At 51.3% G+C, this 128,975-nt stretch overlaps 1 protein-coding gene and 5 long non-coding RNA genes across 14 annotated transcripts; 5 read left to right on the forward strand and 1 right to left on the reverse strand.

Moving 5' to 3' along the window:
* Window positions 1–17,786: 17,786 nt before the first annotated feature.
* LOC144369069 (uncharacterized) lies at window positions 17,787–43,100 on the forward strand. 4 transcript variants are annotated; one of them, XR_013428521.1, is made up of 6 exons: window positions 17,787–18,417; window positions 37,985–38,150; window positions 38,744–38,895; window positions 38,975–39,058; window positions 39,397–39,647; window positions 41,783–43,100. It is a non-coding gene; the product is annotated as an uncharacterized LOC144369069 (long non-coding RNA). The 4 variants fall into 4 exon arrangements; XR_013428520.1 differs by lacking the exon at window positions 17,787–18,417 and adding an exon at window positions 36,261–37,110; XR_013428518.1 differs by lacking the exon at window positions 17,787–18,417 and having other exon boundaries at window positions 37,776–38,150.
* On the reverse strand, window positions 28,188–34,883 carry LOC144369068 (uncharacterized). 6 transcript variants are annotated; one of them, XR_013428514.1, is made up of 3 exons: window positions 34,681–34,883; window positions 33,525–33,652; window positions 28,188–30,819 (listed from the first exon to the last, which is right to left on the reverse strand). It is a non-coding gene; the product is annotated as an uncharacterized LOC144369068 (long non-coding RNA). The 6 variants fall into 6 exon arrangements; XR_013428517.1 differs by lacking the exon at window positions 34,681–34,883 and adding an exon at window positions 34,338–34,477; XR_013428512.1 differs by lacking the exon at window positions 34,681–34,883 and adding an exon at window positions 34,159–34,477.
* A 24,903-nt stretch (window positions 43,101–68,003) lies between the features above and the next one.
* LOC144369070 (uncharacterized) lies at window positions 68,004–70,218 on the forward strand. Its single transcript, XR_013428522.1, has 2 exons — window positions 68,004–68,416; window positions 68,751–70,218. It is a non-coding gene; the product is annotated as an uncharacterized LOC144369070 (long non-coding RNA).
* Window positions 70,219–80,199: 9,981 nt separating this feature from the next.
* LOC144369071 (uncharacterized) lies at window positions 80,200–91,336 on the forward strand. The gene is made up of 3 exons (XR_013428523.1): window positions 80,200–80,525; window positions 84,588–84,732; window positions 89,694–91,336. It is a non-coding gene; the product is annotated as an uncharacterized LOC144369071 (long non-coding RNA).
* A 3,803-nt stretch (window positions 91,337–95,139) lies between these two features.
* Window positions 95,140–97,433, forward strand: LOC144369543 (uncharacterized). Its single transcript, XR_013429337.1, has 3 exons — window positions 95,140–95,529; window positions 96,808–96,923; window positions 97,090–97,433. It is a non-coding gene; the product is annotated as an uncharacterized LOC144369543 (long non-coding RNA).
* Window positions 97,434–98,134: 701 nt separating this feature from the next.
* On the forward strand, window positions 98,135–102,126 carry LOC144369544 (ral guanine nucleotide dissociation stimulator-like). The gene is made up of 5 exons (XM_078029793.1): window positions 98,135–98,243; window positions 98,438–98,535; window positions 98,702–98,818; window positions 99,793–99,907; window positions 101,829–102,126. Exons 1-5 carry the CDS (start codon window positions 98,225–98,227, stop codon window positions 102,029–102,031), a joined length of 552 nt encoding a protein of 183 aa, XP_077885919.1. The 5' UTR covers window positions 98,135–98,224; the 3' UTR covers window positions 102,032–102,126.
* Window positions 102,127–128,975: the final 26,849 nt, after the last annotated feature.

The following is a 128,975-nucleotide window of genomic DNA, read 5'->3' on the forward strand; positions in this document are numbered from 1 at the left end:
GTTTGAGCTTAGAGCTTAGAGGTCTGGCCTGAATTGAGGGTTGAACAACCCAACTGGGGAGGTCAGAAGCTGGAGAAAATTTTCCTAGAAGTTAATAGATGTGGAAAGAATTTTCCAAGAACTTTTTTTTTTTTTCAGAATGCAGACCTCTCCTAGCTTGTCATTGTACCTTCCTGAGAGGAATGAAGGAAAAGAAAGAAGTCACGTGGATAAGGTCTGACCTCAGTCTTGGAAACCAGCTTAGTTTCTGTTTTCTCACTTTAGCTTTATATCCATGATTTGGAGGTTTCTTTATTTCTTTTTTCTTTTCTTTTTTAATTTTCTTTTGAGAACTCATCTGGACTCTCCCTCAACACTCCCTATGCCATGTTATGCAGGGCTGAGCAAGGGTAGGTCCTTATTGACTGACCAAGAGGTAAGGCCTGACCTTTGACTGGCCTTCGATTAGCACCCTGCAGGGAAAGTTCTACTTGCAAGGAAAGTGATAAATACCCTGAAAAAGGGAAAGGACAAAGACCCTAAAGGGTCTAGATCAGAAGAAATTCAAGTGACTGAGAAAAGGCTGTGAAGACAGTAATCATCAAGTTTTAATAGTAACCAGAAAGCACTATTAAATTCTGCAAGGTTTACCAAGTATTTCTGTAAATCAGCTCAGTGGAGGTAGAATGGAGTAGTATTTAAGAATTAGGACCCTGAAATCACACAGATAGTATCCTGCTCTGGCCCTGAGAAGTCCTAGTCTTATAACCTTGGGCAAGTAAATTCTAAATCATAGTTCCTCTGTTTGTAAGTGGGTTAGAATAGTGTCTGCCTCACAGTATTGTTCCAAGGACAGAGTGCTCAGTAGAGTCTCCAGAACACAGTGATATCTTTATAACCACCCCCTCCACACACACCCGCATCCCATATGACAAGATGTGCTTTATCAAATACACACGACCTGGGCCGTCTCTAAGAAATTGCCAACAAGATTCCAAAGGAAGACAGGTAGACCTGAACAAATCTAGGGTTTAATTTTAAAATAATTTCTTACTCCAGAGATAACTCATTGAAAAACTCTCTTCACTGGCATTTTTCACATTCTCTGAGTAATGCTTGAACTTCACAGTGACCTGTTCCTGAGCCATCAGTGATATAATCCTGTCCATTTAGCTTTGGTGTTCAGTGAATTATAGTCTCAGATTTTTCTTCTAAATTGAGAACCCAAATAAGGTATTTTGGGTAATCTTCTAGTAAAATAGAGTACATGATTAAATAGAAAAACCCGGCCTACCAGTAAGTCACCAATTGTATATAGAGACCAGTTGTCTGGGGTTTCTTGCTATGACAACTGTGGGAGAAAAGTAACTGTGATAGACAAACTGAACCATTCTCAACATGGATGACTCATAATTTTCCATTTACTGGAAGTCAGTTCCCTTTGATTGAATTTGATAGATGTTTATAGATCACCCACCAGGACCCATCCCAGTTCTCCAAGATCTCGCTATCAGGGGGGAGAGAGGCAAGGGCAGTGAAATTTTCAAAATCGTAAAATGTGTAATCAGAGCAGTGATGAGACAGCATGGGTATTAGCAATGGCTTGCATTTTGTAATTTTTTGGTGATCAAAATAATCTGTCAGGCCTTCAATTTTAAAAGTGATTTTAGAAACACTATCCATATTTAAGTTTTAACCTGTCCTGTTTTGCAATTTGTTTGGGATTATTTCAGGGCCACTAGATGAGATAAGTGTTGGTAAACCACAATGGGGGGGGTGGGAGGTATGTGTTCATCAGAATGACTCCTGCAAAATCCTTTGCAGAAAAGTCCTGAAAGGGCTCTGAGACAAGACATTGGCATCTATCTTCCATAATCAGGGTGGTGGTGGGCATCTGATAAGGCCAGAGGCATGTGGAGAAGGGCATTCATGACACTCTCCCCAGCTGTGGGATAATCACTGCCTCCTCACCTCTGTGGGATGATGATCCCTGTGCCCCCAGGGCTCCACTCCCTCTTTCAGTGAACCCACTGCATGGAGGTGTCTTTGCCTGTCTCTGGTCCCTCTCCCCTGCCAGTTGGTGCTATTCCAGAGAACAATGACCTCCTTCTGTGTATCTGCAGATTTCCAGTTCCTGGCATAGCACCTGGAGCATGGTGAGCCCTCAGAAGACTGAATAAGGCAAAATGCATTATCTAGGAATTATAATCAACTCCAAGCTAATTCCTCATCAATTCTTAGCAATGGCATAAGGCCATATTAAACCTTGCATTAGAATGACCTATGATGCCCAGTTGAACACAATGACAATAACATACTCAATACAGTAACAAATGAATGGTATTTTAGGCATGGTCAATTGTCAAATGAGGAATTTAATGTAGAGTTTCTTTTTATATCATTAATAGGACCAATGGAAATATTTGAGGAGCCCAGCTTCATGTTATAGAATTCAAACACACTTAAAATTCAAGCAGCTTTTATTTACTAAAGGCCCATAATTGAGAAACAATCTCTCCTTCAATTAAACATTTAGCTTCAGTAAATGTGGCTCATGAATTCTCTCCCTGTTTTTAATTGCTGTAGACATTTGCTCAACATCTGGTTTTATAGCCATTAAAATAAAGAGGCTTTGCTGTAATGAAATGTGTATATTCGTCTTGAGTGGGTATCATCATTTTTTATGAGAGTGTGTCTTGTACCATGCAATTAAAGTCTTCTATCACAACTGGCTTTCAGAATGTATAGAAAGTTATGGTCCCAAAAGACATTTGCTGTAGAAAGATATGAATAGGTAGGAGGAAATGAATTAAAAGAAATAAAAATTATTTTCTAGAAATCTGATGGCATTTGTATTATGTCATTGCAAATTGTCAAATGCTTTAGCCAAGAAAATGAATAAAGAAATTTAATAAAAAGTAATTTATAAAGTGGGATCCCAAACTGCATCCTCCTTGTCCCTCACTCAACTCCTCTCTCACCCTTAACCTTGTTCATTCCCATCCCGGCACCCATACGAAGTCACTGTAGTCACACACATACTTGAGGATTAGCTATTAAAAAAAAAACGGTAAATTTGATTATTTTCCACTTCCTGCAACTTAGGGAAAAGATGTACAGTAAGCCTTAAGAATAATTGTGAATGATATATTTTCTTAGATCATAGTTAAATATTGAAACCTCTGTGGATGTGCACATGTGCATACATTATTGCTCATTTTCATGGGCACAGTGAGAGTCATTTCCAGAAATCCTCCCTTCCACACCTGTTTATCAGTCTCACTGTCTTTTCCTGGCATTTATTATTCTTTGTACAACTTCTTGTCATTTTTCCTAAAAAAGCACATATATCAGCCAGCAATAAACTCATTTTAGTCAAATTCCCATAAAATGCAACTGAAGCTTGACTCTAAAAAAAAAAAAAAAATCTGTCCAAGGGACTGAAAGACTTATTATTATTATTATGATTATTATTATTATAGATTAGTGGTAAGTTAAGAAAGAGAGTGACATGACTCAGGTGGGAAAGAGTAATATGCTAAAAGAAGGTGATGTGTGGTTGGAGTTGATTGTGGTGACCATTCCCAACAAGCACACGTGTCAAGCCAACACACTGTGCACCTCCAATGTGTACCACTGCTATGTGTCAATCACACTTCAATACAACCAGGAGGGGAGGAAAGGACACCTCTCAGAGACATCGCCCCAGGTCTGTTTGCATGGCCATTATCCCTCCTTTGAATCCCAGACAGTGGACTGGGGATGTTTTGTAAGGCTGTTTAAAAAGTCTCCTGAGGGTTTTCATAGGCCATCTCAAGAATCTTTCCTCTGGAACCACAGAAGGAGTTTTGTGCAGGACCACCTGTTTGTGTGTGTGTAAGGAAAGATGGTGTCAGCACCATTCATGGAGAAAAGAGCAAAAGGAGTTTGACTGCATTGTGCTTTTTTTTTTCTTTATTGTTCATGATTGTGTCAACCCTAAACCCCAAATGCTATTTTAATGACAGTCTTTCCAAGGCTCCGGTTCTTGTTTCCTTTAGCTTGTGCCACTTTCATCCTTGTTCCTAAAATTTATGCTATTGTCAGAAATCCTAGATTAAAAATCTAGCAGTGTGGCTCGATACACTTAACTCTATTTTTTCCCAGGTGTTCAACCCTCTTATCTGGGGTTCATCTTTTCATTTGGTGATCTGTGTCCATGTAGATGTGCCAGTCTTTCTCTCTCTCTCTCTCTCTCTCTCTCTCTCTCTCTCTCTCTCTCTCTCTCTTTCTCACACACACACACACACACACACACACACAGGGCAGGAAGAGACTTGGGTGCTACTTTGCATCATCACCCCTATTAGGATTATCAGAGCATTGGAATTGTGGGTAGAAGAAGATCTATTTCTTTTGCAAAGGGTGAGAAAAATGGGAGGGTGTCAGGGAGAGGGAAAAGAGAGGAAAATAAAGTGTGTGTGTGTATGTTTTGGATGGGGGAGGGAGGAGGCGAGAGAGGGGATATGAGTGAGTGTGGAGGGAGGAGGGGAAATGAAAGGATATTATATATTTTTTTGTATCTGTCATTTCCCTGCTATCTCCCATATGACTTCTTAATCCATCAGAATGCTGGGAAGATAATGTTTTGGGCGAAATAACATGAGAGAGAGGATAGACTCCCAAGGACCAATATCTTTATTGCTGGGAGGATAAATGGATTATGTCAGCCATTTTCTGTTGCTGACAGCTTTTCTTATTAACTGATTTTATTTTTTAATCTTCCAGGGAAGAAATATGGTTTTATGTCACAATAAAATGACAGTCACATCTAATTCTGCCCTCAAACAAACAGATTTCTGAAAGCCTTGCAGAGAAATTTGAAATAACTTTAAAGAGGGGGTTTTTGGATAAAGTCTTTATCCAGGGGCTTGTTCAACTGCAGTGTAAAAGGTTTAGAGAGAGAGGAGAGAGAGAGAGAGAGAGAGAGAGAGAGAGAGAGAGAGAGAGAGAGAGAGAGAAAGAGAGAAGAATAGAGGGAGGGAGGGAGAAGGAAGAGGGAGAGAAGAAAAAGAGAAAAGAAGACACACACACACAGCTGTTTTTCTTGGTGATCTCTCTTCAAACACACTCAGGCGTAGTCAGGAAAATGCAGTTTGGAAGAAAGGGGCCCAGGAAGGAGAGCAGAGAGGTGGGGGCCCTCTCTGGGGCTTTTGGTATGAGGAGCTGCTTACCCACACCTCTTTCTCAGGTTTTCTGGAACCATTAGGAGTCAATGGCATGTCTTTCAAGAATCAGAAACAAATCTGAGAGGCATGTGGTGCTCAGGGGGCAGTTCTAGTCTATTTTCCAGGAAATTTCCACTAGCTTGAGGATTGAGGTCTTCAGAAACCCCCAAGAAAATCTCCTATCAAACACCCCACAGGGCTCTGGCCTCTGCTCACCTCTGTAGGCCTGCAGCAAGCACATAGACATCACCAACATAAAAAAATCACTCGCTTCTCCTCTTCTGTGTGGCACAAAGCAATTTAGCCAGACAGGGCCCCTGCCCACTAGGGGCTTAGCCCAGAAAACATCCTTAATTTGTGACTCTCGCTTTGTGTGGTGGCCTGCTTGCTGAAGATCCGGTGCCTTGATTGATAATGATGGCCGAGTCTTACATCGTGCCTTGCTGGGAAGTATTGGTGATTTAAAGCACTTTAAAAATCTGTTAAAAATAAATTGCTTGGATTTTCCAAGGTGTTGTTCTTTTATAAGAGAAATGGGCTTTTCAAAAAAGCATTCTGAAACCTAGGACAGTTTGAGAACTTAAAGCTTGTCCTACAAGTTAGACCAGCAAATGGTGAGGATTGGGGAAACTGCAAGGAATAGATGGGACCAAACCTTCTTACCTGGAAGCCAGGAAGTGGGAATGTCTTGCCTCATTTCTATACTTGGGGAGGCAGACTACTGGTGGAAATGGAGAGAGAATGGTTATTGGACACCTTTTTTCTCTGACTTGAAATGGCTCCATATCGGGCTGAGTCAGAGGGCCATAAGGACCAGAAGATCCAAGGCAGCAGCCCCAAGCGGCTTTGATCTGAAACAACTCAGGACTTCTCAGAGGGACTTTGACTCTAGGCTATGCTGTTAAAATAAAATAAAAACACACAGGGCTTAAGTGAACCATTTTATTAGTTTTGTCATATGGTCATATACAGGACTAATTCTCCAATCAGCCCGAAACACATCTCCATTACCTGTGAGCTAGATGAACATGCTGAACCAGCTGTATGGACATGTGGAGTCCTAGAAAAGATCCACTGAGCTGCAAGATAATAAGCAGATTATTAGGCATAACGATCATAGCTATCAACAATAATCAAAACTGTATATGTTTATTTTGCATTAAGCACAAATATATATTATTAAATTATTACATTTATTACATTTAATCCTTTCAACAAACTCATTTATTTTACAGATGAAGGAACAGAGGCCAGGGAAAATTAAATAACTTGTCCAAGGTCACACAACAAAGAAATAAGTTTAAAAGGCTGAGAATTTGCTTCTTAGAACTATACTTTTATCTAAGCATACGAGGTCCAAAAGGTTAAATGACAAAGTAACAAAGGTCACACAGCCAGTTCAAGGGTGCATCTGGATGCTATACAAGGTTTTTAAAGTGTGCCTCCACTTCTCCCACCCCTTATTCCCATGGTCCACTTCCATCTCATACACCTGCACCTCCAATCCAGTCCTGCAGAGCTCATTGTTGGTCTTTGGACTGGCTTCACATTTTAGGCCTCTGTGCTTTTACCCATCTTCTAATGGGAAAATCTCACTCACTTCTCAAGACTGAGCTCCACTGCCTCTTCAGTGAGCCTCCTTGAGCCTGCAGCATGAGGTCTGTTCCGACATCCGTGTCTCTCTACTGCCCCATTCTTGCCCCTGGTAATGTCTGTGTCTTTTTTCCCAGTGGACTAGGAGCCCTCAAGGATAGGGGTTGTATTTTTGTCTCCCTCTATTTCTGGTGCCTAATCTTGTGCTTGACAAAGTTGAACAGTTTCTGGTAACTTATATCTTTAATATTAAAGGGGAAGAAGGGCTTGGGTCTATGACAAACATGCCTTACCAGGTGGAAGCCGTGCCTGGGAGATATCTGCACCAGGTGGTGGCAAGGTCCCTAGTTAAGGAATTCCTTTCCTCACAACCTCCTTTCTGGAATGTTTGCAGTCCCTAAATTTCAAGACCAGACATTACAAACAAAACAAAACAAACAAAAGCTGTCACAATTGTTATTTACAATTCTGCAACAAAAGCGTATGGTCATACCTGTCTGCCATCATTAAGGACTCATCCTTCCGCCAAGGAGTCTTACTCAGTCTTTGCAATGAATGATCAGAACCTTCTTCCAGCAGAGCTCCAACCCATTATCTGGCTCTGTATTTTCATGTGAGCATCTCTGGGACACTTTCATAATGTACTTTTAACTCAGAAATTCATAACCAATGTCTTACAAACACTGTCCTTAAGGATGTTAACAAAGAGAGAGAGAAAGAGAGAGAGAGAGGTATGTCTCCAAGGGCAACGAAGCATAGAAAATGCTGAGTTAAGCTACATTAAACATGTTTCTTGAGAGCAATACCTTAAAGAGCCTGTATTAGGCAGTGTTTCTCCAATTTCTTTAAACAGGGGGGACTCTAATTAACATCTCTTATAATATTGTGGCTGAAATATAATTTGGTGAGTATTCTTCCACTCTCAAGCATAAACATCCTTGACTCATCTTCCACCGCATATATTTTGAAAATGTTCTTGTCATATGTGTGAAAATGAGGACCGCAATCTGCATCAGGTAATGTGGTCTCTGAGGACCGGAAAGGTCTCAGACTCTATTATTAATGCAAATATAAATTTGGGATCCTCATAAACATTAATTGAGCAGCAAATGGTGGAGCCTTGATCCTCATGCTGACCTGCAGAGAGAATTTCCAGTGGATTCTGCCATCAGAATGTCCGACTGTCATTACAGACTGTGATCTCATGCTGTGGGTCATAAGGAAATCAAAATTCCTCATGCCCACTTTTATCCCGGGAAGTTTAGTGTGAGTCTTTGATGCATTTACATGGATCAAATGGATCAATTTTATGAATCAGGAGGCATGGAGACCTATTTGGGCTTTTTCCCAAAACTGAGGTTCAAAGGGATGTCACTGCATTCTCTTGCATGTGTGGCTCTAATTCAATAATACATAAAATGAATCACTGGCGAGCGTTTCAGCTTTCTCTGTTAAATGTGGAATATCAGGAGAATGGTACTGTTTCACAGAGTTGTCAAGATAACTGAATGAGCTAATGTCTTGAAAGCACCAAGTTCAGGGCTGGGCATGTGATAAGTATTTAATAAATAGTTGGACTTTGTTAAATAATATCAGTAATGGTGATAACAAAGTTTGTATACATCATTATTTGGAACATAATAATAAGCACTTCATAATATTTTTAAAAATTGAATGAATACTAGTGTTATGCCTTTTGTCTCCGGTGACCAGTTTGTCTCCATATACTTGTGGAAACAGTTCTTTTCTGATTCTTGAGGATTCCCAGGATTTTAATGCGTTTATCTTTGTTTTTATTTAATGAGGCACTACAATCATGTAGCTCACAGCAGCAGACATTTATCCTCTCACAGTTCTGGAAGCTGTAAGTCCAAAATGAAGGTGTCAGCAGGGCAGGCTCCCTCTGGAAGGCAGACTCCATAGGGAAAGGTACTTTCTTGCTGTTTCTTATTTTGGGGTTGTGGCTTGATGTTCTAGGTCCTTGATGTTCCTTGGCTTACAGCTGCATCACTCCAAACTCTATCTCTGTAGTCAGGTTCTTCCTGTGTGTCTCTGTCTTCACATGACAGTTCTTCTTATGAGGAGGCCAGTTAGATCAGGACCTACTCTAGTGACCTCATCTTAATTAAGTCTGCACACACACCATTTCCTTACACAGGTGATAGGGGTTAAGACTTACACATACTTTTTTGGATTATGCAATTGAACCCATGATGATTGCTACCTCTAGACATCTTATTAAGTAAATGATAAATGCATCTAAAGTTAAGTCTTTGTTCTACTTTCCATGATGAGCAGGAAATGCATTCTAAGTGACGTACTCTGGGAAGAATTGGAGTCATAAGATAGAGTACTGTTGGCACTAGAACCATGTTTCTATAGGAGTCATGGTTACCAGGCCTGAGACATAGGCCCCATATACTTGTCCATCACTGGAGCTGGCACTAAAGTGTTATAATTGGTTCCATAAAAACCGTGTCAGGGAAGGGGAGGACACTTTTCCAAAGAGAAGGATGTCAAAGACTAAAACAATATATACCAATTCTACAAAGGAAATGTCCGAATCTAGGGGAATGGTGCCTCCTCCTGATGGAATACTACCGAGCCAAGAAGGTATGTTTGTGCACATCTTTGTAAAAACATGTAGAAAAGTTTATGGCAATGCCCAAAGAAAAGTGTTTTCAAAATTGCCTTCCAAATTTTTTGTAACAAAGGTGATACTTAGAAAAATTTAAGACATTCAATTTATGTAGACATTCAATTGGGCTAGCTATTGTAAGAAATAAGTATGGTATTTATGTTGGCATAACACTGAAAGATTTATTTGGAACAAAGAATTGATATCAGAATTTGTACAAAGCTAAACTTGCAAGCGAGACATTTGGCAGGTGAAAAGGAACCTAAGGAGATGAAGAGATGTCAAAAGCAATAGTTTTGACTGGCACAAAATGAGTAAAGACAATAAGAGACGTCTTGGAAGATGGTGGATTAAAACCAAGCCCACATTCTTCTGTCTAGCTATTGTAACTGAAAAACAATAGTGTCATCTGATAAAAACAATCAATAACCCTCAGTGTAGGCTTAGGAAACAATGAATAGTTCTAAGAAAATGCAGTGACCCTGATTCTGCAATACCTGCTGAAGAAGCTAACCAAGAGGCAGGAGCAACACCTGAAGGAGGTTTGAATGAGTTGCAGGTTTCAAAGAAATAAACAATGACTGTAAAAAACAAAACAAGTTACAAAACCGAAGGACCGAAAAAAAAAATGGAAATAATACAAGGCATGAAAGAGGGTCCCCAGGAGGTTGTTAAGAACAAAATCAAGTGCAGAAGCTCAGAATCTCAAGGATGTCTGAGTATCCAATGAAGAGAAGTGGAAAATCATGTAAATAGACAACATGTTTAAATCAAAGTAGCACTAGAGGAAATGAGAAAGACCAGAATCAGGGATGCAAAGGTAACAAATAACAAAAAAGTATTACTTGAAAGAAACTTCATCCTGTAAATTGTAAAGACCTGGAGAGTTCCACTGAAGAATGGTCCTCAAAGAAAGATCCCTCTTTCTCCATTTTTATTTTGAGAAGTTAGAGCCAAAGACAGGTTACAGAGAGGGGAAAACAATGAAAAAATAAAATCAAAAAAGGCAAGGGTAACTGGTCTGCTTATTCTGAGAACTATCATTTAAATAAAAATAAACATGACTTTATTGCTTCAATTTTCAAGTTTTTGAAGAACAGACTTCGAAATGGTGTATGCTTATGTGGGCTCATGTATGGGCATGTACCTGGCTTCAAAAATCTACACAAAGCTAAATGCAGAATTATTAAACGTAGTTATTGTTCTCGCTCTCTACCCACTTAGTATCTATTTTTAAGGACTAAAGAGAAACACTTCACACATAAGACCCAAATAAAACTAGAGACTGATAATTTTTTTCTGCATTTAGAAAGAAAAGTCTCCTAAAAAACATTTCCATAATCTAAGTGGCTTCATAAAGCAGCAATTCATCCTGTCACAGTTCTGGAGACCAGAAGTCGGAAATCAAGGTGTTAATCAATGGTCTATCCTAAGGCTCTGTAAAGTATCCTGCCTTCCTTCTTCCAGCTTCTGTTGGTGGCCAGCAGTCCTTGGTGTCGCCTGGTTTATGACAGAATGACTCCATCTCCACCTCTGTCTTTATATCTGTCATCTGCCTTTTGTGTGTGTTTGTGTCCAAATTCCCCTCTTCTCAGGACACCAAGCCCTGGGTTAGGAGCCACCTAACTCAGCATGGTCTCACCTCCATGACATTTGCAAAGACTTATTTACAAAGAATGTCACATTTACAGGTCCTGGGTGGGAATTTATTTTGTGGGGACATTATTCAGCCCAGAACTCTGCTGTTGAGCCATTTTGGTAGGATCTAAATGTATTCTACTAATGTGCGAGCAGTACTGGGTGTTCTCCATGCTCCGGCTTCAAGGAGCCATGAGCAAACAGCAAGTGAGTGATGAGGAGGCTCCAAGGAGAAATCAGGATGGCCAGATACATCTCAGGCCTCACCTTGTGCATCCCAGGAGGAACAGTTATGGGGGAAAATCAGGGACTTACAGGTACTTTTTTTTCCATTTTTCTCTGTTCACTCAAGAGCCTAATTATGGACACTGTCCTCTCAGTCCCCTGAAAAGTCAACTACTTCCACCCTCCAGGGTCCTTTGCACTGAGATGAAGATGGAAGCAAAGATGAATATCTGCTGTGGACTCGAAAAGGCCCTGAAATGTTGTGACATAGAGGGCAAGGTCTCACTCAGAGCCAGATTGGAATCACGGCTTTCACATTTGCTTACTGCATGACCTTGGGAAATTACTTAACGTCTGTGGGCCTCAGTGTCCCCACTTTAAAAGGGGATGTCATGATGGCCACTCCCTCAAACATTTTCTTAATATTTAAAAAAAATTATACTCATCTTAAAAGCTATCCCACTCCTTGGTTTACACCCAAAGGAGTTAAAGCTATATAATAATAAGGGGTAATTAGATAATTAAAAAAAGGGGGGGCAGTTCAGGAAGTTTATTTTTTAAATACAGTAAAGAGCACATATTTAAAGTAAGATATTGAAGTCAAATAATTTCTCAATCTTGAAAATCATATTCCCTAATAAATTAAGGAAATAGAGAAACATGTACATCATCATCATTTTATGGGGCTGGGGAATTGAACCCAGGGGAACTCTACCACTAAGTTACACCCCCATCCCTTTTTAATTTTTTATTTTAGGGCAGGATCTCACTAAGTGGTTAAGGCTGGCCTTGAACTCACAATCCTGCCTCAGCGTCTGGTGTCACTGGGGTTACAAGTGTGTACCACTGTGCCCAGCAATGTGAATATTATTAATGAGGAATAAAAATAATAAATACAAAAGGTAAAACACTCAATTAATTGGACACTTTTCTAGTATAAGACTGAATGATTATTATTTTTCTGACTAGAGGTACAGAACCTTAATAGATCCAGGGGTGGCGGCACACACCTGTAATCCCAGTGGCTTGGGAGGCTGAGACAGGAAGATTGCAAGTTCAAGTTCAGCCTCAGCAAAAGTAAGGTTCTAAGCAATTCAGTAAGATCCTGTCTCTAAATAAAATATAAAATATGACTGCAAATGTGACTCGGTGCTCAAATGCCCCTGAGTTCAATCCCTGCTACACAAACAAAACAACCTAAATAGATAATTACCATGTAAGAAGATACTAAATTTTATTGTTTGCAGATGGTAATATTATCTTTTTGAAAAATCTAAAAGAATAAAATAACTGTTAGAATTACTAAGAATTTTAAAAAGTGTTTCTTTGAACTTGAATTCTCTATATAATTCATTATTAAAATGTCAATGAATACCATCAAAAGCCTACCAATCAAGAAAAGTCCAGGACCAGACAAATTCTCAGCCAAGTTCTACAAGAGCTTCAAGTAAAAATTAATACCATACTCCTCAAATTATTTCATGAATTAAAAAGGAAGGAAACCTTTATAACTTATTCTATGAGGCTAGTATCATCACCATGATACCAAAACTAGACAAAGACACATAAAGAAAAAAAAACTTCAGACAGTTGAACATAGAGGCAAAAATTCTCAATAAAGTTCTGGGTAAATTGCATACAAAAGCATATTAGAAAATAGTGCACCATGATCAATAAACCAAAATCAATAAATATAATACTTCACATCAATAGACTTAAAGACAAGAATCATATGATTATCTCAATTGATGGAGAAAAAGCATTTGACAAAATACAGCACCTCTTCATGTTCAAAACACCAGAAAAACCAGGCATAGTAGGAACATATCTTAACATTGTAAAAGCTATATATGCTAAGCTCAAGGCCGACATTATTCTAAACAGAGAAAAATAGAAATCATTCCCTCTAAAAACTGGAACACATGGGAATGTCCTCTTTTACCACTTCTATTCAATATAGTCCTTGAAACTCTAGCCAGAACAATTAGATGAAAGAAATTAAAGAATACGAATTGGAAAAGAAGAACTCAAATTATCACTATCTGCTGATGACATGAGTCTATGTTTAGAAGATCCAAAAAATTTCACCAGAAAAGTTCAAATTCAGCAAAGTAGCAAATATGTGAAAGAAAAATTCAACATCTCTAGCAATTAGAGAAATGCAAACCAAAACTAAGATTTCATCTCACTCTAGTTAGAATGGCAATTTTCAAGAATACATGCAACAATAAGTGTTAGCAAGGATGTGGGGGTGGGGGAGGCACACTCATACATTGCTGATGGGACTGCAAATTGGTGCAACCACTCTGGAAAGCAGTATGGAGATTCCTCAGAAAACTTGAAATGAACCACCATTTGACCCAGTTATCTCACTCCTCAGTTTATACCCAAAGGACTTAAAATCAGCATTCCACAGAGACGCAGCCACATCAATGTTTGCAGTAACTCAATTCACAATAGCTAAATTATGGAACCAACATAGATGCCTTTTAACAGATGAATGGATAAAGAAAATGTGGTACATATACACAATGGAACATTACTCAGCCTTAAAGAAGAATGAAATTATAGCATTTGCAGGTAAATGGATGGAGCTAGAGAATATCATACTAAGCGAAATAAGCCAATCCCCCCCAAAAGTATTTGAATGTTTTCTCTGATAAGTGAATGCTGATCCATGATGTGTGTGTGAGGGTGGCTAGGGAAGAATGGAGGAACTTTGGATTGGGCAGAGAGGAGTGAGGGGAGGGGAGAGAGTGTGGAGTGGGAAGGATGATGGAATGAAACAGACATTATTACCCTATATCCATGCATGATTGCATTATCGGTGTGACTCTGCATCATGTACCGCCAAAGGAATAAGAGGTTGTGCTCCATTTGTGTACAATGTGTCAAAATGCATTCTACTGTCATGTATAACTAATTAGAGAAAGTTAAAAAAACAAAGTCAATAACTGTCCCATAATTCAACAATGATCATTTTGAAGGTGGAATTTTAAAAACCCCTAAGATTCTGCATAGCAAAGGAAACAAGAGCAGAAGAGAGAGAGAACATATAGAATGGGAGAAGATTTTTGCTACCTGCTTCTCAGATAGGGCATTCATATCCAGAACACACAAAGCTTAATATAAAAAAAAACAAATAAACCAAATCAATAAATGGGTAAAAGAATGAAACATATACTTCTTAAAAGAAGAAATAGAAGAATGTTCATCACATCTAGCAATTAAAGAAATGCAAATTAAAACTACAATGAGATTCCATCTCACTGTGTCATAATGACAATTTTCAAGAATACAAACAGTAAATGCTGGTGAGGATGTGGATAAAAGGTACATTTATGCATTGTTGGTGGGATTGCAAATTAGTGCAACTACTCTGGAAAGCAATATGGAGATTCCTCAAAGAGCTAGAGATGGAACCACCATATGACACACCTAGCCCACTCTTTGGTGTACATCCAAAAGATCTAAAATCAGTAATACTATAAGAATGTGGCCACATCAATATTTACAGCAGCACAATTCATAATCGCCAAGCTATGGAACCAATCTAGGTGCCATGTAACAGATTAATGTATAAATAAAATGTGGTACATATACACAATGGAGTATTACTCAGCCATAAGGAAGAATGAAATTTTGGCATTTGCCAGTATATGGATGAACTGGAGACTCTCAAAATAAATGAAATAGTTCAGACCCCCAAAATTCAAAGATGGAATATTTTGCCTGATATGTAGAAGCAAGTCCAAAATAAGGGGAAGAGAGAAAGAGAGGGAGAGTGGGTAGAGACAGAGAGAGAAAGAGAGAGAGAGAGAGAGAGAGAGAGAGAGAGAGAGAGAGAGAGAGAGAATGGGGAGGGGGATTCTATCAAAATAGAAGAAAAATCAGTGGAATAGATGAAGGGAATTGAGTGGGAGGGAGGAGGGATGGAATAGGGAAAGACAGTGGAATGAATATGACTTAACTTTCCTGTGTACATATATGAATATACCACAGTGAATCTTGCCATCATGTGTACACACAAGACACTAATTTAAAAAATTATAAGTAAATCAGTAGAGTAGGGAAAAAGAATGGGGGGAGGGAGGAGGGAAGGGAGAGGGGAAATACTGGAGACTGAATTAGAGCAAATTATATTCTATGCTTTTATAGTTATGTCAAAATGAATCCTAATGTTATGTATAACTAAAAGAGTCATTAAAAATAAATTTAAAAAGTGCTTGGGTAGGACAGTAGCCATGAAAGGTATTGATAAGTAATTAGATCCAAAATGTATTTTCATAGAAATGTAATATAACTCATTATTAACTTAAGGTAATGAGGAAAAATATAATTTTGCTTTTGAACGTTTTATTTTTATCATGTATTAATTATACCTGTTAATGGGATTCAATGTGGCATTTTAATACATGCACTGATCGAATTGATCCTCCCTTTGCTAACCTTCCCCCACACTTCCTAACCTCTAATAACTACTCTTCTACATTCAGGTCATCGTCTGTTTAACGTCCACCTATGAAAGAGAACATGTGGCACTTGTATCTCTGTGTCTGGTTTATTTTACTAAAAATCATGTCTTCCAATTTCATCCATTTTTGCTGTAAATGACAGAATTTCATTCTTCTTTATGGATGAAAATTATTGTGTCTGTATACCACATTTTCTTGATCCATCCACCCATTGACAGGTTGGTTCCATATCTTAGCTATTGTATGGATAGTGCTATGATAAACATAGGCGCAGGTATCTGCTTGGTATGCTGATGTCATTTCTTTTGGATATATATCCAGAAACAACATCACAAATGTATATGGTAGATCTATTTCTAGTTTTATTATGAACTCCACTCTATTCTCCAGAATGGTTCGGCTAACTTACATTCCCTGGTGTATGAGAGGGTTTTTTTTTCTTCTCCGCATCCTTACCAGCATTTGTTATTTTTTGTTTATTCCATAATAGCCCCTCTAACGTGGGTGTGATGAAATCTCTCTGTGATTTTTATTTTTATTTCCCCAATGGCTGATAATGATAATGAATGATATTAAGTATTTTTTTTCATATATTTGTTGACCATTTGTATTTCTTTCTTTCTTTCTTTTTCTTTCTTTCTTTCTTTCTTTCAGAGGCGTTCATTTTAATTGCTTACTTTTTTGTTAAGTTCTTTGAGGACTTTATACATTCTGGATATTAATCTTTTGCCAGATGAACAGTTGGCAGATATTTTTTCCATTCTGTAGGTTTTCTCTTTGCTTTATTGATTGTTTCTTTTGCTGTGCAGAAGCATTCTAGTTTGAGATGATACTATCTATCTTTTCTATTGTTGCCTAGGTTTTGGGGGTCATATCTAAGAAATTATGGACCATTCCAAGGTCTTGAGGCATTTCTCCTATGTTTTCTTTTAGTCAGTTGAAAGTTTCAAGTCTTACATTTATATCATTGTCCATTTGAGTTGAGTTTTGTACACGGTAGGAGAGGAAAAATATCATTTTAATAATGAAAAAAAGTATCATATGGAACCAGATGATGCCCAAGACTCCTTTTTGAAAATTACTCCCAAATTAACCTATAACTTTAATTTTGAGATGAATTTCATATTCACATACAAACCTTAATTCAGCATCTCTCTCTCCTTCTTCCCAATGTTTCAGTGAACGAATGGAAAAAAAAAAAACATGTCTTAGTATTTCTGATATCCTACACGGCTGTTAAGAGATTAGTCTAAAAAATTAATATATCAGAAAATTAAGAAATTACAGTAAAATGTAAAATGAAAAACCTCACCTTGATGTCATCACTCAATAAAGTTGAGGAATCCACAGTTAAATGTAAGAGAAAATGATTTCCAAAATCGTGATTCCCCCCTCCACACCTGATCGTGGGACTGATAGCAGAAAGTAGGATACTTAATTGGAGGGTCATGAATGGCAGCTGCTTGGTGCCAGAGTGCCTAGTTGCAGCATTTGTTGCTTGGTTAAATTCATGAGTGGGATTCTTTTTTTTTTCCTGGTTATTATTTTATTTGTTCTTTTTTTTTATTTGTGTGTGAGAGTAAAGTCGATCTTAACATATTTGTACAAACATGGAGTATTTGTATTGGAATTATAAAATAAATAAAATAATAAAATAAATAAAAGTTTTCCAATTAGGAGACCACTCTTGAAGATGTACATGATGTGGAGATTCACTGTGGTGTGTTCATATATGTACAGAGGAAGTTTATGCCAGATTCTTGCCACTGTCTTTCCTATTCCCATCTCCCCCACCCTTCCCTCCATTGCCCTTCGTCTAATCCACTGAACATCTTTCCTTCCCCCTTGTTATGTGTTAGCATCTGCATATTGGAGAGAACATTTGGCCTTTGGTTTTGGGGGACTGGCTTCTTTCACTGCAGGCTCCCAGGCCTGCCCTGTCCAAGCCCTGGGTCAGAGCCCTCCTGCAGGGATCGAGTGGCGGGACTCTCCTCACCTGTTCTAGACACACCTGGACCAGGTGTGCGGGCTCTTCCTGCCAACGCCACAAGGTCGTGGGGACACATCAGAGTCAGGGCCCTGGACATGACCTGGGCTGGTAGCCACGGCTGAGAAGGGCTCTGGGCAGTGCCTGGATGGGCTGTGGCTCCTCCCGGGGCCCCTTAGAGACAAGCTGACCCCTCCTGCTTAATCCCAGTTTGGGCTCATCTAGAACTTTCTCGTAACTGTGTTCGTCAGGGCCTTAGCCGGCCCCCGGCTGGCCTCGTCAGAGCTGTGTCCCAGCTCCTGCGAGCTCTCCATTGCTCTCGGCTCAGACCACCATGTGCCCTGCTGTGGGGGGTCCCTCTGGCTCCCCCGAGTCTCCACCCCTGCTTCCCCTGCAGAACCGAGTCTGGGTGGAAGTGAGCAGAGGGCACAGTGGATGGCGGGTGTCCTTAAAGAGACAGAAGGGACACAGACACAGAGGAGAGGCCAAGAAGATGGAGGCGGAGACAGAGTGAGGTGGCCACAGGCTACGCCAGGCCTGGACCCCCAGGAGCTGGAAGAGGCAGGGGACGCGTCCCTGGAGTGTCTGGAGGGAGCATGGCCCTGTGACACCTTGATTTCAGACTTCCGGCCTCCAGGCACCAGAGGAGGGCTCTGTGCCGTCCAAAGGCGACAGGTTGGTGTGATGTGGTACAGCAGCCCCAGGACGCTGACGGGGCTCTGTGCTGCTTTGGCCAGGACAAGCCCTGAGTGACGCTGGGAGGGGCAGGTTTCAGAGGAGGCTCTGGAGAGGGCCTGGAGAGGCATTTCTGCCCCTAACATCACAGGACGGGACAGGAGAGAGGTCTGAACGGAGGTGACCACCTGTCCCGCCTTTCTCGTCATGGGGCGGTGACACTGTGAGCTCTGGACTTGGACCCTGCCATGCTTCGGAACAAGCATGGGTGGGGGCTTGTGAGCCTGGGTGTCTCTCAGGCTGTGGAGAGCTGCCCTCTGGCCATGTGAGCTGGCCCTGCTCCCGTGGGGTTTTGCTTAGTTAGGGGGTGACTTGGGTGCCAGGTCCCCTTGCAGCTGATGTGGCCCCAGGGCTGTGTTAGAGCCTGTGGAACATTAGTGCATGTGGGTGGAACCTCCCGGGAAGTGACTCTAAGGGAGAGGCACACATTCTTCCTTTGTGCCTTCTTCATGCTGGCTTAGATGCAGCTGAAATGGCTCGAGCTAGAGCAGCCATCTTGAACCACAGGGCTCTCTTGGGAGACAAGACTGTGGTGAGCAGAGCAGCAGCAGGCAAGGAGGGTCACCCCTGGGACTTCATGCAGCAAGGCTGCCAAACAACCTGGGCAGCAGAAGTAAAGCTGTCCCTGTGCAGCCTCTGCTGTTTGTGCTGGACATCGGGGGCTCCCAGGACCTAAAATCATGAGCGTCCTCAGCCCTCAGAGCTAGGCTGCACGCAGTAGGGTCTCAGAATACTTCTTGGATCAGTGAAGGAGTGCACAGCGTCAGGTGCTGCCGTCTAACCACCGGGGATCTTTCCGCTGGGCTCATTTTGCATCTGTGTGTGACAGACAAACACCGGGTCATGGAAGCTGGATCCCCGTGAGCATCGTGAGGGTGGCTTGTGGCCCTGAGAGGGGAACTGACCTCACAGGTCCGTCCAGGGCGGCTCTGGTCAGGACGCATTCTGGACTCTGGGATGCAGCTCCCTGGCCACTGGGGAATGGGGGTATCTCCTGGCCCCTCCTGCCAGCCCATCAGCTGGCCTGTCCAGATCTCCAGGTCCTGGGATAGCTCCCTCCTCTGAGCTGCTCTGGGGGCATCCGCTGGGCGTCCCACGGGCTGTGCTGTGGCTGGACGGTGTTAGCCAAGGCTGGGGCCCCATGACCCCTGTGACCTTCTTCCTCCCACCAGGTCACCCCTGAAGGTTCTGGCCTCCAGCAGCACCACACTGGGGACCAAGCGGTTCCAGATCAGACCCTAAGAGACAGTGTCCCCCGGGGATTCCGCATCTGGAAGTCCCTGTGACTCTGACCTACTGGGGACACCATACAGAGGTCAGCCAGTCCCCTCTGTGGGAAACTCATCAGGCCCTTGAGGGTGGCCCTCCTCCCACATGAACAAGTGCCAATACAAAGGGACATTTGGACACAGACGACTGGGGAAGAAGGACTTCAGCCATGGCCACTGTCAGGGCCCAGGCCACTACGGCCCCAGATGGACCTCCCCCTGCATCTTGGCCTTGGACCTCTGCCCTCCAGGCTAGGACAGGAGAAGTTCCTGAGGTCAAGTCCCTGGTCTGTGGCACTGGTTTCTGTGGCCCTGGAAACTCACAGGGACACCTGGGAGGGTTCCATCCTCAGCCAGCCGGGAGCCCGCAGGACGTCAGGAAATGCAGGTCGGGCTGCTCTGGGCTTCCGCCGTCACGGCCTTTAGTTCAAGGTGAATGACAGGACACAGCCGAAGCTGCCCTTGGTGAGGGAGAGGGGCTCCATGGCCCACGTGTCCCTGTCCCCACCTCCAGTGGCTGCTGAGGCCATCTACGGTCTCTGGGCTACTGGCCAGCGTGGGCAGCTGTGTCTGGGACACTCTGGGAGCCCTGCTCATCTTTTCCAAGCACAGGAGTCACCTGGAGCACCACTGGCAGAAGGAGCGTCCCCTCCCCCCGCCATATGGCACCGTCAGGTGACAGGTCTGGAAGATGACGCCAGTTCTCCACGGGACATGGCTTCCCCTCAGCTAGGGACGCCTCTTGCCACACGCCCTGTTGACAGAGGCCCTGGGCAGGGCAGGCGTTGCTGTCCAGCTCTGGGTTCCGCTCCACGCTGATGCTGCGCTGGACGTAGCTGGGGTCTTCAGGGTCTGGTTTCTGCAAATTGAGTTCTGGAACCATCTGCGCCTGCCCAGGCCAGGAGGGCCGCTTGGCCAGTGCGGCTCAGGCTGAGGACTTTGTAAAGTGAGGTTCTAGCAGCTTTCTCCTTGGGACGTGTGGCCAGGTGCTGGCCAGGGGCTGGCACACAGACAGATAAGAGGAGGGCCCAGCGGGTTCCGTCCCCTCCCAGGTACAAGTGGCCAGCAGTTCTCAACTCAGGGCCTGCTGGGACGGCCCACAGGGTGACCCACAGTACGAGGCCCTGCCCAGCTGGTGCCAGGTTCAGGGTCAGTTTTGGCAAACGTGTCTGGCTTTGCCCTGTGGAAGAATTTAAGAATAAACCAGGGACCATTCCAAGAATCCAGGTGGGAGCGGCCATCACCCCACGCCGGGCGAGGAGGACCCAAAGCAGGAGAGAAAGAGGAGAGCTGGGCGGTGGGCAGGACCCACCCATCTGTCCCTGAGATTCTGGGAGATCACATTCCTCCTCCTGCTTAGTCCCCGAGGATGGCTGTGTCCCTGGGGCTTCTCCAAAGGGCCAGGGAGTGCTCTGGCCTCCCCACCTCTGGGCTTGAAGGCACCGAGGACTCAGCTATTCTCCTGGGGTTCTTTGGGGTGTTCCAGGGACCCCAGATGCCCAGAGCTGTGTCCAGGACACAGGCATGGCATGCCCCAGGGAACCAGCAGGGTGATCCCTGGGAGGATGTGAGTGGACACAAAGGCCCATATAGAGGTGGCCGCTTGGCTGCCCCGTCCAGGGAACAGTTCCTGAGGGGGCGGCTCTGCCACAGCTGAGGGCCACAGGCGTGTGGGGGAGGAGGGAAGAGCGGTCCAGGGCCAGCGTGGTGAGACGGCCCATGCTGGGCTCTGGGGGGTGGGAGGGCCGCGGGAGGCGGGAGTCTGTCTCCCTGCAGCCGGTTCCCAGGGCTCTGTGCCGGAGGTGTCTGAGCACCTCCGAGGCCAGCCCCTGCCTGCAGGGTGGAGGACAGACTTCGGGCTCCCTCCCTCCTCAGGGCCGGGGATCCCCTCGATGGGGGATAATGGCTTTCTCTCTCTCCGTCTCCCTCGGCCGCCCAGGCCCTGGCTGCACTGCCTCTCCACTGTAATCAGAACTTTAATCTGAACTACTTCAGAGCACTTCCCAGCCTTCAGACAGGGTGATTTACAGAGGAGCAAATGCCACCAGAGCCTCGGTGGCTGCTCTTGGAAGGCTGGTCTCGTAGACCGCGTAGACCACACTCGCTGGGCAAGCAGCAAGCTGGCCAGGGGGCGGTGATTAGGATACTGGCCGGGAGGCGGGCAGGGAGGGGTGGCGAGAAGTCTCACATTTCCTGGACATGGCCTCGGCAGGCTGGAGAGGAGGATGGGGTTCCCGAAAGGTCAAGCCGTGGGGATCACAGGAGCCTCGTGTAGGGCGTCTGCCGCTTCTAGAGCATGGACAGAAACCAGAAGGACATCTTCCTCTCTGAGGTCGCCTGGAACAAGAGCCGGGAGCCAGGTCTTGGTCGTTCGGAAGACGAGCGTCTCCTGTCCTAAGGGCAGCCGCGCCTCGTGCAGTGGTGGGCGGGGGCCGAGCCCTTCCCAGAGGACCCGGAGGGAGGTGCTCGCCCCTGAAGGCCTCAGTGTCCTCGTTAAAACCAGCCCAGGGCCTGGCTGACCCGTGTCCAGGACTCACTCTGCCGGGTTCTACTCCAGTTGCTTCATGGGCCCACTCATGGGGTCCTTCCGAATCAGCGAAGCTGGTGCCATTATGTCCCCACGTACAGGGGGGGAAGCTGGGGGACAGGGAGGCCAGTGACTCACCCTCAGGTCCCACAGGTCCTCTGACGGCCATTATGTCCCCACGTACAGGGAGGCAAGCTGGGGGACAGGAGGCCAGTGACTCACCCTCAGGTCCCACAGGTCCTCTGACGGCCAGGAAGCCTATTGCAGAGTTTAGGCAGGTTCACTCAGAGCTGGTGGGACGTGGGTTGTGCAGTCAAGGCAGCAATGTCCTCCTCACAGAGGGGTGCGTGTGTGTGCGTGTGCGCGTGTGCGTGTGCGTGTGCACGTGTGCGTGTGTGTGCGTGTGTGCGTGTGTGTATGTGCGTGTGCATGCGTGTGCATGTGTGTGCGTGTGCATGTTTATGTGCGTGTGCGTGTGCGTGTGTGTGCGTGTGTGCGTGTGTGCGTGTGTGTGTGTGTGTGTGTGTGTGTGTGTGGCCGGGAGTGGGGGAGTTACATGCGATGGGGGGATGTGTGGAAAGCACCTGTTATGGTTTGGATCTGAGGTGTCCTCCCAAGCTCACGGGTGACACAACGCAAGAAGGTTCAGGAGACATCACTGGGCTGTGGGAGCCTTGCCCCAGTCGGTGACCTCATCCCTGACAGGGATGAGCTGAGTGGTCGCCGAAGGCTGGCGGGTGTGGCTGGAGGAGGCGGGCACTGGGCTGCGGCTGGGGGGTGTCTGACTTTTATCTGGTGAGTGGGTCCCCTCTCTGCTTGTGTCCTCGTCACCATGGGAGCCACTCCTCTCCACCACACTCTTCTGCCATGATGTGCAGCCTCACCTGGAGCCCCGAGGAATGGAGCCTGCTATCCGTGGATTGAGGTCGCGGAAACCATGAGCCCTCAAATAAACTGTTCCGCCTCTGCAGCTGGGCTGGTCAGGTCTCCTAGTCCCAGCAGCAAAAAAGCTGACTCAAGCAGTACCCAGCCCAGAGTCTGGGGCAGGGTCACCCCTTGAGACATGGTGGTGATGGTGGGATGTTTATGGTGATGCTGGTGGTGACAGTGATGATGCTGGTGGTGATGGTAATGATGATGGTGGTGATGGTGACAGTGATGATGGCGGTGATGTTTATGGTGATAAGGTGATGATGGTGATGCTGGTGGTGACAGTGATGATGCTGGTGGTGGTGGTGATCATGATGGTGGTGATGGTGGTGATGGTGATAGTGATGATGGCGGTGATGTTTATGGTGGTAAGGTGATGATGGTGATGCTGGTGGTGACAGTGATGATGCTGGTGGTGGTGGTGATGATGATGGTGGTGATGGTGGTGATGGTGATGATGCTGGTGGTGACAGTGATGATGATGGTGGTGATGGTGATGATGACGGTGGTGACACTGATGATGTCAGTGATGTTTATGGTGATAAGGTGATGATGGTGATGCTGGTGGTGACAGTGATGATGCTGGTGATGGTGGTGATGATGATGGTGGTGATGGTGGTGATGGTGACAGTGATGATGGTGGTGATGTTTATGGTGGTAAGGTGATGATGGTAATGCTGGTAGTGACAGTGATGATGCTGGTGGTGACAGTGGTGATGATGGTGGTGATGGTGATGATGACGGTGGTGACACTGATGATGGCGGTGATGTTTATGGTGATAATGGTGATGATGGTGATGCTGGTGGTGACAGTAATGATGATGGTGGTAGTGGTAATGATGGTTGTGGTGATGGTGGTGATGATGATGGTGGTGACAGTGATGATGGTGGTGACATTGATGGCAATGATGGTGATGATAGTGATGGTGATGCTGATGATGACAGTGATGATGATGGTGGTGATGGTGATGATGATGGTGATGATGACGATGCTGACAGTGATGATGGCGGTGATGTTTATGGTGATAAGATGATGATGGTGATGCTGGTGGTGACAGTGATGATGATGGTGGTGGTGGTAATGATGATGGTGGTGACAGTGATGTTGGTGATGATGACGATGTTGATAGTGACGGTGGTGACAGTAATGATGGTGGTGACTATGGTTTGGGGATGAGTTGTGGGGCTGGGGTACATGCTGGAGGTGACCTGTGGTTGTGTTGATGGTCTGGAGTAGGCAGGGCTCTCAGCCTCGGCACTGTCCACACTCGGGGCTGGATCTCTGTCGTGGGGGTCTGTCCTGTGCCCTGTGGGCTGTCTAGAAACCCTGGCATCTACCCATTCCCAACCAGTAGCATCCTTTCCTCCCCAGTTATGACAACAAAAATTGTCTGCAGGTCTTACCTAATGTTCCCCAAATGACTAGTCAGCCCTGGTGCCAGGACGAAGGGACAGCAGATGATCCTGAGGCCTTTGACCTGAGGAATGGGTGCTGCTGACCACTGCTGGAGGGATGTTGGTCTCTTATTCACTTCAGTGACCACAGCACCTAGAACAGGGCCCAGTCCAGAGGAGGTCCCCAGTGGGTGAGGTCCTCAGTGAGTAAGATCTGGTGGACCAAGGGCTGTGTGTGGAGGGGCCACTGGAGACATCTGTGGGCTATGCATCTCATTTGTCCCTCAACCTGATGGGAAGCTGTGAGTTCATATGCTCAAGGACACCGTGAGGTCACACTGCAGCAAGTGGCAGGGCTGGAACATAAATCCAGGTCACACAAGGCCCAGGTCTGTCTCAGACACTGTGTTTTATCCTGGCCCAAAATCATGGGCATGAGAAGCCGTGTGGACATAGTGGTGTCCCTGGAGGCTGCCCCAGGAGACCACTGAGCTGGCCGTGCCCCTGGCTATATGAATGACACCTGCCCATCTTTCCTTCTAATGGACGGTGGCCTTCTGGAGGAAAACCTGCTCCTTTGAAAGCACCTGGAGCTCTGGCCAGGCTGACCGTCCCCTGTGCCCAGCCTCTTTTGAGTCTCACAACCAGGGCTGGTTTCTGGAAGCTCAGCAGAGCCCTGCTGTTGGACAAAGAGCAGAGAGACTCGATCCCCACCATGTGTGACCAAGGACGTGGAGCCAGGCAAGAGGCCGCAACGGCAGTAAATGGGGCCATTGTCGGGGGTGCCTGCATGCCTGGAAACACCTGGAATCTCCCGTATTTACTCAGGAGCCAAATGCATTTGCCTCCGGAGAGCGAAGTCTGTCTCCTGGCAGAGAGGAGAGGAGCCAATGGAGAGAGGAAACGCGTTTCTGTTCGCCCGGATCGCGCTTACACACAGCTCTGGACAGCACGGGGGCCGAGGGGTCTCTTCCCAGGGCTGGGTCCAGGTGGGCACTGACCAGGCTGCAGCTGAAGGGCCAGCACAGGCCAGTGAATGGGCTGTCAAGTGCACAGACCCTTCAGATGACCTCCAGAGGTGCAGACGAGGACTGGAGGCGTCCTGAGCCGATCCCCAGCTCCGGCCCTTGGCAGCCGCCCAGGTGTGACTACTTTCAGAGACGAGTGGGAAACTCTCCGGTCTACTGTTACCTTGCTCTAGCCTGGGTCAGTGGGGGGCCCTCCTGGGCACTGCTGCTCTCCAGGAGCAGGGCAGTCTTCCCGCTGAGCGACTGGCCTGAGATTGGTGACTCCCCTTCTGGGGATCTCTCCCGCTGACATGAACCTAGAGGCGAACCAAGCTTTGGATGGGAACAGGGTCAGAGCAGCGTCCCTTAAACCAAGGGCAGAAGTGAGAAGCTGATTCCGTCAACCGGCTCCTTCCTCCTCTTCCTGGCAGAGAGACCTCTCCACAGCACGTCTAGCTCACCGTCCTGCACTAGTGCCCTAAGCTCATCTCCGTGAGGGTGGATGGGCTTCCCAGCACCCGCCCGTCTCCTGCGAGCCTGTGCGCTGCTTCTGTAGTGAAAGACACTGTGGGGTGGCACCCATCAGGCCGGGCTGCCCGGTCTCCCTGCTGGCCTCTCCGGCCTCCCTGTTTGAGGGCTGGAAACACACGGTCAGTTGAAACAATGATCCTTGGAATGGACGCGATCGCCTCGGTGCCTGATTCTCCAAGTGACGGATGGTCAATTCCTCTCTTTTCCCACTTTTCAGAACCCTCTTCTCTGGGTGGTCCCTGGGCTGGGTGTAGTGATTTCATCATGGCTTCCAGGACTTGGGGTGGGGTGGGCTGCCCAGGTACACCCCGGAGTTGGCATTGGTCAAAATACCAAGATGAGGCTGCGGGCAGAACTCGGGTGAGTGATGCCCCATCTCCTAAATCAACAGGTGGAGCAGAGAGGGTCGGGCCAGGGCCTCTGGGGGCTCACCCTGGATGGGGACTCAGTGCTCTTTCTGCCAATCTCTCTGGGAGAAGCCAGGTTCGTGCCAACAGGGTGCGGTGTGTTTGTGAGACGTGTTTTCCCTCCACCCGAGGCCAGTGCCCCTGACCCCGCTGCCCTGGCACACTGGGGGCCTGCCTGGGCAGTACCGTTTGCTTCCTACCACCTGGAGGCCAAGTCCAGGATGTGGGGGGTGCTTTATCCCTGGGCCTCTCTCCTCAGCCACAGACAGGGGCTCACCCTGAACCCCAGGGCCGTCCCTCAGTGAGCCTGGGTCCTGGTCTCCTCTTCTGATAAGGGCTCCAGGCGGACTGGTGGGGGCCACCCTAGTCCACATGACCTTGCCTAAACTAATCTCCTCTACACGACCCTACACCCAGCAGGGCCTGGGGGTCGGGAACTCAGCCTAAGAATTGGGGGGGGCACAATTCAACCTGTAACCCCCGCTGAGCGAGTTTTGATTGTTCAGCAACGGCTCCTGGCGCTTCAGCCCATCTACTTAGCTAGATAACAGCGCCTTTTTAATATTTAAAAATGGATTTGCGAGTCTTCAGGTTCCTGCACAAGGCTGGGGAGGAGGAGCTCTCATCGGGACCAATGTTTGATAACCGACCCTGGATTCTGAAGGGAAGGGGTCGTCATGAGGCTCGCCCCTCCCTGCAGCCTGCGGCTGCCACTCACCGGGACTGAGAGGCCCGACGCTGCAGGGGTAGCTCTCTGTCGAAGGAGACTGTTGGAGACAGAATGTCTCGGGCAGCCGTGTGTGGTCACCCATGTCCACACCTCCATGATGTCCAATAACTCTGCCACAAATTCTCCCACGCGTCTCCTTAGGTGTCCAGAAAACACGCACTCTTCACATGGGGATCGCAAGCTGAGGTCACAGTGTCTCAAAGACTGCGACCCACCTGAACACAGGTCTGCCCGTTGTCCTAGTCCTGGGAAGTGGCCTCGGCCCCTTGTCATGTCCTGTGCTGACAGCCTGACCTGTGGCAGGCCCCTGGCTACTCCATGCTGATGACAAGACTCAGGAAGGCCGCTGGTCAGGCCAGAAAGACCAGGATGGAGGCTGGGAGTGGGGGACAGGGGCTTCAGCTGACTTCCTGGAGGGGAACGGCAGGAGTCAGAGTGGCCACGTGGCTGGTGACCAGCCCATTGAGTGCTCGGGAACTCTGTGATGCTCACGCAGGCTTCCCCGATGGGTGGCACTGGTGTGGAGGGTCACACCTTGGTACTGGGGCGAGAAGGCTGGGGGACACAGGGCTTCGCACTGGGCACTCTCCCACCCTCCCTCTCCACCACCTCTCCCCCAAGTGCTTCTAGACGGTATTTCTTGCTGTCACAAAACCCTAAATGCAGGCGTTGCTGTCCTGTGCTTTGAGTGTTCTGGGGAGTTACGTGATAGTACTTTTGGGGACACTTTCACATCTTCAGCCAGGGGTCTGCAGTGAGGGTGCCCAGGGACCCCTGCTTTGTAGCTGGCCTGTGAAGCGAGGTGGCCACGGAGGACTCTTCCCTCAGACTGCACAGCTGGCCTCAGTCCCTTGAGATGCCTCTTCACAGAATTCATTTTAAAAAATTTATTCACACACTTGTTACCATTCATACTCAGGTTCATAAAACCAAAAACGTTTTAATTATGAAACATAAGAAAAGAATGTTTAATTTCAAGGCCAGACTGGCCTCTGATCCGCCTGTGTCGTCCAACAGTATTCAGCAGGTGCCTACTCAGGCATGCTGGTCGGTAGGTGGGGGTCAAGGCCAGTGGGCAGGAGGCAGGGCCCCGTGGGGGACTTGAGAGCACGTTTCTGTCACTCAGTCTCTGAACAGACATTATGGTGTCATTTATTTTGAGCTGCACGGCTTTACCCATCTGTCATGGGCTCCCAATTTATGGTGCTGTGCTCAGATGTGTGGGGGGCGGGGGGACCAGGCTCCTCTCCGAGCTGAGGCGCCCCTCCCTGTCCCGGCCTTGCTGGGCGGCTGGGGGCTGGGGGGGAGGAGCGAATGGAGGAGGGGCAGGTGGGTCTTGAGGGCTGCCAGCAGGAGCCCCAGGGTCAGGGATTCTCCGAGGGCCGGGTGGCTGCTGTCCCTGCACCTGCCTGACCACCAGTGAGGCCATCAGGCTGTGGGTTACCCGGGGGCCTGGGGGCGTGTTCAACTCGGGCCCCACCTTGGCTGCGGCTCTAAGTCAGGATCCTGGAGGACCCCCCCAGCTGCCAGGGCTCCCGTTCTGTTCTTTCTCTCTGACTCGTATTTTCCTGCCAAACCATCCACTTGTTCCTAAGTTGGGGGTGGGTGGGAGGGTGTCCCCAGTAAGACAGGTTGTTCCTGACCCCCCATAACCTTCCCTGGAGAGGAAGTCAAGCTGAATTGAAGTCATCAGGGTGGGCCTTCATCCCATGTGACTGTCCTTATGAAAAGGGGAATTTGGACCCAGACCCACGCAGGGACCAGGCTGTGTGAAGCCAAGGGCAGAGGTGGGGGTGAGGGTTCTGCTACCAAATCACCAGTCACCACCAGGAGATGGGGAGGGGCCTGGGCCAGACGATCCCTAGAGCTGTTGCCTGCTGGCCCTTTGTCTTGGACTCCTTGTCTCCAGAGCCGTGGGACAATACCTTCTGTCACCTAAGCCACCCACTCTGCCGTGTTTGCCGGGGCATCCCTACAGGGGTGAAGGAGCGGGTGTGTGTCTTCTGAAAACCTCCCACCCTTCAGGGGACTCCCAGGTCCTGCTGGCACCAAGAGCTGGACCCCTGAGGTGTCCCTGCTGGGCAGCACTGTGGTCCATCTCCCCACCATGGAAGACCAGGAGCCTCCCCAACCAGAGGGGGAAGCCATGGCTCAGGCTGTTCCTAGGTGACCAAGAAAGATGACGTAGCAGGCACGGTCACCACCTCAGTGTCACTTCTGCGTGGCTGAGAGTTCTAATAGACTCACTCCAGGGTTGCGAGGTGGAGTGGTGGGCTCTGCACCCCGGGGGCCAGGTTCCCCAGAACTGCCGGGCCAGGCTTGGGGTGGGGAGCTGCAGAACAGGACTCGGGGTGACGAGGGAGGTGACTTCCTGTTTTCCTCCTGCCCCTCCTTAGGGTCTGCTGTGGGCTCTCCCTTGCCCATAGGTCAGGACCACGGAGAGTCCCAGCAGCTCCCTCAGGGCAGGCCTGTCCCCTTTGTGCACCTGGAGGCTGGAAGGCTCTCACTCCTCACGGAGACCCACTGGGGGAGCACCCAGGACAGGCGCGTCACGTCCCAGGAGCCAGCAGTCAAGGCCGGGTCCAGGGTCTGCCGTTTCAGCATCACCATCGTGTGGTCTAAGGCCCGCAGGCTTCCATTTTCCTTCTTCCACCAACTGCACAGCAGGAATGTCACCATCCAGGGACAGAGGCCACCTGTGGTGTTCCCAGGCAGACCTGGGTCCACGTCCATTCCACAGGGGTGCAGTCCTGTGCCCTAGCTGCAGAGCTTCTGCCCAGGAGGAAATGGGAGTGGCCTGGGGACAGGACACGGCAGTGTGTCTGCCCTGGTGGACGTCTCGGGGGCTGCCTGGGGCCAGAAACCCCGGGAAAGTGCTCAGCTCTGGGAGCCTGCCCTGGCCTTCAGGAGTCCACCGCTGAAGACGAGCCTCATCAAAACGCTCCCACAGTGAGCTCCTGCTGTCCCCTGCCACTTCCACCCTCAGAGGGTGCCCACGCCCAGCAGATGGAGAAGGGAGCTGGCCGGACATGAGGGAGTCCAGGGGAGGGCAGGGCTGGTCCCTGGAGCTGTGGGGAAGGGGACAGGATTTGGGGGCCACCAGGGTGCCCGGGCTCCCCCTCAGCACAGCTGGCTGCTCAGTGCTCCAGCTTGAGCTGCACAACTGTCCCTGGCGGCCCCCGGGCCCTGGAGCTTTGGCTCTGCCTGAGCTGCAGGAAGCTGTGCCTGCTCCATGCCAGATGGTGGCTCACAGGCAGCGTCTGCTCTCACCCTCTGGAGGGCAGAGGTGTGAGCGGAGGTGTCGGCAGGGCGCGTTCCCTTGGTGGGAGGAGAGCGCGTCCCGGCTTCTCTCCCAGCTTCTCTCCCAGCTTCTGGCGGTTGGCTGCAGTCCCCAGGATGCCTGGCTGGAGGGACAAGCAGCCTGGCCTCGCCTTGGTCTTCCCCCGGCTTCTCCTGGGTGACGGGCTGTGTTCCGTGAGCCTTTGAGGAAGGAAGTCTGCATCACTCCTCTGTGACCTTGTCCTGGTCAGTGACATCTGTGAGGACCCTATTTCCAAACAGAGGAACATTCGGAGGCGGCAAGGGCGGGTGAGGACGTCAATGGTGGACTTTGGGGGAATGCAGCTCAGTCCCTACCACAGGCCAGATCCCAGGAAGAACTCCAACTGACATGATGGCTCGCCCTGGTCACCAGGCCCCAGGACTTGAACACGCAGTGGGAGGGGACAGCAGGCACTTTGCCCCACGCCCCTGTAGGGAGAACCTCCTTCCACTCGGAGAAGCCAGGACTCCCGTGGACAGTCCCCTGGGCCTTCTGGTTGGCAGGCAGGGCTCTCCTGGATGAGTTTTGGCTTTGTCCCCTGAGAGCACTGGGGTTCTGGCCTGGAGGGGGGTCCCCCCTCCCTCATGGCTCCTGGCTTTTCTTCTCTGAACAAGGATGTCACCTGGGGTCCAGATGAAGTTGGTGAACACCCACTGACTCAGCTGGTGACCTCAAACAGGAGGCTGGAAGCCCCGTGCCCAGCCCCTTGGCCTCGACCCTGCCCTTGGGGAGAGAGGAGGGACATCCCCCTCTGGGTCAAGGCCCTTGGGCAGCGGATCTTCCCTGCTGTGCTGTGGAGCAGCCGCCTGAGCGCCTGTGCTTAGACTGACCCGGGAAGGCTGGTCCGGCCCAGGAGGGCCATCCCCAGGGTCTGACGAGGCCCAGGCTTGAGCAATTTACAGCCGTGGAAACTGAGGCACGGTGAGGTTAGGGACTCGCCTGGGTCACTGGCTGTGTGGGCTGGAGCCTGGTCGGAGCCTGGATCCTCTGTCCCAGGAGTGAGGCTGTGAGCCCCACCTTCCCTTGAGCCTCCTGGGCCTTGGTGTCCTTGTCCCCGTGGGCTTGCTGTGTTGACCATGCAAGTCAAGCTGCCCACAAGCCACCTGCTCCAGGCTGCGGTGCTCCCCTTCACTGGGGCTGGGGGCCGCTCCTGGCCTCTCCAAGTGGACCTGCCTCTGAGAAGGCTGGGGTTGGCTTTGGCTTCCTCGCTCCCCCAGCTAGAAGCCCCTCCTGCCCAGCCACCAGCAGGCCACCTGGAGCCACCAGCTGGTCATGGCTTTGCACCTGGGCTGGGCAGGTCACCGGTACAGCCTGGAACTCAGTGCCAACAGCAAGGCTGGGCAGTCGACTGGCTTCAGAAGAGGCCATCCCCTGCCGACGCTGGAAAGGCCACGTGATCTGGTGGCTCTGGGGCTGCAGGTGGGTGTGTGCCTGGGAGGAGGAGGAGAGGGTGGTGGCCTTCCCCATCACCTCCCAGTGCCAGCTGCCCTGGCCTGGGACCCGCCCTGACTGCTTTCTCCTTCTGGCCTCCTTCTCCCCATGACCAAAGCTCGTCCAGAACATTCCATGCTACACCTGCTGCCCCCAAGCCCACCCCTCTCCAGCTGTGTGGTCAGCTAGAGCCGAGGGCTCCCCGTGGGCCCATGAGGGCCACTCCTCTCTCACCACCCCCTTCCCGAAGTGTGCCTTCAGGGGGCTCAGCACCTCACTCCAGGCAGGTGACAGACTGTGGAAAGAGGAGAGTCGCCAGCGCTCCTGCTGGGGCCTGTGCTTGGCCCTCTCTGGGGGGTGGTTGTCTAACAAATCCTCACAAGAGGGTGTGTCCTGCACCCGGGAGCCACAAGGCTCCATGATGCTGTGGTCCTAACAGATGTGCTGTGACTCCCCAAGTGGACTTCTCGGGTGCCTTTGGTCACCTGCACTGGCTGTACTTCAAGTGTTCACAACCATGTGTGGCTGGTGCCGCCATGTTGGACAGTGGCCACCTAGGTGGTTCCACACCACAGGAAGTTCCACTGGGCAGCCCAGCCCTGGATGGCCCAATGGTGCCACTGACTTAGCTGCAGAATTCTATGAGTGTGCATGGGGTAGCCCTCCTGGATAGCCATCCAGGGAGTCCACGGTCATCTCCAGCTACCCAAGGGCATCCCCAGGTGGAAGATCCAGCACCATCAGAGCTGGCCCCATGCTGTGTGACCCGGAGGCAGGCCGGGAAGGACTCTCCTGGGGACACCTGGGTGTCAGCACCAAGCTACTGGGCCATCTCTGACTCTCACCATGGAGAACGGGAGCAAGGCTTTGGAAAAGTCCTGACTCCTGACAAAGAGGTCAGACTCCTGATGGAAGCCAGGGGAGCCTGGAGGGGAGTCCCCTATGTCCCTTGGTGATCAAGGGTCTTTCTTGCCAACTCTTGGTGGACTTGAAGGGGTGTCTTCTGGTCCCACAGCCCTCCTGGGAGAAATGCAGCCCAGGTGTTGGGGAGCAGAGGCCCCTGTGTGGGGTAAGCCTCTCTCTTCCCTCTCCACCAGAAGGAGCTCCAGAAGTCCAATAATGGAGAGCTTATCAAGCTCTTGAGGTCGGGCTGGGTGAGGGTCTGCCTGGAGCACAGGCTGCTGCTAAGCTGGATGCGAAGTCAGGAGATGCCACAGATGGAGCTGAGACCTCACATGCTCAGCCAAAAGGCGGTGGGGCAGGAGGCACAGTGGGCGGCCCCATCAGAGCTCACAAACGCTGTCCAGTGCTTTCCTCTTGGGGTGCAAACCACCCAGGGGGTCCATGCGGGGGCCCCTCTCAGCAGCCTCTCTGTGTGAACAGGCCTTCCTCGACCCCTGAGGCTGTGGGTCCCCAGAGCACACGCACACACCCACACGTACACACACGGATGCACACGCCCATATGCACACACACAGAGGGGTGGAATCCCAACTCACAGAGGTGGAAAGGCTCCGATTCCTTCTTCCGGTCCCCACAGCACGTGCTGGTGTCCCACTTTGATTTGGCAGTCATCTTTTCTCCTTTCAATAGCTGTCAACTGCCAGCTGGTCCTTTGAAAATAATACTGAAAAAAAAAATGAAAAGAAAACACATGAGACTTTTCAGAAAGTTTTCCCTGGACAGCCCAAGCCACTCAGTGGCCCATGAGGGGCCACTCCTCTCTCACCACGCCCTGCCCAAAGTGCACCTTCAGGGCTCATCACCTTACTCCAGGCAGGTGACAGAAGGTGGAGGTTGGACTGTGGTAAAAGGAGAGTCCTATGCGCTCCTGCTGGGGCCTGTGCTTGGCCAGCTGGGGGGAGGGGGGGTCCTCTAACACCCTCCTCCTCACCTGCTGCCCCACCTGCCCTGCAGCTGCCCCCCTGAGCCGCCTCCTCCCTGTCTGCACCCCCTGGCACCCTCCGCTCCACCCTCACTTCCTGGATTCCTTTCCCGGGTCCAGTCCACTCCGGACACAGCCCACGGCTGAGAAGCCCCAGTCCTCCCAGTCCTTCCGGGTGAAGTCCAGGAAGGAGCTGGCCTGGTCCCAGAAAAACAACTGCACACCTCACACCTCACACAGCGGCTTACCCGATTCTGACTGAGATGTTAATGGGATCACGGGGGTTTATTTAAATTGTAAATGACAAATAATTGACCGCATTGACTTCGCTGCTCTTCCTGGAGGCCTCCCTGCCCACTATTTTGGGGTCCCCAGGCCTCAGAGGTTAATTATCCAGGATGCTCCTCCTCAATATGCAAGCCCCAACCTCAGTGCCCGGTCAGTGCTGAGTGTCCTTCATAAACACCGCCGCCCATTCAGGTTTCTCAATCAATGTCACTTAGAAGACCAGGGACTGCGGCATGAGGAACGCTTAGCTCACAAAGTCAGTGTGTGGGGAGCCCGTGTTGGAGGAAGGCTGGAGGGAAGCCAGTACGCCCCGACCCTGCAGGGGGCCCCCAGACCCTGCCTCAGGCTCCTCTGTGACCCCCTTTCCGAAGTTCAGCTGCCTCTTCTCCGGGCCTCCTGCTGGTTTTAGGGGAGGAGAAAGAGAACATTTAGAAACAGCACAGTTCTGACCCACACCAAAAATACCCACATCAGAGCCTTACCCGTGACTCGGCTGGTGTGAAAGACGGCCTCCTTGTCACGGCTCAGTCACATGAGCTCAGAGACCAAAATAGAATGTTTGGCAACTAGTCAAGTATCATCCGCCGCTGCACAGGGAAGGAGGGAGCGCCAGGAGCCCGGGTGCAGGGGTGGGGGCTGCGGGCTGCCTGCCACCTGCCCTGCGCTGGCCCCGGGGCCTGGGGCAAGGCAAGCCCTGCTTTTGTCAGGACAATGGAGACCGAGGGTGGGTGCCCTCCACGGACCCGCAGAGGAGGCTCACAGTGGGGGATGCCTCGGAACGTCTCGGGCCAGCATCTTCTACTCCCGTGAAAGAGTCGAGAACCCAGGTCCCACGGAGACAGGGAGCCACCTCAGCTCCTGAGAGCCAGGCCTCTCCTTGCCAACCGTGCACAGCCGTCATCAGTCCATCAGCCGAGAGGGTTGAAGACCCAAAGCACAATGAGGTGGTCCTGCTTTCCAGAGGGCAGCTCAGCAGCAGGGTGACCACTTCCCCCAGTCCAGCTGCCCTGGCACCCAGTCTTGCCTCTGGACACTGTGTGGCCTGTGCAGGGGCCCTGCACCCCAGGGCTCCCTCTTTCCCCTCCAGCACCTCCTGGCTTTCCCCACGGGGCCCTCTGCGTCCACCCCACATGCAAGCGGCCCCCTTTCTTCTTCCTCCGGCTCCCGCTGCCTCCTCATGTGGTGCAAGGACGAGGGTCTCTCGGGCCTCTTTTATCAGGGTGCCGAGCCCTCCTGTGAGACTCGTGAGCCACCCCCAGAGCCCCACCTGCTTCACCCCTGCGTGGGGTCAGGGCTGCACATGCTGAGGGGCCGTAGTGGCCCTCACACCCGCCCACTGCTGTTCTCCTGGTCTGCTCTTCCCGTATCGTCACCTGTGAAACCTGCCTGTTGGGGTTGGATGGAGTGGCCCCCCGGGTGGATGTGGAACTGGTGGGGGGTCCTCAGGTCGCTGTGGTGTGCCCGACCCTTGCGAGACCAGGTTACTGGTAGAAGCCTGTGCCTGGCCCTACCCAGCCTCCCAGGCCTCCCATTTCCAGATGTGATGGCTCCGCCATTGCCATTGCCGAGAGGTGGCACAGCCAAGAAGGCCCTCCCAGAGCTGGGCCCACGCAGGAACCCCATTTGAACCTCCCAAACTGTGAGCTGAACAATCTCCTTTTATCAGCAGCCCGCCTCAAGTATTTAGTTATAGCAACAAACACTGATGATACGCTGCCCAATGTCTAGACCCAGTGACGGTCTTTAGCGGTGCTACCGACGGGAGCTCCCTGGTGAGATGTCCAGCCACCGTCTCCACACCCCAAGCACAGAGGCTGAAAGGGGCTCCCGGGTACAGATCACTGCTGCAGCTGTTCACTCACAGACCACGTACGCCCTTGGGAGGGTTCTCATCCCTCAGTGGGTTCTCATTCCCCTCCCGCAGGCCTGGGCACAGGGTCTGCGTAGGAACCCAGGTCCACTGGCCCAGCCTGAGCTGAGCAGAGGGTGAGCCTCGCAGGCCCTGCTCCTGGCCTTGTGATTGGTACCTGATGACGCAAGGGTCCGCCCCTTTCCCACTCTCTCCTGCAGTGTGTGAGGGTCCTGCCGCTCCACATCCTCGCTGGCCCTGGAGCGGCGGTGTCTTGGATCTGGTCGCCCTGATGGGGCTGTGCTGGCATCGCACCGGCACTTCCTTGGTGCCCTGCATGTCTGGTGAGGCGTTGTGCAGTTTTCTTGTTCTCTCCTCATTTTCTTACTGCTGAATTAGAGTCCTGGGCACGACGTGGGTAACGGTCTTTTATCAGATGCATTTTTTTGCAAACATTTTCTCCCGGTCTATAGATGGTTTTCTCGTTTTTTGACATGTTTTTAATCTTGCACAGGTTTTTAATCTTGATGAAGTCAGCTTATCGGTTCTCTCTTCCACGGATCGTACCTTCGATATTGCTGTTTAAAAAGTTACCACCACACCCAAGTCACCTGGGTCTCCTCCTGTTATCTGCGGGGAATTCTGTAGTTTTACATTGCACACCTCGACCCCTGATCCATTTGGGGTTGATTTCTGTGGGGGGAAGGTCTGTGTTCACATCCAGCTGTGCCAGCACCATTTTGAAAAGACAATCTTTGCTCCTATTTCAACTCTACCCTTTTGTCAAAGATGAGCTAACTGTATCTATGGGGGGTCCACTGTGGACTCTCTATTCTGTTCCATTTATCATTTGTCTTTTGTTTTTCCAATCCCACACCGTCTTGTAGCTTTATGGTCAACCTTGGAGCTAGGTATGGACAGTCCTCAGACTGTGTCCCTTTTGCCTCTCCAGCTAAACTCTAGGATCAGTGTATTGATGACTACAAAATAACTTGCTGAGTGTGCCATCACATTTCCATGACTGTGACAAAAATACGGGAGAAAACCAACTTAAAGGAGAAAGGTTTGTTGGCTCACAGCTCCAGAGGTCTCAGCCCACACTTGGCTCCATGCTGCGGGCCTTTGGGGAAGCGGCACTTCATGGCGGGGAGTGTGCAGCAGAAGAGATGAGCTCACCTCCCGGCAGCTAGGAAACAGAGAGGAAAAGAAGGAGACATTAAGGGAGTGTCCAGGGACAAAGTGTGGTTCCCAAGGGCACAGTCCCCAGGACTCTCTCCCCTCCACTGAGCCCCACCTCCTGTAGCTTTCGTCACCTCCCTGTATCCCATCAGGTTATGGGTCCATCAATGGGTCGATTCATTGATGATGTTAGAACCCTCACGATGTCATCATTCCCCAAAGCCTCTCTTCTGAACTCTGCTGCACTGGGGACCAAGCCTTTGGGAGTCATTAGAGATTCAAGCCACAACACTGAGATTTGAATTGTGATTGTTCAAATCCGTAGATCAAGTTGGGAAGAACTCATGTCTTGGCCACATCGAATCTTCCTATCCATGAACATGGGATGTCCACTGATTTAGTTCTCAGGAGATGTCCTTCTCTAGATAGAGTCACATAGCGTTCCTCATATGGCTCATGTAAAAATGGGCTTAGCTTTATCACAAAATATTTCCCTTTGCGAGTGCTCATATACATGGTAATGTGTTTTTAATTTTGAAATCCATTTGTTCTTTGCTGGAATATAGAAAACCAATTGGCTTTTGCAAATTAACTTTGTGTTGTGCAATGTCTCTATATAATCAGGTATTCACTCCAGGAACTTTTGTCAATTCTTTGGGGTTTTCTACATAAATGATCATATCTTCTGTACACAAGGACAGTTTTATTTCTCCCTTTCCAAACTGTGTACCTTTAATCCCTTTCTTGTTTCCTTGCAGTGTGTAGGCCTCCCATGTGATGTTACAGAAGATGTGAGAAGGGGAATCCCCCCCCCCTCTTGTGTCTGATCTCAAAACCATTCTAGAGTCAAGGCTTCCTGCAGAATGCTGGTTCTTGGAGTCTCAGCAGAGCAGAGGCGAAGAACTGGCTACTGCTGCTTAGTAGGTGAGGTGAGGCACGGCTTGGCTCACCAGTAGCCAGGCTCATGGACAGGGCATGCTGGGCAGCACGGTTAATTAGCCATCCACTTTGCCATAGCCAACTGGAAGCTTAGAAGTGTGAACTGTGTGGACTCAGGGGGAAAACCCAGCTCTTGCTCATGGGAGGGCTAAGCAGGGAGAAGGCGGGCAGGATTGACAAGCTCTTGAGAGGTTGGTGTGACTTCCCGTCCCTGGTTGAATCCAGGAGCTCAGCCCCAAAAGAGATGCTGGCCCCTCTGAGGTGAATGTAGGAATGGTCAATGGGAGGGAGGGCACCCTGGTGGCTCAGGGCACCTTCTCGAGAAGAGATGTGGAGGGGAAGATGTCCAGTCACAGCACCCTCAAGGGCAGCCAGAGGGCAGAACCCAGTAGCTGGGATGCTGAAAGGGTGGACACATAGGGCAGTCCTCAGGCCTGCTCCTTGTGTCCACTCACTGCTCCTCTGGGGAACCCTGGACATGTGCTTGAGATGGGGGGTTCTGTAAATGTGGGGGGCGAGGGACAAAGTGTCAACAGAGCCAACAATTGGAAGGAATAAAATGAGATTCTTTTTCTGAGGTGGGAAAATCAGTGCCCGGCAAGGACCTGACCAGCCCTCCTCAACATTGTCAAGGTCACAAGAGACAAGGAAACTCTGAGAAACTGTCCCAGCCTCAAAAATCCTAAGGAGGTCTGAGAGCCGAAGGTCACGTGGGACCTGGGAGGATCAGGTGAGGCCTGAGGAGGTCCCGGTTCAGCCTGGGCCTCAGTGGATGGTATCCCATCTGAAGGGCCCCTTCTGTATCGCAGATCGGCAGCCGACTCCTGATGCTAACGGCAGGGGACACAGGCTGTGAGGTGCAGGGGAACCGCTGGTCACTGTGCAGATTTTCTGTAAGTTCATGACTGCTCTGAAATAAAGCGTTTCTTACAAATCTCGCTCCGTTTATCTAGAGTGTTCAAATTCATAGAAGCAGACGTAGGGCAGTGGCTGCCAGGGGCTGGGGAAGGGGCACCAGGAGCTCGGGTCTGATGGGGACGGAGGAGTGCTGTGGGTGGAGTGTGGGGACGGGGTGCAGCAGCTGGGCCGGCTGGATGCCGCTGAGCTGTGCAGGCAGCCTTGGCCGAGGTGGCCTGCTGCACTGGTGTGTGTGTGTGTGTGTGTGTGTGTGTGTGTGTGTGTGTGCCGTGATTGATGGTTTTTAATTCCCTCCTTCCTCCCGCTGTTGCAGTCCCACCCTGTGTTATGGGCTATTCTGGAAACCCGCTGGCTGGCATCTGTCCTCCAAGCCCTGGGGTCCTTGGGGTGCCCAGCTCAGGAACGAGCGTCTACACCCAGTGCTGTCTTGTGCTGGGAAGGCACGTACCGGCCAGGTGTCTGCACCCCTGTCTGCAGGTCAGCACCCCGTGGACCCAGCCTGGTGCTGCACTGAAGCTGGCCACAGCTTCACAGCCTCCCAGTATCCTGCGGAGCATCCAATAGGTAGGTATGTGGCCGCCTGTGGTTGATGGTGGCTTCTTCAGGACCTTCATGGGGGGACTCTGCTGGGGGACTCTGCTCTGGGCCTCTCCGTCCCTGCCACAGAGTGCGGAGACCGTTTTTTTTCACAGTTTCCCTTTCCTGCTTTCACGGTGTCTTTCCCACCCAACGTCCCCTCCCCTCTGGTGACAGCCATTCACTGCTGGTGGCAGGCTTCCTCCGGGCGTGATAAGTCGTCCTCATTGTCTTTCCAACAGCCCCACAGCCAATAAAAACCAGCCAAACAGTGAAAGGACACTCAGACTGGTCCCCAGAGGGCCATGCAGACCTGAGATGTTGCTGGTGGTGATCAGGGGTTCTGTGCCTTTAAACAAACAGCCCAGTGACAAGGAGCCTTCAGTGAGCAGGGGCAGCGCCTGGGGGCAGGCAGGGCTGGGGCTGGGTGCACTGGGAGGGGTGGGAGCTGCCTTGGGGGTGGCCTAGGACACAGGGCTCACCTAGCCACTGAGGGGCAAGGACTGCTCTTTCTGTCCCTGACTGTGTACCTGTGGTGACTGGGCGTGGCACCCCTAAGTTCCCAGGGAATGTTCACAAAACCCACGTCCAGGTCTTGGTCTCCTCTGCTCTGGGGCAGGTGCTTGGGGTGGGGGGCGGGACTGCCAGGATCTGTGGCTTGAAAGGCAGGGTCACCAAGGGCAGCCAGGTGAGGTCACAGGGCAGCGACCTGGGGCGGTCAAGCTCATCTCCCTTCTCAGGCGCCTGGCTGTCAGCTGCTCCCCATCTTGTCCCCCTCAGCAAGGGACAACAAGCCCTTTCCTGTCTCACCAGACGTGGGAGGGGAAGGAGAAAGTGCAAGCTCTGCCCGATCCCTGTGCCCGTCCAACTCCTCTCCCCTCCCAGTCCTCCCTGGGCCTGGATACAGAGGAGGACCTGGCAGGACAGCACACCCAGGTCCTTCCTGGCCCTGCAGCCCACACCTGTCCACGCTGGGGTCCAGGATGAGCCCTGCCGGGGTGGGGCCAGCAGAGGCTGCAGCAGTCCTCCAGCCGGGCCTTCCCGGGGTGAGCGGCAGAGAGGGCTGCCGGGGGCAGGCTCGGGGTGGGACCTGAGGTCCTCAGAGCGTCCAGAGAGGGCAGGGTGGGGGAAGGGGCTGGGGTGGGCGTGGGGGGAAGAGGAGGGGAGCTCCAGCGGGCTGTAGGGGTTGATGGCAGGCCATCTCGGGGCACGAGGACACCCAGAGAGCTGGTGGAACATTGCTTCCAGGAGCCTCAGTGAGGGCGCGTCCCCAGGAGGGTGGCCCGGAAGTTGTGCCCTGAGCAGGGCCTGGGTCTCGCCCTGCCATCGCTGGGGTCGGGATAGAAGGGAATGGCAGAGTTGGGGCCCTCGTCCTCTCCTGGCCTTGGACATCAGGAGCTGCAGAAGTGTCATCCCCCTGGGCACGGCCCATCCGAGGTGGCTCAGTGGAGCCACTGCCCAGTCTCTGGCACTAAGGACTGCCTCGTCACCCAGGGCTGTGGGCTGCACAAGTCCATCTCCCTGGGGGGGTGCTGAGCCCTGGCTTCCTTCCCCCTCATAGGACTCAGAGGGACACGCAAGCTCCAAACAGAACCCCGAATAGAGACGGTGGACAGAGGCTGCTGGGCTGCTTCTAGGGCAGGCAGGGCCACAAGTCCTCATCTTTGTGGCCCTGCCTCTGGCCTGTGCAGGACCCTGGGCCAGCTGCGTCCTGCTTGAGGCCACAGCAGTGGCCCATCGATCCCATCTGTCCCCGGAGTCAGAAAAGGACCTGGGACTTTAAAATCCCCAGCAGTTGACACAAAAGGCCCTTTCAGGGCATTTCAGCTAACGAGGGACCTGAAGTCCAGGTCCTGAGTGGCCGATCTCTGTCCACACTGCCCTGAGAGAAAACAGACATCAAAGTCAGCCAGGCCCACGCTGCAGGTCTCCCTGGGGGCTTCGACCTCGGCAATTGCTGAGATTTCCCCCTTCACCACACAAGCTGAGTGTCTGGATGTCAGCCGCCCTGGGCACCCACCTCCATGTAGAGCAGATGTGCAGACTGGTAGCCCAAACGAGGTCAGGTCAGCCACCTCTGACACCGTAAGTGCTGCCTCCAGTCAGGCTGCTTTCTTCTGTAGGATCTTTGGGGCCTCCTTTGATGTGGCTGCGGGCACAGGGCTTCCATCCCGCAGAGACGAGCCATCATCCAGAACGCAGCTCTTGGAGTCAGTGATGGATGGGGTCATTTCTGGAGCACCCCAGCTGGCCCAGCTTGGCCTAGACACGGGCCCTTCTGCCTCCCCATCAAGGGCATTGGTGGAGGCTGTGGGATCCACTCAGGTATCCAGTCATTGGAGCTCACGGGGCGTGGTGATGCGGTTCACACTACCAGCCCCTGTTGTGCACACGGTGGGCGTGGAAGGAGGTGAGCACAGTCCTGCCCCGCTCCACGTCTGTGCGCAGAAGACCGGAGGCCATTAAAGCATACCAGAGACGAGCCGGCTGTTAATGGAGAGGCTACTCAGTGCTCCGCACTGTCACAGGCAAGTGGCCTGAGGTTTGGACACTTGGCTCCACTTTGTAGGTGGGGTTTGAAGACCCCAGAAGTGGGTCGGGACGTGGCCTCTGCCCTCACTCTCCCATCAGGGGTGGCTGTCGCTGGGCTGTCTCCACTGTCAGCCAAGGGAAGCCCCGGCAGGGATGAGGGCGGGCCCAGGTGGCTCTCGGGGATGAGCAGAGGCTCCTGGCACTGCCAGCACAGGGCACACGCTGGCCCACGGTGGGTAGGGTTTGGACAAAAGGAGAGGGCCACTGGATAGGAGGCGAGAGCTGAGAGTGGAGCCGGGGTGTTGCTGGCCGCCGTCAGAACCACAGGCTTGGAGTCCCCGCTGCGTGCAGAGAGCAGCCCAGGAGACCAGGGAGCCCTGGCTCACACCGCGCAGTGGACGCCCCCACTGGCCACACCTACTGGACCACGTCAGGACTCTGCAGAGCCAGAGGACACAGAGCCCTGGCCCCGGTGGGGACCCACAGCTCAGGTCCCAATTCCCGCTGCTCTGCCCCCAGACTAGAAGGGTGCTCTCCAGGGAGTTTCTCACGGGTGGAGACCCTGCCCAGGGCCTTGGCCACAGCAGCCAGCTCCTTCCTGCCTTTCAGCCTCCTTCCAATCCAAACCCAGTCCCCGGGTTGCCGTCTGCCACAGCCGGCCTGCTCCCCACTGCAGGCTGCTGGGTGCCGGGCTGTTAGTGCTTTACGTTAGTTTAGTGCAGTTGGAGTCCAAGTGAAAGGAAGCTGGCAAAGCTGAAGCCCCAACTCTGCTTTGGATAAAAGAGGCAAAACAATTAAGTTGTACATAAACGTATCAAAAAAGTGCAAATAAGGAACTTCACAATGATAAACAGTTATTAGATCTGTGGTTAGGAATGACCTTCAATATTGCTACAAATGATGATCTGTTAGAACATGTAAAATAAATACTTAACACTTAATATCTATATGCAACACATTTAAGATATTATGCAATATATTAATATATTAATAACATTAATATATTATGCAATATATTATAGTGAATTTAATTTGATCATATAATAAAATACTTTGCATAAGAAATTGCTGTTCTATATGAAATAACTAAATTTGTCTGACTTAAAAAAATAAGTTAAGAAAACATCTTCACAAAACAAATATCCTTCAGTTTTTCTTTTTTAAAATATTTCATTGCATATATGACATACTGGGGTAATAATGATGCCTGATACTGACATACCCCTGAAGACTGCAGAATACTATTTGGTCATGATCTTACACAACATATTAGATACGTGATCTCAATTCTAAGATTTTTCTGGCTCACTTTTCTTCAAATTTAACTACTGTTTAAATTTAAATTTAAAATTTTAGCTGATAAAACAAAAACCACCATAAGTCAGAAGTTCACAATGATTTCTGATAATTTTTCATTTTAGGATGGATTTTCCTAGTGGTACAACTGTTACTGGCACTGTGACAACATTGGGATAAGTTTCTGATATTTTATTTCAAAATATAACCTTTAGTATATCTAGAGCCGACGATTCTCACACAATTTTTCTATCAAGATTTAACTCTCCATACAAATCAGTTTTAATTAGATTCAGTGTGAATCCGATTTTAAATATAAATAAACACAGTAGCATTTTCCCTTACAGACACTTATTTTTCTTACAATTATTCAGCCATATTGATTGCACAAATCAGTGGCTTCCACAGCTGTATATGACCCTCCCTCCAGCCCTCTCACCCCCTCGTCCCCTCGCTCTTCCCCAAGACTCTCTCTTCTATTTTCCTGTCGTTTTCCCCACTTATGAGAGAAAATATGTGATATTTGTCTGTTTCAGGTTAATTTTTCTTAATATGACTTCCTCCAGTCCTATCCGTTTTTCTGAAAAAATGACAGGATTTCATTCTTTGTGGCTAAATCATACTCTATTTTGTACATTTACCATTTTTTTTGCAAGAGTTAAAGGAGTAAGATTTATTTAAGAATAGAAATAGGAGCAAGACTCTCGCAGGGTGAGAGGGGACCCGAACAACAGGTTTCCATATATATATAAATGTGAGTGTGTGTGTGACTGTGTGTGACTGTGTGTGTGTGTGTATTCGTTCAATTCCCATCATATACATATACATATGATACTGGGAGTTGATGCCAGGTATGCTTAGCCATGGAGTGGCATCCATAACCCTTTTTAAAATTCTATTTACAGACAAGGTCTTGCTGAGCTGCTTAGGGCCTCACTAAGTTGCTGAGGCTGGCTTTGAACTTTCGATCCTCCTGCATCAGCCTCCTGAGCCTCTGGGATTACAGGTGTGGGTCACTGTGCTCGGCATACCATATTTTTTTAAAGCCATCCATCTGTTGATGGGCATTAGGCTGATTCCATATCTTGGCTATTGTGAATTGTGCTGCAATGGACATGGGTGTGTAAGTGTCTCTTTTGTAAATTTTTTTTTAGTTGTAGATGGACACGATTAATTGATTGATTGATTGATTTATATTTATTGGCCATTTGTACTCCTTTGAGATGGGCGTTCAGATCACTTACACGCTCTCATTCTTTTCAGCCTTTTTGAATCCTTTGTATCCTCTGGATAGCAACCCTCTGTCAGACGAAGGGCTGGCGAGATTTCCTCCCTGTGCAGGCTCTCTCTGTACTCTGTGGACTGTCTCCCTGGCTCTGCAGAAACTTTTTAATTTGACGCGATTCCATTTGTCAATTCTTGCTTTTAGATCCTGAGCTATTGGAGTCCTAGTCAGGAAATTGTTTACTGTGCCTACATCTTGAAAGGCTACCCCTGTTTTCTTCCAGCAATTTCAAAGTGTCAGGTCTTACATGAAGGTCTTTGATCCATTTTGAGTTTACTTTTGTACAGGGCGAGAGGTAGAATCCAGTAAGGAGAAGAAATTATGTACGTCCCATCACCAAGCTCATCTTTCCCAGTTTGGTTCCTTTTTATTAAGTGAAGGGTTTCACTCTTCTGTTACGGGTTTTCCAGCGGATTCTGGTTCCTGGCTGTTGTCCTGCTTGGCTTCTTACATGTGCTGGACACTGAATCCTGCAGAGGACTTGCCACCTGTATCCTCCTAAAGGCAGATCCTCCTCATCAACAAGAGTCCCAGTGCCCTCAGTTCTCTGTCACCTACCTGGAGAAACAAGCTTGACTCCGGACTTGTTACTACGTTGTGAAATAGGGTTTACCTTTTTTTTGTCTTTTTGCACCTAGATTATTGGTGAGGTTGGTCTGGGATTTTCTATTCTCACAGTGTCCTTGTTCAATCCTGATCTCAAATCATGCTAGTGTTGAACCGAGTCAGATATTTTGTTTGTTTTATCTATTCTCAGGTACAAGCTATGTAAGGGAAACAATTCTCTGTTCATTGAAGCTTTTGTAAAATTCTCTTTGAAAAAATCACCAGAACCTGGCGTCCGAATGATTTTTATAAATTTGGTTTTGCTTACAATGCTGTGTAAGTTTTCAATTTTACTACCAGAAACAGCTACTGATGACGTTCTCGATGCCTAGCGTTCCTGATGTGTCTGTGAACCCTTTCTATACTCCTCCTGTTCCTGCACTTCCTATTTTATTCCCTTGACCTTGACCTTCCTACTCAGTCGATTTTTTTTTCCATTTGTTTCCAAAGAAATAGCTTTGATTTTATGGATCGTCCACAGTTTGTCTGACTTTTTGTTTGTTAATTTCTGCCCTTATTTATTATTTCCTTTTTCTGTCTAATGGATCACTCTGTTTTAGAAGGTTTTGAAATCAAATAATTAACTGGTCGGCTTTATAGCCTTATTTTAAAAATGCATCAAGAGCTATGAGTTTACTTTTAAGGGCTGCTTTAGCTATGTCTCAGGAGTTCTAATGCCAAGTGGCACTTCATCCCAGCAGTTTTAGATATTTGGTTATTGACACCCTGATTGGTTCTGTGATCCATGAAGTATGGTTTAGTGAATCTTTTTCTAATTATTGTCAACTTTCTCGGCTACTTGGATTCCAGCATTTCTCCCTCCAGGGGCACATAGAAGGTTCGTGCATTATCTAAGTAGGTAACACAGACTCCAGAGGCTTTGGAAGGTCATTTGGCCGCATTGACCCTGCTCTACCCAGTACTTGCTCATGTTGTCTCCCTGCCGTGGCTCTGGCCGCGGGGATGCAGTTTTAGTGATCCTGTCTGGCTCAGGTTTGGGAGCCATTGAACTACCTCTCCCCGTGTATTCAGTCAACTACAACACAGGGTTCTACCCAGCGTTTTCACGACTGTGACTGAGAACCCTGACAAGGGCCGTTTTAGAGGAGGAAACACCTATTTGAGGCTCGCCTTTTCAGAGGTTCCACCCACAGGTGGCCGGCTCTGCTCCTCAGGGCTTGGGCACGTCATGACGGAGAGCGGGGCAGAGGGAAGTGCTCCCAGGGTGATGGGGAAACAGAGACTGAGCTCAGCTCACCCATATAGAAACCCCAAAGCCACCCCCAGGGACCCACCTCGCTCAGCCACACCCAGTCCATCCTATGGGGGATCAACCACTGACGGGTCAAGGCTCTTCTGACCCAGTCATCTCACCTGGGAACCGGCCTCACTGTCTCTTCCACGAGCTTTTGGGGGGCACCTCTTACCTAAACCACAATAAACACAAGCTGTTGATATGACAATGTTTTATTTTCCTAATTCAGTCTCAAGTTATTTCATCTTTACCTCCTTCTCTCGCTGCTCTCACCCCATATTTTGATTCAATTTTCTTAAATAAATAATTCTCGTCAGGGGTTCAATAGATTGGCCACAACCCTTTTCTCCATTCCTCTGCCTGGGATTTTCTGTAGCGGGCTGCTCTGTCCCCTGCAGTCACTTATCTTCTGGCTGGACTATGTCCCCCAGCAGCTTTCTCCTTAATGATCTCCAAGGGGGAAGCTTGTTCTCCTCTCTGAACTCTGAGGACCTCCTCTGCCCTTGTCCCTGAACAGCAGTTTCAGGGAACTCCGAGGACCATATCCATAGTCCTCCTGGCACGTCGAGGCTGCTCACTCCTTATCCTCACACACACATCGCAGCTGAGGACGCTGCGTTGCAGTCTCGTTGCTCTTCTTTTGGAATGCCTTTTCTTCCTCCTTTCTGCACTGTAACTGTCATCGTGACCGACACACTTCCTGCCTAGCACTTGGTCTGCTCATTAACTCAGAGCTCCTGATTCTTTGTCCAACCTCGAGGATTTCTGGCCACCTGTCTTCAAATGTCGCTCCTTTGCTATGTTCTTATTCTTTTCCGTGTGTACGTTGGAAGCTCATTTCATTTTCTATATCTCTTCTCTATTTGAAGTAAAAAAAAAAAATCATCAATTAGATATGAACTAAAAATAGATCCATTATTTTAAGAAGCCAAATTAAGAATCCTAGGAATAAAAAATAGAATCATTGGAAAATCATATTTTAAACCCCAAGTGGAAGTGAAAGAATTTGTAAACTGGAAAGTGGCCCCTGAAGCTCATTCTGAATAAAATACCTGGAGGCAAACCTCAAGATGTGGGGGGTGAAGAGATCCAGAAAGCTCACTGGGCGGTCAGTCCCTGGCCCTCACTCCTGGTGCTGGGTCACTCTCGGCTTCAGGTGGACTTTTGTCGGAGCCCTTGTCTCCTCTCCACCACGTGCTTCTTCTTCCGGTCCGGGGAGGGCCGTCTTCGCCGTCTGAGTGTTGATAATCCCTGATATGTGTAAATCATATACATGTAACATATGGCAAAGGAAAGGTGTTCCAAAGAGCAGCGACGGGCATGCGGACGAGGAGGGAGCAGCGTTGGAGAGGAGGCACAGTTCCAAGTCTGAACTGGATGCCGAGTGTCCTGGAGTCCAGCCCCATGACCCTAGGCCTGCTCGCTGGAGGTGTCTGGGCTGAATGAATGCGGAGGAGCCACTTCTCCAAGCCCCTGACTCCAGGGGCTCTGGGTCGACTCCCTCTGAGGTTGAGGTTGCAGAGAGCCAGCCTCCGGTGCCAGAGGGGACCAGGGCATGGTGCATGTCTAACCCCGAGGCCACCAGGAGTACAGGACGGGGTTTCCTGCCTGCGTCTTGAGAGCAGGCTGCTGGGCAGCCTAATGAAGATGGGGTGCGAGGCTCTGCTGCAGTGGGACCCAGCGAGGCTGCATGGACAGGCCAGCCAGGCCGCCTTTCCCATGGGGCACAGTGAAGCTGACCAGACCGACTACACTGACCTGAAGAGGTGGTCAGCCAATTCCCGTCTTGAAGTCCAGGAATCAGCTGCTGCCTGGTAAAGAAACACTTGATCTGTCAGTGCTGTGGGCTGGCCAGAAGTGGCTGGACTGCTGAGGGTGTCCGCCATGGCAGGGAGAGGTGGATCCCCAAGCCGGGCATGCTGCCCCTCTTGGTAGAGGTTGCAGTTACAGATCAGCGTGTCCCACCTACTTAGAGCCAAACCCAGGACTTCGTGGAAATTGGTGAAATATTTGTGCCAAGGGGCCCCTGCTGAGTGCCCTATGGAGACAGTCTGCCATGGGGCAGTGCTGCCCTGACTTCAGGGGACGTGGGAGTGGGGATAGCAGCACGGGCACCAGGTACCTGCACCATGCATGCTCAGCACAGTGTGACATCTGTTCTCCATGCCAAGGGGACTGACAGGCATACTTGCAGCAAGCGGAGGCTGAATCAGTGGCCAGTGAAACAGTGGCCACACCTTGGCCTTCTAAAAATCCCATCAGTTTAATCTCATTTAACCCAAACCCCATCCTGGGAGGATCCGCAGGCAACTGAATGGCGTTAGGCTGTGCTGAGCCGCGAATCTGACTTGGAAAAAGGTAGAGGCTGCCAAAGCCCAGCCACTTGCCCCCTGCGAAGTCCTACCTGCACCAACTCTGGTGGATGAGGACCCGTCCCCTGGAGCATACCTGCAGCTGGAGCTCATCCTCTCAGGAAATGATGCTGAACCTGGGTTCTGTGTTTTAAGATATGCTGGACAGGCCTGATGCGCTGGTGCTCTGGTCACTTGGCATCAAGCCTGGCCCCAGCAGGTCACATCTGCAAATGAGCAAATCGATGAATCAGGGGGTTGTCAACTGCCTGGTTTGATGGTGACTTTGAAATGACCTCAGCCTTTACCCTGGGGAATCGACCTGCAATGTCCCCTGCTCCTTTCATGTACCCTGGGGACCTGCCCCGTGGGGGCCACTTCCCGAGGGCGGGCTGTCTTGTGGGTCACCGTCCACTGTGATGCCCTGGATGCCCACGTCAGCACAGGCTGCCGTTGTCTTGGAAGTGCGTTGCTCCCTCTGCAGTGAGATAGCGGCTTCCGTGTGGGTGCCTGAAACCCCCAGCCACGGGCAGTGCCACCTCAGGTTGGGGTGGGCAAGCCAGGCTGGCTTCCTTATCTGGGGTTCCCTCCCTGCTCTCCCTCCTGCAGGTGCCATCAGAAAATCTGGGCCCCTGGGAAAGCAGGAGGAGAAGGCTTCTCTCCGTCTCCCAGGAAGCCCAGCCGTTGTTCTCATCAGGCTCAGAACAGGACCCGAAGGCGCGGTGCAGCTCCTGCTCAGCCCTCTCCTTCCCCCTCCCCCCTGGGGGATGATCAGCCCCCGATGGAACAATGCAGGAGAGGACGCCCCAGGTTGCACTCTGACCTCCACCTGTACCTGCAGTCACTGACCTCCACTGGCAAGTCAGGGCCCCAGGCCTGGAGGGACTTTCTACAGCACTTTCCAGTAGATGGGGTCTCATTAGTGGACGTGAGACAGAGCGTGCGGCAGCTGCGGGCCGTGTCAAGGAGTGACTTAGAGACAGCACAGGGGACAGAGGGTGGGAATTCTTGAGTCCGCACCCTCTGTCCCCATGGGTAACTCCTTTGGCCCTTCTTTGTATGATGCCCTTCTATGGGCTGCCAATGTGCCAGAGCTGCTGCTCTTACCTGCAGACTTTGAGTCCGGGTCAGGCAGCACGAGGTGGCTGACCTCCTCTCGGAGCCCCGGGAGCTTCTGGCCGAGCGGGAGCGGCTTTCCCTGTAGATCATGTGACACACCGTGGCAATTGAGGGTAGAGCTCGACTGTGTGCCTCAGGTCTTTGACCTTCCATTTCCTCTTCTGCAAAAGGGAACATGGACCCCGAAGCTCACGGTTGCAGAGCACCTTGCGGGTTTGACAGTGTCCCTGAATGCTGGCCGGCGATGGCAGCTCTGGTGGCGGCTACCACGGGGGGTCACTGGGATGACACAGTGCTGTCACTTTGTGCAGGTCCTGTTGGTGAGGAAGGCTCCGTCACAAACATTTATTGATCAAATACCTGCTTCGTGGGGACAGCACAGGGTGCCCACGCCACCAAGCCAACATTGTCCTCTTCTTCTTTCTCTCAAAAATCTCCAGTTGGGTCTGATGATAGAAATTTGCTCGGTAGATAATGATCCTCCAAAGACGCCCAAGTCCTAATTCTAGGACTACCTTGCCTCATGCGGCAACTGGAGATGATCCAGGATTCTCTGGGTGGTCCGGCGGAACCTCAGGGTGCTCACAGTGAAATAGGGAACCGGGGAAAGTCTCAGAAAGAGGGCGGCAGGAGAGACGGGAGGGTGTGCTGCCTTTGGATGGAGGAAGGGCCCTGAGCCCAGGGTGTGGGCACCACTGGACGTTGCAAGGGCTGGGGGCTGTGTCCTGCCCTGGAGGCCCCAGGAGAGGCTGCCTGCCCCACCCTAATGTAGCCCACCAGGACCCACCTCTGACCTCTGACCTCCAGAGCTTTGGGCTGCTTTGTGCCACTGTTTTGGGGCACTTGGTTACAGCAGCCATAGACACGAACCCACTGGGAATCTGACACAAGTTCCCTATGTCCAGCCAAAACTGGCCAAGTGCTTGCTATAGCAGCCGCCGTAGCAGCTGCTGAATTCGTGGGATGAAGGGGCCGGGGCCAGGCTCTGAGCCCCCGCCTGTGTGGAGCTCACGGTGCCACCGGAAGACCGTGTCCAGCACGTAGTGGGACATCTGGGAGGGATGTGTGCTGGATTAGGGTGTGGGGAGTCTTCTGTGGTCCCAGCCATGCAGCGGTCACTGAGACACTGCGGCCCCACCCGGCCACCTTCCCTTGCTGGCCACAGCAGGTGGGCAGAGTCGGGGCTGGAGACCACGGGTCCTGGGTGCTGGGAGCTGAGCAGGGGCAGTGCTCCATGGAGCCCAGCACCTGGCCGGTCGCCCCTGACTGGAACCCCTTCCTTCTTCTCCCTGCGCTGTCAATCAGTAGAGAAGACACAGAGACATCTAGGGAGCACGGCTAATCAGCCAGGCACTCCATTAATGAGGCACCATTTTCTGCACTTGATTCTCATTACAGTGAGTTTATTTTCGTTTCTTGTGTAGGAGAGAAAGAAACAGGTGCTCACATTTAGCCTCATCAGCTTCCTGTTACTGTTTGATTCACTTATTATTTTTAAAATAGGTCTATTTTGGAGGAAATGTGACCTGGAAGAGACCCACGGTATTTACTCCGGTGGCTGCTGGGCTGCTGCGGGAGGGCGTGTTCCCGGCGGGGGTAGGAGGAACCAGGGAGCCAGCTGCAGCTGGCCACACACACTGGCCGCCGCTGGTGTCCTTTGTCTGTCTGCACAAGTTCCTTCTCTTCCTTTCTCAGAGGGAAGGGCCTGCGTTGACATCTCCAGGTCAGGTGACCAGGGCAGGCCCAGGGCAGGCTGCTGTGTGTGTGGGGGGTTGCACCAGTTCCTAAAACGGGACCCTCTGTTCCCAGTCAGCTGGGCACCCTCCCTGAGGGCTCTGAGCCCACAACTAACCTCCTGCCCTCACCTGTCCCTGTCCGCAGTCAGGGTCCCTGTCCACCTGCAGATCCCAGTTTGGAGGTGCAGCTTAGGGACTGCGGTCCTCCCTGAGGGGCAATGGCACACAGTGACCACAGCTCAGAATCTTCTTGAAAACTGAAGGGACGCCCTGTCTGCCTGCCCATGCGGGATCCGCGACGCTGGCCTCTCCTTGGAGCGCAGATGCGCCATCTTTCAGCCTCATCCCAGGGTCGTCCCGGCCTCCCGCCTGCCCTGTCCGTTTCCTTCGTGAAGGGCGGGCTTCATATAAAAATAGCCCTCCCGGGCATCGTGGGGCTCCTCACAGGTTCCCATAGAAACCAGGCAGTGCAAACATGTGGAGGATTTTTTCTCAAGTGAGCCCAAAATTTTATCCTCCAAAGATTCAGGGTCATTCTGTCTCACAATTTGGAAGAACCCTTGGCTGCTTACAGAAGGTCTTTAAAAAGGAATTGATAAAGTGCCCTTGTCCTCTCCGTTTCTCCTGCACTCTCACACACTGGTTTTGTTCCATTTTAGAGGAGCCACAAAATGTCACTTCCTGAGGTTTCCAACTCACCCCTCAGGAGCTGGGAAAAAGCCCTTTTGAGATAGAACTCTCCCTTCCAAGACTAGGAAGGCAGAATGGGAAGAGATGCGTCACTCCTCCCGTTTCAGAGCTTGGCCTCGCCCGGGTTAGGTCACTGGGAAACTGTCCATCAAGGAAGGGAACCTGGCCTCCAGCTCTGAACGGGTCGTGGGAGGCAGGTGACACGGAGAAGCAGGGGCTCCCTCACGGCCCGGGGCACCCTGCCTTGCGCAGCCAGGTTCAGTTGAGGTCAACTGCGCTTGGTCAGCGGAGGCCTCTTCAGGGCATCGAGCTGGAGGGTCAAGAAGACGTGGAGCCAGGGCTTTCGTCCCTGTCCCTTGGTTTCCTTGGAGCTCGTGCTTGGCACAGGCGTGGGGGGCTGGGCTGGCAGACAGGAGCAGAGCCCAGCAGCCAGGCCATGAGGTCATCCCTCCAGGCCCAGCCGTCACTGGTGGAAGCCGCTCCTTGCAGGGAGGACAGCCCTGCAGAGGTGTGCTCCGGCTTCGCCCTGGGACCAGGCCAGGGCCACGCTCCTCTGAGTCCCCCTGGCCCAGGACAAGGGCATGGCTTCCCTGGACAGCAGCCCCTGACTGAGTCCAGCCCTGATCTGCAGAGGTCCTCCCCATGGGTATTTTAAAGGTAAAGAAGCTCTCTCTAGGGTGGGGTGCGGGAAAATCAAACAACGACTCTCAAACATGATTAGTACATTCATTGGCTGGAACAGGTAGGGCGGGAGTGATAGGTCACTCCTAAGGAGGGGGATACATTCAAACTGATTGGTTTGGGCCCTGAGGTGCCTACGTGCCTAGCTGCACAGGGTCCAAGTTGTTAAACAACTAAGTGGTCAAGGAGGATTATTTAATGGGCAGTCCCGGGAATTGTCCTAACAGCTACAGGAATTTCAGGCTTTGAGTGTAGCATAGAAACTTAACAATACCTGGTTCTTTACATTTTAACTCAGGCTTTGCAGCTTAGAAACTCTACAATACCTGGTCCTTTACATTTTAACTTCAGTTTCTTTTATCCTTTCAAAGGGACCTGTAAATGTTGAGGTGGGATTGCAATAAATCACTCAGTCAATCTCTAAGCCGGGAATGGAAACTTTATTCACCAGCCTGTGGTCCAGATCCACCAGCGGGCAGGCCAAGGGCAGGCTGCAGGTCTACACCCTTCGACCCTCTCGGGGTCTGAGTACACCTTTTATAGTCCAAAACCATCTTAAAGTAGAAGTGGCTGTTGATATGATTCAAAACCATAAACAAACATCATGAGATCTAAAATCATAAGCAGAAAAGGGAGTGGCCAAAAGGTCCCTAGTTGTGTACAAGTTACAGAATGGTCACCAACGTCTAGAGAGTCAGTCTCTGCCAGGGCACATGGTCCAGGGAAGACGGGAACCCAAGAGAGAACACTTTTACATTGTGTAAAAATCGCCATTTTGCGTTGGCAAACATGCTATGCTAGGCAACTGTTGACAGGCACAGAGGCAGGGTTTTCCCTGGGAGAAGGCTTTCTAACATGACGTGGAGGCTCAGGGCAAAATGGAGTCTGTTTGGTCACTGCCCACATAGCCTGGGCCATGACATAATCGGGCCTCACAAGTTCTTTTGTTGTTGTTTTTTTTTATTTATTGTAATTTGTTATACCTGACAGCAGAGTGCATTATAATTCATATTACCCATATAAAGCACAACTTTTCACGTCTCTGGTTGTACACATCGCAGAGTCACCATCCATGTCTTCATGCATGTACTCGGGGTAATGATGGCCATCTCATTCCACCATCTTTCCTACCACCCTGTCCTCTCCCTTACCCTCCCTACCCTTTGCCCTATCTGAAGCTCCTCCATACCCCCATGCTCTCCACCCATCCCCTTAATGGATCAGCATCCTTTGGTTTTTTGGGGATTGACTTTCTTCTCTTAGCATAATATTCTCCAACTCCATCCATTTACCTGTGAATGCCTGGATTTTATTCTCTTTAAATGCTGAGTAATTTTCCATTGTGTATATGTACCACATTTTCTTTATGCATTCAACTATTGAGGTGTATCTAGGTTTGTTCCACAGGTTAGCTATTGTGAATGGTGCTGCTATAAACATTGATGTGGCTGTGTCCCTGTAGGATGCTGTTCTTAAGTCCTTTGGGTATAAACCGAGGAGAGAAATAGCTGGGTCAGATGGTGGTTCCATTCCCAGTTTTCCAAGGAATCTCCTTACTGCTTTCCATATTGGCTGCACCAATTTGCGGTCCCACCACACCCTCGCCAACACTTACTGTTGTTTGTCCTCACAATAGCTGCCGTTCTGACTGGAGTGAGATGATGTCTTAGAGTAGTTTTGATTTGCATTTCTCTAATTGCCACAGATGATAAACATTTTTTCATGTATTTGTTGGTTGATTGTATATCCTCTTCTGAGAAGTGTCTGTTCAGGTCCTTGGTCCATTTGTTGATTGGGTTGTTTGTTTTTGTGGCATTAAGATTTTTGAGTTCTTTATAGATCCTGGAGATTGGTGCTCTGTGTGATGTGTGTTGGTAAAACTTTGCTCCCATCCTTAGGCTCTCTATTCACCTCACTGGTGGTTTCTTTTGCTGAGAAGAAGATTTTAAGTTTGAATCCATCCCATTTATTGATTTTTGTTTTTAATTCTTGAGCTATAGGAGTCTTATTAAGGAAGTCAGGGTCTAATCCTACCTAATGGAGACTTGGGCCTACTTTTCCTTTGTTAGGTGCAGGGTCTCTGGTCTAATTCCTAGGTCCTTGATCCACTTTGAGTTGAGTTTTGTGCATGGTGAGAAACAGGGGTTTATTTTCATTTTATTGCATGTGGATTTCCAGTTTTCCCAGCACCATTTGTTGAAGAGATTGTCTTTTCCCCAATGTATGTTTTTGGCTCCTTTGTCTAATGTAAGATAACTGTAATTATATTGGTTAGTCTCTGTGTCCTCTATTCTGTACCCCTGGTCTATAAGTCTATTTTGGTGCCAATACCGTGCTGTTTTTGGAACTAACAGATACACCCCAAGGCATATCATAATGAAAATGCAAGACATACAGTATGAGGAGAGATCTGTTGTGATTTTGTACATTTGGCATCCTATAAGCGTCTTGTATTGGATTTTCCAATTTATTCTTCATGTTTGGAAATTTTCTAATATTATTTCATCGAATAGATGGCTCCTTCCTTTGGTTTGGATCTATATGCCTTCCTCTATCCCAATGATTCTTAACTTTGGTCTTTTCATGTTACCCCACAATTCTTGAGTGTTCTGCTCATGGTTTCTTACCGTCCTCTCTGTGTGGTCAACGTTCTTGTCAAGATGATATATTTTGACAAGAATTGTCTGAGCTCCTATCTTCCAAGTGATCTAACCTGTTGGTGGTGTTGTCTATTGAGCTTTTAATTTGGTTTATTGTTTCTTTCATTTCAAGGATTTGTCTGTTTTTTGTTTTTTCAGAATCTTTGTCTCCTTATTGAAGTAATCTTTTGCTTCCTGTATTTGCTTATGTAGATCTTTATTAAAATGGTCTTTTGCTGCCTGGATTCGCTCTCTTATGTCATCCTTTAATTCACAGAACATTTTAATCATGTAACCCTGCACTCCTTCTCTGTAATTCCTTCTGCTGTAGTGGCCTGGAGTCTAATAATGTAGAACCTTGGTTGGTTTGGGGACACTTTCTTCCCTTGTTTTTTTTTATGTTGTTTGTGTGCCTTCCCTTCTAGTACTGCAATCTGAGTGTTTATTGTTTTCACCCTACAGGCTTATAGTGTCCTTGCAGGGTTTAATACCTGTCCTTTGAGGGGGAGGACAATCTTAACAGACCCCAATACAACCAGTACAACCTGAAACCAAATAGCTGCTATGAAGACGTATACAGTTTGGTCATAATGTTCGGAAATAGTTCAATTATTATCTTCAATATAAACAGTAGGTTTGCAAAAGGGTCTACAGTTTCTGATGTGAACAAAGAACCGGGGGTGGGGGTTAGGATGAGATTTTGAGGGGGAAGGAGGTGAGGATAGAGTTGTTACATCTTAGAAAGCCTGAAAAAGGAATCTAAGGGAGTTGGTTAGTAGCAGGAGAAGAGAGCAGAAGTGATTGGGGTAGACAAGTGAGCAGGAGGATAGTAGAGCACATGAAACAAACACACACCAATATCAAGAAGAATAAAAATGTAAAAATAGGAGATAAAAGAAGAGACAACACTACCGGAATGCACTATTCAGACCTCCCAGTCCTCGGTAGCCTGGTTCATGAAATGCAGTTGGTTTCACAAATGTTGGGGACGTGAGGGCAGGAGAAGAAAGAGCAAGAGGAAAAACCTCGAATGAGGAAACCAGGATTATTTTTGTTGAAAATCAGTATCTCTCCTGCTTCCCTTCTCATCCGACAGGGGGGTTGTCTGTCCTTAGCTGGTTTCTCCACCCTCAGGATGGTGCAGGTTATTCGGGTGGGAGAGCTGGTCTCAGGTGCGGGGCTCCTGGAGGTGGGGGATGGCACTTGCCCTTCCTGAAGGGAGACGGCACCCCAAGGATCTCCTCTGGGGCCCGCTGGTCTGATGTGGGCGCCTGGTCTTTCTCCTTATATCACCTGTAGACCTCACGGTTCCCGGTCTCTAGTTTAGTCTCTAATCTGTATGCCACTCACCCCTCCCTCTCTACTTCCTAACTGGGGACCTTTCTCTCCTAGAGGTCTTGTGGGCTGAGCCCTGGGGACTGCGCACCTGTCACCGGAGAGCTGTTTTGTATCGGGCAGTCACTGTGCCAGGTGGCAGGTGCCGGGCAGACGGGGAGGCTGGTTACTGTCAGGACCTGCCCAGCTAGAGTTCCAAGCTGGGAGTTGTCCCAACTAAAGATGGTGATGAAGGTGTCCCAAGATGGAGGTGGCTGCTTTCAGCGATGAGGAGAGGGTTGTGGTGGACATGGTGTTGGGCAATGTGTCATAGACGTGGCTCTGTGGCATGCAGTGTTGTGACTGTCGGCTTTCTCCAGATGTGGGTGCCTGTGCAATGTCCTCAGTTGCAGGCAACCTATAGCGTGTAGGGGACTATGGTAGTGGCTGCAGAGTCCCAAGATGGAGGTGACCGGAGGAGCCCCACTTTGGTGGATGGGGGTCCACATGGGGGTGGCAGCCAGGGTTCCTGCACCGGGGCAGTGGCGGGTGTCCTGTGTGGGAGTCGTGCTGGGATTCCTGCTCTGGTGGGTGGCCGGGAGCCCTGCTTGGATGCTGATCCCGGTAGTCCTGCTGGGGTACTCGGGGTCCTGCACTGTCGCTGAGGCCTGGACCCCTGTCCGCACGGCAGCCATGGTTCCTGCCCAGGAGCAGCTGTGGGGGTCCTCGATCACTCGCAGAGTGGAGCCACACAGAACATCGCCTCCCTTCAGTCGGGTCTTGCGGCTCCTCCTCGACAGGTTCTTTGAAGCCCGTGGACTACACTTCCCTCCCACGGCCCCCAAGGGCCAGCGCCATGGGTGAACCGGTGTGCCCGACTAGGGGTGCCCGACTAGGGGTGCCCGACATGGACTTGAACCCACTTCCTGGTAACGAGAGCTTTGTGAGTTACCAGCTGCCCTGTGCCTGTTCCCTCCCTCGCACAACATGAGAGGGTGTGGGGGCGGGGGGGTGCCCTGCAGCCTGGGTCCCTGGAGCCCTGGGCCTCGCCCCCGCAGGCCTTCAGGAAGCTCGGTGATGGCCAATAGGGTGGCCAGCCCAACAGCTTGCAGTGCCGCTGTTGGGCCGGCCACCCTATTGGCCTTCTGGTCATTTGCTTTTATCCTACGTCTCCACGGGATCAAAGTGGCTTTGAGAGGCACTGGTTGGTTCCTGTGAATCCAAGTGGCATTATTTCTCTTTTCTAAATTTCTTTTGTAAAGTGACAAATAAAAATTATATATGTTTATGGTATGTGGAGCCGAGTTTGAAATATGAGGGACGGCCCCGTGAGCTGATGACCAGGTGCATGGTGGTGAGCAGCGTTGACTCTGCATCTGAGGCTTCAGTTAAGGACACATTGTGGTCCCCACATGCTGTTGAACCTGCTCTTCTAACTACAATGACCCACACTCCCCACCACCCTCCAACCTCAACTGGCACAGGCGGCCCTGACTCTGAACCCTCCAAAGACTGAAATGGATGCTCCCTGGGCACGTTTGTTTCAATCAAGAAAGACTCTCATTGTTCCCAGCTGTCCAGAGTACAGAGAGAGGCCACTGGCCCTTGGTGAGGGGAGGACATGGTCTTTAGTCCTGTGTTTGTGCCTGGACCCTGTCTATCTGGGCACCAAGCACATGCTTGCAGGGCGATTATTAAATTAGGTTCACGTCATCAGTGTGCAGTGGGGACGGGTGTGGGCAGAGAATGGGGGCTCCCTCAGGTCAGTGCCCAGCTGGGCACTGACCCTGGAGCTGCCAGCAACCTCCACCAGCTGCCATGTGGCTTGACAAGGCCTCCGACGTGCAGAGTGGGAGGGCCCCAGCCACACGCCCTCCATGGCCCAGGCCTCCCCCAGAGTCTGAATTCCTTCCTTTGGACCTTCACCACCTGCTCAGGGTCAGGGGTCCCCGGAGTTCCAGCCTGGGGCTCTGACCTACAGGATTCTCCGTGACACGCTGCCCATGGCCCCCACCACTCCCAGGCTTCAGTCCTACCTCAGACACGGCCCCGTGTGGACGTTGACAGACTGAGTGAGGCAGAGGCCATTTGCTCAGAGCTTGCAGGGAGGGGCCACTGGCCTCACTGGCATTTGGAGACACCCAGGGGTGGCAGGGGAGGAGCCCTGTGGGAGACTGCTGTCCTGGGCCACTGGAGGTGACACAGGGAGACAGGGTGTCCTGAGGGCCTGGCTGGGAGCATGACTGTCTCTGGGGTTCCTGAGTTGGAAGCAGGAACAAAGGGGCAGGTGTCAGCGATGAGGACGCCCCGGCTGCTGGAGGCTGCTTGCCACAGAGGGTGCAGCTGGTGACCTGGGCACTGAGTGGGTTGGAACTCTCCCTCCACGAGCGGACTGGTCTTTGCACCTTCAGCCACACTGCTGAGCCTCGGAGTCCACGGCGCAGTAAGAGGCTTGCCACCTGTCCCCTGCCCAGGGCAAGTCCCCTTCCTCCCTCCCAGGCCTCCCCCAGCCAGGCCATCCAACCCTGGGCCCTGCTGACCCCTCCTCCCAAGTATCTCCTGACCACAGCCCCTCACCCCTGCCTCTCACTGTTCAGAAACCCAAATCACCTTTCTGGGGCTGCTGCTCTCCCCGCCCAGACCCCTCCCCTCCAGACTTGTCACCCAGCTGTGGGTGGGGGATCCCCCTGAAGCACAACCTGGTCAGGTGACTGCCCTGTCTCCCTGGTGGCACCTTGGCTCCTCTTGAAAGGCCCATGGCATGCAGCAGGGACATGGTGGCTGGGGGCAGAGGCTGGCCTGGCCTGCGGGCTCCACTCCTCACTGGTCTCCTGGAGCACTCCAGTGGGTGGCATATACCTGCGAGAGCTCCAGTGCTGGCTTCCGGCTCCCCAGTGTCCACTCTCCAGCTCAGGGCCTTCACCCACATGTGGATTGAGGGCTAGGGAAGGACAAGGGGCCCTTCCCCTCATGTCTTGGTGTGGATGACTTGGACGAGGTGGGCGGCGAGGGCTCTGCCCTCCTTCAAGTGGCAGCCTGGCAGGTAGCCCTGTGGGAAGCCCGCCCCTCAGGGACGCCCCAGCTCTGCTCAGGGATCCCCAGGAAGTGGCTCTGGGATGACCTCATTCTGCAGTTAGGCTACACCTGGCCTCAGGTGACTCTCCTCCCCTCTGAAGCCCCAGTGTGCAGCGTGGAGTCGGCCCAGCAGCTGCAGTAGGTGCTCAGAGATCACCTGTTGCACGAGCAGAGCCCATTTCCCCCAGCCCCCTGCACCCTGGGACAGACACCTGCCTCCTGCAGGGCTCCACCAACAATGAACAGGAATTTTCTAGAAATCCAGACAAGAAACCCAGTCCGCCACCACCGCACACGGGCCCCATCACCACCGCCCCTGCTCTGCTCATCCCAAAGGGCTCAGTGCACTTAAAGCCCGGTGTGCCTCAGAGGGGCCCCCTCATGGAGAGCCACAGGAGGCGCCCAGGCCCCATGCAGGAGGTGTCGGGGTGGAGGTCCTGCACCCCAGCAGTTGTGCCATGTGTGAGCAGGGGGCGGGGTTTGGCCTGGAGCCCCTGAGGAGGGCAGTGTCAGAGTCCATGCTCTGCAAAGGCACAAACGGAGGCAGGAAGTCCTGTGGCCAGGGCCCTAGGCGGGGAGCCAGGCTGAGCAGGGGTGGAATCTTGGCTTCAGAGCCACGTTCTTCACCGACAGTGGTGATCCCCCCACAGACCACGGTTACAATTTCACACACGGTTCTGAAATTTGCGTTTTCATTTAACAGATACATCACGACTACTTTTCCATATATTTGAATATTCTTCGACAACATAATTTTTAAGCCATATAGTATTTCATGGCACGAATGGAGTGTAATTCATCTTACCAGGTCTCCATTCTTCAACATTTAGGTTGTTTCCAATTTTTCAATGATTATAAATATCACTGCGAGAAGCACCCTCACAGATAAATCTCCTTCCTTCTCTGTGGTTATTTCCTCTGCAGAAAAATCTCAAAAGCAACGTGGTTGGACCACAGAGTTTGCCATTTTAAAACTATACACACATTTGCAAATGTGAATTTGTGAATTTCGATGATCAAAACTGTTTTTAAAACATGTGAGAATTAATATATCAAAATACCATTTGCCAACCCCCGTGGAACAAGGAGTTAGGTTCTATTCACACTGGAATTCTGAACACAAATGGAGGGTACGGCAGGTCATAAAACAAACCAGCGGCAGGACTCACAGGTTAGCCAGAGTCCAGAGGGGAATATCTGAGAGTAAGATGGTGACGATGACAAAGGTGGTGGTGATGGCAGTACATCTGTGTGGACAGTAAGGCAGCCTGACACGCTCAGCACTTTACTGTGCTCCTCATTTGCTCCTCCCAGGAAGCAGGGGGGTGGCAGAATGGCCTTCAACACAGACCGCCTGTCCCTTCTGCCTGCCTTGCCCAGCAGAGCCCAGCCTTGTTGTGTGTGGACAGTGCCTGTGCTGGTCAGAGACCCTTGTCCCAGTCTCCCTTGCTGGTGGAAGTGGCTGCTGGACTAAGTGGTCACCAACCCTTCTGGAAAGGGGATGTGAGTTCTCGAGACCCTCTACTCCCCCCCTTGCCCTCCATTCTCTGGATTGTGAGGAGGACATGGCGGGCTGGCCTCCACCATGCAGAGGGGACAGTTCCCGGTGATGGGACACTACAAAAACCAGCATGGGAGAAACCCTGGTCTCATTGAGCTCACAGAATGAGGCCACCTGCCTGTGTGTGGTTAGGTGAGAAGAGGCAAGCATTCATCTCGGTGCAGTTTTGGGTCTCGCCGAGCAAAACAATGTGCCTCCGAGACCAGTAACTGAGGCCAAGAGCCCGTGACCAAGCAGGGGCGGGCAGAGCCCCTCCAGACTCCGGGAGGGGCTTGCTCACCCCCAGCCTCGTGCCCAGAACTTCAGAGAGAAACAGATGCGAAGGCTGGCCAAACCCTGGCCACTTTAGAACAGTCCTTCTGGAATACTCCTTGGGGAGGGAAGCAGGACCCAGATGCCACAAGCCTGTGCCTGAGTTCTGTTGCCATCACCTGCCAGGGACACTGGGGGGCTCCTCAGGGCATCACCAAATGTGGCCCCTTTGAAAAGGTGACAACGTGTACATCTCAGTCTCCTCTCTATGGAGGGTGAACACGGAAGACAGCTCCGAGGTTTGGAGCAAAACCTGAGATACAGAAATGGTTCTCCAATGGACATTTTAATTTTGTGAGACCTTCACCCTCGGTATCCCTGGGGGATCAGACTGCAGGACCCCCAAGGACACCACGTCCACCTAGCTCTGGCCCCTCGTTAACCATGTTTGCGTGGCACCTGCAGACAGACCCCCTGCTGTGCATTTCAAAACCTCCCAGAGTTGGTTACTGTGTCTGATTCAAAGTGATGGCAGGGTCGACAGCTGCAGGGCCTCCTGGTCTGGGTGACATGCGTGTTCACTGCCGATGCTACGTTTCCACAATGTGTTGGATTCAAGTTGGGTGAAGCCACACAGGCAGGGCCTGGGAATGCTTTTCCATCAAGCAGACACCCAGCCTGGTGCTCCCCACAGCTAAGCCCTGGGTGCTCCCCATACCTCCCAGGGTGGGTCTTGGCGCCTGGCCCTGGGCCCCCACTGGCTTGCACTGGGCGGGAGCTGGCCCTGTGGGTGGCCTGAGCTGGCCTGAGAAGAGGCGTGGGTGTGCAGAGCTCAGGAGCCAGGGCCAAGTAAGCCCCTGCCCACAGATCAGCAGGGAGACCTCGCTGTCCTGGGTTCTCACCCACCACACCCCTGCCTGGGGACACTGTGGCCAGCAAAGCGGGTGCAGCAAGGTCCCTCCAGTCTGCCGCCTGGCCTTGTGCTTGCATTGAAGTCCTCAGGACACTTGGCAACACGATGAAGAGAAATGAGGCGAGGAGGAGGAGAAGGCCGAGGGCGAGGCCACACGATCACCCTGTCACTATTTATTACGGAGTGTAAAGCAGGAAAATTAAAATGTGCTTGCAGCTAGTAGCTTAATGTGATTGAGCGCTTCAGAAAAATGAAATCAGGGGAAGGACAGGTGGTGAACCTGACTGAGGGGCAGGAATTACCTTCCTCTCCCAAGGAGAGCGGCCCTCACCGGTGTGGTCCGCTGTCTCCGCATCCTGCATGCAGGGGAAGTCTCTTCCAGACCTGGGGAGCCAGGGGCAGGTGCTGCTGCCCCACTTGGCCTGTGGTCCTCACCCTGCTGAGCCTGGGGGAGCCTCGGGGCATGTGGGAGGCAAAGCAGACTGCGGCAAGCACAGAGGCCTGTTCCCAGGAAGGGCAGAATGTTCCCGAGGGCAGGCACCAGATGCTGGGAAGTTCTGTTTCTGAGGGCCAGCTCTCTGCAGTCAGCCGGCCTGAAGGAGGAAGGAGGGGGAGGCAGGAGGAGGCTGTGGGTCAGCCAGGCTGAGACCACAGACACACGGCGAGCGAGGGTTTGCACGTTGACACCTGGGAGAAAATGCGTCGCTCCACATGGGACAGAGAAAACTACCAAATTGATATTAATAGACTTTTAAAAGAAATAAGAAATTTCTTTTCCCCAAGAAGGGAAAAAACAACCCAGATGTACGGGAGACGTGTGTTTGTCATAGACTCGGCAACAGTGACCACAGCCTGGGACAGCAGGAGTGGCCCAGCCTACAGTCCCCCTGGGGGCAGGCACGGGACAGGGCTCATGAGCGCAGGAGCGGGACATGCTGGGTATTTTAACTCTCTGGCCCCCAGCACCCTCCTTCTCCTATGGCCAGGGAGAGCGCCAGGGTCCCCTACACATTCCTGCCACAGGGCACAGTCCAGCCACCTCCATCTTCTCCTGGAAGTCTCTGGAAAGGGTGTCTTTGGTGGCTGGGGCACCACCTCTCCTGAGCCCAACTGCAAAGGGCAGAGGACTCACCGTCCTGTGGCGGGCAGGACCACAGGGCTCTGCCCCTTCGGCCTCCAGGGCTCCTGTGAGAAGCCCCTCCTGGGGTTCTGCCTGGGCTGGCCTCCAGGATGGCAGCGCCCACCCCACCTCCCTCACCTTTGTCCCTAGCACCTTTTAAACATGACATTCTCTAGCCATTTACTCTGCTGTGGTCTGTCTCCCTGACAAAATGTCAGCTCTGAGTGAACAGCAGTTCCCCTCCCCTCCCCGTCTTTCCGTGAACTCTTTCTTCCTGGGACCTAGGACCGTGCCTGGCACACACTAGGTGCTGAGAGAAACTCCCCCGGAGTCCTGAACGCCCTGGGACTTGCGCTCCCAACACTAACCTTGCTCCTCTTCACCTTTGGTAGGTGCAGGATGACCGCGACGTGAGCGCTTGCTCCCCTGTGTCCTGGGTTCCCACACCCGCCTGCCTCTCAGGGACCCACCCCCAGCTCCCAGATGGCGCCTTGGAAAGGTGGAGTCTGGAGCTGGTTGACCTGAGCTCTCTGGAAAAGCCCGAGCCTCAGCCTCAAGCAACTTGGCCCGAACTTGGCGGGTTTGTGCAGGAAGGGACGCAGGGGCCCCCTTTTCCTGATGAGTGACCGTGTGTAGGAGCCCATGGGTGACCCAGAGCTTGCACTGGGCAGCAGGCAGACTCAGGACGGTTCTGGGGACTGTGCCCTGGCCTAGTGGGAAGGGGAGCCCTCTTCTTGCACCCGGTTCTCCCCTTCTAGCCCAGGTCCCTGCTGTGACTCAGCTGGGCACCTCCTGCACATCCAGGGCTACTAGGGCCATGTTGGGTGGGGATCAGTAAGGCCGAGCCAGCCCCGTGGGTGGGACAGCCAGATCTGGGGCTTGGTGCTGACCTCAGGGTGGAAGAGGCCAGCTGGGGATTTCGGAGGTGCACATGAGCACCGTGGGCGAAGCCCACGGCAAGCCGAAAGCAGAGGCTGCAAAACCAATGTCCAAGCAAGGGGGACTCGAGGACTGGATGGAATGCCCACCACCAGCTGCCCGGAGCTCTGGTGTACCTGCAGGGAGTGAGATCTCCAGGTTTTGGGTCTCCTTGGTCCTGTCTCCCACCCATCGGCCACATCAACCAGGCCCTCCCTGGCAGGCTGGGGTGGGGGCTGGACTGTCCCCAGTAGGTGCCTGGTAGGCTGAGCCCATGGCCTGACCTTGAGCTCCCCTCCCACCCGGCTGGTCCCCTTGTCAGCTGACCAGCTACACCTCCCTGGTCCTCAGCCAGGGAGCTTCCCCCTCCCCTCGAGCCCTCAAAGTTGATCAACAAGCCAATCACATGCTCCCCCAGGACCAGGGACATCCTACCTCCCTGTCACTGCGAGGCCTGCCTCCCATGCCCTGCCTGGTCACTCTGCCCCAACTGCACCCCGTGTGGCTCTGCATGGCCAGCCCATGCTCCTCCCTGGCTGTGAGTCTGGTGACTCACAAGCTGCTGATCCCACTGCCACTCCAGCATCAGGTGGGAGTCCTGCCCCCACCAACAGCTTGGAGCGGAGGCGGTGGTCAGATCCGTTGCACAGGAAGAGAGTCTGTCCAGGACAGGAAGGAGATGGACAGCAAGCCTGTGCCCACCAGCTGTCCTCCAGGACAGGGAGGAAGGCCGGGGTGAGGGACCCAGCTCACCCATGGGATCCAAGGACACAAGCCCGCGTTCCCAAGCCCACTGTGACAGCCCCTCACGGTCTCCTGCCCACTGGGCAACCAGGCTTGGAGGAGGGACTGGGCTGTTCATAGCTGTGTCCTTGACCCTGGCCCGGGGCCTGTGAGGACAGAATGATGAACAGGGAGGAATGCGGGGTCTGCCATGACGCTACTGTCCCAGCCCGCAGGGAAGGAGGGAGCTAGGGGAGAACCCGTTGGTGACAGAAAGGGCAGGGAGCTTGCGAGTCCTTGTGCCCAGTGTGCACTGTGGACTGTCACTTGGCCATCCAGAGAAGGAGTCCTGGCCCAGTGCAGGGGGGAAGCTAGAGGAAACAGGGGCCTGGACGGCAGCCTGGTGTGTGGCTGTGTGTACGTGAAGTGGCCGGAATAGGCAAGTCTACACGGCCAGAAATGGACCGGAGGCTGCCTGGGCTGGGGCCGGGGATGGGATGGAGAAGTGGCCACCAGGGTGCCAGGCTGGTTTGGGAGTGAGCGTTCAAGATGGGGAGATGGTTGAACTACTCTGCGGTGTGTGCACGTGGGGGTGTTGGGCTGTGGGGATTGCACCCCGGTAACGTGTGTAAAATGTAAAAGAAAAGAAAAGCAGTCGGCAGAGTCAGGACACAGGGAGAAGACGCTGCTGTGTTAGCCGTGGTCTGTCCCTGGGACCACAGGTCCGGACGAGGGCAACTCAGAGAAGTTTGTTCTGCGTCAAGGTTTCAGAGATCCAGTTAGTAGCAGGGCAGCCCCATTGCCCTGGGCTCGGTGAGGCAGCCCATCATGGGGGATGGCAGGCTGAGGAGCTCTTCTCTGCTCAGGGCGACTGGGAAGCAGAGAGGGGAAGGGGCCGAGGACACTTCCAAGGCAGCCCCCGCGAGCCTCCTCCTCCAGCCCCTACCACCTGCCCCAGTCAGGCCCTTCAGACTGGGTGGACAGATCAGAGTGCAGCCCGCACCGTCCCGTCACTTTGCCTCTGAATGTTCCTGCACTCACAGGATGGGGACCCCACAACAGACAGGAGCCGTGGGAGAACCAGCCTGTGATCCTGAGGTTCAGCCTCTGGAACTGTGAGGCCCTAAGTCTCTGCTGCTCCAACCACCCCGTCTGGCTGCCGTGCTAACAAAGGCCGTGGGGAAGCCCACCTGGCCCTCCGCGGTGCTCTGAGATGGTGAGCCTGGGGCTCGAGGTCAGCCGGCCCAGCGCACAGCCAGGAGATGCTGCGGTAAGGGCTCGGCTCCTCTGTCCTCTGGGCTCACCTGACAGCACCCGGGCAAGGAGGTCTGAGCAAAACCTGACCAAAGCCTCATTTCATGCAGAAAGGATCCTTTTTAAAAAAAAAAAAGTAATTTTCCTTGAAGTTTTCTTCCAAACCTGCACATTCTGGACTGCTGGGGGGACTTATCCAAAGACTCCTCTGTGGTAATTTCCAAGAAGAGCTTGGGCAGTATCAAGGTCTGGAGAGACCACAGCGCTCTCTGCTCACCAAGGAACCGCAGGTGTGGGCTAATGCTTGTGGGGGATTAAATATGACCACCAGTCCCCTTTAAGAGGTGCAGTCCCTTTCCCCTCACCTTGAACCTGGGGGGTGTGGGGAAATGACAAGTGGATTTAGGAGCTACCTAAGTCGGGGATCCACAGAAAAACAACCCACAGGACATGCGCACACATACATGCACACGCGCACACACACGTACACACACACACGCGCACACACGTACACACACACATACACACAAGCACATGTACACACACATACACACACGTACACACGTACACACACGTACACGCACACGTACACACACACATGCGCGCGCGTGCGCACATGCAAAGGTCACGGTCCCTGCAGCCCTGGAGCCGTGGACATGAGCCATGGGGATAGAGCCCCTCTGTCTGCGAGCTGGTGCCCGGGTCTAGGGGGGCAGCTGCAGTCTGGGTCTTGGCAGTCCAAGGCCAGGAGAAGACTGATGTCCAGCTCCAGCCCTCGAGAGAGCGATGGCGCCTTCCCCCGCTCAGGGCAGGTCATCTGGAAACACCCACAGGTTCACCCAGAAAGAAGGCTTAGCCAGACCCCTGGCCACCGCGGCCCAGCCCCGCTGACCAGTGACGTGACCACGAGGAAGGAGCCTCGGCCTTCGCCCTGAGTGCTTCCTGAGACCACCTTGCCCAGGAGGACTGGAGAAAGAAGCCCAGGTGGTGCTGCCCAGCCCAGCCCAGCCCTGCTGACCCTGGAGGAGCCACCCTGCAGGAGGCCAGCAAGGCCAGCCCAGGATGCCTGGTCAGCCCAGAGCGTCCCAGGGACATACAGCCACCACAGCTTCACGCCACTCCCTGGGGCTGGTGTGCACACAGATGGCCACAGTGGATCCACAGACGTCCCCCCAGACCCATGTGTGGAGGCCGGAGTCCCAGCTGGTGGTTGGTCCAAGGAGGTGGGGACCGGCAGGAGGGAGGAGCGAGGCTCTGGGGTGCGCCTCTCTGGGGGCTTGGGGGCCCCAGTCGCTCCCTCTGTCTCTTGGCTTCCTGGCCCCTGTGAGGCCAGCAGCCTTGCTCCACGGCACACTCCAGCCACGATGTTCTGCCCCACGCAGCAGAAACCCGCAGGCCCAACCGGCCACAGCGGAACCTCGGAAGCCAGGAGCCGTGGTAAGTTGTGGTGAGCCGCCTCTGCCGCTTATGCAGATTATGGTCGCCATTACAAGATGGCACTGGCTCCGCTGTGGTTTGTGACAAACAACTCCTTATTTGGGAGAGTTGGCGCATGGCCTTTCAGCACCCTATGAGAAAGTTCTACGTGGCAGCTTCGCATTGGGGCTTGAGATGCTATATTAAGGCTGGGAGGGGCATCCGAGGGAGTAGTAGAAGAAATATCAAGGGCCTGAATAAACGGCTGAAGGAAGATTCCCGAGTTGCGTCTTCCTTGCGGGCAAGGGGTGGCGACAGTAAGTAAACCTTTCCTCCTTTCACTTTGCTCTCTCAGGCTCTTTGTCCCAGCAGCGGAGAGCTGACGGAGGCAGGAGCTCTTCCAGTCAGTCGATGAAGACGGAGAGCAGACCTCAACCTGAGGAAAGTTGAACTTCCAGGATTCAAATAAAAAATTCTAGTTATATTCTTTTTATCCCCAAACTAATGGAACAAAGACATCGTCCAACAAAATTGCTCAGGAACACGGGGCCCTGCAGTAATGGTGTGGAATAATTTGTGATGTCTTATTAATCATATCCAAATGGTGCTTCCAGGGCTGGGAAACAATCGATTCTTTTAATAATTTAAACAATGCTCCTGAAATTCTTTGCAACATGGTTTACTTAGCAAAATACTTTCTCTTAAATCATTTAATGAAAGTCTTTGGTCTCCCACAAATTGGTAACATCACCAATTCCCCCACTGCTCCTGCCCTGCAGAGCTCCCTTCCCCTGTGGGGACCCGCCCTCTCCGAGGCAGAGCCACACACTTCCCAGGGTCACGTCCGACGAGGTTGACCACGACACCCAAACGAGGGGGGTTGGTGGCACTTCCTGAAGATGCTGCTGGCACCTAATCCATGGTGGGTGCACATGTGTGTGGGGCGTCTGTATACGTGTGTCACTGGGTGTGTGTGTACCTCTGTGCAAATATCCACGTACACGTGTCTGTGTGTGTGTGTGTGTGTGTGTGCGCGCAGTACATATGCATGTCCCAAGTGTACGTGTGTATGCATGTCCCAAGTGTACGTGTGTATGCCTGTCCCATGTATATGCATGTCCTGTGTGTATGTGTGTCCCATGTGTGCGCTCCCTCTAAACAGCCTGAGCTCTGTCTGTTGGGCAGCAGGCTCAGACCGATGAGGTGACATAGCATGGGGGCTGGGCTAATGTCCCAGACCAGATGGTGTGGCTGTGGGGCCGTTTGTGACCTGTTGGTTGTCCCCTGTGTCATCCCCCCAGGAATGCAGGTGCCTGCAACAGGATGCAGGGAGCTGATTTAAAATAGGAAAATCCTTAATCACCCTGATCTGACCATTATGCATCAAACATGCGAATGGCATTATCACACTGAGCCTCAGACACACACACAATTAGTGCATGTCAATGAGAAGCACTTTTAAAAATTGTAAAAGGAACCCTTCTGGCCCTGCAAAATCAGGACCAGAGCTATTGGGGACCTTCACCCCTGGATGTCTGGCCCTCTCTGGGGAGTCCTGGGCTGGGAGACCTGAGGGGGCACAAAGAGCACTTCATCTGTGAGACTAGCAAGGACGGGCAGATGGCGGAGGCTGGCCTCGCCCCCGTCAGAAGGGCTCCCCTAAGCTGTTGTGGGGTCAGGAGGCTCCCCGCCCCCAGCCGGCAGGCCATCCCTTCCCTAATTAGCCCGAGGGGTGATGGGATTCATGGCTGAACGGCGCAGCCCCTCGGCTGGTTCTGGGGAGAATGATCAAAGAGGGATTTAATTAAAGTTTCATATTTAAATTTCTTCTTCCATTTTCACTGCCTCCTTTTACTCACAAGATGCTATTCTCTAGGAGCTGAAGAGTCGCCCAGGAGAGCAGAACTCTGTCGGAGGGAGGGAAACGGGGACTTTATGGGTTTTCTTTAAAGGGCTCCCATCTCCCATCTCACTCAGCTCAGAAGGTGCACCTAATTTAGGGCAGCAGCGTCTGAATTATGGATCGACTGCTCGCGCTCGCACTGTGAATTAAACATGCAGCCCACGACCTCCCCCTCGGCCTCCTCAGGCGGTGCAGGTGGAGTCATTCACACCCAAACCAGGCTAGAGCCGTGTAGGAGAGTGCAGGGGGCACAGGAGGGCACAGCCCACCACCTTCACCCAGCCAGGCCCGGGGGCAGGGGTGCCTCCATTCACGACCCTCACGGTCCACAACGCGGTGTGAAAATGCACGCAGGCTTCCAAGGAAAGCGTGATGCTTTATGGGGTGCTATGGGGGTCTGGGGGGGTCGAGGGCTTGCCTGTGCATCAAGAAGATGGATGTGGTGGACAGAGGGTCCGTGCTGGGGAAGGGTGTGCCTCTGTAGCTCCCTCGTGGAGAGGGTCTGTCCTGAGACCCGCAAGAGCCCGCCCAAGCCAAGGCGTGCAGCAGGCCAGGTCAGCGGGGGAAACTTCCTCCAGCCTGGGGAGACCGCGTGCTTGCTCATGATCCCTGTACTTATTGCACATCATTCTCATCTGCCCCTTAGACCAGCTGTCCCTGGGGACAGCCTCCAGCTACGCACTCGTGTCACCTAATTGGAGCTGTGTTTCAAGTGCAGGAAGGGCCTGTGGGGTCAGGGGAGGCACGGGTCCCTTAATTCTGAGCCTCCAGGTGTTGCAGACCCAGTGCTGAGACCCAGTGACTGGCACACCTGCAGCCAGGTGAGCTCTTGCTCCAGGGTGCTGGCGAGGCCACCTTGCTGCTGTGGTTCAGCTGTAACTGCCGAGTCCATGAATGTGGTTTCACTTAGGGTCTCCGCAGATGTGACGAAGTGAAGATGGGGTCATCCTGGACCAGGGAGCACCCCAAATCCTGTCCTTGTAAAAGGAGGAGAGGACACAGGGAGGGAGGAGGCTGTGATAAGACAGAGCAGAGATGAGAGCAAGGCAGCCAACCCCAGGAACACGGGATGGCAGAGCCACCGGGAGCCAGCAGAGACCAGGAAGACCCCTCCCCAGAGCCTTGAACAGCGCATGGCCCCCGCTGACAGCTCGACCTTGGACTCCTGGCCTCCTACAGGGAGAGATAAATGCCAGCTGCCAAGCTTCAGCTCAGGACGCTTTATTGAGGAAGCCTGTTAGTCAGCTGGTCCCCACTGTGACCAAGTCACCGGCAAGAAGAGCCGAGAGCAGGAAAAGTTAACTTGGGCTCATGGCTTCGGAGTCCATGGTCAGCTGGCTTCCTTGCCCAGGGTCTGAGGGGAGCAGACCAGTATGGTGGAGGGGCCTGGTGGAGGGTGCGCTCAACTCCAGGCAGCTGGAAGGAGAGAGAGAGAGAGAGGGAGAGAGAGAGAGAGAGAGAGAGAGAGAGAGAGAGAGAGAGAGAGAGAGAGAGAGAGAGAGAGCACCAGGGAACAAGACATGACCCTCAAGGGAGGCCTGGCCCCCAGTGACCTATCTTCCATCCACACCCACCACCCACAGTTACAACCCAGGGGTCCATTCAGACTATTAACTCATGTACTGGATTAATCCACTTATGAGGTGAGTCATTCCACCTGAACCTTGCTGCGTCACCTGACACATGAGCCTCTGGGGACAGTCCAGTTCCAGCCACACACAGTCCCTTTCCTCCTCCAAAATCAAGACCTCCCAGATGGCAGCACCCTCCTCAGACCCCGGTCACCTCCCACAGTCCCTGTGAAGTGTGGGGACCATTCACTCTTCCCTCTTAGAGAGAAGACCCAAAGCCAAGAGGCCAGATGACTACCCAGGAGGGAGGTCGTTGGGGACAAGTGGGAAACGGGGTTCAACTCAAACCTGGGTGTCGTTACCTGCTCCAGGAAGAGAGGACCCCCGCTCTCAGTCCAGGTGAAGCGTCCTTGGAAGCACTGGGCGGGGGAACAGTGCCTGTGAGGTTCAGGGCCAGCTGGATTTGGAGTCAACTGCGGAAGGGACCCCAGGCCGAGTGCCCTCAATGTCTGTCTTGTGACCTGCCTTCTAGGGTTGTCTGGCCACGAAAGACCCAACTGACTCTATGCGTAACTTAGAAACTGAATTCAAGGTGATGGTGGTGACGTCAAAAGCACAGTGACAAGGGCAGGCAGCCTGACAGGCTCATTTTACAGTTAGATCAGCCCCCGGGGTTTGGGGAGGAACGGGCCCGACACAGGAAGCCAGTCTTCTCCCGTCCCAAGGCTCCCTCTGCGGTGGCAGGGCAGCTCCTCTCCCTTCAGGACACTCTGTTTCCAGCCGAGGACCAGGGGCCACAGGCAGCCGCTGCAGGGACCTCTTCAGAGGTCTGGGCTCTTCCAGGGGACCGTGATGCTGGCTTTAAGGCTCCGGCAGTGCAGTGGCCCTGCTTGGCGTGCGTCCCCGCTGTCCCCAACCTTCCCCTGTGGGGGTGCTGTGTCTGTGTCTCCCTGGGAGCTCTTGCCCTCTCATCTCAGCAGGAAGGTAGGAGCGGGAAACCAGTCCCACACTCCACTGGGGCCTGTGAGAAAACCCTGACAGCCTCTCTGAGCCTCAGCCTCCCGTCAGCATGAAGGGGCACTGTGGGGTCTCCCTCCAGCACAGTTGGGGGATTAATGGGCAGGAGGCGCTGTGCAGGGCCTGCGCTGCTCTAGAGGCCCGCAGTGGCCGGCCCTTCTCTCCCCACTGGTGCTGCAAGCTGGGTCTTCCGGACTCTGCTCTTCAGCAACCGGAGAGGGCAGGGCTCCCCCAGGACACTCACACTGACTGCTGTTTTGTGGTATGGACACAGTCCAGTGCAGGGGCTGAGATGTGGCTGCCAGGGCAGGCTCTCTGGCCTTGGATGGCCCATGCTGGCCTCTCCCCAGTCTGTGGCCTCGGTGTCTCCATAGCTGAGTGTCCACCTTGGAGGCAGAGAAGGCGAGGGAGTCGCTGAGTGTCCACCTGGGAGGCAGAGAAGGCGAGGGAGTGGCTGAGTGTCCACCTGGGAGGCAGAGAAGGTGAGGGGGTGACTGTGTGTCCACCTGGGAGGCAGAGAAGGCGAGGGAGTGGCTGAGTGTCCACCTGGGAGGCAGAGAAGGTGAGGGAGTGACTGTGTGTCCACCTCAGAGGCAGAGAAGGCAAGGGAGTGGCTGAGTGTCCACCTGGGAGGCAGAGAAGGTGAGGGAGTCACGCAGCCTCACTGGGAGGAATCTAAAGCTGCCCCTCGTGTGAAGTAGGAGCCCCGCAGTCCTATCAGGGCCACTTAGAGGGAAGAAGTGCGCTCAGCTGCCCGTGTTCCCACCAGCAAGTCCCGGGCACCTTCCTGGCTGTGGGTTTACTGTGAGCCTGGTCCTGCCCTGAACGCCGGGCCCAGCAGAGGAAGCAGTTGGATGGTTGTGGTCCACCCTCTGCTGGCATTCCCTCCTGTTCATTCAGCTGTCTACCTTCTATCAAGCACAAGCCTGTGACCAGGGCATCGTTCAAGCCTGACCTTCCCACAGCGCCAGTGTCCACAGCGCTGACGTCTGGGGCCTTCTTCTGTTGACTCCTTTACCTCTTGACAACAGATTGCCTTATTCTCACTCTGTATGTGGTTCACGGCCCTGTAAATTAAATGCCAGAGAGGAAGTAGGAACAGAGTAAACAGGGTCGACACTCAGAAATGGTGATCTTCCTTATCTGTCTGTGAGGTGAGTGGCAGAGACAGAGGAAGCCTTGTCTGGTGTGGAGGGGTGGGGGCCACCAAGGTCATCACAGTGCACCAGAGACTCCACACCCCATCCCCGGGCTCCAGCCACCTCAGCAGCCTCTGTCCCCTGTGTCATGGGCTGGGGTGTCTCTTTCCCTACTCTGGCTGCCCCCCAAGACAGAGGGCGGTTGCTGCCCTAACCCTAACCCCTAACCCTGACCCTGACCCTAACCCTAACTGTGACCCTGACCCTAATCCTAACCCTAACCCTAACCCCTGACTCTGACCCTAACCCTAACCCTGACCCTAACCCCTGACCCTGACCCTGATCCTAACCGTGTCCCTGACCCTGACCCTGACCCTAACCCTAAACATAACCCCTGACCCTGACCCTGACCCTAACCCTGACCCTAACCCTAACCCTGACCCTGACCCTGACCCTGACCCTGACCCTGACCCTGACCCTATCCCTATGAAAGTGTGGGCGTGGGAGATGACTCGTCTCCTGCTGTGGCCTCGTCCAAGGCCCCCTGAGCCTGGTCCCGAGCAGGTTTAGCTCAGTCCCTGCACAGCATGTCTTTCCATGGGGACCTGGGACAGGAGAGCGTCCCCACTCCCTAGGGGCAGCAGGCCTCTGTTCATTACCTCTTCTGGACCCTGGGTCCAGCCTAGGGCCTCTCTGCCTCCGCCCAGGGTGGACGGCTTCAGTCCCCCGACCCCCATGCCGTTCCGCACTTCCCTGGACTGGCTGGGGGAGTTTGCCTCCTGGGAGTGGAGTGGGGGCTGGGTGCCACCAAGGGGGCCCTCCTGGTCTCTGGCCTGCCCTGGTGTTTGTTGTGTCTTGTGACTGTCTTCCCTGAGCACCTGGGAAGAGCTGGTGACTGTGGGTGGACACAGCGCCCTGCCACACTGCCCTCGTGCCGTTCAGAACTTGCTAAAAGTTCAGGGCTTTTCTGCTCCCTTCTCTGCCTGGGGCCACCTTATCCTCCGGTGCGTCTCCAGACAGGCAGCTCACAGGTCCCCTCTCTTAGCAGAGGAGCTGTCGCCCTTGGGGACCCAGCTCCCTGGCTGTCTGGCTGCCCCACCCCCATGGCCACCGGGAAGGGTGGGACCTTGCTGGATTCCCCACCTTGCCTGGTCTCTAGGGTGCCAGCAAGGCTGGCCCCACTGTCACACGGAGCTTCTCCAGGATGAGTGTGTTCAGCCTCCTGAGAGATGTGCAAGGCCGCCGTCCTGATGACTTCTGTCTTACAGATGGCAAGACCCAGGCACAGGGAAGCACACTCACTTGCCCGAGATGAGCGGCTCCCGGGAGGTAGAGCCCAGTTTGTCTCCAGAGGGTCTCACGGCCCCACGACACTCCACCTGGAGGACAGAAGCTGATGTGCTGCTCGGTGACAGAGAGGGTGTAGACAGGAGGCAGAAGCCGGGGGGAAGAGGCCCTGCACCCAGTCCTGCTCCATGCCAGGTGTCCGAGCTCTGCAGGCTGCAGATTCCAGAGAGTCCCATTCCTGTTCCTTAGCATCTGCGTGACACTGGGTGAGGTGTGACCTCTCACGCTCTCGTCACCTCATCCACAGAACAGACACCATCACGATCCCACTCTGGAGGTGACTAACTTCTCAGACAAACCTGGTGAACAAGAGCCCACAGCAAGTGGGGCTGTGCTGTTGTCACAATGGTGTGTGCGAGGACAGCGGGAGGCCTGTCCTCCAGGCCCGAAGATGGACACCCACGTGCTAAATCCTCCCCAGCTGCAGCAGACCCCCAGTGTCCATGGTGTCTGCTCCCTGCCATCACCTGTGGTCAGCATGGCACAGTGAAGGAGGGACAGAGGAAGTGCCACCTCGGAGCGTCACGGCCGTCTCTTGTCCCAGCTGTTCTATTTTATGATCAGCCGTCCTCACTCATCTCTTCCTGTGCCTATTTTATAACTCAATGTCACCACAGCCAGGCGCAGGCAGGAAAAGAAAACCACAGCACTTATAGGGTTTGGTCCCATCTGCAGTTCCCGGCGTCCCTGGGGAGCTTGGAACGAAGTCCCCGAGGGCGAGGTGGCTCATGTGGGTGAGTCGCTCACTCAGCCACTCAGTGGTGACTCCTTGGGCACCCACCGTGCTCCGGGAGCAGCAGGAGGCATGGGCTGTGCCCTGAAGGCAGAGACCACCCTTCCCCGCTGCGCTCCTGCAGGGGACGTGGCCAGCAGACAGATCTGAGGGACTAGAGGCCTAGAAAGCTGCTTAGACACAGAAAGGTGCCCAGTGGGAGCCACCTCTTAGCAGAGCGGTCGGGGGGAGCTGGCCTCCGATGGCGCGGGGGCTGATGGAGGGTGAGGGCCACCCTGCGCTTTCCGTCCTGACCTCCTGGTGCTCCTCGATGCTCCGAGGTCCTTGCTTCCTGGTCCTTGCCCTTGCTGTCCCTCTGCCTGGATTTCCAGGTCCCTCCTTGTCCCAGCAGAGCCTTCCCCACCTCCCCATCCAGAGGCCCTGGCCCACGCAGGGCACCCTGTCACCCCGTCTTCTCTTGTCACTCTCAGTACCTGCACTTACCTGCCCGTGGGTTGATGGCTTTGGGCTGTCTGGCCTAGGACTTAAGCCACACGGGAGGGTGACCTCCTCTCTTTCCCCACCACCGCAAGCCCCAGCGATGCCCGTGGATCTCATCTGGAAAACCCCTGACCAGCGGGCTGCTGGAGATGCCGCGCGTGGATGGGGACCCCAAGCAGGTTTGCTCCCAATGGCTTCCTGGGTGGCGGGGCAGCACCTGGGTGGACATGGAGCATCCGAAGGCCAGTCACCCTCCCTCTGCACGGGGATCCTGAGAACGCCGTGTGAGGAAGGAAGAGGTAATACCAAGGAGCCTGCTCCTAAAAACAACAGCAACGCACAAACGGCCACCAGCAGAGGGCCAGGCCTCGGTGTGCAGCCCACCTGGGCCCCGAGGCTAAGCAAGCAGCTCTGCCAGGGAGAGGCTGAGCCGCACAACAGGGGCAGGGGCCACCTGCTGGCACTGACCAAGACAGGAGGGTGTCTGCCAAGGTGGAAGGTGGTAGTCCTGCCCCTGACCAGGCCTTGCCGCCCCTTGGACAGAGCAGGGCCTCCCAGAAGCTCCCAAGGATCCTGAAAGTGACATGTGACTGAAGTGACAGCCCCCATTGGCTCCCAGAGGTGACATGTGACAGAAGAGAGTGCTCACTGAATCCCAGAGTGGCATGTGACTGGGGAGGCAATCCCTTGCGCTCTAGAGACCTTGAGGAAAATGGCACACTTGCTGGGGGGCAGGTGTGGGGCCATCTGGGCTGTGCCCCAGCCAGAGCCAGGGGAGTTTCTGATGGAGCCAAGCTCCTGGGCTCATGAAAAGGGACCCATTAATGAGACGCTTGGTCCTGGAGGTGGACGGGCCCCGTGTCTGCAGCATGACTCAGTGTGGTGAAGGAGCAGCTCAGGTATTTGCATCCTTGGTGCTAATCAGGGCAACACAGAACCTACCTTTGAACACTCACCAACAAAAGGAACTAAATATACCCATCAGGGCCTTCATCATCTGCCTTCATATCACAATAAAATGTCAAAAGAGAAAAAAGGAAGCAGATTTCTGATATTATTACTTTGAACTTTCCTTGGTTATTCTCCCTTGGAGCATGACATTTACTGGAAAAAAAAATGGAGACTAAGTGGGGGGTTTTGTGGAGCTGGTGCTAATCATGCTTGTCTTCGGGACTCGGGCTCGAATCCTTCTGAACTCGGTGGGAGTCTGGGCTCTGGCTCTGGGGATCTCTTGCTGTAGCACAGACCACTCTGAAGCTCTCGGGCTGAGAACAGCCAGGTTCTTGTGCTCACGATCTCATTGGTTTTGCATTTGAGACGTGAGGAAGACTCGACATTGGGGTTTGTTCCTGGATGATGGCTTCCTGGCTGGCTCGGGCACTGGGCCCCAGCTCTGGGATCTGCATGTGCTCTCTCTGCAGGGTCAGCATCCTCCCCGGGCTTGGCTTTTACGGTGTGGCTGAACCTGGGTGTCAGGTCTGTTACAGGGTGTCTGACTCCCTGCCCAGCAGGAGTCCCAAGAGCCCATCTTCCACAAGGCCCAGGTGGCCGCTGTGAGCTTCTCATGACCCTGCCTTGGAAGACCCAAAGTATCCCTGGGGCTGTGTCAACCACCACATGGGGCAGCAGGGCCTGCCCAGAGCCAAGGGCAGGGACCAGATTGCGGTCAGCCGAAGCCACCGCAGTCCTCGGTCAGCTTCAGGCTATCGGGACGTGAACACTACTTTCCACCACAGAGGGGCGGCTCCCAGAGGTTCCTGCAGACCACGGCCATGTGTGGAGGGCAGAGTGGGGCCTGCCCTCACGTGCCACCTCCCGTCACCTGCCACCTGCGAGAACCCCTGGGCCTGCCTTCTCATTTCCACGCTGGCAGGTAGCTTTAAAACCATTGCACGACCTGCTGATTGGCCACGCAGTGCTGGCTGCAGAGGGCACCCTGCCTTTGATGAGGCTTTTGATGGGATTCTGCACATGAGAACTTGGTACGCTCCCCCTGGGAATGCCACATCAGACCTTCTCCGACCCCCACCTGAGCTCCCGACACTAACCACTGGGCTTCAGAGCTGGTGTAGACTCCCCAGTGTTGACCATGGCAGGCCCCCACCCTGTGATGCCCGGAGAGCTTCCTCCCACTGCCACGGTCCCCAGAGGCACTCCCAGGAGACTCCCCAGCCTGGCCCCTGCTCCGGCCCTCCTGGGAACCCCAGCACCGTCCAAGGCAATGGTGCTTCCCCCTCCTGCAAAAGGTGCCAGGTGCCCGTAGGGGACAGAGGGACACTGTGGAGTCAGGTCGGAGCCTCGGGCGCTGGCTCTGGAGAGCACGTGGGCCAGTGTCGATGAGGCCGGAGTCCAGCCGAGCACACACCGTGCGCCCCCAGGGAGAAGGCCGCTCGGAGAGGACAGACAGTCTTGGGGACACTGCTGAGGAACAACCACCACACCTGTGGCTGAGGTCCTGCCTGAGCCATGTGTCCAGGCCTCGCAGCTGACACACACAGAGTCCTGCTGTGCAGCCGCCTACAGATGCCCAGACGGAGGCGCCTGCCTCCAGGGCTGGAGTCCAGGGGTCGCAGGCAGGGAGACGGGCTGCTCAAATGGAACGATGGAGCTACGAGGGGCAGAGGGCAAGGACTTGTTGAGCACAGAGAACCCTGAACCCAGGGCTCTGGGGCAGTGTCCAACCTGAGCCCCAAAGGCTGAGGACAGGGCTGAGGAGCAGGGAGTCCTGGGATGGACGAGGGATGGCTCCAGGGCGCTGGAGCTCCGAGTGTGGGGTGGATGGGTGTGGGGACTGGCATCCGGACGGTGGGCTAGACCAGGACTTGGACACTCAGGCCAAGCCACGTCTAGACTAGTAACAATCGGGTGGCTTGATTGAATTCTCTTCCGTTGGAGGAGGCCCCTGTTTACAGAGGGCCTGGAAGCCTTTGAGCCTCTGCACTTCAATTAGCAGAACTGGGACGACGGAACTTGCTTCCCCCCACCCCGCTCTGCTCGGGGAGCATCAGAGGAGATAATATACGAAAAGAGGCTTGGAAATGGCCTAGCGGGGAGGGAGGGCACCCAGAACTGCCCAGGTGCCTGGCAGACCCCCCAGGTCTCCCCGTCGACCCCGGCAGCCCCTTCCTCACTTTGTGAGAACTTATCAGGCTGCAGGGTCAGAACCGGCCGACCCTGAAGGCTGGCGCTTAGTCCTCAGACCTCCCCTCTTTCTCCACCCAATCAAGACCCACCCAAGAAGCCAATTCCTCCCTGGCTGCACTTAGGGCCTCTGGCTCCCAGTTGGGCTCAGCGTTTGATCTATATAAGTGAATTCAATTTAGCTGATTCATCTCTCGTGTTTAATTTTTATGTTAACAAGGTTATGTAACCGAACATGAGAGGCCAGGGACAGAATCTATAATTTATAAGTGGCGGTTACGGTTTTAAAAGAGTTTCTGAAAGAAACCGGTTGAAAAGCCAAGTCCTCTGACCAGCGTTTTCTCTTAGGAGCCTGGAAAGCTTTCAACTGGGTTTAAATGTAAAATCAAAGCTATTGGCATTTAACAGCCCCTGTTTGAAAGTCAGGGTTGACTAGACCCAGCTGCCAAAAGAGGGTTTCCCAGAGTAAATGTATTTCCGGGGCCTTATCCCTGGGGCAGGAAGGCTACGTGCGTGGAGAGAGACTTCTGTGTCCCTGGGATTGTCCAGAGTTATGCGTCCTGTCCACAGGATTCTGCAGAACAAGGAAGCCCGAGCATCGTCCCCTGTTTTCTGGGGCTTTGAGCTGCAGCAGGGGAGGGTCCTCCGGGGCCCCTCCTGACCTAGGCCCAGTCTTTCTCACACCCTGAGCCTCCCCCGGCATATGGCGGACGTGTGAGCTTCTCCCAGTGATCCCGGGTTCTGGGAGCTGGATGGCTGTGGCCCCTGGAGAGCTGAGCTGGTCATCACCGTTTCCTGGGTGAGTCACCCTGGCAGGCGGAGGTCGCGACGAATCAAGCTTCATTTCGCTCCTGGATCTGGAGGTTCTGCATCCGAGATGGAGTGGGGGGCACCAGTTGGGCCTCTGGGGAGGAGCCAGTGGCAGACAGTGGCACGACAGGAGCCATGTAAGGGAGGAAGAGGCCGCCTCCTGAGACAGGGTCAGAAGACCTTCAGGGGACTGGCTGCCCTACCACCAGGGGCTCACTGGACAGCGGCCTTGCTTCTTCCTGTCATTGTCCTTGGTTTGTCCCCCACAGATCCCACCTCCCAACGTCCCCACGCTGAGGGCCACTCCTGACACATGAGCCCTTGGGGACATGCTCAAGTCACATCTAATCCACGGGCAGGGTGCCCACCCAAGATCCGAGGACCACCACCAAGAGCAGGCCTGGGTCCACACCCCAGGGCCACGACCTGGGGGCCTTAGACACCCCACCCTGGGGGGCTTTGGGCTCCCAGGAGAAAGGGCCCTGGGCTCGCTTCTCTCCCCCAGGCTTTATGGCGCAACGTCCTGAGTGGACGTGCAGATGCCTGAGCCCAGCGCCAGTGGCCCAGCTGGGTGCTGACCAGTGCCCAGAAGGCCCAGGGCACTGCTGGCCCTCTCTTGGGTGGACAGGGGCTCCAAACCCCAAGAACAGAGGGCAGGGTCTGACCTCCCGTCTCCTTCACGGAAGCCACTCCGCAGAGTCCCCAGAGGAGAGCTGCACAGGGACCTCCTGGAGCGGGAGGGTTGTTATGGCAACACATGGCCCTGCGTCTCCAGAGGGGGTCAGCCCAGGCGGCGAGGGAGGTGCTGGGAGGCAGAGGTCACCCTGCAGAGAGCTCAGACCACATGGATCTGCACGTGTGCAACTGGTCAATGGCTGGTGGGGGACCCTTACCCACGGCAGCACCAGGCAGGCTCAGGGACAGTGAGGGGACGGGGTCTTGGCCTGGACTCAAATGGGAACTTACAGTTGCTCCTGCCAGCCTCTGAGCAGGGCTGTGGGCCAGGCGTGGGGACCTCTGCAGTCCCTGTTCCCACAGTGGGGAGCTGTGTGGTGCAGGAGGGGGGTGTAAGTGGGGTGCTGTGGGGTGCAGGCGGGGAGCTGCACAGTGGGGAGCTGTGTGGTGCAGGAGGGGGGTGCAAGTGGGGAGCTGTGGGGTGCAGGAGGGGGTGAACAGTGGGGAGCTGTAGGGTGCAGGAGGGGTGCACAGTGGGGAGCTGTGGGGTGCAGGATGGGGGACCACATGGTAGGGAGCTGTGGGGTCAGGAATGGGCCAGCATGGAGGTGGGGGACGCTGCCGAGGGCATCACAGGAGAGCGGGCACAGGGATGCCACCCAGCATCCAGTGCAATGGGGCAGGTCTGAGAGCCCTAGGGGGATGTCCACTGGACTCCGTGTGGATGGAGAGAGGATGATGCTGGGGTCCCTGGGGTGAAGGGCCAGCTTTGGGTCCCTGGGGACAGGCAGGGAGAAGGTCTCAGTAGGAGGACCTGGAGCTGCAGGAGCCTTGGACTGACCCTGCCCTGGGACACTCCTGTCCCTCCAACACACCTATGTGTGGGGTCTTTTCCCAAGGCCACCTCTGCCCCAGCCCCCTGGGCACCCAAAGTGGGCAAGGCCTGGTGGCAACGCAGGCTGTCCAGGAGATGTGGCCCCTGGAGCTGGTGTCCACCCTCATGGGCTCATGTGGGTGAGGACCAGGGCCACCGAGCGCTCACCCCAGCCGAGGATACCCCTGCCACCTCTGGTGTCCTTCAGCACTCAAGGTCATGTCGCATCCACTGATCCTTCCAGCAGCTGCCAGGACAGGGCAGGAGCAGCCAGGTGGCCCTCAGACCTCCTCCCTCTGTGTCCTCGCCCAGCTCCTCACACCCAGGGGTCACGGGAGCACAGCAGCGAGCTGGAGGGGTCCAGTGCTCAGTGCGTGTGGCTGCCAGGAGCTCTCCCGCCTCTTTTCTGGGCACAGGCAGCAGGACGAGGCAGGACAAGGCAGGACGAGAGGTCCCCAGGCCAGCTGGGGACAGGGCAGCTGCTGGGTGGGGCGTGAGGCGCAGGTTCTCTTGCCTGCGGGTGCTGGGGCGCGGGGACCACCCTGGCTCTGTGTTGGGTGAAGACCTCGGGGACTCCTGGGCCGTGGCCTTGGAACCTCGGCTGCCTGGGTCCTCACCCATGTTCACGTGCCCAGGTGCTGTCTGCTGCGGCCTCTGGGGGGCCAGCCTGGGGCCATGCTCCTGGCTCAGGGAACAGGGACAACCAGGTGCCAGAGCAGGTGGTCACTTGGCCTCAGAGGTGCAGCACGGAGCCAGGAGGCAGAGGCAGGCTGGCCACCAGCCTGGAAGGCTGAGGGCCTCGGCAAGGCCAGTGGACAGCTTGGTGGCCCCCGACCCCTGGTGTCCTCAGTGGGGAGGAAGCAGAGCCCAGCAAGACCCTGGGAGGACCAGGAGTCCCTGTGGCCAAGGCATGTTGTGTCGAGTGAAAGAACCTCAGAGACCAGGCCGACTCTGGGCCAGGGGCCATGGAGCCGCAGCTGACAAGGGGCCTTGGGACGTGCTGTGTCGAAGTCCATGAGTTCACCAGCATCCCATCCCTCCTCCCCTCTGCCCAACGCTCCTTGGTCTTTAACTTGTTTTAACTTTTTGAATTTGTTTGTATTTATTATCTATCTGTAATGCAAAAAATAAATGCCAGGCGGCCAGGGCTTGTGTTCTTATTGACCCCTGTAGCCCGGATCAGTTTCTGGCACTTAGTAGGTGCACTTTGTTTGTTGAATGAATGAATGAGAGTCTTTCTGTCTATAAAGCATCAGTGTCCCCTTCACCTGGTCATGTTTGGGGGCCCCGCGGCCTGTCTCTCTCCCTCTGACTCCCTGACAGTCAAGACTCATCTGCAAAATGGTCCCTCTGCCTCACCTCCCCCTCCACTTTTCCCGCTCCTCCCCGCACCTTCCATTCCACACACACCTCCCGCAGGGTCATCTGTATAAACATGACCAGACACCAGGTGGCTTCATATAGACACGTTTGTCCCCTCCCAGCTCTGCAGCCACAGGTCACCCTGGCTGAGAGAGCTCATCCTCCCCGCAGCTCCCCGTGGCCCAGGTAGTCCTGGGCTTGTGGCCACCTCGCCCCAGTCTCTGTGTCGGTCTCCACAGGCCACCTCCTCCCTGTGTGTCCCTCCTTTTCTTATAGGACGGCAGTGAGAACAGCTGCGTCCCCCGATATCAAAGATGACTCCATTTTGACTAATCCACCTGCAAAGAACCTATTTCCCAATGAGGCCCATTCTGAGGTGTGAGGTGGAGCTGTCGGCCCACTCTGTCAAGGACGGTCAGCAGCTCCAGCCCAGGCACCCCTTGCCCGGATCCTAGGCCCCTCCCCTCCTCCTCTGTATTGCTTCTCTCTTTTCTGTGGCCTCACCCTCTCCTTCCCCATTGTGACAGGTCCCCTGGCCTCTCTCCTGGACTATTTCCATCAAGGGCTGCACCAGTCCTGTGTCAGTCCTTGGTCCACTGCCTGCCCCTCTGTGGGAGGCCCTGAGAGCATTTCTGTAGAGTGAGCGTTTCTTGGCTGCGCTCTCTCAGGCTCGCCTCCTTCCCACAGCATCAGCCCCAGCCAGAGCCCCAGGAGGGGAACTGCCCACCAGCTTTTCCTGGGGACCGGCTGGCACACCGGCTGTCACCTTGATTTGCTGGTCCAGTCCCTGCTAAGGCTCACCCTGGAAGTGGCCCTCTCTGTGGCACGGCAATGTGCTGATTCCTCCTGGGACCGTCTGAATGGAGGTCCCCCTCCCACGTCCAGGGAGGTGGTTTCTGACCAAGATGAGACCCACACAGGCAGCTGGGAAGGGGCCTGGGCAGCGGGCAGAGGTGGACAAGAAAGCACAGGACAGCGCTGGGCACCCAGACCAGGGCTCAAGGGGAGGGTCTGCTTGGAGCCTGGAAGTGTCCCTGGGGTGTGGGCTCCTGTGGGTGGGGTAGGGGGCTCAGGCCTCATGCTGGTGGGAGGGGACCCAGTGCCCTGTGACCACTGACCAGGGGTCGTGTTCCTATACAGGTTTGTTCCAATGCCAGTTGGTGGCATTTGCTGCCCTCGATGCCCTCTGCATGGTGGTCTGCTGGCTTGTTGAGGATGGCCACAGAATGCCCCACAGAGGCAGCCCGGCCGGTGCCTGGGGCCACCCAGTCTGCCACCAACACAGGTAACGTGGGGTTGCAGGGGTCGGGGGTCATGACATCTCATGCTGGGAGTCCCCGCGTCCTGGTGGGCTGGGGGTGGGGGACATTGCAGGTCCCACCCTGGTGATGGGCCTCCAGCAGCCCTGGCCTTTGTGACAGCTCCCCCCGTCCTCCGTGTCCAGGGTCTGACATCCAGAGGATGGGATGTCTGTCCTCTCAGGCCCAACGCTGGCCTCCTTGTCCAACAGGCAGGAGAGCTTTCCTGGGCCTCTGGGGCAGTCAGAACTGGGCCAGGGGGAGCACCTAGCACCAGGTGGCGATGGAGCCCTTGGGGTGCCCCATCCGCCCCTCCCCAGCGTCTCATTCCTTCTCTGCTCAGTTTGGGGACACAGCAGGCGTGACACCAAGATGGGTGACTCGGGTTTCCTGCTCCCTTCCTTGCCTCTGCCACGGGAGACACCTCAACTCCAAGGATGAAGGTGGGAGGCTAGGGGCAGGAGCGGGGGGCAGCACCCGCGCACGCTGTCTCTGCTCGGAGCTCCTTCTCGCCTCCTGCTCGGGCAGCCCCATCCCTGGGCTCCTGCCCCTCTCCAGTCTTCCAGTGAGAGTGGGTGACCCTTGCCTGCTTCTGCCCACTGGGAATGAACGCCTGTCCATGCACAAAGCCCAAGAGAGTCCCTGCCGCTCCCTGCTCGGGCTCCTCGCGGGGCAGGCGGGGCGAGGCCGTAGGCACCTTTTCCTCCTCCTGCTCTGGTGGTGGGGTGCTCCATGATGGTGGGAGAACCCAGGGGAAAGGAGAGGGTGTGGTCAGTGGGTGTGCCCCTAACCAACCAGCTCCCTGAGAGGGATGCCCGTGGTCCCTGGCAGCCCCTCTCCACCTCTGCAGGTCCTCTTCCATGGACTTCAAAACTGCAGACGGAAAGTACTCAGAAAAACATCTTGTCTCTCCCTAAGCAGAACCCGGGGCAGGGACTATTTACGTAGCGTTTACACACATTGGGGCTTGTAAAGAATCCAGAGAAGGTTCAAAGCATTGGGAGGCCATGCACGGCCATCTGCAAATCACCACTATTTTATGAGCGACTCAACCCCAGATTAGTGCTCTATCACTGAACCACATCTCCAACCTGAATACGGAACACTTTTAATAATTTTCTGGTGTCCCCCTTCCTGGCCCCCAAATCTCCACAGTGCAGGGTGGATTTTCAACAGAGAACTGAGTAAGCACCTGATCCTCCGTGAAGCCTTGAGCTGGGGGCACTGACCTGACTGAATGGTGGCATCAGCCACCGTGGCCATCAGGCTGCGATTATGATCAGCGTGTCAAACCTAATGGCAAAAGCAAAGTCCATTAAGAATCAAGTGAGAGGCATGTCAAGCTCAGGCTCTGATGGGTCCCCAGAAAACTGAACCAACAGCTTATGTGAGATAACTAGCCAGTGCTAAAATTCATTTCTGGAACTTTTAGGTCACTGCATGGGAAGCAAGAAACACTAGGCTTGAACCATCCCATGATCATCCATTGGCTGCTCTGAGTCACCTGCAGAGATGCAGGAATCACTAACCCACATCACTTCGCCTTCCACAAAAGTCTATACTCGTGAAGAACATTTTTATTTTTCTATTTTTTGGGCACCAGAAATTAAACCAGGGGTGCTTTACCACTGAGCCACATCCTCAGCCTCTTTTTTTTTCTCCATATTTTATTTAGAGACAGGGTCTCGCTGAGTTTCTTAGGGCCTTGCTAAGTTGCTGAAGTTGGCTTTGAATTCACCATCCTCCTGCCTCGGCTTCCCAAGACACTGGGACCACAGGCGTGCACCACTGTGCCCATCCGGTGAAGAATACTTGCAGAATGCACAGTAGGTCTTTCCTGGTATTAATTTTACTATGTGCATTACGACTTAATGGAAGTAGAATTCATCGTGCCATGACTTTCCTGACAGTGGTGCTAAAGGAGAAGAAAACACCGACCAGGTCCCCCCCCCCAGCCACGTGCACTTCGGGAGAAGTTTCCTGGCACTAAGAGCAGTGGTCACTGGGGTCAGACCCCGTCTAGCTGTGCACCACCAAAGTCAGCCTGTGGCTTGCATCTCTGTGCCCTGCAGAGCTCGACACACAGCAGCTCAAGACGCACCGGCTGGCACACAGCACCAGGGCCGAGGGTGGAGACCAGTGGCCTGGAGAAGGGAAGTCTCGTGGGAGACATGTCCACCGCTCAGGGGAGGGCTGGCCAACAGCCCGCTGGCCAGCCACACAGGCTGAGTTTCTGACAGTGAGGTTAGGGAGCGGGCCAAGGAAGCTGCCAAAGGAAATGCCTCCTTGGCCATGATGTTCTAGGATGCCTGGCCTTCATCCCTAGTCTCATGACCTGAACGCCTAAGAGCCCTGTCCCTCCAGCGATAAGTGACAGAGGTGGAAGGAGCATCCTTCGCTATTCATCACAAGCCCTTTTTCAACCCCACCTGAGCTTAATGAGGTCGCCCTGGGAAAGCCCCTCAGGATGGGGATGTGAATCCACAGGGGAACCTACCAGGGGATCAGAGAGCTAGAAATTCCAGCCCCACCCTCATCCTTGCCCCCTACCTCTGGGGAGGGCAGAGGGGCTGAAGATTGGGTCGATGACCAATGGCCAATGTGTAATCCGTCATGCACACATAACGAAGCCTCCACAAAAAAAACAATAGTGTTGGGGGAGCTTCTGGGTTACTGAGGGGCATGGAAGGGCACACCTGGAGAGGGTATGGGAGCTGCGCACCCCTTTTCCTGCACCCTGTACCTCTCAGTCTGGCTGACCTGAGCTGTACCCTTGTACAACAACCAGAAATCTAGTAACCGAAGTGTTTTTCTGGTCACCTCTGATTTATAGGCGATCAGTCAGCAGTACAGGTGTTAATGTGGACATGCAGTTGGTGTCTGGAGAGAGGACAGTCTTGGGGACTGTCCTCAGTCTTGGCTCAGCCCTCAACCTGTGGTATTTGATACTAACTGTGGACAAATTGTGTCCAAATTTGATTGAATTGCAGGACACAAAATTGACGACCAGAGAGTTGGACAGTTGGTAGGTGTGAGAAAAAATAACACATACTTGGTGTCAGAAGTATTGTGAGTGACCATAGGTGGGATAGGGGTGGATCACCAGGTTGGACAGGGCAGAGTGGGGGGAAGGGAGGGGCTGGGAATGGGAAAGACAGTAGAAGGAATCGGACGTAACTTTCCTAAGTTCATATATGCATACACGACCAGTGGAACTCCATACCACCAAGTTCAACTACAAGAATGGGAGATTATACTCCATGTATGTATAGGTCCAAATACACTGTACTGTCATTTATAACTAAAAAGAACAAAAATTTTTTTTAAGAAAAGAAGTATTGTGAGAAAGTAGAGAAAAACATTGGGCTTCCTTCTTTTAAAGATCCTTCCCAACTCCAGGATGTCAAGGTCTGTGGTTCTCATTTTAATTAGACAGTTCAAATTGACTTTGGGAAGTTTGGCCTTTACCCACACAGAGGGTTCCCCTCCAAGAGCTCATTATAAGATGCCTCTACACAGGTGGAGCTTGGAGACCTGCAGCCATGTCTCTGAACTGTGACAGGAAGTCCCCTGTCCCCTCCCTAGGACACACACTCACCAGTTCCAGAACTGCTTCCTTTCAAAATAGGCTCTGGGCTCATGCGTGTAGAACTTCAGGAGGATCTCAAGAACTACAGAGAAAGGAAAAGCCACTCGGCTAGGAGATGAAGGGGTTCTTCTCATCCAGGGCAATTAACATGGTGTTGATTAGAATGACGACATCATAAACCCAGACAAAGATCCTGCCTTGGGGGGAGAGAGAGACCCTGTCACCCGCATTTCAGCGAAACGAGTGCGATCCTCTTTAGGGCCCTACCGGAGACACTTTATTTCTCAGCATCCCCAACACACACCACTCCTCACCCAGGAAGGTTCTAGCAGAGCTGGAATTCATCTGCCTCTGCTACCCTGGTGCAGCCTTCCTTTCCCAAGAGGAACCAAGGAGGGAGACAGGTGCAGCTTCCCCAGGCTCCCCTAGGGGGCAGCACCTGGGTCAGATGAAAGCTGAGGCAGAATCAGGGGGCAGGGAGGTGGTTAGGGTTCAGTCCAGGATGTCCCCAGGAAAAATCGCAGCCTTAAATAAGAGAGCTTCAGAAAACCTACTCCCCATGCACACCTTCCAGGTCTAGCTTCCTAAGTTTGGAGACAAAGTGGGTGAACAAGCCAGCCTGCCAGCCCCGCTTCAGCTCCCCCTCCCAGCTCCTGCACAGCTGCCCCAGGTGTTCAGGTGCCCCAGGGAGCCTGCCATACACACAGGTAGGGGACAGCATGGAGAGGCCACCCTAGTGTCCTCCCCTGTGAGGAGCACTTCTGTGATTCAAGATTGGAATTGACAGAAAAGAGTCTCCGTGTAAAGATCTTTGATAAATTCCAAATGCAGGCAGCTAACAGGGACATTCACCTGTCTCAGGGGCTTCGGAGCCATTTGCTTTTATGAAACATTAAATGTAAAGAAAATAAGAGGCCACTATGGCTGAGAATAGGCCGCACACGTTAAAAGGAAGGCCTTAAACCAGGATAAATGGCTCTTTCCAGAGGCCATCGGCTAGAAAATTAAGGGATACACAGTCCTCCTTTAGCAGTTATCCCAACAAAGCTGACTCATCAGTCCTGACCATAATTCACAGAATCAAAGTGCCAGGTTTGTGTCAACTTCGTGTTTATGCTGGTGGGGCCAGGACCTCCTGAATTCAGAGAGGGGTCAGCTTCCCTGGCTCAGGGGAAGGTTGTGGTTGCATGTTGCCTAATGCAAGTTATTGAGTTGAAGTTGCATTTGTTAATTCTAAAATATGGAAGGAAGTATGGTGTTTGGTCCACTTGAGGATTCACTCAATAGAGTATCAGACTTTGTTTCTTTTTTGTGGCACTGTGGAAATGTGAATGAGAACAAGTTGGTGACATCTTTCAGGTGGAAGCATTGTCCGAGGACGCACTCATCAAGTTGGCCAAGAAGCCATTTTGTGAAGCCCCTGTTGTCTCAAGGCTTTTCACGATGAATTCATGTGTGGAGACGGTAATTCTTCATGGACCTTTGCATTTGGTGAGTCACGGAACGTATCTGAGTAGATCATCATTTACCAACATGTCCACAATAATCTCACATATTATGCATAACAGGTCATGGCTGGGTAAATATTACCATTTCCTTATTTGCTTTTAAGAAAAGTAATAATGACATTATATTTTCTCCTTTTTTTGCCTTGAAGTATGTCAGTGTCTTAACCAAGCATGATTGTTGGTAGGTAGGCTAGCAAGAACTTGAACTCAGGGATTTTACTGTCATGTAAATCTATTGTTTTTCATTGATTTCTATTAATATATCCAGGTTGGCATCCATTACCTTTTAAGCATTTCACTTTCCCAATTGTGGGCACCCTGACAGCCCTCAACCTTCTGTAAGCACAGACAACTCTATAAGGAACCTGAGGATAAATTTCCCTGTGCATGTCCCCTTGTGAAACTGCTTAAGCACCACCTGGTTTACACACAGGTGGCATTTCTAGATCAAAGTGTGCATGTTTACTTCTTTGACTAAGCACTTCCAGGTGGCTCTTCTGAATAGCTCTACCTGTGGCCAGGATTGTATTATCTAGCTTTCTAACTTTTGCATGTGGAGTAGATACATAGTGGGAGCACACTGTTTTTGTTGGTATTTTTCTTGGTATCTATTCTGATGCTTTTCACTGGGGGATTTTCTCCTGTGAAAATGGGCTTCCTCTGGATGCCTCTGCCCGTTCCTCTACTTGACCTTATTTTCTTCTTCTTTTTAAAAATTTTTCAATGTGACTTTTTAATTTTAGTTTTATTAAAGACATTGTCCTTTGCTTGCATAGTCTATACCTAAACACTAATCCTTGCTCCAAGGCCCAGCTTGCTCTCAGCTGCCCCGGGAGGGGAACGGTCTTTGGTGATAGCCAAGAGACACCCCTGTAGGGGGCACAAGTGCTCTGGCCCTCTGGTGTCTTGTCAGCAGTGCTTCCCATGCTCACAGAGGGTTTCAGACATTATAAAATTGAATGAGTTCATTCAGAAATTAGAAGTTCTATTGAAAGATATTTGCATGAGCCAAATAAAACCTATTTCTAGGCATCCTGGTGAAGACAAGGTTTTATCTTTATGTCTATGTTTTTTTCTATGTTTTGTTGTTGTTGTTAGAATGAAATTCATATGTTGCCAGACCATTCTAGCAGATGTGTAACTAGATGCCATTTAAATTACCCACTTTTAAATGGTAGACATTTTTTTAATGAACACTGCCCGTCTGCACCTTTTTTAAAAACAGGACTGGGCTGAGAAGCCCAAATACCAATGGTTAGCTGGAACATATTTTTCATTTGGCCTGTCAGTATTCCCTGAGGTCATCTGTGCAATCAGCTTCGTTACTCCTGCTCCCTCACTGGATTTCATAGAAACCATATGCTATGTATGAATCAGAGACACCAATCCCTGATTAGATGCTACCCTACTTTCCAGAAAAGACTGGGCACACCATGAGTTGCACAATGATGGGACCAGGGTCCAAAGGCTGCTGAGAGGGAAGGACTGGTTGTGAATGCATTTTTGAAGGCTCCAAGCTGGAACTCTAGACGCACCAAGCAGGGCAGATGCTGGTGGGGGTATTTGGGTACTTGTTGGTGAACACATGCACACCTGAGATGGGTAGGCATGGAGGAGAAATCAGCAGCCCATAGGGCTTTTGAAAGTGATCTTATGTGAAAAGAGGCTCAGGTATGGGCACAGGAAATGACATCATTGCCTTGACAATGGATCAAACAGAACATAGAACCCTGGTATCCAGGCACCCACTTAACTGACCGAGCTCATTTGGTTGGAGAAACTGGAGTGAGAAGGATGTTCCCCTGTCCTTGCAAACAATGCCGAGCCTCAGGCTCCCAGGAATCTCAGGGGGGCCAACTAACCCTTTTGTGGATGCACTGGATGAGGCTTCAACTTAGACGCCAGATCCTCTGGCAATTGTCGCAGAGGAGCTCAAGAGTAACAGTGAGTAGCACAGGGCAGGTTAGCCCAGCAGGCCCTCTAGTCTGATCCCTGATGAATGGCCCAGGACTCCTATTCTGACTGTGTGTGTGTGTGTGTGTGTGTGTGTGTGTGTGTGTGTGTGTGTACTGATGGGAACTGTCCCATTGTGCTTTGACTCTAGTGTATTGGCACAAGTCATTTTTCTGTTTGTCACCATTTCCATTTTGAACCCACCATTCTTGGTCCCAACCCAGGGTGAAAATGATGAGAACACGGAGGAGCCCTTCAGGGTACAGAGCCTTGAACCTTACAGGCAGGACCAGCTTAGGAATGAGCTCCTGCCTGTCATTTGTGGGAGGAACCTACATTTCAGCAGCAACATGGGGTTAATCTCCTGGGATTCCATCCCCACCCAGCAGGTGCTGGATCTCTTGTTCCCAAGGTAAGCACCAGACCACCAAGCCCAAGTGTGTAGCCCCCTCAGGCCTGGGTCTTGGGGCTGCCATGTACCTCTCAGGGACCCAAAGGTTTGTGATACCTAATGAGATAGAGGACCACACTCATAGTGGAATTTCAGCCCCGAATGGGACGAGTCCTGGAGGTGCCTGCCACAGCCTTGCAAGGGGAGTGAACTTTCCCTCTTAGGCAGAGAAACCATCCTGACTCCAGCTGATCCACAGAGGTCTGTGGAGCAGTCCCCACACACCTGGCACCACAGCTCAATGGTGTGCACTGAGCTCATTCCCAGGTGGACTCAGCGAGGCCAGGTGGTCTTTCTGGTATGATATTGGCTTCTTGAAGAACGTAGATCTGTGCCAGAGGCGTCTCAAAACTCGGGCCTTGGGAAAAGCACTTTTGGGTTAATAAAGACATGTTAGTATACATAGTGGGACAGAGCGTCCTAGCTGGGACATAGCTGAACAGGGGCTTTGGACATGGCAGCTCCCACACCCAGAGAGATGTGGGAATCAGCAGTTTGGGCTCATTTACTGATGAACATGGAGAAAGCACCCACTGTGTGAAAACACGTTTCCAGTCACATTTCATAATTCAGTGAAAAATGGAGTGCAAATGACCGCCATTGTGTCCCTTTTCATGGGGGTCAGCCTAAAACCGCAGGTGCCATGAGTACATATCCTACATGTGACTGCATCCCTGACTCCATGAGGCATAACTGCACGTTGTCCTCTTCAGTGACTATGGTGGACCCCTGGACCAACTTCAACATGGAATGGGCTTGGGGTCAAGAGGGTGGGCTCCTGTTTCCAGAATAGGGACCTGCAAGGTGATTTGACTTGGGAAGGCTGAGGAAAGACTGCTCTCCCAAATTCTGTGTTCTGCCTGCAGTGTAAGGTGTGGGGCTTCAACAGTAGGAGGGGTAAGGCGGGGAGTTGTAGGTAGTCATGGTCCACTGGGGAAGCCTCTGGGACAATGGATCCCCCCACACCACACCTCCCTGTTCTCCCCCAGGGCCACAGAGATGTGGTCTGCACTCATGGGAAAAGAGAGGTCCACCGCTACTCAGGGGGACTCAGTGAGAGCTCACAGAGAATGAGGTAGCATTGCAGCCCACGCCACGGGAGGAGGTGTCTCTTGAGCCCTGAGAAGAGTGGGCAGGAGGACAGACACTCCTGGAAGGTGCATTCCAGGTTGGAGAGCACGTAGCCAAGAGGAAGAAGAGTGTCAGGCCTGCCCAGAGGAGGGGAGAGCTGGTCATACCATGGATCTAACGCTCCTTCGTTGAAGGTTCTTTGCCTGTGGCAACCTGTCCTGTCCCTGCCTGTACAGCCACTGTGTCTCGTCTGAGGTGGACTGGTGTGTTCAGAACCAGGGACAGTTCAGAAGTGTAGGGTCAGAGGTTTTCTCTGGAGGCCATGGCGAAGGCAAGGCCAGGGTTTTGCTGACTCCACACCTGCCTCCCCACAGTGCCTCACCTTCCTTCCTGGGGACCTGGATTAACTTCTACACCGAGGCTTCCCATCAGCCTCCAGGCTCTCTGAGTCTGCAGCAGCTGCTGCCATATATGGGGCTCTTGCTGGTTGGTTTGTACCTGGAGCATCAAACATACCACCTCCTGGCCACAACTGAAGATGGCATAACAAGCCAGGCAGCGCCTGAGAGCCAGGCGGACCGGGGTGAGTACCTAAGGGTATATGAGGAGAGGTCCGACTGTTGTTCCACTGCAGGGAGTCTGTATGCCTGGTGTTGGGCTGGAAATTAGGATAAGCCTTTGTCCATTCAGGAAGTGACCCCAGTCTGCAAAGAGGTCCTGTGTGGGCTAAGGGCCTGAGTTCTTCCTGGCAGCAGGGGTATTGTCTGTCTGTGGGAAGGTCAGGGCAAGGCAGTCATGTTGGCATCTTTTCTCCTCTAGCTACAAGCTCAGTTCCTGTATCGGCTCCTCAGCCAACCCCAGAGCCAGAGCCTTCTCCCTGGGAAGGGGCAGAGCCAGAGTCCAGGACATCAGGGGTCTCCACTCGGTACTCCCCACGGCCCCAGTACAACAGGCGGGTGAGAGGCAGGTGCCTCATTCACGTCTACCTGGAAAATGAAATGACAACACAGTATAGGAGCATCCTGGTGAGTCTTCGAGCAGGGGAGTCTCCTGGGAGCCCACAGTGGGGAAGACTGAGTCCACAGCAAACACCTTGGACTAGGCCTGTCTTCTTGAACTAGAGCTTCTGGAAGGTCAGGAAGGAGAGCATAAAATGAGGAAGAGGGAGGTGGGAGAGCAGCAGCATGCCAGGTCTGGGTGCGAGTGGGCCTGCGTGTTTTGGGGTGTGCAGGTCAGAAGTGCAGGAGTGAGTGCTGGGTTCAGAGGAGGTCAGAGAAATATCGAGGGTACAGGCCATCCTCTACTGACCTTGGTATTGAGGAGGAGTATATTGAACCATGGAGGTTGAAGCACAGGAGTTGGCAGTCATTTTCTTGTGTGTGGGAGGGGATATGTTGCTGGTTGAAGGGAAGGGAGCCATTGTAGAATGATTAGGGTGGGTAAGTGTGGGTCACAGACAACTGGGGGCCTTGGAGGGGCCCATTAGTGTCCTAGTTTGCATGTATGTGAATAGAGATTTAGCGGCTCTCTCTGCAGGATCTTCCTGGGTGTGGAGTATCCATCATGAGACTCTGGTGTCCACCTCCAGGGGAGCCATGTTGAACCACGGCACCTGCTGAGTCCAAACCTCCTGACACCCCAGCAAGCACTGACACTCTCGAGCCCAGCAGCTTCCATGCCTATCATTAAAGAGTCCTAGTGTGTGTTGTGCCCTGGCTGTCAGGACCAAAACACCTAGGGTTTGTGCCTGGTCCACACAAAAATGCAGCTTCATCCCAGACCAGAGCAGGGATATGGAAGTCCACTGGACCATTCTTCTCATCTTGATGGGAGTAGAGTGTGTCTGTACAAAGCCTTTTGGTCCTTATTCCCTTGTCCCTGTAGGGCATAGCAGGTTGAGGCAAACTCTTGTACCAAGATTGGACTAGAGGCTCATAGGAAGACCCCACATGATCACATGAAGGCCTCAGGTAGCAGGGTAACAAGATGGTGCCTTTGTGTTGAGAGCTCTCTTGTCTCTGATTGTCCTTGAGCACTGTCCTCTGGGTAGCTACTCCCAAATTCCCTCTCTGATGAGCCTTCTCCAACCCTGCTAAGGTGACCTGCCAGGACAGCACTCAAGTCATCATCCGCAGGGCCTTAGATGCACACTTGCTCCAGCAGGAGGATCCAGAAAACTACGAACTTCTGCAAATTGTCTCGAACCATCAGAGTAAGTGGAACCATCAGAGGGTAGGGAGCAGTGAGTCACAGTAGGCTCAGGATAACTGGGAGCCAAAACACAGTGTGCATTGACCCAATGCCCAGGAAGAGTATAGTGGGACTTGTGCACAAAACAAAGTGTAATGATGGGGCATAAATCTGCAGGTTCTTCATGTTCTCCAGGGGCTGTGGACCTGCCTATTATGTGTTCTTTCCTTGGCCTGAGGAGGCATTGCAAAGCTATTATCCACAAGGGGCCAAGAACACAGGCTTCTTTGTCTTGTGTTAAAGAAGACAGACAACCACAGGATGCCTACTTTGGCAGCCTTTCCTGACATAGACGAGTACATGAGAAAAGCAGTTCAATGAACAATCATTTCTGGCTTCCAATCTTTCTATTCCTTGCAAACTGAGTCCACTTAAGACCAGAGGCCATTTCTAGAGAGAAGTGTGTGGTATAATAGAACCCTTCACAGCTTGTAAACCCTTCTTGGAGAGAGGGGGGGGGAGGGAGGAAAGAAGAAGGAGGAGGAGGAGGATGAGGAGGGGGAGGAAGAGGAGGAGAAGGAGGAATAGAAAAATGAAAATAAGTTGAAGGAAGACACCATGAATAAGAAGGTCAAGATGACTATTAGAAGAAGCATGAGGAGAAGATGAAGAAGAACAAGAACAAGAAGGAGTAACACAAGCCAAACAAGAAGTATAACAATAAATTGATTAAAAATGTGAATGAGAATTGTACTCATGAGGAGGAAATGCAGAAGTGGGGAACTCAAGAGAAATATATTGCTCTGGATGGCACAGCCCTGCTGTGGACATCCTCCACCCACGCTCAACACACCTGCAAACCACACCCTCAAATTAGTGTAGCTTTGTATGAGTGGATGAATCCACTGGCAAGGTGGAGGCACCCACCATCAAGTGCTTTTCCCCAAACCCACCTGTGATCATTGCTGCAGTGGGGAGAAAACCTTGAACACATGAGTCTTTGGCGACCAATCCAGATACAAAGTCTAGCTGTTTGTCTTTGGTGGGTCCAACATGAACTAAGAGGGTCTGGGGTACAAGGGGCTATTTCCTTGAAAGGTGTTCCTGTAGTGGACCTCCTGTGCATAGAGGGTCCTCAGGGAGGAATCAGTGGGGAGTCTTTGGTGGAACAGTAGCTGGATTCGGGGGCTCTCAGGTCTGTGTGTGAGACCTGAGCTGGCAGAGGTTCTCAGTTGTGGGGGATGTTGGGTAGTATATTCCTTGATTGTCACCTACCACGCCTCTGCCCCTGCCTCTCCAGAGCTGAGGATCCCTGCTGATGGGAAAGTATATTACGACCTGGATGGAGGAGTGGATTATAACTTTATTCTTCGGGAAACAGCTGCCAGCAAGTCGTTGACGGTCAAGCCAAATGAGGTAAACAGCCACCTTCTTCAGTCTTTATTCCTGGTGCCACTCCACATCCTTCAAGGGGACAAGAACCTCAGGATCTGGATGGATGTTGTAGAATGCCCACAGAACCAACTGCCAGGCTGGGTGGGGTGCAGTTGCTGGGCTTTGCTGATGTTGTCATCCCCCACAGTTCTTGGAGCCTTCTGTGGCAGTGGCATCCAGGACCCCAGCAGCTGTGAGCAGCAGCTCTGCGGTGGCTGCAGGACCATTGCCCCAGGCCACCCAAAGCAATGAGTGCTGCATGAGAAAAGTCACCAGTAGCAGCTCCTTACTGCTTCACTCCAGCGAGCAGGTGGAAGACAGCCACTTTGTTCACGTCCTCCTAGAGGGACAGAGCCTGAGGGAGACAAAGTGCATCCTGGTAAGCCCGACAGCAGGGCTGCCTCTGGGTGTCCACACAACGGAAGGCAGGAGACACAGCCAACCCTGGGGCTATGGTGGGAAATAAAGAAGAGAGAGGTCTGTCTTAAGGGCTTGACCTGAGGAGGGAGAGCCTCAGCATGCCCAGCTCCAGTGGTGAGTGGGCCTGTGTATTGTGGGTTTTGCATTTGCAGGCCAGAAGTGCAGACGGAAGTGCTGTGGACAGATGAAGGCAGAGATATGTCTAGGGTGTAGGCTGCAGTGCCTAGAACTTGGTATTCTCAATGAGTGAGGTTGGAGCAGAGGAGGTGGCAGTGATTTGTCAAATGTGTAGGAGGGGATGTGTTCCTGGTGGCAGGGAAGAGAACCTCCTTAGCATGACTAGGTGTAGGAATTTGGGGTCGGGATCACCTGGGGGGTCATGCCAAAGCTTCGGAATGTTAGCCTTTGCATGTATGTAAATATGGAGCTAAAGGGGTTCTGTGTAGAATTTCTATGGATGTGCAGTAGACACACTAATGCTGCAGGTGTCCAGCTGCAGAGGAGACATGTTCAGTGACTGCCAGTGCTGAGTCCAGTACATCATTACAACCAGACCTGCACCGAGCTTCCAGAGGCCAGGGCCTCTCAAAGCTGTCATGAAGCACTCAAGTGCACACTCTTGTATCTGAGTCTGTTTTGTGTAGTGGCAGTCAGGACCAAAATTTTCAGTGCATCTGCCTCTTTTTCTCCTGAATGTTTGACCACAGTCTTCTGGGTAGCTCCTCTAAAAGCCATTCTCTGATGACATTTGTCCCACCCTGATCCAGGTGACCTGTAAGGAGACAGTGACAAGCCTCATCCGCAGGGCCTTGGACCAAAATTTGTTGCAGCATGAGGATGTGGACAACTTTGAGCTGCTGAGTATGATGTCTGAGGATGAGAGTAAGTAGGACAATCAGACAGTGGGGAGACATGATGCACAGTGGGCTCAGGATAACTCACAGCCAAGAGAAAGTGGGCCTTGTCCCCAAAATACCAAAGTGTGGTGGGCCTGGCAGAGACTCTCAGGGGTTGTGGGTGTTTTGTGGTATAATCCTTGAGTGCCACCTAACAATTCTCTCCACTTCGCTCTGCAGAAATCAAGGTCTCTGACCACTCACTGGTGTGTCTGTCCATGAATCCGGGAATAAAATATTTTATCGTGAGGAAACGCCCCCAGGTCAAGGGAAAGGAGGTAAACACCTACCTTATTAAAGCTGTACTTGTGCTGCCATTCCACTCCCACCTGGGGAAATAAGAAGCCTGAGCACCTGGACATATGTGCTAGAAGCCCATAGAGCCAACTGACAGGCTGGGGTGGCTTTCTGTTTCTGGGTTTGCTGATGTTCCATCCCCCACAGTTCTCAGAATCAACCTGCAAGTCCTCCAGGCCGCTTTCCCACAAGCAGGTGGGAGACACCTGCTTAATTCGTGTCCACTTAGAAACACAAAGTCCAAAGATGGCCAAGACTGTTTTGGTAAGCCTGGGAGCAGGGGTGTCCCCTGGTGCTTCCACCTGGGTGGGGAACAGACACTAGTCCAATACCATGGACTACTCATGCCCTCTTGAATTTGGAGCTTCTGGATGATCAGGAGGATAGAGGGGAATCAAGAAGGGAGAGGTCAGTGTGAAGGGCTGGAGCTGAGATGAGGGAGAGCAGCAGCTTGTCCACTGCCATATCTGAGGGAGTCTGTGTGTCAGGTGGCAGCATGCAGTCCAGAAGGGCAGGGGCAGGTATGGGTGACAGATGAGAATAGGATAGGACCTAGGTTACAGGTTCCCTTGTATGGGATGCTGACGTCTATAGAGGAGGACAGCAGTGTGAGGTTCTGCATGTTCCTTGAACAAGGAGCTAAGAGAGTCTCTCTGCAGAGTCGATATGGATTTGGAGCAAGCACACTAAATGTCCAGGTAACCCAATGACCACGCTTGCCGGATGAGGTGCCCTCCTACATCCCAGCCAGCACTGAGCCTCTGGAGGCCAGGAGCTCTTGTGGCTATGTTTCAGCACTCCTGTGTGTGGTCATGTTCCTGGGTCTGTTTTTGGCCCTGGCAATCCAGACCAAAGCCTCTAGGTTTTGTGCCTAGGCCATTCCCAATGCCGCCTGCATCCTTGGGCAGACCTGGGATCTTGGAGGCTATTGTCCCATTCCTCCCAACTTGTGGGATGAGATTGCATCTGTATGCAAGTAGTTGAGTCCTTTCACTTCGAGAGGAGTGCAGCTCCACAAAGAGCAATGGCAAGCCCAGGAAGTCCTATGTACAAGGATTGGGCTAGTAGCCTATGGGAAGAGCCTACACGATGCGCAGGAGGTCACCCTCAGGTAGTAGGGTCATGGATGTTGCCCTTGTATTTAGAGTGGAGGTGCCTCCAGAATGCCCCTGCCAACTGCCCTTGAGTAGTCACTTCAAGGCCAATTTCCTGAAGGCCTGTCTCCCATGCTGCTCCAGGTGACCTGCCAGGATAGGGCTCCTGTCGTCATCCGCAGTGCCCTCGACCTACACTTGCTTACTCAGGAGAAACCGGAGGATTATGAGCTGGGCCAAATCATCTCTCACCGTCAGAGTAAGTGAGACAATCAGATGGCAGAGAGCAAGGGTCAGGATGTGGACTCAGGTCAACTCTTAGCACCAAAGAGTAGTCTCTGACCCCCAAGAACACTCAAACAGGGTGTGTTGGGTTCTTGCACAAAGACAACTGCACTTCTGCTGGTGGAAGTTCTTGAGGTCTAATAGTGTACCCCAGTGGATATTGTGGCTCCCCACCAGGTGACCTGCCCAGGACATGAACAGGCATACAAAGCTGAAATCATTGAGGAGTGAGGAGAAAAGCCTCTTTCCAGGAGCAGTATGCTTTCATGGTCTGGGATAGGAGTGGTTTCAAAGAAACGTGGGAATGCATGGGCTAACGATGGAACTGGCATTTGGTGGACTGAAGCAGTACTATTGAAAGCCTTCTGTGTGACCAGAAATCCACTGCCTGGGCAGAGCATTGCCAGGATTCTAGCAAGCAGTAACAGGATGAAATTGGGAAGAAAACACAGCCTGGGAGACAGCCTGAATCATTTGTTTTTGCATAAATTCCATGGTCTTCCGCACCTGAGTCCACTTGCCAAGGAGTGATCACAATAGCCGGGTTGTGATCCCTAACTAAAGTCAGATGAGGGCTTCCTGAGCACGTAGCCACAGAGCTCATCTGATAATAATGCCAGTGCTTTTTCGTTGGTTGGTTGGTTGGTTTTTGTGAGCCAAACACCACAGCATCCATTATCCCAGCCTATGTACACTGAAGACCACCATCCCAATGAGTTCTAGGATCACTTGTCTCCTATCTTAACCTTCTGTTAGGTTAGTAGAGTCTATGGAAGAGGAAGTCTGTGTGGGGCCTTGGTAGCCTAAGAAATTCATGGCAGAGATCCCCACATCCAACCCATAAGGGATGGAGAACAGGCTCTAGGTTAGAGGAGGGTGACAGGAAACAGGTGTTCAGAGGAAGGAGAAGCGGGCTGTTGTATTCCCCCACTCGGGGTCATGGCACCACTGGGCCATACACCATGTTGGAGGGAAGCAGTCTCTTTGCTGGTCTTTGGAACCATTGTTCTCAGTAGGGCAGCATTTGGAATGTGGCCTCCATTCTCAGAAGCCTGGTTCACATGGAGGCAGGCTCCACCAACACAGAAGCATGGCTCTAATGTGGTATCCGTGCTGGTCAGCCTGTCCTCACTGTGGCCATACTTGAGGAAAATAACTCAGAGGAGGAATCCTAGGCCTTTTCTCTGGGTTTCATAGCTTTCTCTTTGGTTGTGCACTGAGGCTGTCCATAAAGCTCTAGTGTGTGGCAGTGGAGAGCTCCTCAGCCCTTGCCACACAGGCATAGACTGGGAGAGAGAGAACGAGGGTGGCAGAGAGAGAGAGAGAGAAAGATGGAGAGGAGGAGGAGGATCTCTACTTGGAGAATGAGGATTCAGTGGAGCCAACAGGAACAAGGTACTGTTGCCCAGGGCGCAACCCTGTTTAGGTCTTCCTCCAACCATGCTCAACCTTTCTTCCAGTCCCTCCCACCTCCCAGTAGTGTATTCATCTTGAATGAGAATTTCATGTTGACATCAGAGCACTCACCATCCAATGCTTCCCTCCAAACCCACCTATGAAGATGGCTCATGTGGGGACTGAATCTTCGGCACAGGAGCCTTTTGTGGGAGATTTCAGATGTAAATCTAGTGGTGTGCTTTGGCAGATGCAAGAGGACCTGAGATGTTCTGGATTCCAAAGCCTTTGGTAGGACAGACATTAGGTGTGTTGAAGTGCTCTGCTTAGTTCTTCCTCAGGGAGGACTGTGGAGGCTGTCTTGTTGGTATTGGTGCTGAATTGGAGAGCTCTCAGGTGTGTGGCTCTGGCCTTTTCTGGCACAGGCTCTCAGATGTTGGGGTGTCCTAGGGAGCACCTCCTGAGTGCCACCTTCTTTTTGTACACCCCTCTCTCCCCAGAGCTGAGGATTCCAGCGCAGGCAAACGTATTTTACGCAAAGAACCCTCACAAAAAATCCAACTTCGTGCTGAGGAAAAGGAGCCTCTCCCAAAAGAATGATGAGTGGATCCAGCCTCAACCTCCCTCTCGTCCTGCAAAGAAGGCTCCAGCCCTCCTGAGGATGCTTGCAAAAATCTGCTGCTGTGTGCCTGGGCGGGACTGAGGCAGCCCAGGAATATTTACATTGATTACTATTTGCTTCAAAGTTTGAATCTATAGTTTGCCATTGTCTTTGACCTTGTTAGTAACACAGTTGTTACTCTATCCTATATTTTTTGTTTCCATTAATATATTATTATTTTAAAATATATATGTTTTTGTTACCTGATCTACTCTGATGATTTGAGTATACTAAATGTAGCAGTGTTTCCTAACGGACACATCCAAACCAACAGGAAGGAATGTTTCATTCTATCAGCAAGAACTTCGGTATTTAGGAGTTTGGCAGATGGCATTATCTGAGTCAGTTTTCCAATGGGGGCAATGAAGTATCAGCTATCATGGTACAAACACAAACAAAGACACACAAACACACACAAGAGCGCACACACTCACTGAGAGATAGATAGACAGATGGAGTTGGTCCCTGCTGAAATACTTTGGAGACGTGGTTCTGATTTCTCCCATTTTGGGGTATTTTTAATTGCACAAGGTATCTTGCAAATGAACCCATGTCTGAGGAAGACATGCATGTGTACTTCACATGCCACTTTTCACATAGCAGGAAGGTCATGTCATGTAATATTTTTCATGCAGCTGTGTTTTGACTGTGAACCATCCCATGAGGTCAGCTGTGGAATTTTCCACTGGTAGCATCACAATGAGGATCCACTCTTTGGATTTGGGGATATTTCCGATTTTCTTGATTCAGATTGGAATGATATATATATAGTTTTTGATGAAAATTCTGCATTTGATGGTAATGAATGCCATGCATCTAGGAATCTGTAGACTGCAGACAATGAATGGATGCCTACTATTGCCTGGACTGGTCTGAAAAGTCCTGTAGCATCTGAGCATGTGTTAGGGCTGTACAGGTCTTGCAAAAAGTCCAGGTCAGATGATCCTGCACAAAGCTGAACTCCTAGTGGTCTCCACAACAGTGTAAGGGCCAAGGAGAAACACACTTCCACACAGAAGATGGGAAGCTACCTTATGAAGGTGATCATAGGTAAGGGATCCTCTTGGTAGGACCCATTTTCTATGGGGCCAGAACTGTGCTCTGAATGTGGTTGCTGAGAACTTGGAATTTTCTAACTGAAGCAGTTCGTGCAAGCTGCTTCCACTTGCAGGAACAAAGTGTGTTGTCATTGAGCACTTTAGGCTGTCCCTGGTTGAACTAGAGTGTCAGAAGCACTTGTAATGATTGGCATTCACAGTTTCACATTGAAGCCTCTGTGCCATCTGTCAACCACTGATGGCTCCAAGTGGGGAATGGAAGCCATTTGCTGCAAGCAGTTTCAACTTGCAGGACTAACTTTGTTGTAAGTGGGCACATGGTGTTTTTCCTGTGTGAGCTAGAAGAAAGCAAAACTGCTTCTTACAGGTTACAGGCATGCTTTCACATTGAAGCTTTTGTGCAATTGATCCAAAACAGTTCACTCATGTGGGCACCTGCACTTCAACTGTATGTGGTAAACAAGTGTGACAAATGGATGTCAGTGAGACTTTGGAGAACGGACCTTAGCAGCTGGTCCTCTTTCCTCCTGCAAGTTGGTGATCTCTTTCTGTCACACTTTGTGTTTCATGCCTGAACTGTGCTCTGAATGTGATTGATGAGAACAGTTTAGAAGTGCAGAAGTGAAGCTGTTTGCAGAAGCAGCTTCAAGTAGCACAAGCTAACTTGTTCTCAGTGAGCACATGGAGATTTTTCCCTGGTTGAAGCAGTGTGAATGAGAATGGCTTCTCAGAGCTGGTAGGCATGTTTGCATTTGGCAAACATTGCCATCTATCACCAAGAGTTCCTTGCATGCAGAAACCTTCTTTTTAAGTGTTCTCAGAAAGGTCTGATGAGTGGATTTCCATGGAATTCCGTGGAATTGATCTTTTCAGCAGTCCTCATTGGCTTCTCAAAATTGGTGATCCTGGGTGCAAGGACTCTCTTGCTAGCCAACATTGTATTTTGGGCCTGATCTCCGCTCTGAATGTGCTTGCTGAGAGTAGTTTGGGAGTGCAAAAGTAAAGCAGTCTCTCAGCAGCTTCAACATTCAGGAGCTCATTTTGTTCTCAGTGAGCACATTGGGGTTTGTCACTACTTAAACTAGCATGAAGAACCACCGCTTCTCAGAGGTGGCAGTTTCCCTCTGAACCATCTGTACAGTTGGTCAATGCGAGTTCAATGCAGGCAGGCGCTTGGATTTCAAGTGAATTCTGTGACAAACAATTGAGCAATGGATTTCAATCAACCTTGGGCAATTGCTCTTCCCAGTGGGCCCACAGTTCTCCTCCAGTTGCTGAACCTAGGTCCAAGGGCTCTCTTGCTAGCACTCTTTGCATATGGGCTGAAACTGTGCTCTGAGTGTGCTTCCTGAAAATATTTTGGAAGTGCAAAACAGAAGAATTTTGGCAAGCAGCTTTCATATTAGGAAATGACTTTTTTCTCTTCGTGCCCATTGAGCTTTGTATCTGGCTGGAGTAGCCTTAAATCCAATGGCTTCTGAGAGCTGGCAGGCCCAGTTTCCATTGGAAGCAACTGTGCTCTTGGTCAATGGCAAGTTGGTTACTGTCAGGTACCTGCAGTTTCAATGAGTTTTTAGAAGAAGGAGACCAAGGGGATAAGATGAAACTTGTGCAATTCATTTCCTAATCAATGTTGGTGATGCTAGACCAGAGTGGACTTTTGCAATGATACTTTCTCATGTTTTTTTGCAGGAAATGTGTTCTGAATGTGCATCCTGAGATGCATTTGTAGGGGGCAAACAGAAAAAGTTTGTGCACAAAGTAGATTTGTTCTCAGTAAACACGTGGCGGGTTTTCCTTGGTTGAACATGCAGGAAGCAGAACCTCTTGTCAGAGCTGATGGCACCATTTCACTTGGAACCATCTATGCACTCAATATTAAGCAGAGGTCATTGCAGACAGGCTCATGCAACTTCAAGATAGTTTTCAGAATCCGTTTGAGGAATGGATTCCAAAGAATCTTTGAGGTATTGACCCACCCATCAGTCCTATTACTTCCTCTCTGAGCAAGTGCTCCAAGGTGCAAGGGCTCTCCTGCTAGCACACTTTGGATATTGAGCCTGAACTGTTCTCTGAATGTGCTCAATGAGAAGAGTGTGAAGTGCAGAAGAGAAGCAGGGTATACAAACAGCTTCAATTGCAGGATGTAAATGTGTTTCTAGAGAGCATATTGGGATTTGGGCTTGGTTGAACTAGTAGCAATTGGAATCCTTCTTAGAGCCAGCAGTTATGGGCTTTACTTAGAAGTTTCTGTGTCTTGTATAAAGCAGAGTTTGTTGCTCATGGGTACCTTCGTTTCCAGTGAGTTTTCAAAAAATTTGAGAAAAATATTTCAATAAAACTCTGGGCCATTAATCTTGTCAACCGTCCAATGTTCCACGTGAATATTGGTGATGTCCCAAGGGATCTCTGGGTAGCACAATTTGCACTTTCACGTCTTCTGAACGTGCTGGCTGAGAAAAGCTTGGAAGTGCAGAACAGAAGCATTTTGTGCAGGCAGCTTCCAATTGAAGGAACGGTCTTGTTCCCTGTAAGCACATTGAGGTTTGTTTCTGGTTGAAGCTGCATGAAGTGGAACCGCTTCTCAGAGCCGGCACTCTCAGTTTCTCTCTGAAGCATCTGTTCCATTGGAAATGTAGATTCCCTTCAATAGGGCCTCATCTAGGGAGCCTGCCCATGTGCTTCCCACTTGATTCAAACTTCTCCAGTGCACTTGTTGTCAAAGCAGGGACTCCAAGGAGAGAGGGGCTCTCCATTCTCCACACTGAAATCTCTCAGCAGGGAGGACTCCTCCATGCTTGGATGGCAGGGCTGTGATCACCTGGAAGGTGGAAATAGGAGGCTTCCAGGGGGCTGGTGGTGTTCCTAGCCAGGGTGCTGGTCACTGCAGTGCATTTAATCTATGGATCTCAAGGAGACTTATGCTGCAAATATGTGTAATTCTGCATCTGTTTGCACACAGTTCTTCATGTGGGGAAAAAGCAGTGTTCTCAAAGTTTGCTTTACATTATACTCAACTGGTAATCTACAAACCCCAGTGTCCCATCTTAGCCCAGAGCCATTCCATCAGCCCAGGGCTAGTGGGTAGTCCAGCGATCAGTACTATGCACAGCTCCCAGGTGGCTCCAGTGTGTAGCTGAATTTGACAGCCAGTGTACTGTAGGATTTGCCCTTGAGGTTAGAATTCATTGACTTCCTCTTATGTCATTTGACTAGTCAGGATGTCTCATTAACTATCTGTGAAATCTTCAAGTTAGCAATCTCTGGTCATTTCTACCCTCTGAGGCACTGGTTCAACAGTTGGTCATGGTCATGGGTAGTCCTGGGTCACAATGAGGGAGAAGAAGACAATAATGTAGAATGGTGGTGTAGAGAGTCAGGGTGGGGCCAGAGCCCACACTGTGGTTAGGGTAGGGAAGGGATCTGAAGAGACTACCTTGAAAGTGAGCTCTGGCTGCAGTTAACCAGGAATCAGGGCCTGGAACTGGAAGCCATGACAGGGCTTCTGACTAGAAAGGACACATCCTTCTGGGCTGAGTTGGAGGTCCATCCAGGCAGAGGCAAACAGAGAGGATGCAGGAGAGGGGGATGGTCTAGATCACAGAGCAGCTCAATCATCATATAACACAGAGTGAATTTTTTTCTTCCAGTTGTTGGTAAATGCTGATTTATTCACGTGATACATTCACATCTACCATGTCCATTGGAAAGGCCGCTCATCCACCACAGGCGATGATATCTTGCTGGATGTGTGCATTCTAAAAGGAGTTGAGGTTGGTGCCAATAGAGTGTGTGGGCGCTCAGGCATTGGCAAGCTTGCTTTGGAGAGTGAATCCTCTAAATGTTATTGGGCTGGCTTTTGAGAGCTCCTGTGGTTTGGCTAGACGTAGAATTCTTTCACACAATTTAGCATGGTGTATATTTTAGAGAGCATGATCACTGAGGGGCAGCTTGCCGGTTTGAAGCCGTGAGCATTAACATCTATCAAGTTTCTCACCTGGAGTTGGCTACCTACAACTGGTGACAGTGTTTTACTACTGCTCAGCAATACTGAACAAGTCTCTGGGCCAGTAATCCATTGCTGAACTCCATCACCAACAAAAAGACACTGAGTGAAGGTGAGGACCAGAAGAGCCCGGGAACCACCAGACAGCAGCCTTGAAGTCCTGAGCTCTGGCACATCATATGCCAACTCAACTGGGTATCAACCTCTTCCTGGGCTCATTAGAACTGTGTGCTTCAACTTTCAGAAGCAAATGCAGAATGATAGAATCTTCTCTGAGGACACTTTTCTAAGTCTTGTTTGCAGCACATCTTCTAAGTCTTATTTGCAGCATGTCTTCACTGGAATGAGTAGGCATTCGGCATTCTGTTGTACTTAAAATTCATTCTACCCCTACTTGGTAGGTTGTGTGAAAGTGACTCGGCCTGAATGCATTTTACATGCCAAAATATGGCTTGTCTTTTCTCCTAAACTTATCAGGGCAGTCAGAGCAGCCAAGGAGTACTATAAATTCAGGCACAAAATGGCCAGATAGACTTGGATCACTGTACATCTTTCTAGAACCTTCTTTCATGCTCTGGCTTCCCTGAGTGTGGGGACTCTGTGATCCAGATTTGTTAGCAAGTAGTTTCTTGGAAGGCAATGCTAGAAAACTCCAGGTGAGAACAGGAAGTGATTAGGAACTGGAAGACAGGGTGTACCAGCCAGTTGTTGTCACAAAGTAAGTAAACACAGTTCTGATAAGGAGTGCTGGAGGTTCATGTAAATCATGTTATTAATAGAACCCTTCCTACAGGTGAGAGAGCTAGGGGTTCTCCAACCACTCCTGCCAGCCATGGCAGGATTCTGCTGCTGGCCTTCACTGTAGGCAAATGGGCCATGGTGCTGGGGGCTCTAGGTCAGCTGGGGTGTGAAGAAATGGCATAGTGATGGACAATGTCATCCAGCTTTGAATCCCCAGACTGGGATCTTTAACAGGGCAAGGTCAGAGACTGTACTCAATGCAACATCTACTTCTCAGCATAGTGCCAGGCACACAGCAGAACTTCATCAATACCCGTGGAATGCACTGGCTCGCCCCAGCCCTGCTCCAGGCCTCTCTCAGCTGAGCTCTTTCTGCTGATCCTGTCTGTTCTAGTATATTCAGCTCTTGCTTCTTTGTATTTCACTTTCCTGAATTATGTCCTCTTTTTCCACACTCCTGTGGTCACTCTTTCTCCACACTCCTGTGGTTCCAAATGGCTGTCTGGCGGGGCTGTGGCAGAGAGATCTCATTACTACCAGAGATGGAGTTTTTAAACCAAATAAGACACATGCTCTGCTGCTTAGGATTGTCTTCAGCATAACGTGAGGTAGAAGGTTTGAAATTAGGATTGTCCTCCCAATCTTAAGGCATGTCATCCCTGCGTGCACACCAGGAAGTACCCTGGGAAGAAAGGCAGGTGTGGGTTTGAAATCAGAGACCAGCATGAGAAGAACAGTTTCACTGCTTACTAGACAATGAGCTTGGGCTTGTTCTGTAACCTCTTGGGACCTCAGTGTTTGCATATCTGAAATGGGGATAGTTGTATGCCTGACTTCAGGAGGTGGGTAAAGAGAATCCTAGAAGTAGAGGAAGAAAACACACAGCATCTGTGAAGCACCCCGCCCCCATCTTTAGTCTTTCCATGATTTTCTAAGCGTATGTTGATTGACTGTTGTTTACAACAGCCTGCAGATCTACCTGAGGTCCCATCTAATCCACACGGATGGAGAAGCTCACCTTTGCTCTGTTGCCACATTTGGAAGGACACCTTCTAATAGAATCGGATCTAGGAAGCTGGGGTCCCTTTGCAGAACATACAGGATCCACAGCAAAGTTCAAGCCCCTGAGACAGAGGGCTTCTGCTGGTGTCCTCATGTCCTCATGGGCACTGCAATGCCTTTCTCCACCGATGTTCATTGAGAGCCTGGTCCAGGCCAGGCAGGACTTCCTGCTGAGGATGTGGCAGAGAATGAAGCACATGCCTGGCTGGCTTGTAGGGGAACAGTCGGGGGCAAGACAGGCCAGTGATGGTGAAGACAAGACCAGTTAGTTGACTTGTCCGAAGGTCTTGGAGCCAAGCACTCTTCTAAGCACCTTATCATAAAAGCTTCCTCATCCCTCAATAGTTGCAAGAGGAACAGTGCTTTGGTTGTCCCCATTTTCCATAGGTGACAACTGAGGCACTGAAAGATCAGGTCACTTGGCCAAGGTCATGGAGATAGCACAGGGGGAAGTGTTGGCTGCAAACCCTCCCAGGTGGCTACTGCTTTGGGCTCTTTATCACCCGCAGCCTGCAAACTCTTGGTCATGCTGTGGCCCCTGTGACTGGTCTGTCACCAAATAGTGATTCACTGCAGGGCCTTTCCCGAGTCCTCTTCCATCTCAGAGTGCCTGTGTCTCACAGAGAGTTAACCAATTTCCTGGGCCCCACTGGAGTTCCTGGTTTTGCCAATCTGGTGCGGAGTCTGAGAATGTGTGTTTGTAACAAGGTCTCAGGTGACCCTGAAGATGATGGGTCTCAACACAGGTGACTTTCCCCCTCCCCTTGGGTCATTTTACAATGCCTGGAGACCTTTTATGTTATCACAAGTCAGGGGTGCTGGTGCAAAACTCAGGTAGAGGCCATGGGTGCTGCTGAATGTCTACACTGCATGAGGAAGACCTCTACAGACTAAGAAGGATATGGCCTGATGGGCCAAGGGCGCCCAGGTGAGGAACCCAGTGTGGAATACAAGCACATGAACTTGGGTGTGTGAAGGTATGGCCTTGGGGCTTGTTTCAAAGGTGGCTTCTATCTGTGCAAAACTCCAGCACCTCTGAGTGGCAGCGTTTCTGACAAGCTCTGAGCGGGGATGCTGGTGCTGCTGACCAAGCCATCCCACTTTGAGTAGCCAAAGTGAAGTGGAGTTCTTAGGACACCATGAACTTCTCAGAAATGCAAAGTGGACATCTCCTGTGTTAGATCAGAAGAAAAGAAACTCTGAGTTGGAATAAACCCTTTCAACTCACCTAGTTGCAAGTTTGCCACTAAAGCAGCGCTGAGACAGAGGGGCCAGGTGGGGGACAGAGCTCCACTCCTCTCCTAGCCGCAGGCAGAGGCCTGCTAAAAATGAGGAGGGTGCAGAGGTTGGTGAGAACTGCCTTGCTTCAGTCCCCAAGCATCCAGTCAAGTCTATTGTCACCTGGAGTGGTGGCTTCTTCTCCAGGGCCCACGCTAGCATTGAGGTTTGCATCTGCCTGACTTTCAGTTCTGTGAATGGAAGGTGGGAACTGGCTGCTTGAGACATGGTTGCTATCTTGGGAGAGGGTATGGGAGAAATGACAGGACGCCCAGCCCTCCAGAGCCCGCACCCCTGCCCCTGTGATAAATGGCAGCATTAACAAGGTTTGGTTGAGAGGGTCCCCCAGATTTGTGACTTCCCATGTCCGCCAGCAGATGTCACTATGGCTGGCAGAACAGAAGGCCTTTCAAGAGTGAGCTGGGGGGAGCAGAGAGGGGAAAATATCATCAAATAGAAGGCAGAAGCCAAAAGTACCCTTGGCCTAGCGGGATATGGTCCATACTATCATTTTAGGAATGGGGGGCATTCTGCAATAAACCCACTATCAGATCGTGTCATTGAGGTTTAGTTTCTGAGATTTAGGCAGAAACTCTCCAATGAAACACAAAGTTCCTGGCTTCTCTTAACTGAGAAAGTCTCCAGGTTTTGGCTCCTGGCCTATATGTATCAGGAAACATTTTCTTGAAGGAAACAAACACGTTGGACTGAATAAACATATATTTGTTGTAGCTTACCCTGAGACATCATATTGACGGGATTCAAAAATTGATTCATTTTACAAATTCAGCAGCTTATTCTGAAGTTCCATTGCCCTCAAAATCCCTTATGATTGGCACATTAGCCAACAAGCAGAATTCTCTGAAGCCCCAGCAAGAAAAAAATAAAGTCAAATTCCTATTTGTTGACATTTGAGGAAAACAAGGGAGAAGCAAGGGGCCCCACTCACTGGTGACAAGGTCTGGTTGAACATCTTTTATCTAATGCTTACCAAGAACGGTAGCAGAAACAGCACCGGTTCCTCAAACAGGGCAAGAGAGAGGTTGACACAGATGAAGAAGTACGTGGCCATCCGCATGGCCCAGTGATTATAAAAATGGTAAAGTCTGGAGAGGAAAAACAGTAAAGGTGGTCATAACCACTGAGCAGGAGTTATATAACACTCAAACTTCTGTGCTAAGATGAACAGGGGCCGGGGCTGGGACGGTAGCTCAGTGGTAGAGCAGTAACAAGCACGCACCAGGTCCTGGGTTCCATCCCCAGCACTGCCAAATAAACGGGTAAATAAACAAATAAATAAATAAGACTCTTGATGGGTCACATGCCCTTTAGGTTCTCAGGAGCAGGAGTGATATCACTTTAGCTCAAACTATAAAACACTAACAGAAAACATCAAGATGATGATCATATCTCAAAGCACACTTGGTGGACAGCCAGCTTTAGCACCTTCTTCACGGAGTTGTTGTGACAGTAATAAGAGAACACTCTGAACCAGAGACTGACAAGGTGAACCCTCAGTTACAGTGACCTAATGCCATGTGGGCGTGGCTGAGTCCAATGTGAAAATGTGCAAAGCCTGTCTCAACGCGGTATGCTCAGGACAGATGTGGCTGCCACACACCAGATCCCTGCAGAGTGGGACAGTCCCCCACTCCTGCTTGGCAGTCTGGGCAGATGAGGTGTTTGTTGATTTTGGAGACCCTGACACCGAGCGCTGATGTAAGAGAGGGTTTTTCCTTACTCTAGCCAAGGGCTTGGTCTTAGTTAAAACTTTAGGGGGAGATAGAAAAGGCTGGATTCCCAGGAAAGGAGTGAATGTGTGGGTAGCATTAGGATGTGACAGAAGGGAAAAGAGAAGCCCTCTTTTGCAGTCCAGGTAACGCTGGCTAGGAAGAAAGATGGCCATGTGCGTTCAGCTTGGGCACTCCATCTCCTGGCCCTGGTGGTGTTCATTACCCCCGATCTGCTCTTAACTGACCAGATGCTTCCTGCACGTGGGACACTGTGCTCTTAGAACTTAACCCAAACCACCAGGCTCAGGGGCTGGGCTGCAGTCCATGGTGGAGCGCTTGCCTAGCACAGGCCCATCTCTGGGTCGACTCCCAGCACCACAGAACAAAACACTCTTGGGTTTTACCCAAATTATGTGCCGTACCTAGACCCCTCTGAAAAGTTTCTGTAGAAAGAATGCCTCCAGGTTTGTCTCAACCTCTAGAACTTAAGGTGGACAAGTGGACAGCTAGATGATTAAATTACCTGATAGCCTGAGGGGAAGTTTGGAATGGAACGTTCCTGTTGTACTGGGCATCAGAAACATAGGCAGCTCCAAGAGAAGGTTCTGGAAGGGAGAAAACATCAGCACAGGAACTAAACTGCTTTTTCCTTGTGGGAATGCATCAGGCACAGAGGGGAGCCCTGCCCCTCCACCTCCAGCCCGGCTCCCTAGAGGTTGCCACCATCAGCAGAGCCATAGGTGCCTTTCCTGGTGGGTCCCCTGGGACCAAGGATCCTGCAGCAGAGCTGGCCACGTGCACACTGCATTTTCTAGAACTCAAATACAGGTTCTCATTTGAGGAAGGATAATAAGAAAGCACTGAACAGAATATGTACATGGCTTACGTGGCATATTTACACATAAATAAAGGTTCCGTCTGTCCAAATATACATATGAGTATATGCACACAAACCCAAGTATAGAAACCCCAAATTATATTTAAGCCACTTGGTGGGTGATTGAAGGTATTTTTGAGGCGAAATCTGACAAGTGAATTATCCATGTCTTCCAAATCTACTTAAGGTAGATCTCTATACATACATGGAACTGAAAACCAGTCACAAGGCTTTCATGTAACTCATGGTGGACACATTTCAGCCAATATATTCTGGACTTTACCCCCTGTCAGGACACAGAGTTGTATTCTTCTTAACAAGCAACTTATCATTCTGATAGTACTCATTTTTTTTTCTATTCAAACATAGTTGCATTACATATTCTTATGGAGGTGGGTACAACGGAACTCAGGGAGCTTAACCACTTTGCAACATCCCCAGTCCCCCCTCCCCCCACCCCCCATCCCCCGCCTTGAGACAGGGGCTTGCTAAGTTGCTGAGGCTGGCTTTGAACTTGTAATCCTCCTACCCCAGCCTCCAAGTGCTGGGATTACAGGCATGTGCCAATGTGCTCAGCTCAACATTCTTTTGTATATTATACACACACACACACACACACACACACACACACACAAGAATATCACACATGCACACATAAATATCTTGGAGCCCTATGAGTGTTTTTGTTGGATTAAAAAAGTGCATTACTTCTTGATGAAAGAAGACATAGATATCCCACAGGCTTCCAAATGGTATGGGAAAGAAGAATTGTGCAGGTAAGCATGCGCGCGCGCCCAAACACATACACACGTGCGTGCACGTTCTCCTGCTTGTCACTAAGGGTGATGTGATTTTAAACAGTGTCTAACACCGACCAGCCAAAGGGGCTTCTAGAGACTTTGTTTGCCTTTCCTTAGAACCAGGACTGCTGCCTCCCTGTGTGATGATTCACATTCTGATTCTGCATCGATGAGATAAGAACATACACACACTGACCAGCTATTTAGCCCTTTCCATAGACTTCAGAAATAAAAATAGTCTGATAAGCTAATTGACTGCCTGAGCTATCCACTGTAAACAGAAGCCATCTTCCTGCCTGTTTTGAATGGGTGTCTCTTACTGGTCAGGCAAGTTAATCTTAAAAATGCATCACGTATTCATAGGGTCAAAAGATTGCCAACTGTATGCAGATGGTCAATCATAGTTCTATAAAGCTGTTAAAAATTATCCAAACAGAAAAGAAATGCTTGAATTAAAAGTTGATGCAGAACCATATCCTTAGAGATGGATTCACTGCTGTAAGAATGGATCGCTTTTGGAGTCTCACGCATTCCAGGGCAGGAGGACACTTCACCAGGGCACATTACCAAAACCTAAGATGCACTATCTATTTTTTTGACACATTATACATTTTTCTTTAACATATCTAATAAAATATTAATAGAAAAACTATTAATATCAATTATTTTTCCATCAAGCATCTTTAATATTGAGCAATAAATAGTTTCCCAGTATACTCTTAGAATTCTGTTTTAGGTAAAAACATCTTGTATCAATAAGAGTTGATTTGTTTCTAGCTTTTTCAGTGCATGCACATCAACTTTAAGAAAATTCTTTACCTTATATAAATGTTAAAATAGATTCTACTGTCTTTTATGCCTAAAGAAGAAAAAGAAAAAAATAAATATATGTTTTAAAAAAATAAAGTCCTATTAAACCTCGGAAAGATCATACTGGGGCAGCAAAGAATTCTGACTTTTTAAAAAAGTATTCACAGCAATATCTTTTTAAAGTTCTGCTGTTCCTGGTTAGAGAAGATGACGCAGGGTTTGGTGTAGAGTGTGTGCTCAGCGTGTACAAAGCCTGGATTTGATTGACACCCAGGAAAAGAAATTTAAAAAATGAAGCTATTAACATCCTTATGACTGGACCCTGAGACAGGAGCCCTTTGACACTCACAAGCTTGAGGTAGACTATTCGCAGGCCCTCCAGAGGGAGGATGGGAAAACCACTCCCCCCATCCCTGGGAGCCAGGCCAGGGGGTTATCTCCCTGAGACATCACCCAGACACAGACCTTAATGAGACCAGCACAGGTTTCCCTCCAGTGCCCCTGGCCATGCGGACACCCCTGGTTGTCAAGATCTTCTCAGGCTCTGTAACACCAAGCCTGCTCCAGGACAGCCCACAGAAGTGCTCTCGAGGCTTTCTCTGCCTCAAGAGGAGGCACATTTCTGACATCTGTCTCCACTTGCAATCTCCTCTACTCTGCCTTCTGGGCCTACTTCCCTCCTTCCCGTTACTGTGCAACTTCTTTCTCCTGCCCATTTCACTTGGGAGATGTTGTTCTCAGCAGATGAACTGTAGTAAGCATGGTTACTTGTACTAAAGCCATTTGTGTCTTCCCAGAAAACCAACTCTTTTCACCCAACCCAAGAATGTGACCTATCTTAGACACCCCATTTCAACACTTTATACTTTTCAAGTTCATATGGTGTATTAGTTGGCTTTCTGCCACTCTAAGACCTGAGGTTGCTCATTTATAAGGAGAAAAAAGTTTATTTGGCTCACAGTTTCCATATCCAGTTCACATTTGATTGACCCTGTTGCTTTAGACCTGTAGTGAGGCAGCACAGTATGGCAGGCAGTGCATGGCAGAGCTACCCACTCACCTCACGGCAGCTGGGAAGCAGAAAGAGAAAGCCAGGAAGGGACCAGGGTCCCAACATGCCCTTCAGAGGCACACCCTTAATGACCTAAGATCCCCCACTGGACCCCACCTCTTAGACATTCCACTACCTCCCAAGAGAGTCACAGGCTGAGGATGGAGCCTTTAATATATGGGACTTTGGGGGAACATTCTAGATCTAAATGATAGCCTTTGGGAACCACTGTCAGTATCTACCATGAAAATGGCAACCACCAAATACAGATGCTCCCCTGGAGGCACCTCCTACAGGTGCACCAGCCCACAGAGGGCCCTGGTGGACACAGGGGTTCTCAGTCCCCACGGCAGGGGTCCACTCCCTGGGGAGCTCTCAAAGACCCTGGTGCCAAGAACACCCCACACCAGCCATGTCAGACCCCACAGGAGGCGGGACCTGGGATCAGCTTTTTAAAGTTCAAATGTGACTTGACGGTCCAGTGACAGTGGGAAGCAGGGTCTACACTGGCCTTTCCCTGCGGCTTCCCTCCTGAGGTCGGTTCTCAATGCACCGTGAGGGATGCACCTCCCTGACTCCCTTGTCTCCTCTTCTCATAGCTGTGACGTTTCCTCTTCTCGAGATTGAAAACTGGATTTTGAACAGTTGTGTTTTCTCCCTCCCCTCCTGTCCCAAATTTGTAAGCCTTAGAAGGGAGGGGAGACCACAGAAAGGAGGCACAAATGATTCCAGAGGTTCTCAGGGGAGAGCAAGGACGTTCCTTCCAAACGCCCAGCAGACACCCTCTTCCGTCTCCCCTGCCCTAGGAGTGACCACCGCCAGCCCCAGATTCCATCAGGCAGGCAGGCGACAGGAGCCGGGAATCTGAAGCTGCTGAAGGAAGTGCTTTGAAAACACACTAACATTTCTTGATGATATAGATAAGAAAATCAGCAAAACTAGCCCTATCTCAAGGTCAAGAGAAGTCCCCACATGTCTTAACTTACATTCTTCCACTCGGGTTTTTCCTCCCAATGCCAACACTCCTTCTGTCACTACAAACAGTCTTGTCCCCGTCTTGCCTGACTCCAGTCCTGCCATAAACTCATCCTGCACGTGAATAAACAGAGCAGGCCCCTGTTTCCCAGGGCCCCCTGTGCAAAGCTGCCAGTGACTTCTCTTCCCTTAGAGCTACTCTCCTTTGCCCAGATAACCAAGTGGGAAATCCTTGCCTTGGCCTTTAGGGGCCCCACAATCCCCTCTCTCCAACGTTCTCTCCCTGGCTTTCCCTCCAGGAACAACATTCTCTGGAAAAAACAGATGGGATTCCTTGTCCACTGCCCTCCATGGGCTCCCCCTCCATGCCTGATCTCATGCTCAGGCGCTACCCTTGCACTGTCCTTCCTTGGACTCCATCTCACACTGCAGTCTCTCCAGGAGGACGAGCGATCCCACATTTCCACATGGAAAGACCACCCGGAGAAGCTGGGGAAGTGCCCGTGCAGTGTGCATCCCGTACAGACAGCAGCCACAGGTGGAGGGCACCAGCCACTCTGGCAAGAAGGGTGAGTGAGTGAGTGATGGCAAACAGGCATTAGGACAAACACCTCGTGTCCCTCAGCATAGCCACTTGCAAACCAACAACCCACAGGCCAAGTGCAGTCTAAAGGTATGTTTTGTTTGGCCTGTAGAATGTGTTTACAATGTTGGCTACTAATTCAATTTTTTTTTAAAACTGGAACTTACACAAAAATTTGAAATTATGATTTCTATTTAAAAGATTGATAACATCTGGCAAAGTGGGGCTGTGTTATGGTTAGTTATTGCCGTTCGCCCCAATACTTCATCACCTGAACTTCATATTTTCCCGGGTTCTGCAGGTCAGCTGGGCAGTCCTTTTGGAGTCCACTTAGCTGATCCTGAAGGTCATGAGCACTGGGTGTTCTAGGAGGATCTTGCTCACATCTCTTGGCCGTGTGCGTACAGAGCATCCAGAGAGCAAGCACCAACACTCATGGGCTTCCCACACCTCTGCTTGTGGACATCTGCTAATGTCCTATTGGCCAAAGCAAATCCCATGGCCAACTGCAGGTTCAAGGGCTGCAGAAATGGAACCTAACTGTATGAAAAGGAATGGCAAAGTCACCTTGCAAAGGGGCCTGCATTCAAGGATCAAAAGACTTGGTGAGCATTTTTGCAATCTATGATCAACCCCATGACACAGCTGGAGGTGGGTGACTGTGCTTTTCTTAGGGCAAGGGACATGCCCTCCTGATCATCACAAGCCCTGTCCCCTCTGTCACTGAATCATTCCCACCTAGCTGGCTGGTTTTATGGTGCTCTTGAGGGCACTGCAGATTAAACCCACACTGCTCTCTGGTGAGCCCAGGGAGCCCTGGCCAGCCCTCTGCAGGCTTCTGGAAACTGCCATCTTCCCCTGACACGAACTTCTCTGCAAATGGCTATAAGGTAACACCAGGGACCCAAGAGCTTGAAGACAGAGTAATCACAGACCTGCATGAAAAAGTTGAAGAGTGAGAACATTCAAATAGAAGCACACAAAATATCAAGAGGTGACCACAGAGGACAGTTGACAAGAAACAGCTGGGGCACAGGCTCTCAGCCCTGGCTGCACCTCAGAATCCCCTAGCAGCCTTAAAGTTACTGGTGGCATGAGCCACATCCTGACCAGTAAAATCAGAATCTCAGGGGCAAAGCTGAACAAAGTACCTTCCTAAAAACTTCCCAATGAGTCTGACCAACAGTGAGGTTGGGAATCCGTAGCATTGGGATATTTCTATTTCAACTCTGAAAGTGAGGGATGCTGATGCATTTTTCAGGAACTATGCAGTTTCCTGTTCTGTGACCCAAAGCTAACTTACAAAAGATTAACCCAGTCAACTGGCCACCCATCTCCCCAGATCTAGATGTTCTGCCGCCTCAGAAAATATGGGGCTCTGCTGAGGACTGTCTGTTGGTACCAGGTGCATTACCCTTAGTGCCTGCTGCCTGGAGGAGGTCTCTGAAAGACCTGGAGTCGCAAAATCTCTGGCTTCTGTAGACATGCATTAAACCAAACGGCTCACACTGGAGTCAGCCAGGACTCTGACTTATTTTCTGTTCTTCTATTTGCTAAGTTGCTGAGGCTGGCTTTGAACTTGAGATCCTCCTGCCTCAGCCTCCCTAGCTACTGTGATTTCAGGCCAGTGCCACCATGCCCAGCTGTATTTCTTGATCTCTCAAAGTATTAGTCATTTGCATGTGTCTCTTATTTAGACAAAGAAATATGAAACACACAGAGGGAGGGCATCGAGCATCTCTGGCTAAAATGATTTTCTCTCCACTGAAGTCTCTCATGATCACAACAAAGCCTGTCATTTTGTAGATGCTGGGACCAAGGGCCAGACTGGGAACCAAGAAACCATCTCCTCCTCCTGTCCTTTGCCTGATCACTCATTCATTCACCCACTCACTCACAGAGAGGACTTAGTAGAATCCACCTTTTGGAAGGGGCCTGACTTCTGTGGGAGAACAGCAGGCCAGATGAAAAGCCCAGTGTTCCACCCCACACATAAGGGCGCTGTGGACTCTCTCAAGCAGGCTACTAGCCCACTGGAAAGCAAGGGAGCAGGGGATGCCATTCAGCCCAGAGTTGAATGACAGGACCAGCCCAGGAAAGATGGGAAGCAGGACTAAAACACTCTGACCTCCTACACACTTGCATGGCCTGAAGGAAATGACCAGCGTCACTGTGTGCCAGACACTGGGCTGGACCCAACCTGCGTGGTCATCCCACAAAGTGACTGTGATTTACCAATCCCACCTTACAGAGGCTCAAGGAGGAGACCAGTCCGTTTTCTGGAAACTGCTCCATCAGAACACGGGTTCTTGCCTCTCTCTCCACCCTCTGTTTCTTATCCCTCCAAAGGACGCAGCCTAAGAGCAGCTGCTTGGAAGCTCCAAGTCATCCAGAGGAGCCTGTCTGTCACAGCAAACACACAGAGCCCACTGTGGAGCTGGGTCCCATAGGCCCAGGAAAAGCCAGGGCTGCAAACCCCATTCTGCGCTGGGACCCTTGGTTGTTTTCCTTGTGGTACACAGCGTAGTGTGAGGCTCTGGAGCCAGGCCAGCAAGACCTGGAATCAGGTCTCCACGCAATCCAGCTCAGTCCCCGCAGATGGGAGGCCTCTCCTGTGGCACAGGCTTGACAGCTCCAAGTGACCCCAACTCAAAGGGCTGCCCTCCAGCCTACTGTGCGCTTCTTGGCTTCGCAGCTCTCCAGAGCAGCCAGGGCTCTCTGGGCGCAGAGGGGCTCCCTGCCTCATGTCCCCACAGAGGCCCTGGTTCGCAGCAGCCGGTGCTGGCTTTTAGCCGGTTCGTTTTCTTCCGGGGCTTTTCTCTGGGGAGGCGTCTGGCGCGGGGAGGGCGACTGGACGCGCTGGGATCCGGGCGCCATCGGGCACCAGGGATAGCGTCCCTCACCTTTTGGGCGAGAGGCTAATCTTGGGGCTCCAGACATAAGCGAGTCACTCCCGCGGCTGGGCCGGTCAGGGCATCCCGGCTGCGGTGCACCAGATGCTCCAGTGTCTGGGCCGCGCCAGGGGACTCTGCCCCAGCAGGCTGGCAGAAGGCCCCAGTTGCGCTGGGCTGTCCACGTGACACAGCGAATTGGCCCAGGGGTGAAGGACCTGCTGTGGCAGGAGGATCTGAGGCGGGTTTAATTAAAGGATGACTTATAAAAGGACAGGGGCTCTAGAATAATCTTTAGGGCTAGCCAGGCTGATCTGGAACCCTCCTCAGCCCCTCCCCAGGTCAAAGGGAGAGGGAGATGCTGCTGCTTCCGCAAGGAGGAGCAGGGAGGATGGAGACATGTCTGTGTTCAGAGGGGCCAGAGCAGAGTAAGAAGGCAAAGCCCTCTGTCCAGAAGGCACGGTCACCTGAGAGGTATTACAGTGTCTTCAGGGGTTCCTCCTCCTCCCCTCTTCCTCTCTCGCGTTTTCCGTTCTCCTCCTCTCTCTCTGTCATGTTGCTTTTCATTGACTATTTAGAGTCGCACTCCCTCCAGAGAGGTTACAGACCCTCGCAGGCATCTGCTCTGGATCTTAGCAGAGCCTTCCTCCCCACTGCAGGGTTCTGCTGCCTCCAGCCACAGGACTGGGTGGATGTGTCACGCCCCAGCAGGAGGCGAGCAAGTGGAGCCAGGCATCCTCCATTCCCAAGAGCTGCCACCCCAGCCAACATGGCAGGAAAAGAAACCCCCCAGGAATTAAAACCTTCACCCCAGGATGCACCAGGCACCCGCAGGAGCTGGGGAAAAAGCTCAACCCTTCAAGAGGTGCCTATGGAAATGGCCAGGGTGCTGCCGACTTGTGGGATGGTGGAGGACGGCCACAGCCATGCCCCAGGTGTGGGCACCCTACCCTAACCCCCCATGCACCCACACCTTACCTGGGGGGTAGCATGACAGCAGTTGCTGCACCAGGGGAGAAGGGAAGGCCATGTGAGGCCAGGGCACTCAGTGGGAAAGCAGGTGGCTGAGAGCCCACCTTGGGAGATGGGCCTCTCCTGAGGCAAGGCTCCAGGTCCTGGCACATGCTCTGCTATCCCGATTGAACTCCCTTTAAAATGCAAACTCAGAGCAAATGATTAAGAATTTCAGGATGGCCACTGCAGAGCCAGGGCCATTCTGAATGTGGGACCCTGTGTAGCTGTGCCAGTCCTACACCTATGAAGCCATCCCTGAGAGGAGAGGGACAAGACCAGCTGGAGATGACACCCTAGAAAGGCAGTCAGAAAATATGACCCCACCTTCGCTTTCCTCCCCATTTCTGGGTGGGTCTCTTCAATGGGAGAACCCAGATGCCAGCCAGAAGGCAAGATTGCCAGTGGAACAGAATCCACAGAGGTCAGCCTCCTGGGGCCGATGGAAAGACCAACGATGTGGAGAGTCTAATCCCACCCAGTCTGCACCTTCGCACCTCAATATTCACTCTTTAATATGGGTGGGAAAAAGCTACCATATCACTGGAAGCTAATGTCAGCTTGGTCATTGGTATGGTCTGAATGATTGTGTCCCCCAGATTCATGTGTGGATCCCTAACCCCCCATATGATAGTCTTAAGAGGTGAAGCCTCAGTGACATGAGGGTGGGGCTTTCAGGAATGCAACTGGTGTCCTTATAAATTTCTATTGTTTATAAGCTACCCTACCTATGGTAGTTTGTTACAGTCACACTCCCACCTGAAACAGAAAGGGAGCCACCAGCGACATCCTCTATATAAAGTAGTGGGACTGCAGGCAACAATGAAGTAACAGCAGCATGACTGCAGAAACCCTGCTTCTGTAGCTGGTCCCAGGACCCACGGGGTAATGACATCCCTTCACCTGCTCCATGATCCCCTCAGCCTTTGCTAAACAGGGATCTTTAGCTGGCAGAGTGATCCCACCTTCCTCTCCTACGGGAACTCCACTGGCAGTCCCGTCTTACTTGGGTTGCTATAGTTTTTTCCATAAACTTGTACAGTGGGACATGGAAATATAATAAGAGATGTCCAATGCACCTGCAAGACTCCAGACCTGGCTCTCCCTGCCCCACTGTAGAGCAGATCTTCCCTTGGCCGTTGGGACTACTAGCATAGGCAACATAGCACCCCTCCCTGTGCATGTTGTTTGGCAGCACAAGGAGCCCAGAATAGGCAGGGATATTCCACTTGCAGTGCTTTGGTACCTGGTAGAGAGAGTCTCCCTTAAGTTCCAACACTGCTTTGGTTTGGAAGAGTGTATCCCTCAGGTCCATGAGTTGGAAGCTGGGTCTGCAGGGTGATGCTATGGGGAGGTCCTACGGGCCTTTAGGAAGTAGGGCCTAGGTCACTGAGGGAGCACCCCAAGGTACATTCTGGGACCTCATGCCCATCCTCTCTTTTTCTTTGCTTCCTAGCTCATGATGTCAGCAGTTTGTTCCATTGTGCAATCCAAAGCCCCAAAGTAGTGGGGGAGTCACAAGGTCTAGGGATGGATCCCCCAGAACCATGAGCCCAAATAAGCCTTTGGGCTATTATTACCTTCTATCCCTGGCTAAAGGACCACCTTGCACAGCTCCGTGTGGGAGGAGCCCGGAAGTAGCGCCCTGGAGGCGGGGCTGCAGCTCGGTGGGTCTGGCTCCCGGGATCCAGGAGCTGAGAAGGTGAGCTGACCCGGAGCGGCCCCGATCTAGGCGCCCACACGAGGGTGGGACCCGGGAGGACTCTGCCGCCGCCCTGGAGCCTCGGTCCTGGGCTGCCTGTCCCCTGGAGCCGCAGGGGCGGTCCCCACAGCGCCCACCGCCCGACCCCGCTGTCCGGGTTCTCACCTGAGGGCTCTCCTCAGCAGAGCTGCTGGTCACAGCGGGTGGGTTTTGATTTGCAGGGTCCTGTTCAGGATGCGGTGGCCTCAGCAGTGTGGCCTGCGCCGTGGACCTCAGAGGAGAAGAGGGGGCCTGATCCATCCGCAGGCCCCCTGGAGAGGGGAGGGCAACGGAGGAGCCCAGGTGACCTGGGGGCAGGAGGCGGCTTAAAAGACAGACCCGCCCAGGTATTTCAGGTGTCACTGACTCTGTGTCCTTTTGTTTTCCTGTCGCACCTGTGGATTCTGGGGTTTAAGTCCTCGCTTTAAAAACCCTCTCCTGGTTCCTTCTGTGTACCTGACCCATCATTTTAAACTATGTTCCAAGGTCACTTTTTGGTGTATGTGTGGTTCTGGGGATTGAACCCAGGTCCTTGAGCCTGTTAGGCAAGTGACCTACCTGAGCTCCACCCTCAAAGACCCTTGTAATTTTTTCCCCCTTGGCCACAAGGTCTAATTGCCAAGGCTGACCTCAAAGGTTCCTCTTCCTCAGCCTCCCTGGTGGCTGGCATGACAGGCGTGCACCTGGGACTGCCACACTCTAGCCTGTGATGGGAACTCATGTGCCTCTGTCCAGGGCTGAGCATGGTTCTGCAGAGCTGTGCTCCAGGCTCCCTGTAGGGCTGTGGAGGCTTCTGCTGCCCAGCAGCCCTGGTGCCATGGCCAGTGCTCCTCCCAGCCTGGGGCATCAGCTGCCCATTGCTGTAGGCTAACCGTATTTTCTTCTTATGGCACTCGTATATTCTCTGGAGTATGTTGGATGGTATGTCCATTAGGAGTCTAAAGTTTAACAGTCCACTGTTTTAATGAGTGTCTAGTGGGAGTATAGTTACATTGCTGGTAAGAGAATTAAATGGATTTAACACATAAGAAGGTTAGTTTGGTAACACTGATTAGTAATGCAAACACACTGACCCAACAATTCTGATTCTGGATATTTACCCTCCAGTATCCTGCAAATATGTATTCATAAGCTGTGGCATGCACTAGATAATCTTTGTGCATACATAATTAGACATAAAAATGTAAGATGATGAAACACTGTCATGAGAACGAGATAAGCCATAGACTGGGAGAAAATATTTGCAAAAGAAATGTGATGTGTCAATATTGGTTCATTGATTTCAACAAGTGCAAGACTCTGATGTGTGCGATATTGATGGCAAGGGGGTTTTGTGTATGTGAAAGGGCCTATGTCAGTGTGGTAGCCATCTTGGGATGCCATAGCTAAATGCCACAGACTGGACGGCTTAACCAACAAACTTTTCCTTCCCAGGTTTGAAGGCTTGGGGGACTAAGATCAAAGTGCTGGCCAATTCAGTTCCTGATGAAGGCCCTTTTTCAAATGGGTATCTTCTTGCTGTGTCCTCACACAGGAGAGAGAAAATGGAGGAGGAGGACATTCATTCAGTCCATGGCAGGGAACCCTGTTTACATTCCATTTAGTTTTGCTGTGACCCTAAAACTTCCCTACAAAATAAAAAAAAATGGTGATGACAATGAAGAGACCATCAGGGTGACAAGGTAGAGTGTGCGGATGGAATGAGTGGGCTTCTTGTCTAGTATGAGATAACTGTCTTGATGTGGATTTGTCTCTGTGTCTTCTATTCTATACCATTGCCCTACATGTCTGTTTTGGTGCTAATATCATGCCATTTTTTGTTACTATAGCTTTGTAGTATAGTTTAAGGCCCGGTATTGTGTTGTCTCCTACTTCACTCTTCTTGCTAAGGATTGCTTTGGCTATTCTGGGTCTTTTATTTTTTTAAATGAATGTCATGATTGCTTTTTCTATTTCTATAAGGAATGATGGGATTTTAATTGGAATCACATTGAATCTGAATAGCACTTTGGGTAGTATGGCCATTTTGACAATATTAATTTTGCCTTTCAAAGAGCATGGAGATTGTTCCATCTTCTAAGGTGTTCTTCAATTTCTTTTTTTAGTGTTCTGTAGTTTTCATTGTACAGGTCTTTCACCTCTTTTGTTGATTCCCAAGTTTTTTTTTTGAGGTTATTGTGAATGGAGTAGTTTTTCTAATTTCTTTTTCAGAAGATTCATCACTGATGTATAGAAATGCATTTGATTTATGGGTATTGATTTTATATCCTGCTACTTTGCTGAATTCATTTATTAATTCTAGAAGTTTTCTGGTGGAGTTTCTTGGTTCCTCTATAGAATCATGTTGTCAGCAAATAATGATAGTTTGAGTTCTTCTTTTCCTATTTCCTATTTTCATATTCCTTTAATTTCTTTCATCTGTCTAATTGCTCTGGCTAGAATTTAAGGACAATGTTGAATAGGAGTGGTGAAAGAGAGCATCCTTGTATTGTTCCAGTTTTTAGAGGGAGTGCTTCCAATTTTTATTATAATTCTTGGAATTGAGTAGATTAGTTCCTCTGCTTTATTTGCAAAATTATTTTAGTTTGAGTTAGTTAGCTGCTCAGCACATGCTGAGTGTGTGTGTATACACACACACACACACACACACACACAGAAGAAAAAGTAGTTTTGGTTATTCTAATTCCTTTGCCTTTTAAAATAAAATTTACAAAAACAATCTTGACAGGCCTTTGATAGAATTGTGTGAAACCTGTGTGTCAGTTTGGAGGAGAATTGCCATCTGAACTATTTTGAATATTCCAATCCGTGAACATGATATGTCTCTCCATTTATTTAAGTCTTTTTTAGTTTTTCACATCAACATTGAAAACTTTTCTCCATATCAATCCTGATATATTTTGTTGGATTTGCATTCATGCATTTCACTGTTTTTTTGAGTGATTGTAGTTTTAATTTCTATGTGTAAATCTTCATTGCTAATCTATGGAAATATGATTAATTTTTGTTTATCTTATGTCTTTCGAACTTACTTGGAATATCAAGAATTGTTTTTGTTCTTGTTTTATTCCATGGGATTTTCTACATACGCTATTATATCATCTGTAAATTGAGGGAGTTTTACTCCTTCCTTTCTAATCTGTATTTTTTTTATTCTTTTGCATTCCTTAATACAGTGACTAGAATTTCTAGTATTCTGTTGAATAAGAGTGGTGAGAGTGGAAATACTTGCCTATTCTTGTTCTTAGTGGGGAAGAATTCAGTCTCTTACTATGTTGCTAAAATCATAGCTGTAGACTTTCTGTGGATGGTCTTTCTCAAGTTCACATAAACTCTTTGCTCTTTTTAATTGAAGAGAGACTTTGTTTTGTTTTAATCATGTATGAGTGTTAGGTTTTATAAATACTTTTTCTGTGTCAACTAAAAAGATGTGGTTTTTCTTTTTTAGTTTATTGACATGGTGGATTGCACTAGTTGACTTTTAAATGTTGAACCATCCTTGCATACCTGGAAAAAATCCTACTTGGTCATAATTTTTATACATTATTAGATTTGGATTACTAATATTTTATTGATTTTTTTGCACCTAAGTTCGTAAAAACACTTATGCAAGTTATTTTTGTTTGGGTTGGGGCTGTATCTCAGTGGTAGAGAATTTGCCTAGCACATACAAGACTCTGTGTTCAATCTCCAGCATTGTAAACAAACAAACAAAATATAAATTATCTTTGTCTGGTTTTGCCATCAGGGTAATACTAGCCTCATAAAATAAGTTGGAAAGTTTTCTTTCCTCTTCTATGTATTGAAATAGTGTGTGTAAAGTTTGTGTTAATTCTTCTGTAAACGTTTGGTAGCATTCTCTAGTGAAACCATCTGGGTCTGAAGACTTAATTTTTGAGGGCTTTTAAAGTATATAATTGAAGTATATTAATGAATAAATTATATTAATACATAATTTTTATTATATGAAATGTAGCCTTACATTTATACAGCTTCATATTTCCAAAATAGTTTTTTTTTAAATTTTCCCAGAGGAAGGATGTCAGAGGAGACCATGCTTCACCCTCCTGTCCCACCCCCACCCCCACATGTCCTTTTTCCTTTCCATCTCTTTGATGATTTCAAAGTGAGGAATTGGGAGGTCAGGAAGCCTCCTTGTGGGTGCCCCAGGTGTTTCCTCATAGGGTTGACTGTGGCTAGTACGTGTGAGATGAAGGTGTATCACCAGTGTCCTACATTAGAGAAGAGGCAAGGGAATCAGATGGGGTGTTCCCAGAAGCCCCCCGGCCCCATTTCTTTGTGGTAAGAGGGCTTGATAACAAACAGCAGGTGCCAATATGGAGATAGGCACAGAGGGCCCCAGCTGTCCCCTCACTCCACTGTGCTGTTGATGTTATCACTGTGATTATAACAGCAAAGAGAGGCAGGTGTTGGGCATTAAAATAGGAGCATGTAAAATGGAGGAGAGAGGATTTCAGTAGAGGGTCAAGGTCACTCTGGGGTTACCTGCAAGGTTGCGCTTTGGGGTACCCAAAGTCCTTATGAGAGTAGATTCAGCTTCACAGGCTTCTTTCATTCTGAGCAAACCATTCTGGGTGTACCGCACACATCTATATGAGCAGATACTTATGTCCCAGATTGGCTCATGGCCTTGCAATTGCTCTGGGGTGGAGTCTCTAGGCTGGCTTAGCACCTCTTATGACTGGACTCACTTCATAGCTGACCCGAGCCTGCACTCCCCACCTGGAAGCTGATGGCCCATTTTGCACTGTTAGAGGTCATGAAGGGATGTGCTTTCATACCAAATGTTGGCATGAGCAGGAGAGGAATATGACAAGAAGCTGGCAAGAGCCTGCATGGGTTTGCCACAAAGGAGTGGGAGGCTCAGGTTAATTCAAATTGCTTAAGGTGACATAGCACATGACTGCTTCAAAGCCTGGAATAAGGGCCTGTCATAAGCAATGTCCTTCAGGGTTAATGTCCAGAATATATAAGGACTTCAAATAGCAAAACAAACAAAACACCCAAATAATCTGATTGAAAAAATGGATAATAGATCTAAATATACATTTATTTTTAAAAAGACACACAAATGGCTAACAAGTATATGAAAAATGTTCAATATCATTAATCATAAGGTAAATGCAAATCAAAACCACAATGATTTAACACCTCACCCCAGTAAGAGTGACTTATCAGGGTTGGATTGTAGCTCAATGGCAGAATGCTTGCCTAGCATGTTTAAGACTCTGGGTTTAATTTCCAGGACAGACCAAAACCAAATGTCTATTATCAAAGAGATTAAAGATAACAAGTACTGACAAGTATGGGAATATTTGCACACTATTATTAGGAATATAAATTAATATAGTGACTATTGAAAACTGTGTGGAACTTTCTCAAAAAATTAAAAAATAAGACTACCATATGATCCAGCAATCATACTACTGGGTATATATCCAAAGGAAATGAAATCAGTATGTTGAAGAGATATCTACATCCCTGTGTTCATTGCAGCACTATTCACAATAGACAAGAGATGGAAATAACCTAAATGATTAATTTATAAAAAGACAAAACTGTGGTACATGTACAGTGGAATACTCTTTGTCCATAAAAAAGATGAAATTATTTCATTTGCAACATCGTGGATATAACTGGAGGAATTTACTTTAAATGAAACCAGGCAGAATCAGAGATATTACATGATCTCATTCAGATGTGGAATCCCAAAACGTGGATCTCATAGAGATTTAGAACAGAGTGGTGATTACCAGAGCATGGGGGGAGTAGGAGAGAGGGAGAGAAGAGGAAACAGTTTGGCCAACAGGTACTAAATTATATTTAGATTTGAGAAATTCTGATATTTTGAATGGCAGCTATTATGAAGACAACAACCATAAGTGTAGGGGAGGATGTGGGGGAAAAGGGACACTCATACATTGCTGGTGGGACTGCAAATTGGTGCAGCCAATATGGAAAGCAGTATGGAGATTCCTTGGAAATCTGGGAATGGAACCACCATTTGACCCAGCTATCTCTCTCCTCGGGCTATACCCAAAGGACTTAAAAACAGCATACTACAGGGACACAGCCACATCAATGTTTATAGCAGCACAATTCATAATAGCTAAACTGTGGAGCCAACCTAGATGTCCTTCAGTGGATGAATGGATATAAAAAAAATGTGGCATATATACTCAATGGAATTTTACTCAGCAATATGAGAGAATAAAATCATGGTATTTGCAGGTAAATGGATGGTGTTGGAGAAGATGATACTAAGTGAAAATAGCCAATTCCCCCCCAAAAAATGCCGAATGTTTTCTCCAATATAAGGAGGTTGACTCATAATGGGGTAGGGAGAAG

Source organism: Ictidomys tridecemlineatus, chromosome 12 (assembly GCF_052094955.1).
Source record: "Ictidomys tridecemlineatus isolate mIctTri1 chromosome 12, mIctTri1.hap1, whole genome shotgun sequence".
Taxonomy (NCBI): domain Eukaryota; kingdom Metazoa; phylum Chordata; class Mammalia; order Rodentia; family Sciuridae; genus Ictidomys; species Ictidomys tridecemlineatus.

Coding starts and splice junctions, on each gene's coding strand:
- LOC144369544 (XM_078029793.1), top strand. Junction 98,536..98,701: donor CCCAGGTCAAGGGAAAGGAG/GTAAACACCTAC, acceptor CATCCCCCACAG/TTCTCAGAATCAACCTGCAA. Junction 98,819..99,792: donor AGATGGCCAAGACTGTTTTG/GTAAGCCTGGGA, acceptor ATGCTGCTCCAG/GTGACCTGCCAGGATAGGGC.